At 40.3% G+C, this 144,179-nt stretch overlaps 1 protein-coding gene across 1 annotated transcript; it reads left to right on the forward strand.

Moving 5' to 3' along the window:
* Positions 1 to 4,147: 4,147 nt before the first annotated feature.
* On the forward strand, positions 4,148 to 69,842 carry RNF144A (ring finger protein 144A). Its single transcript, XM_074153502.1, has 9 exons — positions 4,148 to 4,399; positions 21,683 to 21,772; positions 44,617 to 44,762; positions 59,339 to 59,443; positions 59,655 to 59,715; positions 60,761 to 60,968; positions 62,785 to 62,932; positions 64,249 to 64,338; positions 67,388 to 69,842. The coding sequence occupies exons 3-9, from the start codon at positions 44,628 to 44,630 to the stop codon at positions 67,517 to 67,519; spliced, it is 879 nt and encodes a 292-aa protein (XP_074009603.1). The 5' UTR covers positions 4,148 to 4,399; positions 21,683 to 21,772; positions 44,617 to 44,627; the 3' UTR covers positions 67,520 to 69,842.
* Positions 69,843 to 144,179: the final 74,337 nt, after the last annotated feature.

Consider the following 144,179-nt stretch of genomic DNA (forward strand, 5'->3'; position numbering starts at 1 on the left):
GTTGTAGGAAGGACTTAAAAGCAAACTGTAAATATAATATCATACAGGAAGCAGTTTTAAGATAATACATTCCTATGGAAAGGTGGATTGCAGTTCCTCGCTCCATCACAAGAGGGCCAGCTGGCAGGCCTGCGGAAGCAGCCCGTGCCTCTTCCAGGGCTAATAGAAGGTCAGAAGCTAGGAATCATTGTCTGTATTAATATATTTGTAAGGAAATCAAGATGAAAAAGCTAGAAATTTTCATTCTTTAAGACTTATATGTAAAAGCGTCTGTTGTTCTTCTCCCTCTCCTCCATATACACACATGGTATTTGCAAAAACATCAGGGGATGTAATTTTCTGTGAAAATGTATTTTTAGTCATGAAAAAGTATTATATTTATCCTAAAACATAAAACTGCATTTTACCCAATGATGAGCAACTTCTTATTTCACATTGGCAATGACTTTAGTTCTAACAAATATTTACAGTGAAAACAGTATTTGCATTTTATTCATATCTTCCTTAATTTTCCTTTTATATGAAAATATTGATTTAATATTTTAAAAATTTTTTCTGTCCCCATACACAGATTCCTTCTGAAATTAATTAATACTATGTAGCACACCTAATATGTATCTTCTGTTGCATATTGTGTTATTCACACGCTATGTGAATAATATGTTATTCACTATGTTCAATACTATGCTATTCACATTCTTTTCATAAGTTTTTTTTTTTTAATTGTCATATATCATCTAGCCTTGTTTTAAAGGTTGCTTGGCTCAGTAATCATTATTTCTTGCTGGTTACAAACATGCAGATATTAAGTGAAACTAATCGGGTTTTTTGTGTTTCTCTTAAAATCAGAGCTGGCAGCATCAACATAAAATAGAGAAACGTCAACAACCCCTGCAAAAACAGTACTCTAATATGCTGCCCTTGTTGTTGGTTTTCTGGCAATTTTTACGGCTTTATAATTACAGTTTTCTGAATTTAACTAGTCCCATCTGCCCCAAAGCTCTGTCCGAAGGGCACGGGGATGAGCATTGCAAAAAGCAGAAATGAGCTGGCACTACCCTTTCTCACTGTCCATTGAACTCAATGCCCGCACTGTCTCACACATTTAAATATTTGCAGCAGCTGGGAGACAGCATGCATTAAATGTACCACGTAGAGAAAATGACGCCTTCTTTCCTTTTTCTGGTAATGCTACTTGATTCTTTTAAAGAGTTTTTGAAGAGAAATGTTTTGCATTCACCTAATGCGTCTTCAAAGTTGAAGGAGAAAGCGCATAAGTAGGAGCTGCTACTTCTGAATAAAGGAAGGTGCATCTCTGAATACACTGTGAAAATGTTTCCATTTATAATTCCTTCAGTTGCTATTTTTACTATGCTAGCTGTAAATAGACTGTCTCAGTGGTGCTCTTTTGTCTCTTTGTATTTTGCATTTTGCAATCACAACACTTCCTAGACGCTTACATTTCAGTATTATTTTTTCCCCTCGTATTAATACCAAGTGACATTTAAAATGTGGCCCACACACATTAACCCCACAGTCTTTTGGCAGCGGTTTCGCTGACCTCGGTTGGAGTTCTGCCTGAGTAGCAACTACGGGCAGCGCAAATTTATGTAACTGTGGGGTTTGACTTCCTCTGCGTTCCCGTGGCTCAGATGTTAAATCTAGCCTCTCCCTCAGCATCGCCGCTGCATGAGAGAAAAGAAGCATTTTTCCTATGCCGCTGGCCCAGTCCCAGCCGGGGGAAAGATTTAGTGCATCCATGTACCACTAAATCTACCAGCTCGCTGCTTCTGCAGAAAATGCCAGCTGTATCACAGCACGCAGATGTGAGGTGCACAAACTCCCATTCAGATCCAGAAATCCTGCTATTCTTTGCATTTTACTCTGTAAATAGCTGTTCTTTTGCTGCAAGAGATCCTCTGTGCCTATGGAGGAAGCTGCAGCATAAACAAACTGGAGTTGAAAATGTGAAAATCCAGTAAATAATGTAAAGTCATTGAAGATAGCTTTTATCAGAAAGTTCTAATTTCTTATCTTCTTAAAATCTTAAGGATCTTACATCACCTCTTGCTACCATACATAATTAAGAAGAGGTTTCTGCTCTGGGTGACACTCTTTTCCAAAGGAAATGCCAGTTGTGTACACTGGAAATTAAGAATTTGACATAACACACTTTGACAGAGAATCATTAAAGTTAAAGAATAGCTATTGGTATTTTTATATGCAAAACCCATTTTTGTGTAAAATCTCTGATTTATTTTTTTTTTATTTTTTTTTGCTACAGCTTGATTGATCTAGTTTATTTTTTTTTTCATCTATAGAAGAGTTCATGTTGGACCAAAAATGGACTTCAGGGTTTCATTCTGTAGTTGGGCCTAACTTTCAGCATGGGACTAGAAAAATAATACTGAATTCAATAGGGCTACTCCTTGGCTTGGAGATTACATGCACATTGTAGCACTGAAGAATCAGGATTTAAGTCCTGTAAACACAGATAGGCTTAATTGTATTTTCGTGTGTAATCTCATAGTACTGAAGCTAAGCACTTGCTAAAGATGCTGAATTGGGAAGGACCTTGCACTGTAGTTTACCAGTATTATGCAGCTGCTCGTATTTGTAAAAACTGTAGAGAATGTGTGTTTGGGAGACTGAGTTACTTCAGTTAAAATCATCATGTATATACCTTGAGTAAGGAATACAACTGTCATTTAAGATGCATTTTAAGATGCCCTCTTTTCAGTGTGAAGGATGCTTGATATATTTGAACGCTACAAATGATGAATTTTTAAATGATACCGTCACTTAATTAGTGCCAAATATTTTACCTGTGTTGCACATTTCAATAAATGTTTCTATTTTCTTAAGTTTGCCTGCAAGTTTCTTTTTTTCAAAATATAACCCAGAGCCATAACAGCAGAACGCGCGAGTGCATTCACAAGAGAGCTGTAATTCTGGATGAGGTCTGTATTTAGCACAGGGGGCTGCTTGCACCGTGCCAAGGGCAGCATCTAGGCCAAAAGGGAGAACAATAGTGATGATTCTCCTTGTGATGAAAAACATTTGTTCCATGCTTGAGTGGACTGGCCTGTGCTGGGAGAAGACGGCAAAAATACCTTGTGCTGTTCAGATGACAGCCGTTACGAAAGACACAACCATCCATAAATATCTGAGGAGAAAGCAAGATTATCTTCTCTTATGGTAAAAAAAAAAAAAAAAAAAAAGAGAGAAAAGCTGGTCAATTTAGATGAGTAAAGACAAGCGGCTTCTCAAGCTCATCTCCTCATCTTCAGGCTGCAGTACGAACTCCTGTACTAGACAACCTGCAATGGAGCTTTTCACAGTAACTGGTTGTGCGTATGGGGGGAGGCTTTGCACTTCCCCCCCACCCCTCTCCTTGGCCTTTGTCAGTTTTTTCCCTGCATATCCCAGTGGAGCGAAGGTGCCCAGGGGCCGAGCTGCAGCGAGATGCTCCGTGCCTCCTTCCCTGACCCCGCGGCCTCCGCAAGGTGACCCCCCCGACCCCGTGTCCTGTCGTGTCACCCCGCTGCCGCTCGGCCAAGGGCACAGGCCGCCTTTTGCCAAACCCACCCCACGGCTCCTGTCCACAGCTCCAGCTCGGCGTTTTCCCTGGTGTGCCTTACGGAAGAAAGCCGGTCCTTGCTCCATACACAAACCAACAACAGGAAAGCAGCTGTTTTTGCTAAACAGTGCTTACAAAACAGCCGCGACCCTCACCGTTTCCTCACGTTTCCCTTCTTCCCTTCCTGCCCTCCTCTGTAAAACCAATACCTCCCCCCCCCCCCTTGTTTCTCTCCGGCCCCTGGATGCCCTGCTGGGCCGGGGGGCGTCACACTGAGGCAACCCTAGATGCGATTCCTTAAAAAAAAAATATTAAAATACGGGGAAACCATAAAGAATATTTTACAAAAATAAAATACGGGGGAACCATAACAAAAATATATTAAAATATATATTAAAATATGGGGAAACTCGCAGCACAGCACGCCCAAGGGGGCCGCCGCCGCCGGCAGCCGGGCCGGGATCACTCCCGGCGCTTCCAGGCGGGAAACCCCCGCGCCCGCCGGGCCGGGAGGAGCCTCCCGCCGCCGCCAGGGGGCGCCGCTGCGCGGGGCGGCCGCTTCAAAGCGGGCGGCGGCGGCGCGGCGGTTAATGGCGCCCGCCCTCACCGCACCCTCTTCCTCCTCCTCCTACGCCTCCGCCGGGGAAAAGCCCGGGAGCAGCTCCCGCCGCGCACACTCCGGCTCCGCGGCTGAGGGCGCCGCGGGGGGTGGAGACCATGCCTGAGGCGGCGGTGCCCTGTCGCGGCTCCGCGGGATAGCGCGGGGCGCCGCGCACCTTCCGCGGGCCGCCCCGCGCCGGCCGAGGCTGGAGCGGCAGGGTAAGGCGTCCCGGGGGAGGCGGGAGTACCCCCGCCGGGGATGGGCAGGGAGCGTCCCCGCTCCCCGGCGGGGCGGCGGGAGGCGGCGCCGGGCACCCGCATCCCCTTATGTAAAGGGCTCTGCCCGCCCTTTTGGGGCGCACATGGCCGTCGGCGGGCTGCGGGCCTCCTCCGCGGGGTGCCGTAAGGGCAGAACCAGCCTTATTCCCGCTGCCCCGGCACCCAGCGCCACCCGCTGCGGTGGGCGCCCCTTGGCCGGTGGGGGGGTGTTTGGGGAGCGGGGGGTGGCTCGGCTGCGTGAGGAGGGTACGGCCGGGCGCGGGGCGGTGCGGCTGTTGTCGGGCACGTAACGACAGCGGTTCCTTGGACCCGCGTGTTCTCCGGTCTGTGATCTCCATAGGTGAGCTGAAGCTGCTGGGAACACTCCGGTGTGCGGCAGCCGCGCTTCGAGGGGGTAAAAAATAATGAATAAAGGAGCGTGCGGGTTGACATCCACCGCTAATGCCCTCGGATAGAAGTGAGGTGTGGGGTTTGGGGAGAAATTGGCTTCTTTGGGTTACAAGGGTGGGAAAAGTAGGAGTAGGACTCTTTTTTTTCATGCCTGTATTTCTTTTCTTCCCTCACTGCGCTTAAGAGATGCTACCGTTGACTTTTTTGAGGTATTGGAAGAAGCCATATGTATGATTATGAGGTTGCCTCCTGCCCCCTGATCCCCAATGTCTTTTTAAATCAAGGGTATCTCACTCCTGAAAAACCGGGCCCTGTATTAGTCTGTTTTTATTGTTGCTAAAGAACTGGAACTGTCAGTGTCAGTGGGGCAGACTGGTGGAAGAAGATACAAGCTGTTTGCTGTTTGAATTCCCACTGTATTCTTGGAAATACTGTAATTTCTGCCCTGGAACATATTATTCCCTGTTCTACAACAAGCCCGAGTGATGATTTATAAATAGATCCGTTTGTTTATATCGTTCCCGTGTAGCCAAACAACTGTTTACATTGTGAAATGGATTGCTTCATTTCACATCAGCTTATCAGGGCTGCCCCAGGGGTGGCCACAGCTGAAGTTACAGTGTTCTTGGGCAGAGTGCTACTGGAGGGATGACATCAGGAGTTCAGAGTTAAACTCCTGGTTGCTGGCCTTTCTGTTTGCTCGTGTGTGCTTCTCTTCTAGAGGCGAGGTGTAGTAAAGGGGCTGGGGGAGCGGGGAGAAGGGTGTGTGTGGGATGTGGTGTGCTGAGGGGCAGATCTGTGCCTTTAAAGGAACTGCTCTGTTTATACTTAAGATGGGACTTTACAGCGCGGGAGAATCTGAGTGACTATCCCCTGGTAATGTTAGGACATCGGTCAAGGTAACCTGACTTGAAGTTTGTTAAATACCAGACAGAAGCAAGATCCAGTGAGGAAAAAATTAGGGGCAGGGGAGAGGGGGGGAAGCATTGCTTTTGCTCAGGTGCTACTTGAAAAATACAGGGCTTTTTTTCATGATGAAGTTTTATTCCTTTATCCCTCCTTTCCCTGGCCATCATGTTTCATTATCCTCTTGTGCAATCTGTATATTGTTCATGAGGGGGAGAAACCATCTGTGATTGAAATACGAGTACAGTGACGGATGTTTCGATCGGGTATAACTACGTTGAATGAGACATCCTTTAGGTCAAACAAAGAGTTGATTTCCACCTCGCCCCCTCCCCACCCCTGCTGGCTTTCTAAATTGCCCTGATTCCTATTCTGGGAGCTGCTAGATCAAATCATGTGTTTATCATCTACAAACAGTTATTGTAGATTTTTTGCCCTTGAAGCACAGTGTAGCATTGTGAGTTATCTTCACTTACACTCTGGGTTTTTTCCATATTTCACTGTTTTAAGGCACTAACTTTTTTTGGGGGAAAAAAAGACTATGTATTTGTTTAACTGCTTTTGTTTCTAACATTTTTTTCTAGTACTACATTCCAAGTCTTTGTCATATTTTCTGTGGTGGTGTTTTTATTTTTTTCTATAACTTCTGACAACTTTCCTTTCAGTTAAGCCAAAGGACAAGGCTGCTGTCTTAACCGTGAGTTTTGGCTGCAGTGCCGTACTGGGGGTATGAATGGCTTCAGTGTATCTGCTGTATTTACAAGAATGCTCTCATAGGCTGGCAGAAAACTGTTGTTTGCCCTCCCAGTGCTGATGCAGGGAAAAAGAACAACTCTGATGATCCCGCAGCTTGATCTGTGCACGTAGACCCTTTCTCTCCGAGAGACCTGAATGTAGCAGGGGAGTCGGTGCCTGTTATTTCTCACAGTGTTTCCTGTGGAGTTGCATTAATAGTTAGGCAGTTGAGTTAATAGTTTATGGTCTGATTAGGAGATGTATTTTTTAACTGCATTCCTTTTTGTGTCTTGAGTTACAAAAAAGGAAAATTACAAAAAACAATTACAAACCAACCCACCACTCGGTTTGAATGGTTTAGCAATTCTGTTGTGTCTAACTTAAGCTGTGGTCAGCTGTTCTTTTTATAAGACAGGACCCTTTTCTATTCTGCTTTGCAGAAAGCAGCTCATAATGTTCATCCTTCTCTCTCCTTTTGAAGGAGATCAGACAAAAAGATCATAATGGTAACTTCTATTTTTCACTTCTGATGGCTGGGAGGAGCTGTTGAAAATGCACTTGCTCCTCTGGCTGGATGCGGCAAAGCAATGGGGATGATTTTTCTATTTCATAATCAGATCAGAAATGCTTACAGCTTTTCTGCATATGCTGTCAGTGAATACTGGAGCTGGCAGTGCTAGTACAAAGCGGATTTTCAAATAGCTTGATTGTTTGCTGATGGTGCCATTTGTGGTGGTGACACCATAAGTGTCCTTCCTCAAAAAGGCTGAGGAAAATGAGGAACAGAGAGTGAACCAATGTGTCTGGTAGATTTAATTACTGTGAGGAAAAAAAATCTCATCAGATGGTTCTAGTCTTGGCAAGACAATATTATTTCCTTTTTATAGCATCATTTCCATCTTTTTATTCAAAGAGTAGCAAGTGAGTGGTAGGTTGTTGCATTGAAATACTTTGTTGTTATCCTCCAGGTACCACTACGATAGATTAATGTAACTGCATCCTGTTTGTGTTGAATGGAAAGGACTTATGGTTGAAGAAATGGACTAAAACTTACTTAATGTAAGCTTTTTCTGCTGTATAATATCCAAAGGATCATCTGAAATGAAGATGGGTCTTGCAGTTTGTCTGGAAAATAACAGATTCTGATTTAGCAGGTTCAGGCATAATTTTTTTCACTATATACAAGTGCTCAACTTTGTTTGTATTGATCACACCTTTGCTTGTGAGTAGCGATGTTCCAGACTTTTGGAGTCTTTAGGTTTACTCTTGATTTCACTTGGAATTTTTACTGACTGTTCTGTGTCTGGAGTATTTGGTTTATTTCCTGTTACCATAAAACTCCACTATGAACTTGAGCAATCTGTGAAAGCTATCACTGTGGTTCCTGGAGATGGTCAGCTAACCTGCCTTCATCCCAGCTCCGGCCTCTAGTAAGTAGGTCATCAGCAGCGTAAGAATTGGATAATACCTGACAACTGTTGTATACATCCAGCCCTTGTGGAGGAGACTTATATTTAGCTAGTGAGGAATATGAAGATGAATTTAGGAAAATATATTAACGCAACAATCCATTATTGGCCCACCATAATCCGTTATGTGATCATCTTCCTATGCTAATTATTTCTGCTGTTGCTGTTTACCAGATGGTCTGCTTCATGTTTTATTGCTGGTGAAGATCCATAGTGGGAACCATGTGTGGATTTCTTCATCTAACAGACATTAATCTCCTCTTACATGTAGTTATGTTTGTCTATACATATATATATATATAATATGTTATATTTTATATATATAATGTTGTATCTATATATCTAGAATCTAGTCTTGGATTTCTTTAAACAATGTCTGTTAAGGGCCAGACCTGGCAGAATTGTCCAAAGCGATTGCGTACTGTCCCACCCACACTGACTTTACTGAAGTTAATATGACTTCTGGTGACTTTCTCATCACATTGCCCTTGAGGTAAATCCATTCTAGATTTGGGCATGCTGATAATGAAGCTTTCATTTTCTCGAGCATTGCAGACCCAAAGTAGCTGCCTCTTGTTGCAGGTAGTTGGTATTCACAGACTGTGTCAGACCTATACAGCCTGTTCGTGGTGGGGCAGCAGAAGTGGTGAAGAAACCAGGTTATCACTGATCATAGAATCACAGAATGGTTTGGGTTGGAAGGGACCTTCAAAGATCATCTAGTCTAACCCCCCTGCCATGGGTAAGGACATCTTTCACTAGATCAGGTTGCTCAAAACTCTATCCAACCTGGCCTTGAACACCTCAGGTAATAGGCCATCTATGACTTCTCTGGGCAACCTGTTGCAGTGCCTCACCACCTTCACAGTAAAGAATTTCTTCCTAAGGTGTAATCTAAATTTCCCCTCTTTCACTTTAAAACCGTTACCCCTTGTCCTGTTGCTACATGCCCTTGTAAAAAGACCCTCCCCAGCTTTCTTGTAGGCCCCCTTTAGGTACTGGAAGTCCTTTATAAAGTCTCCCCGGAGCCTTTTCTTCTTCAGGCTGCTCAACCCCACCCAACTCTCTCAGCCTGTCTTCATAGGAGAGGTGCTCCAGCCTTCTGATCATCTTCGTGGCCTCCAACAGGTCCATGTCCTTCTGATGTTGGAGGCCCCAGAGCTGGATGCAGTACTCCAGGTGGCGTCTTGCCAGAGCAGAGTAGAGGGGCAGCATCACCTCCCTTAACCTGCTGGCTGTGCTGTTTTTGATGCAGCCCAGGATGCAGTTGGCTTTCTGGCCTGCCAGCACGCATTGCCAGCTCATGTTGAGCTTCTCAACCAACACCCCCAAATCTTTCTTTTCAGGGCTGCTCTCAATCCATTCTCCACCCAACCTGTGTTCGCGGGTGTTTCATTGAAAGCTTCCAGTGATGAAGAACCTGTAGTTATTTATCTTTTTCTGGTATTTATAAGGATCTTTCTGGCAGATCAGTCTTTCTGTTATTGCTGTAGATGAGCGTGCTAGATGACTGCTGAAGCTATGCATGCAGCATGATCTACATGGTAGTTCAGGATGGTGGATCTGCTGTGGCCCTGAGCGCGCAGTCCAGCCAGATGCTCTTGCTTGAAGGACTTGTGAGAAATGCCCAGTTGCTGCCAGGTACTCTGGGCTGTTACATGACATCAGGACCCCCCCCTGGAGGAATTCACACTCCATTTTCAGGGTGGGCTGCCTGCCTACAGTGACCAGGCAGGATAGCTCTAGTGGTGTGGGTGTGCAGAGCCCTCTCCCTGCCCAAATGCCTCCTCCCTGGGGTGACAGGAGGGGTCATGCCATATTTCTTAAGGCAATTGTATTTTTTTTGGCCTGATGCTTTAGACAATGTTGATGTCCTCTTAAGAGGAAAATGAGTGTTACTTAACTCTGATTTTCCTTCTGTTGCTTCTGAAGGAAACAGTTTTCCCTTCATCTCTGTATACCCGCATTAGGAAATACATCCATCCAGATGGAATGAGAGTGATGTTCTGTGCACTGGAGGCATAAGCCTGACCACACAAGTCAGTCTTGTAACAGCTACTGCAAATTCAAGACCAGACTATCTACAGTCAGCGTATAGGTATTTTTAGCCTGGTTTTCTGAGAAAATAGAGATTATGTGCAATTATCTGTGAATGTCTGTCTTTTGCTCTTGCTTTTAATAGCTTTTAAACCTTTTGACCGATTTTTGTTGCATTTGTGAGAGGGGCAGAAGTTTATCTCCAATAAACCTACAAGTTTTCTGGCCGGAGGCAGCCTAGGCAGATGGAAAGATGCCTGCTGAAGGAGAGATTGCAGTCTGAACTCTTCCTACCACTTTGACACACTTTCCTAGGAAACTGGATTTTACTGGCTCAGTTGCTTGCAAATCAACTTGTATTGTGCTCCTATTTTTTTGACCTTATCTCAAATTAGACTGTTACTTCCTCTTTGGATATTTCTGTAACAATTTTGAATGTGGAGGAAGAGCAAGTGTTCAGTCTTTATCCCCAGATAGCTTTATAATACTGCAGAAAGTGCATGATGAGGAAGAAAAGGCTTTCTGGGTTTTTTTAAACATTTTATTATAATACTGTTATTCATATATTATAATAATGTGCTGCTTATGTGAATTCCCTTCTGTTAAAAATAATTATTTCGACTCTCTTCTTTCTTTTACTAATTTTGGCTTGTAATAGTGATTCTTTAGAGACCCAGAAACTTTCAGGATTCTTGTGGTTGTCTTTTATAAAGATTGTTCCTTGAATGGAGCATGTTACTTGATGGGACACAAACTGAAGCAATTCAGTCTTACATCCACATCTTTCTTCTCTCTTTGTTTTGCATAAACATAGCCTGTGTGACTCTTTCAATTAGCTGATCATTTTGCAGGCTGATACCCGTTGAATACATCTTAAGGTCTTCTGTTTGTTTCTTCATGCTGATCTGATTAATGTTGTACCCTCATCTTCCTTCATGTATAATGTATTTCTTGTCATGCATTTGGAGCCAGAGGAGAAGACACCTACACCTACTTTCTTTAGATTAATTATGCATTACTTTTACCTTTGATGTGTACTGTTATTTCTTACCTTTGTAGAAAAAGTGCTGACCAAATGTACATCTTGAGGATGCGCGTTAGATTTGTGGAGAGGCAGTCTACATTTAAATTTTTTTTAAAACCCACAACTTTAAAGCTTTCCAGTCTTTTTTTTTTTTTTTTTTTTTCCTGATGCTCTTTGTACTTCTGGTATTTGTTAACATCTTAGATTTTGAAAGGTTTGCAGATGACATTTCTCTCTAACTTAAATTACTAGGTTATGCTTATGTCAGTCTTTGTTTCCTAGTTGTGTGTGTAGCTTTCCAGCAAAGATGAAGTGATGACATCCACTGGGCTTCCCTAGCTGCAGCTGGAAAGCTGGGAGAGGTAGGATAACCAAGGTCACCGCTGCAGGATGTGTGTGCCAGCTCGGATGAGCTGTTGGTGCTCGTTACATCTTGAGGTTTGGTCTCGGCTGATACCCAGGACCAGACTTGCCAACTGTGCATGCAGGAAGGCTGCAAGTGTGCTGCCTGGGAGGATGCAGGAGATGGATCAAGGTGACACTGTGGCAACTTTGCATGGAGCAGACATGTCAGGAGTCTGCTGGGTTCTGGCTTGTTCCTAAGACCAAACTGGGGTCATACAGCCTCTGTGCCTCAGGTAAGCTGCAGGTAAAATAGACCAGGCAACTCTTCCTATTAATCACTGAGAGGTGAAATCTGTAAGAGCTGTTAAGCACAGTGTGGTGGTGAACTTTGTAGTTGCTACACATGTTGACACCGACCACTTCCTAAGGGTGCGGTGTCCATTATCTCATCTGCAGCTCTGATGGTAAACAGTTAAAAGCCTGTGAGTTCATGGCTTTTCATCCATTCGTACTCACCTGCAGGGTGCAAGCTTATCTCGGGGCTCCAAGCTAGTTTGTTTTTCTTTATCTTGTGACATGACAGTCCCTGGCCTTGGGCAATGTTATGCTAGGAGCATTTGTGCTGCGCGAGGCTTGCACTACACGGTGCTGCTGACCCTGGCACTTGTCCATGCTGTTGTTGGCTCTGGTGCGTCTGTCTGGCTGTGCCCTGTACTTTGGATCCGTGTGGCTTCCAGGGAGCCGTTCTCCACAGTGTGAGTTCATCCTTCTCTCCTCTGCAGTTTCTCACCTCTGCTGCTCGCCTGAGCAAATGCCACCAGGGCTTGGCTCCCATTGAGTCACTGCCATCACTGGGCATCAGCCCTGGTGGTGGTCAGAATATGTAGCCACTCATACTTGTCTTCTTTCTTCCATGATGTGATGTCTCACCGGAGCAGCAGCGTCAGCCACGTACTTTGCATGGATTTGTCTGGAAATCTATTCTCAAATATTTTAGCAGTGACTGTTATTGAGGGTAAAATGTATAGTTCTTGCTTGTTTTGCTGTCCCCTTTGCATCTATGGAAAGGCATTAGTTGGGTCATAACCCACTTCTCTCTCATCTTTTCTTCCAGGTTGATGTAGCCTTTGAAAAAATCTCACTTCAGAGGGAGCAGCAATGTAGTTCTAGCTTCAGATCACGTTAGATATTTAGCTTAAAATCAAGTTATGACAAATCCTTAGACGACTCATAAATCCAAGGAGCGTGATAGTCTTTTGAGCAAACTGTCAGTTAGCACTAAATATTTTCACCAGTCACTTCACATTTCCATTAGCTCCTTAAAACAGCTGAAGCTCACAGATTTGAATGAAATATAATGCTGTGTTTTCTGCCTTTCAGTTAAGACTACTGCTATGAAGCTTTATTATAGTTACAGGTAAACGTGTTTTCAGGGGCTGCTCTTTCTTGGGAAGATCACTGTTTTGTTTTTCTCTTACCTGAAAGCTCTGCATGGGTTTTGGGGGGTTTCTTTAGTTTGATTTTTCTTCTCTTCTTCTCTTCCGTGATTCTACTTTACTGGGCTCCAGACCGACACAGGCCCAATCCCTGTTACTTTCATTAATGGGATTTGTTGATTTTTGGATGGGATGATTCAACATAGCTGCCAATATAGGGAAGAGTCAAACCGTCATGTCCCCTCATTGTACTAATAATAGTGATGTACTGTGTTTTTTCTGGCAGGCAACGCTGCTGCTCATGGCAGCTTCAGGAGGGATTCTTGGAAGGGCAGCAGGGTCATTCAGGAGCTCTGCTTTTTCCTCTCACCTTGGTATCTTTTCTCATACAGCTTCATTTCTTACCCCTTGAGGCTGAAACGGTCTTTTCATTGTGTGTTTGTCACTGTGGTGTCAACTAATTCTGATCTTGAACTGTGGAAGAAAGGTGAAAATGATGCTATTTTGGGGAAAAAAAAAAAAAGCTCCTAAAGCAACCAACAAAAGTTTTTTGTTACCCTGGACACAATGTTACTAAAATTACATGGTGGAGAGTGCCAGGGTAAAAGAATATGTGGATGTGCGCATCAGGATGTCCTATCAAAGTCACCTCAACTAACATGAAAACCGACTTGTCTTTTCAATACCAAGGAAGCTTTCATACGATTCCCTTAACAAGGGTCGTATGGGAATTGTCCAGCCCTACTGGTTATGGAGGTTTTCAAGAATTCACAGAATTCTGGAGTTTGATATGAAACAGGAAATTCTTGTTTTCCTCATCCACCCAAAAAAACCCCAACAACAAAAAATCCAACCCCACAAAACTGTACAGTTAAAGAAACTTAAGGGAAGTGGGCTTAAATGAAAGACAGTAGAAATCTGTCAGATTACAGCAAGGTTGGATCTTTTCTAGTTCAAAGATTTCTCGTTTTTGTTTCTTTAATGTTTGCCAATCATGCTAAAAAGTTGTTAATCTTGGAGGGAGGAGGAGGAGGGAGAGGTCTGAAACAACCCTAGAAAATAACCTTTAAGTAAAGTACAACTTAACTACTTCAGAAACAGCAGCCCTGTCTTTTGCCTGTGTAACTGCCTGCATTACTGCAAGGCCTGCGTAAAAATGCTAGGAAGTCGAAATGGCACATTCCTTCACATCGCAGGCTGCTCATCAGCCCTCTGGGAAGGGAAGAGGAAAACCAGCACCTACAGGGTAAGGCTGTGGAGTCGGTGTTTGCCTGATGGAAGAGAGCAGCTTAAGGGTCATACTGAGAACTACCTGAAGCTAAAAGTGAATGCCCCACCTCTACACAGGTATTGGGATGACAGTAGGTATCTGTGCACTTTAAAGTTGCTGAAAGGCTGCAGGAAGTTAGTGTCTGACCATCAGCAAGTGGGTCTTCCAAGAAACCTGTGGGAAATGGTCTTTATAGAAGCTGTAGGTGTTTCTTGTTAGCCCAAGTCTTTTGTGTCTGCTTTCCAAATGTTCCAGTGCTCAAGTGGGAGAAAATCCAGAGGCTCTTCAATAAGATTCCTCCCAGACATTTGTCAAAGCTTTGATTATTTCAATTCAGTGAAGATATGCAGAACTGTAGTACTTAAAAATAGTAAAAGCTGTAACATGACAGTAAGGAACCTGGGTCTTCTAAATTATTTCTATCTGGAATGGACCTCTTACCTTGAATGTAGACATCAGGTATAGGCACATCATGTTTTGATGCGTTTATAAAAGCTAAAGAGAACTTTGTGCTAACTGTATCTTCTGTGATTGTACCATTATATGCTTTGGGAGTTTAAGTGCCAAACTGACTTTCTCTTCAGTTGAGGTGACTCCTGCCATTGAAAAATAATATATACCTGCAGTGATGAGAAGTCTGCAGGGATCCGAAGAGATTCCCTGATTTGCCTGAGAAACTTTTTTTCTAAATATACTGTTCCTGTATTGCTCTAAAACAGTTACTTTTCATAATAATAATACAAAAAACCTCCTCCAGCTTCATATTTTCCTTCCTACTCAGCAGCCATTCAGTACACAGAAACAAGGAAATGAGGATATTTTGAAATAGGGATACTTTACATAAATTATTTCCAAAAATACTTACTGTTCTTGAATGTTGACATTTCCTATGGATGTTAACAGTTAAGTAATGTAATGGAACTGCCAAAGAAAACAAGAGATGAGTTCCTCAGAAAAGAATAATGTAAATATAGTAGTTTTTCTCTCAGCGCAGCATGCTTTGGCAGATGCCATCTATTTTGTGGAAATACCACGTATGCAAAGCATGCAAACGCAAAGAAGAGAGTGACTTCAGGGCAATCTGTCTCAAAACGAACAAAAGCATTGGGCATCTGGTGATACATCTTAAAAGTGTTTGAAGTCTTAACTGTAAAAACCTGGTGTGTCTGTAAATGAGTGAGTAGCACTGTAGGACAGGCAAGATGTGAGTTCTTTCAGAGCCTTCTTGGAGGATGGTCTGGTGTTAGCCATGAAGGCAGCCAAGCTGAATGGGGGCCTTTGGCTGCCGTGGTGGTATGAATTACAGCACTGCATGCTGTGCCATAAGTGAGTAGCAGTGTACACAGAGAAGGGGCTGTGTACGGAGCTGTATTTTGCTTTCTGATGATTCTTACTCGGATCATTTCCATCTTTTTTTTAGGCATTCTCTCTGTGTTCTCCTGCGTGTGTACGGGGGTGTTGGTTGGCTTCATTTTGAGGCTGCATGGGAAATATGAGGCAGAAAACAGGAGATAAACTTCATATCTGATTCCATTTTCTATCAAAGGACCATAGTCCTCTCGGCTGATATAGCGCCTTTGGTAAATGTGCTCCTACAGCACAAGATACAGGGGAAGAGCACTGACAGTCACTGTACAGCTCTGATCCAACAGGCATAGGGAGAGTACCCCCACAAAATTCCAGGGATACAGGAGGTGTCTGCTTTGGGATAATGCAGTTATATCAATTTCTTTTTGCCTTTGTTTTGGCTATGTAGCTCACTGCCAGTCAGCAGTGATCAAACCATTGCCAAGTCTGTCCATCTGGTTGTAGGCTGCACAAAATGCAGCTGTACCTCTGGTAGCCTCTCTACCTTTGTGGCATGTTGGACAGGCGTTTTGTGGCCTGAAAGGAGTTGCCCCATGTGTTTCTCTTTACCCAGTCAGTCTCTTGTGTGGTCAAGTTTCAAGGGAGAATAGAACGTAGGTGCTTCAGGACTGTAAGAACATGAATCTAGGGCATTTACAATGAAAATTTCCTTCATTTAAAGAATTAAAAAAAAAAAAAAAAAAAGGAACTCAAAACCCAAAAAACTTCCCATTTTTTCAGTCAAATTCTATGTGTGTCTCAAAGTACCTGAGATGAGCAGCAACTTCTCATGTCCCTTTGTGACTGACTATCAAAATGAGGTCAGGTTAAATCTGTGTGGAATTCTAGGTCAGGCTGAACCTGCCCTTAGACTCCTGTTTAATTTCTCTCTAGTACTTCAAGTGAACAGTAGCTTTAAAAAATATTTGCAGATGGATAAATTAAAAAAATAGATTTACATTCTCATATGTGTCTGAGGGATGGATAGAAATTTTCCGAAATTCAGATTTTTTTTACACACTTAGCACTTCCATCTAAATCATAGTCAAATTATTTTAATATTTCTCCTTAAGAAACTAGACTAGCAAGCCATGTGGAAGCATTTTTTCCTACACAATATTAAGACTGTTCAAAGTGGTGTGATACGCCTACATCTCCTTTTATATAGGAGTCCATACAACATTTCATCAACTTTACTGCATTTGAAGATCATCTGGAAGGATTACAAAACCTTATCCAGTAAGATAAATATGAAATGCTGATTTCATTATGTTAACAGTAGGTTTTGATTTTTTTTTTTCTTTTGTTCTTCACTGGAGGGAAAAATAAATATAGGGAAGACATTTTCCATTCCAACTTTTTAATGAGCAGGTGTGTGTGTGGAGGGAGCCGTCTTCTCGTGAAGGCTTAATTGTGTGTGCTTTTCTATTGCACATATTATAGTAAACCTGGTAGTTAAATCCAAGTTAAGACCACCTCTTCTTACAAATGTAAAATGACAAGGCGTCTTTTGGAAGTGCATCCAGGAGTTAGAGTAGTAATAGCTGTCAAGTTCAAAGCAAAGCTAGTAATTAAATCTTCTGGCCTACCATGTTAGAAATACAATATATTTCCCTGTTTTCAGCACACAGTATCTCCTGTATTAATATGAATGTGTCTATTAAAATACCTTTTATCACTATGCTTTGAGCTTTTCTGTCTTCATGAAATCATGTAGCTGCTTTCTGTAATAAGCCTTTAAACAGCTTCCCTCATCTGATCTGATAAAAAGCATCTTCTTCTTATGATCCAGCCAGAGGAATAACTGTTCATCTCTGGTAACCTCCTGAATAACGCTTGCCAAGGAAAAATGATGTGGCATATGTAAACCCAAGGGAAGGAGGGGAAGGATTGTGGTGGGTGGGTGGGTAGCTTCAGGCTCTGCTCTGGGGAGTCCATGGGAATTTTACCTCCTGGCATGAATGACCGCGGAGTTGTCATGCAAAGGTCATATGCGCTTATCTCTTCGCTGAGTGATACACTTAAATTCTGCTGAAGTGTTTCAAGACGAAACTTTGTGTAAGCTCCCTGGCACAGGGATCACAGGACTTGGGTTTGGTTGTGGTATGCAAACGCCTTGCACAGCAGAATTTCCCTTTGACGACTGCGTTGTGTCCCTGGCTTCTGGGGGAGTCATCCCTGCTGAGGGATCTCATCTTTCACTCTGCGGTTCTTCCCTCTTTCTGTAGAGGTGACAGCCTAGGACTGTATGAAATGCAGTCTCCTGACAAGGCTAAGGAGACTGGTGAGGACATCGCGTTTAGCATAATCACTTGCTGTCACCACCATAAGTAAAGGTGAGAATCCAAAGCTGAAGTTCCCTCTTGTGCCTATAACCTGTCAAACTTTATCCTCTTTCCTCTGTGTCCTTAAGCTTTCATCCTTGGACCCTGTGGCTGCTGGGCTGTGAGCTGCATCATCAGCTCTGACAGGATGAGGTGGAGGGAGATGAGTTTCACGGCCATTTGTGCCTCCTAGCTACTCTTGGCTGACACAAAAAACAGATGAACCATGGGCTGTCACAGCAATACAGAGCAGATCCCACAGCCTTTCTTTCTGCATCTGTCACTGGTCCTGTGCTGAGCCTGACACAGGTTTCCTAATTCTGCCTGTCAGCTTGTGGCTCAGTACAATAGAGGTTTTCTGTTGGGAAAACCATTACAGCACGTCAGCAAAAGCATGCCGGGTGAATGGAGCAGCAGCTGACTGCAAAATATAAACAAGTAGATGTCTGTCAGAAATAAACTAGGAATCGAGAGGCTCCAGAAGGACTAAGCCTAGACCAGGCACCATTTAACAGTTTCATTTGTAAGACAGAAGCTTAAAAAAAAACCAAACAAACAAACAACAAAAAGCTGATTATGCCGTTTGTCAGTCTGTCATTCCCAGATTTTAATGATAAGTACGTGGTCACAAAGAATGATTTCTTTCTTTTTGATGAGTAAAACCAAAGGTGTGGCTGAATGCAGTCAGATTACTTAGTGACAAGTTTTCTGGACATCCATGGCATGAGACACTGCTTCCTGGGAAGCAGCAACTCTGTAAAGGTATTAGGGATCAGGCTTGATCCAAGAACTTTACGTTACCAGTGCACTGTTGCAGGGAGAAGAGAGAGGGCTAACTTAATCCTTGGCAGATGGGATTTATAAAAGAAACATTTTTTTCTCTTTGCATGGCGTTAATGACAGCAATACTCAAGTTCTGTATCTGGTCCTAGTTTTCACATCTTTAAAAGGTCTTTTGAAAACCTGCAGGAGGTATAGAAAAAGAACCACAAGAATTATTAGTACTGAAAAAATTCACTGTAGTGATTAAGTGGAAAGGGTGGGGTGTGAGCAGCTTTTTTTTTGTGTATTTGTCTTATTTGTAATTGTTGTATCCCTGTCTAGATAATTTTAGGACAGACTTTGTCTTATCCAAAAAGAAATGTCTAAAATAGGTTGGATGGATTGATCTGTCAGGTCCATCTCCGTGAGACAGATTGCTTTGTTGGTGATGGAGAACAGTGTCACTAGCTGATCAGAAGTAGGCAGCTGGCTCTTAAACACTGGTGTAAAAAATGATCAAGAGAAAAGAGGCAGAGAAGGTTATTAAAATTATGGAGAAGGAGTTTTTGGGGTTTTTTTTAACGTTAATTAAGTACCAAAAAAGGGCAAGGGACTTTGCTTGTGTCCCTTCAGAAATATTTCCGAAAGTCAAATTTTGTTGGTCGAAGCCCAAGAAAAGGAGGAAGATCTTGAGTGCCTGGATGAGCTTTTGAGTTGTCTGACAAGACCATAAGGAAAAGACTGCACTTTATGTATATTATGCATGTTCTTTCTACAGGATTTAAATGTACAGGTTCGTGTTGAATATCATGATCAGCCTGCAGGCTGGGTAGCTGGCAGGATGCTGGCTAATCAAGGAAGAGCCTCTTGGGAAAACCTTGTGTGGGAGGGGAGGTAAGAGGTTTGTCTGGCTCTGTGTAGGGCTTAATCTAGTAGCTGGATATCTCCAAGGAAATGTCAAGAGAGGAGCATTTAAATTTCCAGTATGGATAAGGAGAAAGAGGCCTGGAGTAGGAGGTAAATCTGTGAGGTCCCTCTGTAGAGTCGGTAACTGAATTTTTGTGGGAATCTCTTCAGATTGCCTAGGAGCAAATGGGATGAGGGACAATTGCCACTAATAAAAAGGGAATTGTTTCCTCAGGATCTCTCCTGCCTTTGAAAGACAGAGGTGGGAGAGAGGACCGCAGGAAAGCAGGGCTGGTGGAGCGGTTAGTGAAGTGCTGAGTGAGGTGCTGGCAAGGGCAAGATTTTTAAGAGGAAGAAAGAAGTCATCCCAAGTTGGATGAAGCTGATGCAATGACTGAGAGCGCTGGCCAGGACAAATTTTGGAATTAAGGAATAAGGGCTGACAGAAGAGCTGGAAAACATCTGTGGCAGAGCTGTAGGAAAGGAGTTTGCAGGCAATTTAAACCCTAGCTATGCCCCAACGGTATGAGAAGAGACTGAGCATCTTAGCTGCCTTGACAAGAAAGTGTCTTGTACTAACTTGCTTTCACTTTTCCTTTTTTATTTTTTTGTTTTCCTCCTCCCATGTAGAGAGTGAGAGGCATAACTAGAGCCACTGGCTGAAGTTCTAAATGGAAATAAGGTGAATGGCTGCAGCTCTTCAACCAGTAAATTACCCTTCCCACCATTAGAGAAAGTGGTGGATCTCTTGAGGCGTCCAGCCCAAGGCAGGTGATGTGCCCGATAGTATTTTTTAGCCTCGTACAAGTTACTTGTCTTGCTTTCGGGCTGCTTGGGAACTGGGTAATAATTTGTGGTGTTCAGGTTAACAAGCCAATGGGTCTGATGGTCCTTCTGACTCTGAGCTCCAGGAAGCCTTTCTCTTACATTACAAGCAGATATACAGTAATGAAAATAGATTTTGTTTGTCACTTTTTTCCCCTCCTGAAATGTCAATGGAATGTGGGAAGAGGGCAATAACGCTATTTTGTCAGATTTCTAAATTTTCAAGGAGGATTTGTGGCAAAGAAGCAAGTAGGAGGGGAAGGTTAAAGTGAGGAGGATGTGCAAGAAAGGGAGGAGGGAATGTCTTTTTGGTGACATAACTGTTGGTTGAATAACTGATCAGTAGCCGAAAATATTACAGTGCGCATATATCTGAGCTTGTTCAAGGAAAGGTTGCCTGAGCTGTCAGGCCATTCCTTTATCTACTGTTTGTTTTGGTTTTTTTTCTAGAAGTACAGCAGATATTTTTTTCCATATCACATCTCTCTCTAAATGGAAATCAGAGAGTGGAGGATGAGAAATTAATTTAATTTGCAGAAACTAAATGCTCATTTTTAGAAAGGTTAATGCACACCTTGATAATTACAAGTATTTTGAAATAGCATGTTATTTAAAGCTGAAGATGAATAAGGAAGAACAGTGTCTTGCGTGTTTGGCTATAAGTTAATTCCAAAGCTGTCATCTTTCTTTGTTTTTTTTATTATATTTGAATAAAAGACAGGTTTTATGCCAAAATTCTACTTTAGCCAGTTTGAGGATACAGGTTTTCTGCATATTCACTGGAAGGAAATTGAGCTCAGAAATTCTCAGAAATAATACTGCTGGATAAATCTGAAAATGGGAAATAGCTTGAAGTGAAAGTAGGACTACTGCCAACTGCTGTGTTCTGAATTCCTCCTCTTCCCTGGCATCTCATCACATTAAAATGCTCTGCCTACAGACTAATTTTGCTCAAAGTAGTGGCCTTTGCATGTGGTTCTGTATGTATGTTTTCCTGGTACAGTTTCTAGAAATGTTTTTCTAAGTGTGTGGAAAGTTGTTGTAGTTGACTGTTGATTTTGTACGTAGGAAGTCCCTGAACCTAGTTGCTGGATACAATTTGTGATTCTTCAGAGTTTTCCTGAAGTTCTGGGTCATGGGGCCTGCAGCTATGTAAGATGATAGTAAAATGTTCTTTTTTTCCCTTCAGGCTTGGAAATCCGTTGCGTGAAAAAAATGTAAAATAAATCTCTTGTGTGATGGGATTAATCTTCCCAAGTTGATAAGTACAAACTGAGCCAGTAAGTGCAGAGAGTAGAAAGGGTTAAGAGGTGAATTTTCTCTTTCTGTACTAAGACCACTTATGCCACCACACAATTTTAAAAGCTCATTGACAGAACGGAGCTGTTAGTTCCGGTTTTATACAGTCAATCTAAATAAAGTCTGACCCTTATTTTTTGTTTTTCAGGCTTGTCTAGCACTACCTTGAGCCAAATTCCTAGACTGGCTGGTGCTTTCTCATGGGATCCCTGTGACTGACAAAGGAGAGATTGTTGTGGTAGGCGTTTGCATTGACTGTCTTGACAACACTTGGCCTGGGCACAGACAGATGCAGTTTCCAATGCAGCCGCTCTTTCCTAGGACTCTATTGCCAAGAGGAGCTGGGGGGAAAAAAAAAAAAAATTATGCCTGTGGGATGGGTTTTATGGTCTTTGGAGCTGCTGTTGTGTTCCCCCATGAAAATCAAAACCACATAGCCCAAACTGCTACAGAGGAGGGAATTTGTCGAAGTTTGCTTTCAGTTATGGAGCTCTAGAATGAAAAGGCTTGGTTCACTTACCAATTAAATGTAGGAAAACAAAATCTGCATTCTAGTTAACTTCCTAGCAAAGTCCAAGGTGCAGAGAGAAAGACTTGTTTTGGTGCAGTTCAGTAACTGTCTTTGGAGCATGTTTTACGGTACTACCTAAAATGGGTTCACTAGGTTTTTATTTTTATATCTCTATATAACATCTAGAGATATATAGATACCTATTTTATTTATATATGTATTATATAAAATATGTATTATATAAAACACTTGTGTGTTACATACACGTGTATATATAATACCTTTCTTTATATCTCTAACAGATTGTTTTGCTTTCATATATGGTTCTTGATTTCATAGTTTAATGTCCCACAATACTACATTTTCAATTTCAAATAGCAGTAAATCCATACTCCAAATAAGTAAATGAGATAATAAAAAAGAAGTTGTTTCCTGAGATGGCTACAGATCTATATGTACACCATAGAAAATTGTTGATATATTTGATAAATGCATTTCCAGTCAATCAAAAAAAAAAAGTAGCACATATTTATCTTCTTGTCTTCTAAAAGGTAGTAAAAAATGTGTTTAAATAATTAAAGTATATCCATTTTTCTGTTTGCGGTTTGGAAAAGATCATCCTGTAAATATCACTAGAGCTGGAAGTGCTGCATTTTGCTTACTCTAATATGTGGGTAGATGTGAAAGTAATGACACTTTTAGATTCTTCATTTGCCTGAGCTTGTGACTTGCTGTAGGTAGCTTTCCATTTTCCCAAGCAATGCCACTTTTGCATGCATGCATCTGCTAGAAATAGTATTCAAAAGTCATATACTTAACAGACTGGCAGATTTTAATTTTTTTTTTCTCCTTTCCTTTAAAACTCCTGTTCTTGACTTACTTCTCAAAGTGTAATGATATTCTTGCTCGACTCTTTCTGATCACGGGAAAAAAACTGTTGTAAATAAAACGTAATCATGCCCTTGTTGGCCTGAATGTCGGTATTGAGATTTTAACACAACAAGCTGTATGTTCAGCTTCAGTAACATGTCTTAGTGCAAAGATGTACTGTTTAGTTGTAAAGCTTGTTGAAATACGTTTCATCTGAGACTTTTTTCTGCTCACTTCTTCAGTACTAAGTGAAAAAGATCTTTTTCATCACATCTGTTTTACTGGGAGAAAAACAAAATGGGGGGAAAAGGAAAAGAGATTAAAATTAATTTAAAAACAAAATGTCTGATACTGTTTTCAGTACCTCTTGCTTAAAAAACAACTTGAGGTTCAAAAATCAATTCTATGGTTTCATGGCTTTTTATTTTAACCAGCAGATCTAGAACTTAAATACAGCGAAGTGGAATGGATTTCTTGGATCTTTGTTTGGACTGTAGATGATACAATTCCTTTCATAAACTTTGATCTTACAAGTAATCAGTATTTCTGTTCTCCTTACTTCTTTTCGAAAGCTGTAAAAGAAACATATCCTGTATCTCTGACACTTAAACTTTGAGTTTCTGTAAGAAACGTATAATGGAAGTTTATACCTGTCTGTCCTTGTTGTCAATGTTGTCTTTGTAGCTTAAACAATTTCTCTCCCATTATGTGATGTACATTACCCTGTATCATATACGTGCAGGGAGTCACCATTATCTCTTCTTGAGCTCCATGTGTGAAGCTAATTAAGCCGTGGTCCGTTAGCCCCCTTCCCTGAGCCCCATGCCTTCAGGCACAGCGCTCTCCCTCTGCACCCACTCCACACTGTTCTTACAAAAAGTGCAGTTTGTTCTCTCCTCCCTGTTTGTTTAGTTTTCTGCTGAGGTGTTTCTAAAGATCCTCAAGCCTCTCCAGGCACCATATCCCCTTTCCTGAAACACCAGTGTGTGCAAACTACTCTCAAGACCTGTGTCCAATCGCTTGGAAAAGCATGCGGAGCTGGTCTTCCTTTTTTCATCTTCAAGAATTAGAAGCCTCAGTGTAGTGTCACTGTTCTGCCAAATGTGGAACAACTGGGGACCTCTACGATCTTTTGTGGACTTCTGTGACCAATGTGAGAGCAGCTCTGACATATTGTGCACATACAATGTGCTGGAATGTGCTTTGAGGTTTTTTGAATCTTTCTGCTGCCTGCCAGCCAGGATTACTGAAACGGAGCATAACCTGGCAGGGGTCTGTATTGGAAAATATTTGTGGCATACAGATGATCATGAGGTATTTGTGTAAGGAAAAAGAACATACCATACATAGTTCAGGCTATTAACACAAAGCAGAGGAGTGCTGCCCTCTGATTTGCCTCGTCTAGTGGGCAAGAGCCCACCATCCTGGCAGTGGTGATAGTGAACACAGTGGCAGAACTTGCTAAGTAGCAGAACTTCCCTAAGCTTCTAGAGAAGTGCTTGTGTGTCTCGTCATCTTTAGAGATGCTTTTGTAGATGTAGTTTGCTCCTGCTCATTAGCAAGGAGAGAAGGGAGCAGATGGGGAAAGTCAAGAGTTTGCCAGTAAAAGGCAAAATTCTTCACTAATGATCTAGTGTTGGCTTGAAATTGTGAGGCTTTCTTATGGAGTTGTTTATTTCTGTCTCATTGTTTATAACCTTAAATAGTTATAATGTTTCATTTCACTGTGGAAGGAAGCAATCAAAATATTTTGGCTTTTCTGCAGATAAAGATAGTGTTTCTAAGTAGCTGTCTGTTACCCTAATGGCAGCTGAGACCTCTATGACTGAGTCAGTGTACCATGATTTAGTGACAAGTGTGCAATTGGGATGATCTAGCCGCAGTGACACATTCATAATTTATATTATTATTATGTCTTGTAGCAGTAGCCAAAGGCACAGTTTGGCTCAGTACAACATAGAAAACTTTGATAGCTAGAATGAAATTTAGTAAGGATGTAAATATGATCTGCCCATAGAAGTCAAGCAGTGTCTTTTCAGCCTATGACAAGAAGGAAGAACTACACTGCAGAGGTGACAAACTCATTCTGTGGTGCAAGCCACAAAGTAAAGTTTGTTTTTAATTATAGTTCATGAAACAGGATGTGAAATAAAACCTGTTTAGTCCACCAAAAATCTCCCCCAATAGCAAGTTCTTAAGTTGGGAAATGACGACTTTTAGTAAGCAAAATTTTTAAATTTTAGAGTCATCTGCATTCCTTTGTTTGCTTGGTTGTTTATATGTGCAGGTCTATGGCTTGTGCAGAGCAACATGGAGTGGTTTTAACCAGGCCAGGCTGCCTTGGTCTTCAAGGTTTTTAATTCTTCTGAATATATCACTATTACTATGGAAGAACTTAGTATCCTGTTGAAATCAGTAAGTGTAGGTTGCATTTCTGGGGGTTTATTTCAAATACTGGAGGCTTTTTCTCTTTCACTTTTGTTCCTTTTTATTGTTTGTTTTTTTAACCTAGCATTAGTTTCTACCAAGTTCAGATTGAGTAAGAAGTTTTGGGGTTGTACCATATGCCAAAACCTAAATGGGAGTTATTTCTCCCCTTCTTTTTCGTGCTGTAGAACTGAAATCTGGCTACAAATATTTACTTTTTGAACAGATTCTGTGTATATCTGGAACTGGCTTTCTGAATACTTCGTTCCAGTTCTGTGTAACTGTTCACTTTTCTGTTAAGAAAGGATTGCAAGAGTCAGTGGAGTTGGGGATAGTTAATTTTTTCCTCCTGTTCAGCGAGTGAGAAGGGAGTTGGGGACACTGACTATTGCAGATGCACAAAGCAACAGGGAAAAGCAGTAGGATTCCAGTATTTAAACGTGAGGAATGTACTGGCAATGTATGAAGTAGGGAAAGAGGCACAAGTCAAGACACTTGTCTGCTGTTGTGTATTTTGACCTTCTCGGAGAAGAGTTAGGCAACCACTGCATACCAGTCCTTGTAGCAATTGTCTGTCTTGTGCAAAAGTGTCTCGTTGCTGCATAACAAAGTCCGTTCCTAAGCTTTCACAAGCGGAACTTCCACTTTTTCTACTTCTTTTGCATGCAACTTACACTAATTTATTACAACAATCAGAAATTTTCTTGCCCCTCCCTAGATTCAGACGTTACACGGGGACCTCTAACCTTATCTGATCAGTCTTTCATTCTCCTGTTAGTATATTGATCCCATCTTCTGCCAAGTGAAACCAGTTCAAAAGCTCCTGCTGTGTTTGCTCTCATCTCAGTATTACTGAATCTTCCTCCCACCCCAATAGGTAGAAATTCAGCTCTTCCTTCTTTTCTCTTTAATCCTGGCTTGCATTCTTCAGTTTCACTTTCCTGTGAAACTTGCAGGTTGGCTTGAAACCATCCTGCAGTATAAGAACTGCCAGTGGGAAGTGATGCTGCCAAAAAACTCTGTATCTCAGGGACAGGACCCATCAGCTGCATCCCTTTCCTTTGCCACCACAGTAAAAGGCTGATTTACAGCGGGCGGTATTAATCAGTAGTCCTTTTATAGAATCATAGAATGGTTCGGGTTTTAATGTTTCTGTCATAACTTTGAGGTCCTGGTTGCTATTTCAGTAAAGACTAGAGTCTACAGCTGAGGAAGAAGCAAGTTGGTGGCTGGTCTGTCACGAGCACTAGCTGAGCTGTGCAAGCGAAGTAGTTTTCTCAGGGGCTGTGGAAGGAACTTCTCCAGGATCTTGGAGCCCTCTCAAACCTCACTGCTTGCTGTTCCAAGCACAACACCCACCTTTCAACCATGCTTTCTTTAACCAAAACACAAAGCCAGTCTCTCCAGAAGAAAACATTTTGTTTCGAGTATTAGTGGAGAAGGCAGGAGAGAGTACAAACTGTCTGTGACACAGGATAATTATATTGCCTTATGCACTGCATACCACTTTGCCTGCCTTTTTCCATCAGCTAAGTCTCCGACTGCTGCTGGCATTGCAGGAACCCAGGCCTTGTGGTTATTTCGGGTCGCTAGCAAGTATTGCTGCATCCTCCTCAACCCATCTCAGTTGATTCAAACTTACGGTGAGAAGTTAAGTGCACTTTGTCACTCAGTTATGAAGTGTTGTGTCCAAATGCAAGAGCCTATATTGTTCACCAGAGACTGGGGGAAGAGGGCTCTCTCTGCCCAGTAGCCTGAATTGTAGTTCTAGTGCCATTTTTTCTGTGACCATGGTTGACTCCTTTTACATTACTTTACATTTGGGTTTTTTCTCACTACTTTTTTTTTCTGTCACCTTCATCAGACATTTTTACAAATGGTTAGTTGCTTTTATTCATTTGCTAAAAACCACATAGAGGGCTCATGTGATTAGCTTCTGCTTTATGTTTTTAAATCTTGTATTTGGTTGTTTCCTGGTCTGTATGTCCTTCTGTCATTTTCCCTGTCTTCTGTAGACCTTCATTAGTGGAGTTTTTGTTGTTCTTTTAAAGTATGGATAGACTAGAAATTTGCCTGCAGTTAATCAGTTACCAAGTTGCTTTGTCAGTCATATTCTCAAACTTGGTGACTTTAGCTATTACACTTCAGAGTGTTAAAGTTTATGTAGCATTGCCTTGCCTTACAGCTGGTGCAGTAAGTCTGGTGCAAAAGCTTCCCTATTGTCCATTGAGAACAGTCTGGTATGGATGGAAGAAACCCTGAATTTCCCAGCTGTTTCTGTTGCATTGTGGGGTCTTCCTACATTGCTCCCCTCTGGCTTTTCCTGCCTAAATGAGATCTGAAGCCCACCAAGCACCTTTGCTCAAGTTGCGATGCTCTTGCTCCCTGTTCTGCTGACCTCTGTAAAGGAGGTGCACTGCTCTTGTGTCTCTAACTTTTAAACAAATGGCTTGTTCCAGCTCTTTTGAAGAAGCAGCAGCCAGCTACTGTGCTCCTCCCTCTTGTTTGTTTTTAAAGTAGTGCTGCTTTGCTCTTGAATCTATTTAATTGGTTTCCTGCTGGAAAGAAACTAGAGGGCTGCCTTTGCCAATTAACTAGGGCAACGTACAGTATTAGTAGACAATGTAGGTTAACCAAGGTTTTCAGAAAAGAAAAGTGGGATACCCTTGGTAATTAAATACTTTTTCTTTGGTGGAGTGTTGTTTTCATTAAATATGGAATAGGAATTCAAAGACATTCCGGGGTGCAGTTCCTTCCCTCTGAAGCCTTTCTTCCTGTATCGTTTTAATATTGACAAACTATTTAATCCTAAAAGCATGCAGAGGTCTTAACTCGTAGCCAAGCACCTATTGTCCTTTAACACAAAAAAACCTAGAGGATGATTTCAGGCTTGTGACACGGCTGACTCATATAATAGGCTATCTTTAGGAACATTAGTAGCCATATTTTAAATAAAATTTCTATTATTGGCCTCCTAGATTGCTAGGTGCAATAAAGTCAACCAAGAGAGAGCAATCAGATTGAGTTTTGTTACTAGGAATATCTAAAACAAACCGCAAAAGCTAATTTTAAGCAGTGGATTGCAATCCCTGTTGTTTAGTTTAGAACCTCTGGAACAATTCCTTTCCAAACATCTCTATTTTAAACTGGTATGTTAGACCTCCTGTGGCTGCTCTTTCGTGGTGTCCTTAACATAAAACACTGTGGGTGACCATTAAAGTTAATAGGAAAAAACAACAATTACAGAACTTAGTTCTAACAGTTCCTTTCTTTGTACAGTGGATTCCCTTTAAATAGGGGATGTGTCTGAAGAACTGGGCAGGAGGGGTGCGTGTGCGCGTGTGTGTGTGTACCATGTTACTTGGCTTGGACCGTAATGAACGACCTCATCTGTGATCTTCCCAGAAGCTGAAAAGAGGGCAGGCTTCTGTGGTTTGTGTCTTGTTTGGTTTGGGAAAGCACGAGTTGAACTTGGAAGGATTCCTACTATCTGAAATGTTCAACACATGGCCTCTGGAAAGTGTAGAATATCCTTGACTAACTTTTTTTTAATTCAACCTTTTTAATAATAACTTCCAGTGAAATTTTGTTTTACTAGAGTTTTTCTGCTTTGTTTTAATATTGAAATAATGCTGAACATTTGATGTGATTACTTCTGCTTTTTTAGGCTGCGTACAAAAGGGAGGAAGCTACAGGGGTCAGAACTGTTCAGACATACTTTTCAAAGATACTTCCTGACACCCAAGTGGGTCTAGAGAAAATGGCTGTCTGCTAAATTCAGCTACTCATCCGTTTTCTGAGGCAGAGAATTTAGTACCAAGGGTGTTAATATTTGTTTGTTTTATAACTTGGTATTGTTAACTTCTGAAACCTGTGGTCCATTGCAGTGTGTACTATGCAAACATAAAAGTAAAATCCTTTTTTTTTCACAGAAGAGTCTGCACTCTGAGGGTGATCCTGACCCTATTCTGGTGACCTGGTTTGAGATACAGCAGAACCAATTTTCTTTTCAGTAACTTTACTTTTCAGTTAAGTCTCTTCCAACTAACTACACTCTCTGAAATTAACAGCATGTTTTCCAGACAGTGTCTGCTTCCAGAGTGATAATGTCTGTTTAAAATTAATGGTATGCAGAGAGGCTCTTGCTTATACATACATAGCTATTACAACAGGGGTCAGCTTAGCTTTGTTGTATGCCCCGTTGGAGGGTCGGAAGCGGAAGGGCGTAGAGGGGGTCCTACCTTCTAGGAGGAGTGGACAGGACAGGTGACCCAAAACTGACCAACTGTCCGCTTTATATAAAGTGGCTTAGGGAATCTATTTTATATCTTGATCTTTAAGTATGTGTTACTACTTTGTTCTGTTTCTTTCTTTAAGGAAGTAAAATGACTTAATTCTGGTATTGTTAACTTCCTTTAAAAAACATCAAGACTCTGTTTTGCTTTTAAAGCCCTTCTTTATAAACCCCCGGAATGATGAGCACAAGCTTAAGCTGCCCTAGAAACGTTTTCCCTCCTTGCCAGAATAAATCTATGCAAATTTTCCTTACTTTATGCTGCAGGCCAGATCTGTCTGCTGGGAAACTGTGAAGAATAAGTATGTGTTTTCCATCCCCGTGCCAGCGTGCTCTCTGCTCGTAAACAGGTCAGCGCCGGCACCCGTGAGAAGGGTGCAGCAAGGGCTGCCTTTCAGCATCCTCCCTGCCCACGCTCAGGAGCGGGTGGGAGTTGCAGATCGAGCAGAGCGCAGGTGACTTGCACAGGGCCATAAACCAAAGCTGCTCCTGTGGGTCTGCAGCGTGGGATATACCCAGTGCACCAGAACTGAGTACCTGTTGCAATCTGCCTGTTCGTTTGGGGAAGGGGTTAATATGGCCTGGGAATGCTAGGAGGCAATGAGAAATGCCCTGTCCTGTGAGCAGGCTGTCGCTTTCACTCCATATCAAATCTATCGCAAAGTCAGGCACTCTGATCCAATGGGGTGATTTTGCATTGCTTAATCCTAAGCTGAGGTGTTCCCTTTTTGGCAGGATGAATTAGGTGGTTATGTAGAGGGTGTAAGGGACTGACTTAAGTCCCTTCAGTCTTCTCTTTCTAACAATGCAATGACATGTAAGGTAACATGCTTTATTTATGTTATCTTTTTACTGAAATTCGAATCGACTCTGCTGACATGATATTTAATCTTTTGATATTTATTTTTTTTTCTATTTAATTTTTTTGATAGCTTATTCTGTACCAAATTGACATTTTCCTTTAATTTTAAACATCTGTTCTGAGTAACTCAAAAGTCAAGTCACTTCCATAATATCAAAGGTTAAAAAACGCAAAAGTCCTAATCAGCACCATACTGTTTTACTAAATGAATTAATTGGCAGGGAAAGCCATTTACAAATGTAGAATCACAGAATCATAGAATGGTTAGAGTTGGAGGGGACCTTAAAGATCATAGAGTTCCAACCCCCCTGCCATGGGCAGGGACACCTCCACTAGAGCAGGTTGTTCAACTGCCAGTAGTTTATAAATGAGGAAAGAAAAACTATAGGTCAAGGTGCCAGAGCATCTTAATTTACTACAGTTAATCAATGAGTAAAACGAGAAAACTAAATGGAAACTAGAAGTAATAAACCAAGGCCCAACACCTATTGATTTCTAAGAGTTCCAAGAGCTGCACTCGAGTTTACGAAGCCATATGGAGAAATTCCCAATAGTGTTCATTTGCAGGTCTTCCCGAAATCAAAGGTCTGTAACTTATCGGTACTTGCCATCTCAAGAACTGTAGTGTGGGGAGCCCTGAAGGGTGTGTTTGCACTGTGGTGAACCTGCGCTCTTTCCTCTCTTCCCCTTAAGCTTTCTGTTGTCTTTACATGCCCTTAGTGCTTCAGCCTTTGGTTTTGGTCTTTCTGCCTTTGCTGTTGCCGAGATGTTACGCGCCGCCTCTGCCGCATGCAGGTGGGGTGCGACAGCGCTCCTGCTTTCTGCAGTAAACAAGTATGTGTGTTACACTGCAAATGTTTTTAAATGTGGGGAGAGGGGGGAAAAAGCCTCCACCACCAACAAAGCAGGAAGCATTACTATGCAACAGTGACATTAACTGCGAAGTTGGGGCTGATGTTGAGACTAACACGTTACACCTCTGAAAACACTGCAAATGCTTATTCTCACTCTGCAGAGGGAGAAGGGAAGGAAAACATGCGCTCGGGCAGCTAATGCGCTGCTCACTAGCCTGTGTGATGTGGTAGGTACTGGCTCATGTGGCTGAGGCACAAGTAAACTGTAAGCCGCTTATTTATGCAGTAAGCTCGAGGCGGAAGAGGTTATCAGTAGTTTCTTATAACTCAGGTGATGTTCTAATCACTAGATCATCCTTTTTTTTTTTTTTTTGGTGTTTGCAATCTTAGTGGTTGACACTCACATAAGAACTCTCTCTTGACTGTGTTTCTTGAAGGTCTTCCAAGGCCGCCTTATATCTCAGGCGATGTTCTAGTGACTAGATCGTCCTTTTTTTTTTTTTGGCATGTTCAATCATAGTGGTTCACACTGACATACGAACTTTCTCTTGATTGTGTTTCTTGAGGATCTTCCAAGACCTAGGCTAAATCACTTGCCTGGATTATCAATAAGTGTGAGAATACAATAAGAAAGGAGGAAGAAAACAGACCAAATTAAATGTTTGCCCCTAGTGAAAGTGTTACATAGTAACACTTAATAAAGGAGCCTACAGGAGAGGTGGGGAAGGACTCTTTATCAAGGAGTCTAGTGATAGGACAAGGAGTAACAGTTTTACGCTGAAAGAGGATAGATCTAGATTAGATATTAGGAAGAAATTCTTTACTGTGAGGGTGGTGAGGCACTGGAACAGGTTGCCCAAAGAAGTTGTGGATGCCCCATCCCTGGAGGTGTTCAAGGCCAGGCTGGATGGGGTTTTGAGCAACCTGGTCTAGTGGGAGGTGTCCCTGCCCAGGGCAGGGGGGTTGGAACCAGATGATCTTCAAAGTCCCTTCCAACTCGAGCCATTCTATGATTCTATGATAATAGGAATCTGTCTGCAAATTCCCTAGTCCATGTGAGAGGCAGGTCTGTGCCCAGGCATGTGTTGCTTGAATGTCACATCAGGACATGATTTGGAGAAACGTAATTAGAACATGTAATTCTGTAATGACTGAAGGAAACTTGGGAACAAAAACCACTTTGTTCACCAAGCTAGAGTAGCTGAGATATTAACATACGCCATAATGTAATTAATTTTTGTGACACTGCTTTGAAAAGGCAAACTCCTCTCCCAGAGAGAAGAGGAAAACTTGTCTCAAGCCAGTTGCCTAGTAGGACACCCAGACCTCTCCTGTTTGGCTGTCCTGGGCTACCCTGCTTTGGATACTGTGCAGCAGGGGTGGGACTGAAGAACTGATGCAGAAGATGTGATGGGGAGAGTGCAGGCTGCTTCAAGCAGGAAGAAATTAGAGCAATAGTATTATGTATAGGAAAGGAGATAAAAAGACAAAATAACTTTTAGGAGGGTGCATGGAAGTGATCAGTGTGAAGAGAGAGATTTCAATCCAGGGTCATCAAGTTTGTCAGGCCAGAAGTTTGTTGTAGAATGTCCTAGCTGATAGCTGTAATTTTTATCATGTGAAGCATCAGATGATATGAAGGGTTGACTGGTGAGAAATGCAGGAATTCTCAACTCTTTTCCTCTGTTACCATTTTTAAATTTCATACCGCTAGTACTGTTCATCAGGCTGGATCCTGTTTGCAGGGTGAACCTAGCAGGGTGGATCAGAGTTTTCCCAGTGTTTGGGGGGGAGAGGAAATATCTTACTGATCTATAATATGGCCCATTGCACAGCCCAAGCCATTGGGTTTGGTATCAGGAGACAGAAATTTTCTAGAAAGACATGGTGAGGTTTTTTTTTCTGTTTGTGTTTTGTTCCTTTGGCTGAGGTGCCTCATACTAGACACAAAATCTCCTTTCAAAATCACTTTCCTCCCTCTCACTGAGTAGGGAATGTAGGCAATTACCTTAGAAAAATCTGCTTCTTTAGGCACCAGCAATAAGATGACTATCTTAGGTAGTCTGGATCCCATCCTAAATTTCTTCTCAGTCTAGGGTGTCACACTGACATGGTGAGTTTGTATACCACAACATCTAATTAAAATACACTGTACTTTTCAGCCCTCTGAAGACTGGAGGGTCAGTTCTGGGTCACAGCTGATACACAGTCTGATACAGTCTGATACAGTATGATGGAAGCTGTTAGTTCTGCAGAGAAGCTGTCCAGCTCCTAGCTAGAGTTGCTGGGTTTGGGCATTATTTTGGAAAAAGTAAAAGTAATTTTCCAGATGGCCATAATTTTTGCCATAAACATTTCGATGAAGTTTTACTCTATGAAGAGTCTTTCTCTTTTCTTGTAGTTTGGCAATTGACTATAGTCCTCTATAGTAGTCCTATTGACTATATGTGCGCTGATGGTTCTTCTGCATCTTAAGTCAAATCTTCAGAACAAGGGAGAACTTCATGCTAATCCGAGGGGCAGATCTGGGGCATGAGACTGGGGGAACTCTCTGTCCACACTGGGAGCTGTGAAAAGTGCTGTCTCTTACAAATATCTGGGTGGAATTTAGTGGTGGTTATTGAGTCACAGGAACAAAGACAGCTGTGGGTAGGTTAATAAGACTTCACCCCACTCTGAATGCTGTTTTCAGCTAGCAGCACATTTGCTTTGCTGTTCAAGTGTAGCACGTGAAGGGATGGTACTTGTGTACGTGTTCTCTTACAGCTGCTGTTAAAACCCAAGCTCCATTGTTATTATACAAGTATAAGACAGCAGGAGGGTTTGCGGTGGGTTCTTTCAATCCAACATACTTTGTTCTTTCATCTGAGACTTGCAAAGTGCTACAGAAGCACCGCGCTGGGCAGTGCACCAAGCATGCGTTTTGCCACGGTTGCAAGGAAAAAGGCAGTTTCGATTTCCTTTTGACTGGTGGAAATGAGAGAATTGCTCGGCTGGTCCCTCCAAGTGGCTCAATCCAAACTAAGGCTCCACTCCCCTTGCTTGTATTCGCATTTTCTCAGTAACTTTGTGTAGCTTTAAATGTGGTTTCTAGCTTTAAGCTTCCAAAGCTTTTCTTTTCCTCCCCCAACAAAGGGAAAAACCCACAGAGCTCAAGCTTGCTGTTATTTGGGCTTTGTGTAAACATAGCTCTTACTTTTCTGAGAGTGTCAACTGTGGAGCAGGAAAAACCTTGTGGTATGTTGAAGTTTCAAACTGCTCCTTACTGATTTATTGCTATTGTGGAGACAGCTCAGAGTGCAGTAATTCATCAGTTCCTTATAAGCAGAGAGAAGGGAAAGAATAGGAGGAAAAGAATAGGAGGAAGCAAGGAGAGGGGTGGACGGGGAGTGAGTTGGGGAAGAGAAAAATAAAAACATGAGAAAATGTCAGGGATGGGAGGAAAGACACAGCAAAACAGTTGTTTTTTGACTGGGTGGTTTACTAGTTTTTGGAAAATAATAAAATAAGATGTTACCCTAGAGAGCAATGGAGTTGTTTGTGCCCTTGTTATTACTGTTGCCTTCACGAGCTAGAAGATAATTCAGTCATGAGTGACTTCTCACCGCTTGATAGCGTTCAGAATTTGTTGCAGCTGCAAGTTGCCTGCTTAGGTTACAGTTGGCTTTGGTTGGGTCTGCTCTCTTTTAGGTTGGCATCATATTACTACACTTCAAGACCTCTTACAGATGTTGTCTGATCAGTTCACCCTGGTCTCCTTTCATTGTGGAAAAGGTAGGACCAGCAAGAGGGCAACGTATATGGGTGGAAATCAGCCGAAGATTGAAGGTATTTTAAATGCAAGTGGCTCCTGGGTTACCTGTAGCCAGTAGTAGAGCTGTAGTTGGTATGGCCAGCAGAAGTGCCAAAATAATCAGCACACCCTAAAGCAGGCACCTACAGCACATAACTATAATGGGAGCTCATAGATGCAAAACATGAAAGTATCTTCTTAGCCATGTTAACTTGAAGTATGACTTAACTGCGTTCTGAGCTGCCTTTCTTGGTTGATGAATGCTAACTCTGCAGCCCTTGGTGTAACCGTGGTTTTAAGTGTTAATTCTGTTAATAGAGGTGGTGGCTATAAGATGCAGAATACTCTGTAAATCTGTAAACTTTGTAACCATCAGCTTTCTTCCAGTAGAAGCAAAATCTGAAAACATTCAGCCTGGAAAATGAGTTTGACTGTTTCTGATTTTGTCTTCTGATAACCAAAAAAGCCAAGTCAACAGGATGTCACTCTTTCACTCTGAAAGTCTCCTGGTTGTTGCTGGCATCTGCTGAAATGCTTATTCGTATCGCAACTCCTTTCAAGAAAGATTACACTGCCTTTGTTGTATTCAGCTGTCAGTGGAGAGGGAAGGTTTGGTTTTTTGTTTTGGTTTGGTTTTTTTCCCTGAACTCTTCTTCCTTTGATCATGATGCCAGTAAGATGTTCTAATCTCTGCTTAATCTCAGTCTCACTACTATTTCAGTCATGTACTCTTGGTTCTGATTTGTTGGAACTTGGGGAGAGGAGGAACAATGGAGTGTAGAGGATCACTCTTCATATGGAGAAAATCTTTCTTATTTCCTAGCTTCTGTGTGCAGCTGATTTTTCTAAGATACTTACAGAGCTTAAACATTTCAACTGTTAATGATTTAACCCACTTCCACACTTCTGCATGGGTTTAGCATTTGCCACAATAATTCATAGATGGAACCTTGGCCCTAGCATTCAAAGGCAGTGGCTCATTGTATTAAAGTTCATGGGAGTTTTTGATGAGAAATTGTGTTAAAGCTCATGAGAGTTTTAATGAGGATTTAATGGGTTCATGACTCTTAAAGCAAGCAAATAAGATGGGCCAGCTTGTTCTCTGCAGACCAGAATGTGTTGGTGTTCATGCCAGGTGATAGACCTGTGCTACAGCATCTAGGATTCTCTCCAGTATGATGCAAGGTGGAATTTTCCCACTCAGCGTGGAGGAAGTGGCTTTTAAAATACATATATCATCTTGGCCTAGCTGTTTCCAATTATCTTGAGGCCTTCTCTCTGGCTGCTGTGTGTGCCCTGAGGTGAGCTGAGCGTCTGGGATGCCACTCCTGGGAAATGGGATGGTGGAAGGGCTTCCCATCTCTTGCCTGAGGTGCTCTGCTGCTCCAGGACTCAAATAATCTCTTGGATAGCAAACACCGAATAGATGATACCAAATAGATTCTAAGCAATGTTCCTTAATGTTACCACATCTCCATCCTTTTGTTCATATCATCTTTTGGGGATATTGAATGTTTAGGTCATAATGCGGTGGAATTCCACTTCAGTTGTTGTACTCAATACAACAAAGTATACTTCTGGGAACAGCCAGGAAGATCTCTTTCACAGAGTCACAGAATGGTATGGGTTGGGAGGGACCTTCAGAAATCATCTAGTCCAACCCCCCTGCCAAAGCCGGTTCACCTAGAGCAGGTTGGACAGGAACACATCCTGGCGGGTTTTGAGTATCTCCAGGGAAGGAGACTCCACCACCTTTCTGGGCAGCTGGTTCCAGTGCTCTGTCACCCTCAAAGTAAAGAAGTTTTTCCGCACATTGAGATGGAATTTTCCGTGTTCCAGTTTGTGCTCATTGCCCCTTGTCCTGTCACAGGGCACCACTGAAAAGAGCCTGACCCCATCCTCTTGACACCCGTCCTTTAAATATTTATAAGCATTGATGAGATTTCCTCTCAGTCTTCTCTTCTCCAGGCTAAACAGACCCAGGTCTCTCAGCCTTTCCTCATAAGAGAGGTGCTCCAGTCCCTTGATCATCTTTGTAGTCCTCTGCTGTAGTTCCCTGTCCTTCTTGAACTGGGGAGCCCAGAACTGGACACAGTGCTCCAGATGCGGCCTCACCAGGGCAGAGTAGAGGGGGAGGATGACCTCCCTCGATCTGCTGGCCACACTCTTTTTAACATGCCCCAGGAGTCCATTGGCCACAAGGTTCTTGGCCACAAGGGCACATTGCTGACTGCTGCTCAGCTTGCTGTCCACCAGGACTCCCAGGTCCCTCTCTGCAGAGCTGCCTTCCTGCAGGTCAGCCCCCAACCTGTACCACTGCATGGGGTTATTCCTCCCTAGGTGCAGGACCCTACTTTTCCCTATTTTCTTCTCATTTCTTCCCTGTCTTGTGTTCATTGTCTTCCTCCTCACCCCTTTTTTCTTTTTATTAAATTACAGGGTGGTTTGTGGTGTTTTTTTTTTTTTTTTTTCTCCATACCTTTCAGTCTTCCAGTTCTTTCCCTTCTGCCTGACCGCAGTTTCTTTCACACGGAGTGAAATGATTTTTTTTTTTTTTCCTTGGAAATGTTTTCACCCCTGCCTACGGGGTCTGAATAACAGCCACACCCAGTTTATTTCAGGTTGCTGCTGTTTGGCAGCGCTTCGAGAAGCCACGGTGGCACCAGAGCTGGTGACAAACACAGGAAAATGCAAGGTCAGAAACGTCCTTGGCTCCGTCGCGTTATTCAGCGGCTGTATTTTTTGGGATGCATGAAAAGCTCTTGCCCTCTAAGGTACTTCTGCATGTACAGAAGATGAGCTTGTGGGGTGTCTATTTGTAGTATTCTTCAGAAGTTGGAGCTTTAAAAAATTGATTTCTGTGTTTGTCTCCATAATATCTTTTCCTTTCTGCCTACCGTGCGTTTGATAGGCAGCATGGTCATACACATCCATAGATCTAGAAGCTGTACATTACTTTTCTAATATTTAAAATTTTTCATGGTCTGTGCTGTAATCAAACCAAGCTGTTTAAATTGTCTTCGTTTGCCTTATATGGTACTCTAATTCCTCAGGAAAAGAAACAAGAAATAATGTTAGCCAGGTACTTGGCAAAGAATTTTTTTTTTTCATGTCTCCTAACAGTGACTTGTCACAGAAGCGGTCCAGTAGCCTTTTTCCTTTTTGTACTCTTGATGCTATTGTTCAGGTACCTTTTATTAGTGAGAAACCAGCTGCTCTTTCTCTCTTTTTTTGTTTTTCTCCTTGGGCATTGGAATGTTTGAATGTAATATTTCTATATATATGTATTTTTAAATTTTATATACATTTGCATATATATCTTTATATTTAAAATATATAATATATAAGAGATATATATAAAATAAAATATATTTGTATCAGTCGAGAAGGTAAAGCGAAATAACATAGTGGCTATTCATGGGGTGGACCAAAGTCCCTGAAATAATTCTTTCAACTTGAGGAAGAGCCTGTTTCCCACATGCTATATTGGCTGGGAGATTGGAGTTGCTGACAGTTCTCTAAGCTTTTACATGGTGTTTTATCTCGTCTGGCCTCAGGCCGTGGAATAGCTTGAAGATAAGAACAGAGATGGTGAGCTTGGAGTTGATAGTTAGCCAGTGTAAGGACTTAAAGCCAGGTCCGAAGAGTTCACGGTAGACTATGTGTTGACGTGACTTTCTGCAGTATTCTGTACAAGCTGAAGTTTCTTATGTGTTGAAAAGAGCCTGAAAACAGCAGCCTGTTACACTGCTGGAAGGCAGAACGTGGCTTTACTGGTTGGAGTTGTCTGGAATTCAAAGGACGGTTGATAGCTGCTGGACTTGTGCAGTTGATTGTGGATTAGATTTATGAGTGAGCTTTAAGAGTTAGGTGGGCACTTGGCAGCATTTAAGAACCTAAGGAAAGAAAGCACACACCAAACCTCTGTAAGCAAGCCATCTCTAACCACTTGAACACCTAGGTGAGTCTGGTCTTCTGTGTGTGAGTTTGCCTGGCATCTAACAAAGAGAATTACTCTACTCATCCTCGCAGAACTGCTTGGGAGGTAAAGGACTCGGAGACAGTTAATGCAGTGATAGATGCCAGTAACTAACTGGCATCTGATAAGCCAGAGATACCAAGTCTGCCTGCCAACTTCGATAACCATTAAATCTACCTAGTGGGTGAATTTATTAATTAATTTGTTTTATAGAGGGGCTTTTAAAATGGCCTTATCAGCCTGTGGTACTGTTGCATAATAAAACCCGGCAACATGGACAAAATATTAGTTGCTAGCTGGTCAAATATGTCATGCAGGCTTCTTTAATGTTTCCCTAGCTATATAATCATTTTGAGGATCCTTGGAAGAGCTTAGGAACAGAGAAAAATGGCATCAAGTTCAAACTCTGACAGAGGTGTAACAAATAATCCAAGTTGCAGGACTGTTACTGAACACCCTCAGCCACCAACCTTGGTCACGGAAACTAGTCCCTGCTGACTTGGGGGTCTTGGAGACAGCTGTTGGATCATGTGCAGTGAGCTACAGCTGTGGCTACATATGAAGGCTCAGAATTGTTTAGGTCAGAGTGAAAATAATCACTTAATAGATGTGGCAGGCAGTGCCAGTTCCAGAGTGCAGTGTAATAGCCTTTCTGCAGATGACTGCGCTACAGAAATGTGTGGTTTTTTCCACATAAGTAAAAAAATGTGGAAAAAAATTATCAATTTATATTTTAATATACTTATAAATAAATGTATAAATATAATATATAAACATGCTTTATATATTAAATATATAAAATTGTACAGTGACAGATGTGTTTGCAGGTAGGAAGAAGTGTAGCCTGGCTTATATATACACATGTATTTATTTATACATACAAATAGATATATACAAAACTAAAACTGTGCTATAGCAGATGTTTGATTTCATCTAGTAGCCTGAATTATTTTAAGTAGAGGTGTTTTGACAAAGAGGGCCAACAGCAATGAGAACCAATTTTTAATCCCTTCCTTTGACTTTTAATAAAAGAGCTGTTTTCCATCATGTCAGTGAATTCAGGTAAGATAACTCCTTAAGGCAGATGACTTACGTGTACCTGATTAGCTAACTATTTGGTAGGAGAGGGGACTGAAGCCCTTAACTTAGAAATTAAACCCATCCTTGATCTAAAGCTGAAATTTAGATTCTGTTGAAAGCTCTATTTTGAGTCTTTCTTCATGGAAAAAGACCCACTAGTTAAAGCATGCTGTGTATGACTATCTTACTCAACCATACTTTTTTAGTCACTTTTTTCTCACATAACTGGTCATGTATCTGTCAAGTGTTGATGCAACTGCAGCTTGACTGTACAGTGCCATGAAATATTTGACTACAGTGCAATAAGAAAAATCATAGTTTTATGATTTTTTTGAATGACTTGCATGGAAGAAAGTTGCATTATTTCCTGCTTTCACAGAGTTTTTCCACAGAATTTTTCAAAGTATTTCTGTTTCACTGTTTTCTGCAACTTCTTGAAGCCTGGAAAGAATTGCTCTATTCTTGATTTACCAGAGATCAAGTCAGCCATTTGTTCTCACTTGAAAATGTAGTCTGTGTGGGTGGACCAAAAACTAAGGGATTACTGTGCAGAAATGCAGTTTGTATTCACTTAATTCATTAATTGTTGCACAGAAATAATGAAAGATTCCTTTCCCTTCCATACCCATCTACCAGAACACGTAACATTTAAAATGTATTAACATGTTACAGCAACAAGACTTCAATCTCTTCTGTCTACTTATGCAGTGGTTTATCCTGTCTGGACATGCACATGGTTGCAGAATTAAATAATTATTAGTTAGGTGGCTGATTATTTATGAAAAGACTGCTCTGAACAAAGTATTACTAAAGCTATTTGCTATTTTTCCTGATCCCAGCTTGCTTTGGGATGCTGTCCTGGAAAATGATGGGCTGTATTAACATGTTTCTTACAAATTCAGTATTACCAGATATTTTGCAGACCACAGTCTGCAAAAATACGTAAGTGAGGCTGACCTTGGCTGCAGTAGAGTTTGGAGTCTGAACTGCTGACCAGCGTCTCTTCTGGTTTTCTGTCTCACAAGCTCGATTTGGCACACTTGTTATCAGGGCCTGTGAAGTACTGATGCTTGTACTGAGTTTGGTAATCAGCACTAAATCTCTAATGAACTAAGTATTTACTGGGGGTAAGGTCTGTTCTGTAGGTGAATTGGACTGTAGTTCTATACCTTTACTAGCTGTATTTCCTGGGACCTTCTAGCAGATACCCAAACCATGAGGCAGAATTTTCTACCAGCTGGTGGTCTTCAGCTCGGGGACACGCCAGTGCCAGATTTTCAATGTTTTGTTCCTCTAGAGCTCCTTTCAGATGCCTTCTCTTTCTTCTTGCTGTTACTTCACATTCTCCCTGAAGCACTGCACATCACTGGAAAGCATGAGAATACAATCTGAAGCCATAAGAGACCACAGCTATAGAACAGTAGGAGTCTTAATCTGATTTTGGCAGAAGGTGGAGTTATTTTCTCATTTTCTTGTGAGTTTGGCTTGGGTTTTCTTGTTTTTTGGGGTTTTTCTGAGGTTTCTTAAGCATTGTGATGTAAACACAGAAGCTTATTATTTAGTTGCAACAGTGTGCCAGGTGATTGTGAAGCAAGATATAGTTTGTGCTTTTGAAAGCTTCATTCCCTATGTTCCTTTACAGGGATACCGCACCCCAGGGGAACATCTCTGCTGGGTAGCTTTCTGTGTGCGTTTTCCAAGGCTAGGTGGCAGATTTCTTGATGCCTGCTTTAATGCCGCCAGCGACAACAGATATTTATTCCCTTTCAAGTTAAATGTAAGTTTTAATTATTAAAACTAAAGACTACTTTAGTATAGATTTATTGAGTAATTGAGGTTGCAATGATTGTGTGTATGTAATACTGCAGTAGGCTAAAGTGAAAGATGCAAAGTGATAGAATGCTATCTTGTACTACTTGTACTCTATTAGAAAAAATGGCATACAAAAATGACTAATTTGGTGACTTGAAACTTGGTTTTTTTGGCAGCATGGGATAGAAGCCTTTAGGAGTCAAGTTAGCATATTTTTTTTTTTTTAGCATGCCCCTGTTGAATGGAGGCAATCAGCCTCTGCTGCGCACGCCACTGTCTCAGCAGAAGGTGTTTGGCAAGGAGTGATGGGCAGGAGAGGCTCTGCTGCCATTTGAAGCTGCATTCAGGTTTTGTGTTACCACCATGGCTGAGCTTGTCGTGGATTACTTGCCAACTGTATTGGGCAGCCAATTTCTGCTGGCCTGCTGGATGCCAGCTTAGAAGAAGTTTCACTTTGATTCGCTTTTGCTTTGTAGTAGAAGGCAAAGAGGAGAAAGATTTCCCGGTGAGGTGTTACTGCAGTATAGTTGTGCTGTAAATGGGGAATTACCACAGTGGTACCAGTAACCCTTTCTTGAAAGTCCTAGGGAAACAGGGAACAAGTGTAAGTCTTGGAGCTGAGAGATTAATATTTTCGTCACTTATTGACCCACACTGAACTTTATATAAACTTCTTTTTTGTTGATTGAATTGCATCAATATACCTGGCAAACTTTTAGTCTGAATGGTATCAGATTTTACATCTTTGCCATGTAATTTGCTAGGAATTTGGTCTGCCTGATGTATCCAAGTGCATCCTTGTATGTAACCCTCTTCATTGTTCATCTGCTTGCTGCCATAACCAACAGATGCACAATAAACTGGGCAGGACAAGCACAGGGCACTCAAACTAATAACAAACAGAGTTAGTTCAGGTGTGTTTCATGAGTCTATCTGCAAATATCAGATAAACCAAAGTTTGGAAGAAAATTGTTTTTGCTGGTATTTTGTGTAAAATGAAAAAGTAGTGGTATTGGACAGTAAAGAAGCAGTCTAATAGCCTCAAAACTCTCATGGTAGTCTCCGACTGCACAGCACAAGTCCTGGTTTTGTGACGTGGAGCCATTATTCATGTGCTGCTCTGCAGGACTATTTAATGTTTCCTTTGAAACAGCGTGGAGTTTGTGTGTGGGCTTTTGGAAGAAGTGATCCAGAGCATCCCTGGAAATGGGGTGGTTTAATCTTTATTCTCTCCCCTTCTCCTCCCTGGTGGCTGCACTAGAAATAAGTCTTAGTCTCTACTCTTTTGGTGTCCTTTATGTGCCTTTTAAGGTCATCTTCTAATGAGTTAGACTGAGCGGAGGGAGAATTTAGAGACCTTGGTGGAGTTATGTCCATGATTAATTGCATATCAAAGACTCAAACTTCACAAACACTTCTTTGAACTCTCCATGTAATTTGTTTGGGGGGAAAAAAACATGTTTTGCTTGAACATCTGCCTAAACCTAGTGTAACAAGCATAAAAGTAATTTGTTGCAGTTCTGGAGGTCTTGGGAAGTTCACAGATAATGACTTTGATATAAGCAGTTCCTGCAAGTGCCAATGGAAAAACAAAGTGTTAGGATTGAGTATACTGCATAAGTTACCCTAGATGTTTAGGGGAGTGTGGGTTGTTTTTTTTTTTTTTATTTAGATTGTTTTGCTTTTTTCCCCCATGTGTGTAACTATGTAACTTGTAAATTAGCTTTCCTCTTTGTGGGAATACATGTGTTATATGTGAGATTTTCTTTCTGGTTAGTCATTTGACAAGTCTCCATCTGGGCCCTGAAGCCCAGGGTAAAGATGCTCTGCATGGTCCTATCCTATTGTTGTCTTGAGGATGATATATAGGTATTATAGCCTCTTCTTATAGCTCATTTTGTGTGTTTACTTCCCGTAGTTGGTTGTTGCTGCAACAAATTTGTGCTCTTGGCATATAGCGAGTGTTGGGAGAAAAATGCAGGCTAAGAAACTCTGAGGATACCTAGAATATTAACCGTTCTTTCTAAAATTAACTTAGCAAACTGATCAATCTGTCATGCTCTTGGGAACAAAAATACCTAGCTCTGCTTGAGTTGCAATATCATCAGGCTGGAAAAAGGGCATAATAGATGCTTGGGTCATGAAAGAGACTGTGTGAGTCTTGCCTGGGTAGCTGGAGTTGTGGGGCTTAGGGAATGTATTTGAAGTGATGGGCAATCAATATTGGTGAAAGCAAGCTTGTAACTAGTGGTGGAAATGGCAGGAATTGGGAATGAGATTTTTGCATATGTAACATCGGACAAAAGTCTGTGACCTAAGGATATTTCCTGTGTGCTCGCATGTTTTATCGGTGTATTACGTGCTGCTGTGGTTTTTTTTTTTTTCCTTTTGCTTGTTACATGCATGCTCCCATCAGGCAGGGGATGTATAGCTTCTGGAAGCACTGATACTGTCAAATTAGCCATCGCTGTTTCTATCAGTTTTTTTTCCAAATAGCTAATAAGCTGCAGCTGACAATGATGTTTTCAGTAGCAAAAATGAGAAACTGAGTATCAATATAAGGAAGTGATGGAGTATCTTTACTTTGTGCTGTTTTTCAGACTGCTCTGCAATGACTACAGCAAGATATAGGCCTACCTGGGACTTGGTACTTGACCCATTAGTGTCCTGCAAGCTCTGCCTTGGTGAATATCCTGTGGAGCAGATGACAACAATAGCACAATGCCAATGCATCTTCTGTACCCTGGTGAGTTCGCTTTTTTTATTGGGTGTGAAAAACAATGCGCAATTTTAACTGCAGAAATCATGTGGGTTTCTGCTGAGTGGGTTTTACCCTGAAGTATTGAAGCTGCGGTGGAAATAAATACTGCTGCATACTTGACACAAATGCTAGCAAGTAAACTTTTCTGTTTTCCTGTTAAAAAAAAAAAAGTATTTTTACTCAGCACTTACGTATACTGATGTATACAGTTAGCTTCTTAGCAAGGTTATTCACATTTTCCCTTTTATCTATCAGTGGCTTGAATTTGGGTTTTTTTGGTTTGGTTGTTCTTCAGGTTGTGGGATTATTTTTTTTTAAACTCTATCCCCAAGTCTTTCTGGAACAGAGACATTCACACACTTGTAACTCAAAGTATTTAGCTATCACAGATTCTAATTTCACTGTACCATAATTACAATCACATAACAGGTTTTCAGTACCTTATTCCACAAATGGGTGCCTGGAATAACAAGAATCTTGTCACTTAAGCACAAAATGTTTGGTGAACATAAGTGCAGTATGTAGCAAAGATACATACTACAGCGCCACAAAGATGATCATAGGGCTGGAGCACCTCTCTTATGAAGACAGGCTGAGAGAGTTGGGGTTGTTCAGCCTGGAAAAGAGAAGGCTCCTGGTGGACCTTATTGCAGCCTTCCAGTACCTAAAGGGGGACTCTTTATCAGGGAGTGGAGTGATAAGATGAGGGGTAACAGTTTTAAACTGCAAAAGTGTAGATTTAGATTAGATATGAAGAAGAAATTCTTTACTGTGAGGGTGGTGAGGCACTGGAACAGGTTGCCCAGGGAAGTTGTGGATGTCCCATCCCTGGAGGTGTTCAAGGCCAGGCTGGATGGGGTTTTGAGCAACCTGCTCTAGTGGGAGGTGTCCCTGCCCAGGGCAGGGGGGTTGGAACCAGATGAGCTTTAAGGTCCCTTCCAACTCTAACCATTTTGTGATTCTATAATTGTCACAGTAAATGGGTATTGCTAGTTTATGAATAGAGAAAGAAAAATAGTAGTAGTAGCTTTCCATACCTAATGATGTATTGGAATGAACATGTTAAATCCTTTAATTTTACAATGGGTGTGGGTACACCAAAAGCTTGTAACTATAGCTCAGCAGCAGAAAAGTTAGAGTAAAATCAGTAAGAATATAATTTCTGGGATACATGATGCTCAAGGACTTTAACCCATGTCATAAACTCCTGAGAAATTATAGGTTCAGACATGGGATTGGGTTAATTTTAAAGTCTTTTTCAACAAAGTTATTTTTGGGCGTTTTCTTCTTTAATGTTGAAGAGTAAGGGTTTTTTTTTTTTAAAGTAGTCTTTTCTACATTTTATTTTTCTTCATGGAAATATTACCAATTTTTTAAATAGTAGAATTTTTTCTGATGATTATTGAGAAGATATAGGGAGTTGCCAACAGTACTTACAGCTCCTTTTTGTTGCTTACTGAAACAGCAAAAAAACCAATGTAAACAGCTCAGTTTCTATGTGTAATGCTCTAGAGACTTGAAGTTGTTGCAACCAACTTTAACATTGATGTTCTGTGGAAAAAGAGAAAGTGAGTACACAGGCAGGTAAACACAGGCAGTGTTGCAAACACTGTGCCTGTCCAATTGAAAAATAAGTATTGCTTCGTTACGCAGTTTGAAAAGAGTGTTTGCTCAAGCATGCAAAAGTATATAAAATAATAGGCTTCATGAAAAACAGAATAATAGGCTTCGTGAAAACTGTTCTCTACTGCACAATGGATAGTTCTAGTGTTTACTGCTGAGTTTTTTGTGTCTCTCCCTGTTGCCTGGATGCAGGGAATATTTTAATTAAATGTTTTTCAGTAACACTTAAGTGGCAGCAGAAAGGCTGGCTTGTCAGATACGTCTCTTCTTCTCCACCTTGTTTCTTCAGGGAAGAAACCTTGTCAGTGTTGGGACCATTTCTGTTTAACATCTTTATCGATGATCTTGATAATGACATAGAGTGCATCATCTGTAAGGTCACAGATGACACCAAGTTAAGCAGGAGCGTTGATCTGCATGTGGACAGGGAGGCTCTACAGAGAGACCTAGATAGGTTGGATCGATGGACCAACATTAATGGTATGAACTTCAACAAGACCAAGTGCCAGGTCCTGCACTTGGGCCACAACAACCCCATGTGTCGGTACAGACTTGGGGAAGTGTGGCTGGAAAGCCGCCTGGTGGAAAAGGACTTGGGGGTTCTGATTGACAAGTGGCTGAATATGAGCCAGCAGTGTGCCCAGGTGGCCAAGAAAGCCAACGGCATCCTAGCTTGTATTAGAAATAGTGTGACCAGCAGAAGTAGGGAGGTGATTGTGCCCCTGTACTCAGCACTGGTGAGGCCACACCTGGAGTATTGTGTCCAATTCTGGGCACCTCAATACAAGAGAGATATCGAGCTGCTGGAGCGGGTACAGAGGAAGGCAATGAAGCTGGTGAAGGGCCTGGAGCATAAGTCGTATGAAGAACAATTGAGGGAGCTGGGACTGTTTAGTCTGAGGAAGAGGAGACTGAGGGGAGACCTCATCACTCTCTATAACTACTTGAAAGGACATTGTAGAGAGGTTGGTGCTGGTCTCTTCTCACAAGCAAACAGCGATAGAACAAGAGGGAATGGCTTCAAGTTGCAACAGGGTAGGTTTAGACTAGACATTAGGAACAAATTCTTCACAGTAAGAGTGATCAGACACTGGAACAGGCTGCCCAGGGAGGTCGTTGAGTCACCATCCCTGAATGGATGGTTTAAGAGTCGTTTAGATGTGGTGTTGGGGGATATGGTGTAGGGAAAAACTTTTGTAGAGTAGGGAAGATGGTTGGACTAAATGATCCCAAGGGTCTTTTCCAACCTGAATGATTCTATGATGCAGACGTTTGCTGCCATCACTGATCTTCCATTTCTTCTTGGTAGAATATGGTTACTGACTTCTACTGCTGTTTCAAAAGGTATAACCTGTTATAGATACTAAAGATGTAATCTTTGCCAGTAACCTGTTCTTAAGACCTGGCATAGATACTGTGGTGACATGGGAGTCTTGTGTCTAACTCTATTCAGCTGGAATCCTCAGTCCGTTTTCACCACTTGTATTTGATTGTCTTGAATAGTTCATACAACTTAGTCCTTTTAAGGTACACTGGTTTGCTTGTCTGCCATTTGAATGAGCTTCACTATGGTGACATTTGAGTGCCCTGAAAAGATTACTCAAAAGTTTTCCTGTGAAATAATAGGAAAATAATATTACCCTTGTTTTAACTGGTGGCAGTGGGGGAAGAAATAAGAATCAATCACAATAGTTGCAAGGGGCTGTCACGGATTTTTTAGCTATTGTCCAAGAATTTAGCATGACTGAAACCCAAGGCCTCCATCTTTAGCTTGTGGACAGCTTGCAGGTTAATAAATTTGCCTAAGAAAATACTCCCATAATAAGTCAAGCAAGACTGTTGAGCCCGTTAAGGAAGAGTGTGACAACTGTGCACTGATTCCTCCACTGGTGTTCCTCCAGCAATGATTTCCAGAAACTTGGTGTTTCTGGAAATCATCATTGCAGTCCTCAATATGAACTGTCTTTTGTTAACAGCCAAATTTAAGTTATTGAAAAACAACAGAAAAAAAAAATCCTTTTGACTCAAGACTTTGGATGGAGTCTACATACAGTAGATTCAGTACACGATAAATGGAAATACACTTGGAGAAATATTTCACCATCTCTGTAGACGGACCAGTATAATTTTGTTCTGGCTTCTTGCTTTTATGCAAAAGATTTGGGGTAACTGATGGCCTCTGCGGTGATATGAGGGAAAAAAAAAAAGGATGTCCGAAGTGTGAAAACTATTTTTGCTGCAGCTCTTGGTCCTAGCTGTAGCCTTTCTCTCTAAATCCCAGCAAGCTGAGACAGGGTGAGGATGTGTTACAAAGAGATCTTTCAAGTGCAAGTAGCTACTGGTATGTAGGCAGAATTTAGATCAACCTGCAGATTTCTCGATCCTATAGTATTTCTGTCTGCAAGTCCCCACTCCTTTACAACTAGAAGTGCTGTGGTAAAGATCTCATGAAGGATTGTCTCTTCCTGATGCTTATACAATAACATAACATTGCTATTCAGAAAGATAGAATGGGGACACTGTTTCCTCTTGCTCTCTGGCAGAGCTGGGCATGGATTGAATAGAGCAGCCTGCCACTCCTCTGCTGATAAGGCATAGACACTACAATTTCCCGTCGTATTATTTTGCCAGTTGTGGCTCTTAGTACAATACTCCATTATGGTTTTTATCGTTATGATCGTTAATGCGCACACAATGCTGTGAGTTCTCTTAAGTTTTGTATATCTCATCCATTAGGAATGTATCCGTTGTTGGATTGCTCAAGGTACCAGAGGAACAAAAGCCTAGAGAGTAGAAAGGAAAACAAGCTATCTGCTGATGGCTTTTTGTTTGGCTGTTTTTCCGAGTATTGTCAAGGGGCAAACTAATATCTCTTTCCTTTTGGAGTCATGTCAGCAACAGGACCAGTCTTAAGTGTGCTCTTCAGATTTTTGAACCAAAGTGCTTAAATGTCTTGCTTTTTATTAAATAACTTTTTTTGTACTTAAATAGCACACAGTAGATAGCTAGCAGCCTTAAATTTCAAGATAGTAACTTAGCAGTTGCTTAGCGCAGGAGAAGTAGTTGATTTTTGCATGTTTTCTTCAGAAAGCTTTCCTTATGACACCCCCTTACAGAGGAAAATGGAGAGTAAAAGAAACAGAGCATCACTTCTTTAGGTTTTGTTTAATTTTTTTTTGTATTAGTTACTGCACCAAAACTTCTGTTATTACTTAGCCTTTTTTTTTTTGGGGGGGGGGGGGGGGGGAAGGGGAGATGGGGGCAATTTTAGTCTAATTCCACCATTTTGTAATCTATGATGAAATTCTCATGTATCTTAAAGGACAGGATGCTCCCTTGATGTGTTACCAATTGCATATGTACTAAAGTTACAACAGATTTTGTTCTAGTAGATGCTCTTGCGTGGAAGTCCATCGGTTACTGAAATGCGTTGTGATATAGAGTTACATGTATATGTGTATACATATATAATTTTTAGTTATGGAGTTGGACTAGATGATCTCTAGAGGTCCCTTCCAACTCTGACAATTCCGTGATTTCTGTGATACATATAGATGTGCCAAATAGCATCTTGCAAGTACAGTGATTGAGTAAGAGTACACTCTTACTCAAGGCATGCTAAGCACTTCTTGGCTTCACATTAGATTGTCAGTTCCCTTCAGGACGTTATGCAGTGTTTATTGTTCCGGTACCAGAGGATTCGTTCCTTACCTTTCTCAAATTTAAAGATAAAATCAGTCAAGTAGGCAGTCCAGAGAAGCAAATATCGAGAAGAAATATGAAGCCTGGGAGAGAACTTGTCTTTGATGGAGAAAATTACTTTGATTACTCATCTGCAATCCACCTTGTTACTGATGAGGTCCTACAATCAAAAAGAAAATAACTAAACTAATGTTAAGACCTATCTTCTGCTGATTGTGATTTCTTGTTGGCCAACTGTGGACATATAGATCAGTTTTGTGGTGTTTGCAACGAATACTGCTATGCCAATTTTATATATGTTCAGTAGATCCTTGTACTTTGATTCTTACCTGTAGGCTCTACCTTAAGCCCTTGAGACAGCTGGTTAATATTCCCTGCACCTTTAGGTGTCCCCCTGAGTTTCGTAGAACTGTGATTTAAGTCTCTATCTAAGCGTACTCTATCTCTAGTAGTATGACAGTGTGATAGTGACAGACTTTTCTGCTGTCAGTAAGCCCTCTTTAACGAGGATTACTTCGTTTGCCTAATCATGAGTGTTCATACATGCCTGCTTAATTCTAGTCATTCCCCTAATTGAGCTTCTTCATAGGCTGAAGACCTGAAAGGAAGGGAGAACCCTATGATCAGCAAGGCAGATATTATTAGCCTGTCTGTAACTGTCTGTTTTTCTTGTTGTCATGCTTGACTGGAAGCACATTGAGCTTTGCTGGCTTCTGACTTGAAAGACAGGAAAAAGCATGATTTACTTCGTCTTGTCCCTCACTCCATATGAGGCAGCATCAGCTTCTGCTTCCCCTGGGGCAAGGCAGACACCAAGAGCAGCTGAGGATGGGAGCAGGTGGGCTTGGCTGCCGTCCCCATCCCGCATGGTTTGTCCCTGCTTGCCAAGGGGAACCTGCCTCACCAGGGCAGCACTGGGATGAGGCCAGGCTGTCCCCACCTCTACCGAGAGGAGATGTCCTGCTTGCTTTGAAACGGGAGGGAGGGGGTAAATCTAATGCCTTGTGAGGTTTTATAGAGCTCTGGGTAGTTCTTAGCAGCTGGAATGTTTTCCTGTTTCCCACCAGCTGCTGGCAAAGCTTAGAGCTTGCTCTAAGGGAGCTTGTGCTCACTTCCCCCAAACCTTAGCAGAGAACTGATACTAATCTTGACATGTGATGCGTCAGTGGAGGCTTCGTGGTTAGAGGTCACTCTGTTTTCATAGCGATTCACGTGGCTGTCTTGCTTCTGGCTTGTCTCGTAGGTGCTCTGATGACAAAACTCCCTACTTAAATAATAAACTTTCCTATTTACAGAGTAATTAATGTACAGTTGGGAACTGCAGAACCCTGCATGAAAATTAAACTTGATCCAGAGCCTTCAGCTCCCTCCTCTCCTGTGTGATGTTACTAAATGAGATTAACGTTATCTGTCTTCATCTGGGTCTTGGAAAAACTAGTTCATTTTTGTTTGCATAATGTTTTGCATGTGAAAGTGAAAGGTCCTTTGTTTGCTGCAGGTGTATTGTCCTCCCACTCACAAATATTCATTCTGTTCTGAAATAGAATAAACATTTCTCAAACAACCATATAAGGGAAGAGTGAATTTTATTGTTGTTGGTTTTGCCTCCTGAATATTTGAGTTTCATCCTGCATATGTTGGCATTTGAAAACAAATTTCTTTTTGTAAAGTTTACCCTGTTTGTTTCTACCAACTGCAGCCTGGAATAAGTGAGAACAGGCAGCTTATGCAAGCTAATGGACGGGTAAAAATCCAACATGAAAAAGTATTTACACATACATCCTCTCGAAACAGCTATTGTACATGAAGATCTGCATGAACTGCAAGATATTATCCTTGTCTCATTTGGCCATTTTCTGCTGCCTATCCACTGATGTGAAAGATTTCTCTGCAGAAGAATTGTTCATCTTCTATATATTTTACAGTACACAGTCATATATAAATGAGTATATAAACTCCCTCAAAAAAAACCCACCCCAATCCCCCCATTTAAAAAAAAAAAAAAACAGGGACTTTTCATTGCCTTCCCTTTCTCAATTAAGAAATTCAACTGGAAACAGGCACTTGTTTTTCAGGTTCATTTAGTTCCTGTTGCTTGGTCCTGCTTGTGATCTCCACAGCCATTGATTGCTGGGACATGGCAGCACAAGGACTTTTGGACAACACGAATTTTTACATCTTGGGAAAGGATTCTCAGACATGGAAGCTCAGGGTTTGCATTTATCTTCCTCAGCCGAGACACTGTTGGCCATCATCCCCAGGCAAGATGGTGTGACTGGATTTAGGCTGACATAGCTGAAATATTAAAAAAAAAATGGTAGCATATGACAGTTTTATATGGCTACAGGGATTCTTGCTTTTCAGGAATAGGGAAGACTCAGGCTCAAACCTTACTCTGCTATTCTTCCCTCCTCTTCAGAGGAGACCTCAGCTGTAGGCTGCTTATTTTAGGGCAGTTTTTCCTCTTGGGATTGTTCAGCTTTATTTAAATGGAACATCTTTCTACGAAGTGACGTTTTCTTCAGGGAAAAGCTCCTTAGTCCAGAGTGAATTTCCTATTTGAAAAAAAGAGAGAGGAGCTATTATTCCAAGGGTATTAGCCCCTACTGGAGACACAGACGCCCAAATTCATCTGATTTATTTCTAGTGAGAGACATTCACTCACTCTAACGCACACTCTCTCCCCCTGCCCTGGTGAGCGTTGCACGCTGCATCCCTATATACTATTATAATCTGAAGCTGAAAATGAGCATTACATCACATTACCCAAAAGACTTATGGACAATGTGTTTATGAGTATAAATACCTAGTTACCTGAGAGACTATAGAATTAGTTTAATAGAATTAGCACAGAGCAGTGGAATAACCTTGGTATTACACTGTCTTATGGCAAGTAAGGATATCACCTCCTCAGTGTTCATTTATAAATACTCTAAAGAAAAAATACCTGGTACGCATAACACAAAAATATTACAAAACAATGTCAAAAGTAGTTGTTGCAGTAGTTTTTTTAATCTGTGTAGCATGATCACATAAATTTTGAGCTTTGGCTTAGTATACTTTTCATAGAAGCATGGAATCGTTTGGGTGCAAAGGGACCTTAAAGACCATCTAGTTCCAGCCCCACCACCACAGGGAGGGACACCTCCCACTAGACCAGGTTGCACAAAAACTGCCCATAGACCAAACTGTAGATTTGTAGCTGCAGAACACTGCTAAATAAGTGCTTCTCACTCAATAGCCTTTCATAGTTTCCATATTCTTTCCTAGAACATAAAGCCAAAAGGGATCTTTACATTCATCTAGCCTGATGTCATTTGTAACGTGGATCATAAAATACCAACCAGCATTTCCTGACTTCATGTGGTTGAATGCAAGTTTTTATAAATGCATCTGTGTGTATGTATGCATATTTTTAGAAGTTCATCTAATCCTGGTTTGCAGATGGTATGGAATTTGCGAGACTTCAGTGATTTAGTCTACATGTTAATAATCATCTTACTTGGAAACATTTTCTTGTTCAGTTTGAGTTTTCTTCCCAGTGTTATTTTCCATTTCCCCTCTTTGCATTGAAATTTAGGCCCACTAATTTTAGAATCGGGGTTTTTTTTGATTATAAAATGAATATATCTCCCTTGTTGAAAAAGCATGTCGGCCCGCCCTTGTATTCCTGAAGTGCAGCACAAAACTCTTAGTGATTGTCTGCCTGGTTAATATTTGTGCACAATAGTAGCTGCTTTCATCTACTTTAAATGTTCACCTTTAACAAATGCATTGTAAAAAATTAATCTCTTTTCTCTTTTTAGAACTTGGTAAGTGCTATATTTCCTTAATTTATTCTTTTTTCCCCTTTCAATTTTATCAGTAGATGTTTGGTATTTTTAAAATGTTTTACAAATACCAGCATGTGATGATTTTGTGTGTAGTGCACATTGTTTTGGGATGGCTGTGGCTTAGTTCCAGCACTAAAATACATTTAAAGTTTTAAGAAATAAATCAAATGATACGGTGATGATATACTTGGCTGTGCAATCCTGTCATGCTTTTTTGGCCTTTCCAAATCCATTGACTTATTTATAAAATTTCCCATATGACTTGGCACTTGCATTGGCAGCATTAGTGTAGTCAAAAGTCTGCATTTTGACAAAATCCACCTAGCAGCTCTTAAGAAAATAATGCAGGATAATCTTTTTCCATGTCTAACTCTCAAATAAAAGGTGACATTTTGAAAAGCCATTCCTTGTCTTTTGTGATAGTAGCAATAACATGACCTTAAAAGTAAATTTGTTGTAACATTTCAAAATGGTTTGTTTTTTTATTTAAAAAAATGAAGATATTCACAAAAAATATCTTCAAGTGTTTTTAATTATGTACATTTTGTATTGTAAAATTACCTTAGGCACCAAGTGAACATATTTTTTCTGTCAAAGTAGATGATAGATAAATGTTGCCTCACATAGAAACGATGAAAGTCAGATTCTTTCTTATGAATTATGATGGTTTTATTTGGTTTTGGGTGTCGGGAGAAATATGTCAAAGCATCATCATCAGAAATAGGGGTAATTGTTGCTCAGTTGCTCCTGAAATAAAATTGAAAGCCAGATATTTTAATTCTTTGTTGAGATTTTGCTGTTGCCCATCCAGGTTTGTTAGTTAAATACAGCAGAGTAAAATTATGTTTTATGGTTTGGAAATTAAGCAAAAAATAACCATTTTGATTCTCATAGGGTATTGTGATCTTTATAACATTAGACAAAATGGTGTGCAGCTCTAAAGCAGCAGCGCATCAGTGGTGACTGACTATACCTTTCTGTGTGGTCCAGTCCTTGATGTACAAAGGCTAGGAGTCCAACTCATCTTGCAGAGCCTTGAATATTACGCTATGTTTGGCAGCTTTAGAAAGGAAGCCATTCCTTTATTAGCCATCTGTCTCTGAGGCTGAGGCAAAAAAAAAAGTTTTCCTAATTTATATAGGCAGCTGACAGTAAAACCGCAGCTGAGTTGGGCTCCCGGTGGATCTGGCCAAAACTCCTCAAAGAAATAAATGGATCTGGCCAAAACTCCTCAAAGTGGATGTGCTCCTGCCCTTTGTCATGAGGACATCAAACTACAGTAGGATGCTTGGATTACAAGGTGAAAGAACAAGCCATCCAGACACCTGAAAGGACAGCGGTGATGTGCAGAAAGAGGACAGAGCAGGGGTGCAGACGGAGCGTGCATACACAGGGAAAAACACAGGTGTAACGCCCGGGGGAGCTGAGCGGGCTCTTCTGACTGATCTTCGGCTGTTTGGCAGCAATTGGGGCATACGATGCGTCTTGAGCTGCAGTTTATATAACCTTATATAAAGTTTCAAATATAGTTTATATATATGCATTGTATATATCGTTTATATAGTCTCTATCTAACACATATGTTGTGCAGTGCTTTGATTTCCTTTGTCTACAGGAAATTGCGAAAGTTATATTGCAGTTTTCATGGAGTTTCATGCAGTTTTCAGTTATATTTCAGTTTTCAGTTTCTGTCTAACATTCATATATGGTAGTAGATTACAATTTCCTTTTAATTTAAAAATGTATGAAGTTTCAAAATAGATATTAAGTCTAGATCTGTATAGTTAAGGAAGCCAAACAACCTTAGTAGTGTCCTGGAGTGCCATCATATAATAATTGTTCTTTTCCTCCCCTGTGTCACTTGCTATGCCAAGAATATGCATGCTGGACAGAAATCTAAGCTACTACAGTTACCTGTTCCCTTGTTGCATCTGCAGCATAAAGCAGAGTAACTTGCCTAATGATTGTTATAAACTAACGTGTTTTAGTTGTGGATTGGGAAAGGAGTAGGAGCACACACGCGGTTCGTTAGTGTAGCTGGACTAATGACTAAAAGTTTACACACATGGTCGTCTCTTCTTGCTGGCTGGGCAGGTCTTCCTTACTCCAGCTGAAGATTGTCAGGATACAAAAATGAAGTACAAAACTGAATGCAAAGGAAATGTTTCCTCTTACGACCTACTTAATACAGTAAAGCGGGTTTTTTTGTGAAATGCCAAGTCTTACCCTGGCTTCATTATTTCATATTATATACTTAAGCAGAAATGTACAGAATAACCACCATCGGTTTTTGATAGGTTTAGAGTATCTCCAAGTGTGACTGACTTAAATAACATTTAGTCGTTACTGAACTGCAATGAGGTGTTTTTTTAAAGAAAGAAACAAGTGGAATTTAGCAAAAGTATTGCTTCAAATAAAAGTAACTTTCCATTGGCACACATCCATTAAAGGAAGAATAAAGATGCTCTTCAGCATATTGATTTTATAAGCATCATTGTACAACAAGAAGGGTATCTTGTGATGTTATTCCAACCTCAGCCCTTAGCTACCTCATTTCAGTTCCTGTTTTCTCCGAGAAAAACTATGTAATACAGTTCATTTTGAAAGTTGTTTGGGGTGACTTACACTCCCACATTTTTTGTTCATCCTATACAGTACTTTACTGCCTTAGTGGAAAGGCTATGAATCTATTTTCTTCTGTCATGGGATCAACTACAAGCTGCAAAGAAAATCAGCAAGAGTTTGTTATCTTTTTGCAGTTGTTTTGTAATGAATTTTTCATAGTATATAACTGAATACCTGATCCTACCGTGTTGTTTTGCCTGCGTGCTGGTGCATTTCTCGCACTGTAGCCAGTTTAAAATTTTCTGACACGTGTGGCATATCTTGCATCCGCTCTCAAGAGAAGCCATAGCTACCCTGTGCTTCAGATTCTCTTGCAATGACCTTGGGTTACTCCTGCTCCACCCAAGAAATCTCCGGAGTGAGGAAGTCTTGAGTGGACAGAGTGTTTTATCCTCTGCCTAATTTACAGTGATATTTGATGGCCTCAAGACAGCTTCTGTGTTCCCTGAAGGTGTAACGTAAGAAGTGCACTTTAGCTGGGCTGGTTTTGAGGGGGTAGGGGCAAGTGCCACATCAAGGGGATGGGAAGGCCCTGGACACTGCTCGTAGCATGGATGAGCTGTGTCATTCCTTGGAAGATGTGAGGAAAGGGAAACAAATCGAATGGGCTTTGGCAGTGGTCCCAAACAGGTTGAGGAAGAGAATTAACCACATTAATGATTAATGACGGCAAAGATCATTCAGCTTGAAAAGTACTTTCTATAAGTGCTAAGTGCTAGCATTAAAAATGTATGCATTTTCGTTTTAATCCACACTTGGCATCTGCAAATGGAGGGGAAAGGGAAGAGCCAACAGTGTCATTATGGCAACACTCCCTGCAGCTGAAATCGCAGTTTGCCAGGGCACGCAACCTAGGACCTAGTTATTGCAGAGCTCAGCCTGCTGTGATTCTGCTTGTGTTCTCTTGAACTGCTCCACCACCTGCCCTACAGAGCTCAAAGCAAAGTCTTGGAAACCTTCTGCAAGTCAAACGTCTACTAAGTGAACAGTTGTCTTCATTAAATCCCTGTTGATAAAGAGGAAGACGTAGACCATGATCTATCACACGTGGGTTTTTTCATATGTAAAACTTTAAAGATTTCAATTATCGAGTCTCTGATTTTCATTTCCAAAAAATAGACCTGCTGTCTCTGTTGAGTAGAAGGTGCAGGGAAAGGGAACCCTGAAAGAAATGAGTTGTTGTGCTATCAAGGTGTCAGCATGTTGCCACCAGAAAAGCTGTGTACCAGCACAGCAGAAATTATGTGGGCAGGAAGTGAAGTTTTTGCTGCAATCAAGCTGCAAGAGGTAAAATCTAAAATAAAATGTTAATATAAGCGATAGAGCCTCTGAAAAGAGCTGAATAGACCTATCAAGAGGCAGAACAAAAAGAAAAGAGGCTGAACAGCTAGACTCTAAAGTCTGGACCTTAGCAGCTATAAGCCATGTGTAAATGGTTAGGCTGGAAATGTGCTCGTTGATGGTCCTGCTGGATGGCGTGGTTGGAAGGAAGAAGCAGTTTTGTGCTCTGACCTGCAGGTGGGCTTGCTGGCCGTGGTAAGGTCAATGCAGCCCTTTGCCTTCCCAGGCTGACGGTGGGTCAGCGGGCGCGTACCTTTTGCAAGTTCTGTCTGGAAATGGCACTTGAAGTCCCTGTTTTGCCAGTTTGCTGCAGAGTGTGTAATCCTTCTCACCTCCCACCCAGCTGTATGCTGAGCTTGTTTTGTATCTTCATTTCGCTCTGCTGTTGCTCTAGCCTCAGTGTTTATTCACATATCTAACAACAGAGAGTTACGGACCTACTTCTTGTAGTTGTCTCCAGTTTGCCATGGCCAGCTCAGCTCAGAAGCAGGGTGAGAACACCAAGGGTGACCCATCCACTGGGAAGCAGACCCTCGTTTGCTCTTTCTGTGTAGCGTCTGAGTGGCAGAAGTTGCACAGCATCTGCAGGGAGAAGGATATGTCTCTCTCCATCACTCCCCTCACCTCCCCAGCAGACACTATGCGACAGCTAGTGGAAAGTGTGGAGGTGGAGGAGGGTGGTTCCTCTTCAGAGATAACAAGGTTTGTTCTTTATTTGCCCTTAGTCTAAAATATCCAGCTTTCTGTTTTGTTGACGGTCGTGCTGTGCACTACTGTGTTAGATGCTACGTTTTCAGTTATGAGTTGGGTAAAATGCTGTGGTTGCTAGGGAAGAAAAGTATTAGTATTACCAATATTTATTATTCGGTCCCCATGGAAACTGCAGTTCTTCTGGGAGTCCTAATTCTCACATTTTTCCTTCCTATGGAAAAGATGTATCTTTAACATGAGGTTCAGATAGTTATTTTCTAGAAATAGAAGGCAAGATACACCACTCCCTTTTGCTTTCTGGTGTGTTTGACAGATGCCTGTCTACGGGTAGTTACTGCTTACTAAGCTGTGTTGTGGTTTCCAGTCACATAAAGATTTTTAGAGTGTGGTTAATCTAATTTTATCTTGGTGGTTTTTTATTATTCCCCCTTCCTCCCCCCCAGCTCCCTGTTTGATTTGTCCTTTTCCCTGTTGTTATTTTTTAATTTGCTGCATATTTTAAATTAAGGAAGAGTTATTTAATGGGGAAACTAACTTGCTGTTTTCTATTTAAAGGTATAACCACGGCAAAAGCTTTGAGCATGGTCCATGGTTGTAAAAGGGACACAGTAGTATCTGTTTTTTCAATGAAGTTTGAGTTCTTCAGATTTTCAGAGGAAAGCTGTTAAAATACTAAGTGATTTATTCTTGGTGGGATAGTTAATTCAGTCTTTGGCTCTCTTTCAGTGCCTAAAACAGTATGTGGAACTTTTGATCAAAGAAGGTCTAGAAACAGCAATCAGCTGCCCTGATGCTGCCTGCCCAAAGCGAGGCCATCTGCAAGAAAATGAGGTACACTTTTACTGCAAATAGGTTTTTTTCCCTTTTCTTTCTAGGAAGGGAAGTTTAAATAGGTCTTGCTCTGTATGTTTCAGCTGCCACTGTTGCCAACACACATTTTTAATAATTCTGTAAAGGTCAAATATTTTGTCTCCATTTGTTGAAAATGCCTTAGATTATTGCTGTTCCTAATTGGAAATTTGTCTTTTCCTTCCTTCAACAGATTGAGTGCATGGTTGCGTCAGAAATCATGCAAAGGTATAAGAAGCTACAATTTGAAAGAGGTAACTCATGTCGCGCCACCTATTACAAGGCTGTGGGAACAGTGTCACTCCAGAGCGATCCCATAAATGAGAATCTGGCTCTGCACATGTTCATGCAGTAGCATTGTGCATTAATTGTTTGGTCATCACAAAAAAAATCCCAAAAAAATGAAAACCATTTTTCTGTTCTTGCCTGCATGATTCCCAGAATTGCAACATTCTGGGAATAAACTAAGGAAAGAAAATTGCTATGTATTATATTGCTCTATAACTAGGGGATGGAGTGACTTCTATTTTGAGCTTTGCTCTTTGATTGGACTACCAGTACTCTAGGGACTGAGGAGGTAGACTGACCCCTTTTATGAAGCCACCAGTATCTCCTGTGATGGCATCTGTGATGGCGGAATTACTGGGTGGTTCTGTGTGTAATGATAACATGAGCCTTGTTCATTTTTATGAGGATATAAGCTGAGTGGGTGCCTATGGGTATGTGGAACTATGTGGCCATAGGGAACTTACAGTAAGTTTTTGCTGAGGGCAGGACCCAGCCTAGAAACCACTGAAGTCATCAGCAGGTTTTTGTTGACTTCAGTGGGCTTTGAACCATGAAATGACTTACCAGCAGTCTCCAAGAAAGGGATGAAACTGGATAACAGTCTTACGCTATTGTTAATCATGTGGTTACATTAGGGCAGGGACCAACTTGAAATAGAGTCGGGCTGGGCAAGGCACTGTAAAAACACTTTCTGATGGGTTATACCTCCATAGTATATGCTCTATTTAACTTAAGTACAACTGAAGAAAAAGCTAACATGTTCTCAGAATAAGTTTAGTTTGGTGAATGAAAGTGGGCAATTAATTCAAACTTGGGAAACTCACTTTAGTTTGGCGCCTATTTGCAAAGCAGACCAGATTTATGTCTGAGTGGGTAGCATAAATTAAAAGGCTTCTTTTGAAAATGGATGTCTTCAAATGCCCTGCCAGTCAACCTCAGCTGGAATACATTGTTATGGAAGGCTGCTCTTGTAACCGCCTTTGAATTTTGTTCTTTTATGCCCCTTTACAGAAGTGCTTTTGGATCCGTGTCGGACTTGGTGTCCATCCTCTACTTGCCAGGCAGTTTGCCAGCTCCAGCAGCCAAGCCCACAGGACCCCCAGCTGGTCCAGTGCAAAGCCTGCGACATTGAGTTCTGCTCTGCTTGCAAATCTAATTGGCATCCAGGTCAAGGCTGTCAAGAGAACATGCCAATCTCTTTTCTTCCAGGAGAAACAAGGTACAGTATTGCAAAAGATCAAGTATTTAAAAACAAAAAACTCAATCTTTGAACAATCCAGAGTATGAATAGTAAAGAGGCGTTTTCCTGGTATTTTGTGTTAAAGCTATTTCCTTCACTTAGTCATTCCTGTTCCTTTAATGCTGTATTACAAATCTGGATAGCTCTTGGCAGCCTCACTCCTTGCCACCATTCCCAGCAAAACACAAAGGAACTGCTTGAGCCTCTATCAGCCACCCTTTTGCCCCAGTGGGAAAAATATGATATCCAGGCAGCTCATGAGCTTCCCTTCAGAGAAGATCTCATTGCTGCAGCTATTCTGGATGGTGTGAGGGTTGGTAACATCATGGCAGATGGTGATTTTTAGGATATCCTGTCAGTCATCTCAACTGCTGCACATTTGGCCTATGATGTTAAGTTTTGCTTCAAGCTGTTTCCAGTGGCTTACTGCAGCCAGTGAATAAGAAAGGCCATTGTGCATGAGTTCTACTTAATGTTTGGGCTTTTTCAAAGATTGTATAGCAGTTCAAGGTATCATTAAAGCCCTGGCCAGCCTTGAACTTAGCTATTCATAACTTGTCTTCTTTCAAGCTTTGCTGTAACAGATGACTAGCTAGGATGCTGTCGTGAGTTGCTGGTCAAATATAGTAACCTTTGCACATGCTTTTTGTGTGTCCTTGACCAGAACTGAAGCTCACTAAACTTCATGGCAAGATAAAAACCTTTATTTATTTTCCTTAGTGTTTTGGTTGCTTTTAGTTTTTATTTCATGCTTCATTTTTTACTCCGTTGAGGTTTGTTTTTTTCATTATTTTGGAGCATAATGTGCCAGTAGCAGTTTGTGCTCCTATGCATTTGGAGTTTCACATAGAGTTTATGGATTTAAAGCATTTTTCTGTAATACGGTTGCCCCTAGTGTGACTAACAAGTGTATTTGCTGGTGGGCAAATCAATCAATTGATCAGTCAAGGGTCAGTCCTGTTTTCCAATAAACTGTTGGTTCCCCATCAGTCATTCTTGTATCTCCCACTGGCAGCGACTGCAGGAAGTGTCATTCGTTAAGGTACATAGTAGTTGTTGCTGTGCATAAAGCCTGCATATGGTAGAAAGATACTCAAGGGAAATAAATGTCCTTCTAATGTTTCCACGTTCTTCTGTGTTGTGCCCGCTATATGAGGGGACATCCTATGGTTTTGCCCAGTGGTGCAAGACAAGAAGAGGTGGTGCTGACCCTAACTCATGAACCAGGACTCATTAGGACAGTGTGAGAAATGAAGAGATAACTCTAAAAGAACGACATGCCCCAAAAACCTCATGGTTCCTAATTTGGAAGGAAATTCGTAGAGGAGAATCCTCAAGGAGGGCAGAGACAAGCAGTCTCTCACTGGTGCCCCAGCCCAAAGGAATGTGGTCTGGACTTGTGCCATCAAAGGATTGCTTCCTTTTCTACTCTGAGAAAGAAGAAGGGAGGAAAGAGGAAAATTATCTAGATGTACAAAGCCTTTAGGTGTGAACTACATGCTGCTCATCTGATACATTCCAGGAGAAAACTGTATAATATCTATTAGTATTACTAGACATTAAAAATATTTGGTAAAATATGTGGTAAAGAAAATATCCTGACGTAGGCACTGTGGTCATTAGACAATTTTTCTAGAGATACATTTGAAAACTAGAATACCTGGATCTCTAGTAATTTCTCTTTTTTTTGTTTTTAAAGGAAAATGTAGGCTTACCTTCTTAGCACAGTTCTTAGACGTTCTTCTCTAAACTGACATGGCCACACATCTTACTAATTTCTCACTCTCTCCCACAGTTCAGTTTTTAAAGTGGAAGAAGATGATGCTCCAATCAAACGCTGTCCAAAGTGTAAAGTTTACATTGAACGAGATGAAGGCTGTGCCCAAATGATGTGTAAGAACTGCAAACATGCCTTTTGCTGGTACTGTCTGGAATCTCTTGATGTGAGTACATGCCATGCACTCTGGTTCTCAGAGGCTTAGAAGTTCATTGGTTTGCCATCCAGCTGTCTCATTAATCAGTTTAATAGTAGCTCACTAGCTTCTGCTCAGCTTAGTGGACCGCAACCCACCAGAGCTGACGCTGGTAATTTGATAGGATTTGTATACTCTGTTTTACTTGTCTGACCTGTGTGATCTTAGCAGTTTGCCTAATTGTGTCAGTAAATAATTATTTAAAAATCTATTCTATTTCAAAATACTCTATTTACAGTCTTTACAACTAGCATGGTGGAGGGGCGTTGCTGGTTTTTGTTTTCTTTTTTTTTAATAACGTCATTTGGTACTGACTTTTCAATGTTCCCCTTCTTGAAGGAGTTACAGGATGAGTAAAGCAATGTTCTTAGTCTGTGGAAGTTTAACAAACTCTAGATTTGGTGCGTCACCATGCAGGAGACTAGCAGCAGATTTGTTTACCATTCATTGTATTCTGTGGGACAAGAAATAGATCTGACATATGAAAAAGAATACAATGTTCTCCTAACACCAGGGATTTGTCAGTACATAAGATCCTGCTGTCATATGTTTATGGTGTTTTTTTTAAATCAGCCTGTTATCGTGCGCAAGGATCAGCATATATACAATATACAATGTCTGTTTCCATGTCATCTGTTTTATTTTATAGCATTGTTGACAATAGCAAAGGAAATGTTTCAGGTTCCCAAAGTTACTCTGACTGTTCAGATCCTGTGTTTGTCCCATTTGAATGCTTTACCAGTCCTTAAGTCACAGGCTTCTTACATGCTTAGTTAAAAAGCAGTGTTGTTCCCTTGGTACTAGGCCTGATATCTTGGCTGGTTTGCAAAAGGATGGCAGGACAGGTAGGGACATCATTTCTCAAAAATCTGTATTGTACTTTTATTCTTCAGCTAGTTAAAGAAACCAGCTTTGGGAATTCTGTAGTACAAGTACTCATTTTCCTTTGTTCTTCCTATATGTGTGTAAAAGAGATGCAATGGTCAGCTTTTCTTTGTGGATCCTACTGCTAAACTTCATACTAGCATTTAAATATGCAGCTTGAGAGCCTTTGGGAGAAGGATTCATTATAGATATGTAACACTTGCTAAACAAACCTATTTGTGAAGATGCTTAACTGTAAACAAAGCACTTTGGAAAGGTTGGACCTAGCCATATCCACTTTACTAAGCTTTACTCTTCCTGTACAATTCCTGGTTAGAAGTTCTCAGGAAATAGTATTTTATAACTTGAAGAACAGTTTGTACTTCTGTTTATTTCCTGCCTTTTCATTTAATATTTTGTAGGATGATTTTCTCCTAATACATTACGACAAAGGACCTTGTCGAAACAAGCTGGGACACTCCAGGGCATCTGTTATCTGGCACAGAACACAGGTAATGCTCAGATCTTTAAAAACTCTGTACAAGTCTACTACTGTCACAGTGTCTTCCTTTGCCTTACTCATTTTAACACCTTAGGATAAAATTCTATGCCAAATGGTAACTGATTTTCCTAGCATATTTAAAGAGGGCAGTAGCTTGGAGAGGAACAGTTAGCTTTCCCAGAGAGGACACTCCTTGGCAGAAAGCCACGGACAACTAGAAGGGGTACATTTGCAGAGCCAGTTAAGTGCCAATCCAGATATGTTCTCAGTAAACCTGGAGGACAAACCAGGTTGCCACCATCCGTATTATTTGCAGGCGAGTTCACCCGGCAAAGGATCTTTAGCTCCGAATTCAGAGATTAGCCTGAGTACACTCAGTATCTTGCTATGGACTCCAGTTGACTCATTGATGTAGGCTGGATAGAAGGTAACCCAGTGAGCTTATCAGTAGTTTCAAACACAATTTCAAATTGACAATTAACAGAGTGTGTGGGGATACCTCTTGTAGTCTAGATCCAGTCTTGCTGGACCCAGCATGAATGCTGGTAATGGACGAGTTCTCTGCACTACTTCAATGCATATGGTATAAATGCCAGTGTGTGACTTAGTCCAGTCTACTGCCTTTACAGTCACTTCAGAGATACAGGGACATCGGGGTATCTGAGTCATCTCTTCCTAAATTAACTGCATGCCGGTAAATATCTACCTTAGCTTGATATGAAGTGCTTTTCTTGAAGTACAGATTTCTTTCCATTTCAGCATAAATCCCAAGTCTAGAGAATAAACCCCAGCTCTAAACTGAAATAAAAGGAGGAGGATCATACTTCTCTCCCTCCACATACACCCCCGGGTGCCTGAGCTACGAACTTGGTTTTGCTTCGCTTAGCCAATGGTATTTTAGAAAGTGTGTGGGTATATAAGCTTTCTTGATATACCTGTAATATGAGGTGATTAATCTGATATTTGGGATCTGTTCTTAGCCACAGTAGTTAGTGCAAATATGTTTGATAGACAGGATGTTTGATGTTCTGGTCACTATTGAGAAAGTGATGGTTGTCTACCAATCAGGATATAATACTGCTAAACCCACTAAAGCCAAATCAACATTGCAGTCATTTCCTTATGTTAAGTTTCTTTGAGTATTTATCCAAGGCAAATTGAGGTAAGCCTTTGGTTTCTTGTTTGTGGATTTTAAAAAAAAAAAATATTTGTCTTGGCCAGAGGGAGTGACTTGATGCTGAGTAGGGCAGTAACTTCTTCAGAAGCTATAGAACCAAGTAGAAAACGAGTAAGTAATATTCAGCTGGCAGTTTTGTTTAAAAAAATAAACAAAACCCCCCCAAAAACCCAAATAAACAAAAAAAACCCCACAACAAACAAAATGAAAATTAATTCTTTGATGGCATATTGAGGCTGAAAGGAAGATGTAAGTAGGTATCTCATAAAAATTACCGATAGTCAGTCTGGTTGACAGAATTGCTAACTTCCAGCTTGGTTCTGCCTCACCAGTGCCCTCTTAGACTGGGCTGCAGAAAGCTAGGCAAGGGCATGCTGTCTCCAAAGAGCAGTACGGCAATAGTTGCAGTTTACGGTTTTTAAAGAGGTTAGAATTTACCTGTGGTTTATGTCTGTAGTAAATAAAAGCAAAGATCAGTAAATGGAAGTTGCATCAGCTTGTCAGCACCTCCAAAGAAAGGAATGCGTAATGAGACGTGCCCACCTCTCAAGCTGAAAAAGAAATTGCCCTTGGCAAGAAATAATAGTGTTGGGGCGAGGAGGTTGGAGCTCCTTACCCCTGGACAGCGCGAAGCCGGGACCGCAGGGGTTCGGGGTGGCGGGGGGCTCCGCAGCGCTGTCCCACAGCGCCATCTCCCGCCGCCCCGGCCCCAGAGCCGGGATAGGGGCGTTGCGGGAAGAATTACGTAGCAAGCAGAAGGAGAAATTGTCCGTGGCCGACAAAAGTACTAATAAGTCATCCCATCTATACCATGGCTAATTAAATATTTGGCAGTTAATTGAAGCGGCATGTCTAGCCCTGGCTGGAAGAATTCTTTAATGAGTACTGCACTCTTAATTTCATTTTGCCTTCTGTTGTGAGGTTTTGCTAGCAGATTAGCATTCCACTCCTGCCTTCATTATTCAAAATTATTCACAGGCACTCTCATGTGAATAAATCTAAATTATTTTCTCAAATAATTTGTGGGCATATTATTGCAGCATTACTCTCACAGTTGCCTATGGCAAATGGGAAACTTCCTCAGGCGATGAACCTCAACTTGAATGTTGTTTTAATAATTTCTCAAATTTAAACTGCAGAAACTAATAGATTTTGTCACACTGACAGAATGGGTAGGTCTGTGGTCCTCTGCCCTTGCTGGGAAGAGGATGATCAATAAATGTAAATGCAAAAAAAATGCTTTTAGATAGAGCTAGGTCACATCCCCTGAGGCAGCAGGATGAGCTCAGGTCTGACCGCAAAAGGCATTTGGCATATGCTAAGTCTTCCTATCATCCATAATGTTTGCAATCTGTGGCTGAGATTCCCAAGCTTGTGTTCCTGCTGGTGGGAAGTTTGTGGGAGTCTTCCCAGATTCTCCATGAACAACACCAGAACCTTGACAGATTCTTTTTGGAGATTTCTGCAGCAAAAAGGGGAGCACCTGAAAGTGGGAGCCTCTAACTCTCTTGTAGTCTTTATCCTGATACTTAATATTTAGGTTTGATGAATAAAAAAGTATCTAGCCAGTTATTTAATTAGTTATTTGAGAGATAGCAAAACTCAAAAAGGCAAATAACCATCTGCATCAGTTTGTGTGATGGAACTGAGTTGCATGGCATGGTTCTGGCTGGAGCAATGAAACATGAGCGTTCACTCTGATTTCACTCACGTTTACTGATCACAGGAGCTGACTGTAGTCTACACCTGGGGGGAATTCTTAGCTCTGGTAAGGTCAGTGGCATTTGCTGACATCCTTTTGAAGGACCCTGATGATGCACTGATGTCAGCAGAATCTAGACAATTGTTATCCCTAATGCAGTGCTATTCCCTTCTTTTGCAGGTGGTAGGAATTTTTGCAGGATTTGGTCTTCTGCTTTTGGTGGCCTCCCCGTTCCTTCTACTGGCTACACCATTTGTTCTGTGCTGCAAGTGCAAATGTAATAAAGGAGATGATGACCCTCTACCTACCTAGACTGAGAGAAGATTGGACTCATCAAAACTTGTGTTTTGATTTTTTGTTGCTGTTGATGTTTCCTTCTTGCACTTACATTGCTGTAGCCTTACTTGCCCCGTTCTGCTTTTCATTGACACACAGTCTTGGTTCCAGGAACTGTTGTTACTACTGTTGCATAGATCAATTGATAATAGACAAGGAGGGTAATGGAAAGCAAGTTTGGTGCTAAAGGGAGACCATGGACCCAGGTAGCTATCTGAGATGAAGAGGTGATACTGCTAAAAATAATGCAAAAAGTTTCTGATGCCCTGCTGGTGGACTTGGAACTGTGCTGAATGACATCAGCAAAAGAAGCTAAAAATGCATACAAATCTAAACTTTCTGCATATCCGTTCGCTTCAAAATTTGGTGTCTTATTCCTGTATATATTTAAGTTTTCTATCATTTAAATCAGATAGTCAACATGACTTTACCATGTTTGTTACATATCTGTTTTTGTTAAGGCCATCACAATGTCTTTTTTAGTACTTGTTTTTCCAAGTATAACAAAATCAATAAGGTGCATATAGGCCATCCTATGCCTTTCTTGAAATTTGAGGAGGGTGCAAGGACAAAGTTAGTCCTGTTGCCTTCCAGGAATTTTTTGAAGTCTTATAAGAAATTTGTTTGATTGAAAGCTACATTTTAAAAATGAATTGGTGAAGCTGTAAGGTTGAGTGGTGACACAAACCTGCTATCTAATCAAGGTTCTTTTAAAAATGCATTAATGGTATTGATTACCGCTGGACCACTAGTGTTTTCCTGAATTGTTATTTTTTTGCTGTTGTTTAGGGTTCTGCTACACTTACAGGGCTACGTAACTTCTAATCCAGGTATCTTAATCTTTTTTATATAGAGATAGATATATATAATCCTATTTAAACCAAATGTGTAAATAGCTGTGCTATTGAAATATTTTGGAAGTTTAAGATAGCTTGCTTCTGTCTTTAGGGCAATTATTAAAAAATACAGGACTAACTTTACTATTTAGCAGACTTGTGTTATCAACGAATTTTTCCTTTTTAAGTATAAAAATACATCAGGGTTATCCCTGTAGTTAATAATAAAAATGCCTGGGATATTTGTGGAAGTTGTACTTTACACTTAAGCTACTTAGCCCATTTTCAGAGTTAATATCGTGTGATGTATGGTGTATGCTGTTAATAACAATGCTGTGATGAAACAAGTTTTCGTTTGAAACATAATCACTTGACTTGATTTGATAGTTTTGCGGAATTCACAGTGCTGTGTTTCCAGGTTAGTAAAGCGTGCTCGTCAACATACTGTTAAGTTTCTCTTTAGAAATATTTTGTTGAAAACAATTTTGCTCTGATTTTAAAGCCTACAAGAATTTGACTAATAACTTCTTGCCATGAAATATGAAGCATCTGAAACAAGTGTGTATGTCAGCTTGTGTACGGAAGTTTAACTGCAGGTTTTTCATCATCATTTATTTCTGTGCATTACCAATGTACTCGGATGAATACATTGAAGCCAGGATAATTTTGCACTGAAAATGTATTAAGACCCTTAAATGCAACTGCTTCTGGCTGCTGTCACAGGCTGGGAATATGTTTTCATAGCTCAAGCGTAAGGAAATGACTCCTTTCTTTATTATCTTTCATTTTATACTGTCTGTCTGTTAAATAAAAAGACCGTAGGGTACAATTTTGAAAAAGCCCACTGTCTTTTTATAAAACTACTCTTGAGTTTCTTCTTCTCCCCTTCTTCCAGGTTTAATGGTATCCAAATTCAAACTGTATCTAACCACAGATTGTAGCTCTGGGAGCTAGAGGTTATCTGCAATTCACTTATTTGGCTTGATTTTAATGAGTTCAGCCATTATAACGTGGATAAAAAGGATAGCTGGTTTCCAGCAAGCCTGAACTGCTTGTGATATCTTCAGATTATTTATGGCAATGCACAGTTCAGATCTTTACTTGTAATACCTGGTTTTGTTATCACAGTATTTTTAGTACTTTAGTTATCTTTGTTATTAAAAATTGCTTAGTTGTTCAAAAATGCCTGAAGTCTGGATAGTGCGTTTGATGTGTGTTTGCCAGCCCCCACGGGGTGCGTGAAGCAGCGCTGAGCTCAGCGGGCAGTGGAGCGGTTGCCTCACTCCAGCCCTTTGCAGCAGCTCAGTCCATCTCCCCAGAGGAACCCTAAGCCAAGCCCCTGGGTTGTCCTGAGTCATAGGTAACAGAAGTCTTGGACATCCTTCTGCAGAGGGCAGCTTCCTGCAGGTAAGCTTGAACTATGGCCTTTCGTCTTTAGCCTTGTAATTCTATTTAACTGGAGGAAAAAAAAAAAAAAAAACCAACAGGACAACAGGCCGTAAAGATTTCAAGGGTTTTTAATTTTCTAATTGGGATCACTAAGGGATTTTGCTGTATGTGGCAGTGGCTCTAGTGACCAGTTGTACTACTGGGATGACAGGAAACAGCAGAGGCGCAGTGGGCTGGTAACGGTACCGGAGTGTCCTGGTGTGAGGTTTATTTTCTCTGTGCCTTTCTTAGAGACAGCCTTTATGTGGTGATATAGTAAAACTCGAGTTTTCCACAGTAGTGTGTGGCCAGTTAATAATCAGCTTAAAAATGAATGCATTTCCAGATTTAGAAAGCAAAGAAAAAGAAGTCCATTACAAATACAGATGTTTTTAAATGATAGTTTATAACTGATGCTCACAGGTAATCAGAAAACTGTGTACTTCTGTCACTATGTCTCTGATCTGAACATACTTGAATTGCTACTGAAAATTTCTATGACATATCTCTTGTTTCACATGCTGGCTGTTGGGATAGACTATATGCCTACATGTATTTACCAAATACCTAATCCTTTCGGGTTTGCTAAATGTGATTTTTTTTTTTTTTTTTAATGCTGATTTGTTTCCAAAGTAGCAACTTCTGGCAGTGATGTATTGAGTTTGGGGCATTTTTATGTTACAGCTTATGTTGATAGTGTGACATTTAGTACCCTGAAATTGAATTGTAAATACATTATTTTAAACTCTGACATTTAAACCCCCTGCCATGGAAAAGTGAATGTCTCTGCTGCTTTTCAGACGAAATTCTGTTACAACAGCTTTGTCTTTATACATTTTCCCCTGAAAAATAAGATTCATTGCATGAGTTCTGTTGTGTTTTTACGGTTATGCTATTGTTTAGGGTTTGTTGCATTGTCTTAAATGCTGGTTTTAATGGAGTTTGTAACAGTACATCATTTGCATGTTCTCTTGGGGTGAAGTAGCGTCCTGTCTAGCAACACTGACTGAGTGTGGAGTCCAGACTCCAGAGGCTTTGCCATTCATTAGTTGGGCTGAAGTCAGTCCTGAGAGAGACCAGTAGCAGAGCCTGCCCCAACTTCAGTGGCAGTAGCATTGGGGTTTGCCTGTGTAACATTGGACAAGTCACTTATCTCTTTTTATCTCAATTTTACCATCTTTTGAATGGATGAACCAATGTTTACCTACCTCACAGGAGGGCTGTGAGGGCAAATTCACTGGTTGTGAGGCTCTTCAAGATTCTGTGATGAAAGATTATATATAAATGCTTACTGTAGTTTTATGTTAATATTTCAATTTTATTCATGTTGGCATTCATCCTGAAAACCTCCTACTACTGACTTCATGCCAAGACTTTGGGATACCAAGCACATGATACCACATACCAAGCAGCGTGATCCTTCCTCAAATACTCCAGTTTATGAATTAGGCAAAATCCCAAATAAGAGCTGACTGGATCAACTCTCAGCTTACGGCTGATCTCCTGACATGCAGGAAACACAGTCAAAATTAGTGAAAAGCTCTCGTTTATGGAGCTGACAAGGTAAAATATTCATAGATCAGAAAAAGATGAAGTGCTTTTGATTTAAAATTGTTATGGGCAGGAAAATAAAAATGACATTTTGTGCATTTCATCTGGAGTTCTTTTACTGTATAGAAATAAATGTATGTAATACAGGCCTTTCTCATCCCAATGAGGTGCAGCATGCATAAAGCTTTGTGCGGGTTTGCTTTTTTAAAACCAAAGTTTGTACATTTCACGTACATAATCTAAAATCCTGAGGAAAACAGGTAGAATGTGGTTGTTGATGATGATATTAAAGACATCAAAAAAGTCTGCATCAGTGCTTAATTGCTAATGCACTTATACTAAGTAAGGCATGCTGTTTGTGTTTAGAGCCCTGTGGTCTTCATTATTGCTTTGATTTGTATATCTCTCTTATAAGAATTCCAGGAACATTAGGTACAGGTACGTGGTGCATAACTGAACCTTCCTTGATCAATTTATCATGGATGTATTTTAAACTTGTATAGGGATAAGCATGAAAGAGTCATGCGTATGTATAAATAATGTATTTGACCAGTGTAAAAATAGTTCTGTTGATGTATTTGAAATGTAAGTACATTTTGTGCCACTAACACTGTGATGTATAAAAGAGCTGTTGAATGCCTTTTAATGTTGTGTTTTGTACTTTGAATCATATTGAAGAGTTTAATTTGTAATTTCAATAGATATTTTAAATGAATGTGTCTCCTGTGATTCTTCTTACTTACTTTCCGGTGCTATACATTCACTGAAGAGAAGTGCTTTTGTTATGGTAGGACTCCCTGTGCTTATCTGCCTCAGGGCAGGCACAGCCCGTAGCCTGGAAGACATCCCGCCTCATTCCTGGCCGTAACTGTGGTTTCTGACTCATCCTCTCCCAGCTCAGCCAAAAGAGTGAATCTGGTTATCTCCAGAGGTAGTTTGACTCACAGCTGAGTCTCTGGTCCGGCTCCCGTTCAGTCCACCGTTGTCCTCTCTGGCTGGGTGAATGTGCTGCTCCAAGGATCTCTCCAAGATGTGTGGATATTCTTGCACCACAGGTTTAGCTCTAGTGGAGGTGGCTTGTGTTCCCCTCAGTTTGGTGTTGTGGAGGTGAAACTTTTAAAGGCAAAGTCCAGTCTCCTGAACAACCAAGCGCACTTACCTCTCTTTGACAGTGGGAATTGAGTCTCGTGTTCTTGATTCCGTCAACGGGCACTTTGCATTTTGCCTGAACTGCAGTTTAGGAGGCAGGCTTTCCTTTGGTCCCCATAGTTTCTTTCTCACTTTATAGGATACACTTTGTCATCTATACCCATAAAAAAAGTACAGATGCAATTGATTCCAAAAGATCGTGTGCATAACTATATACATAACTGATATGCATATATGTGCTTTACACCTGACAATTTAAGAAAAATCAAGGCCACATAATACCTGCTACTCAGTCATTCCTTTCTTTCATTTTCATGGAGCGTAATGATTTTTCTCTGTAAGGGAAAGATTGGTTTAGGTATTTTGTTCAATTAATTGGGCAGAAAATAGTCTATAAATGCCACAAGGGGTTTTGACCTATTCTGGGAGCAGGTATTATTAACAAAGCAAGCTTTCTGCTTTCTTCCTCTGCTCCCACAGTCTGTTCCTTCCAATTAAGGTATGTTTTGCTTTGCAGTTTTCTTTTAGAGAGGAGGATTATTTCTCAGTCAGTTGCAATTATCTGGTCGTTTAGTAACGTTTAGCTCCTGGGCATTTCCTCAGCCTCTCTGCCAGGTTCAGCTTACCTTGCTGTAGAAGGATTTTCTTCAGCTGTGTGGCTGGGTTTCTGCACAACAGGTCTGCAATCAGAGAATCAAGCACTGCAGAAACTCTTAAGCGGAGTAACAGACTTCAGGGTCTCAGCTGTCTGAAGTTGTTAAGAGTGGTTAAGTTGAATTCTTAAATGGCAAATTTCTAGCCCCTGTGTGCTCTAGTAAATAGAGAGCATCCAGGATCATTCAGTTACCAGAGGTGACCCACATCCATAGCAGTAAGTTCTCTTAGGAGGGGCCCCTATCCCAGAATAATTCCTGAGCTGCACCTGGGCATTGGATGGGAGAGTTCAGGTCAAAAAGTTCATACCAGTAACCGTCCTGTAAGAACTGAATGATTGAGACAGTTGAATCCCCCAGCACAAAATCACAGTACTAGTTCTGGCATTCTGCTAGTTCTAATAGTACTAATAGAGTGTGGCAGTGCGGTCTCCCTGTTCGTCTCACTCTTACCCCCCTGCCCTCCCCTGGCTCCTGCTCGGGCCGTGGCCATCAGTGGAGGTTGTGATAAGTTGCACCTGGACTTCGGGGGATGGCTGACAACACAGTCCTAACACTGTTTGGAGTGGAGTCCTAGATATCTTGTTCCCATGAAATATGACTATAGGTCAATTATCTTACTCTATAAATAGTGGACAGCCCAAGAGACCTTTGAGCTCTCCTGTACGGCAGCGGGCTGGACGTCAGGATCTCCCCTTGTGAGTAGGGATGCCTCTCAAGGTTACTCCTCGAGGTTTAGACATTCCTTGCCGCAACAGATTCTCGGTAAGTGACTAATAGCATGCTAAACTTTGAAATCTTAGCTAAGTGATATAAAGGATTGACTGTGCATATATAATCTTTTAGACATAAACCGTTGACCAAGTCTGGGACTAGGATTGGATCCAGCCGCACCTAAACTCCTCTCTGAGAAGGAGTTTAGAAAGCAAGGGGGTCCTTTCTGAACCTCGTGACTCAACGGGAGGGTCTCCCTGACAGCTTGTCTGACCCTGTCCTCTGTGCAGTAAATAACCAAGTGTACCTTGCCATCAAATCTCGTAAAACACTGTTGCATTTACTACCAATTTTGTTAAATCACTGTTTCACCTTAATAAATATTTCAGTACTTCTCTCTTAAGAGTGAAGTTAATCACTCTGCCCGTGACATAGAGATGTAACTGTAGAAATTGAATTATGTATGTGCACACGGATGGGGGCAGTGCTAGAGATTGCCACTGCCAACCTGCAAGTGCAGTGCAACCACAAAGCTTTTGGGTTTTTTTTTTGGATTGGAGATAGTCTAGGGTGTTTCTCATGGGACATTTTGTGCTGTGGGTACTTGGCCGTCAGCAGTGCAGCTATATCAAGAGTCTTATTTTATGCAGGATATATAGAAACTGATGGAACTTAGTTGATTTTGAAAATAAGAAGAGAATAAAGGCTCTTTTGTACAAGGAAGCCTTTGCTATGTGAACTCCGCACTCTGGGAACCAAGATTCAGCCTTGAATCTGACACCACTCTAAGTATGAGGTTTGTCTTAACATTCAGGTGTCTGGCCTTAACTGATGGTAGTCAGTGCAAAGACTCATCTCTTGGGTCTTTGGGACATTTCCCTTCCCATCCTATGGTGTGTACTATGACAGTTGTCTGGACAACTTAGCTTTTTTAGCCTCTCAAGATGCTTCTTGAGTGTGGTTTTTTCCCTACCGGCTTTGATGACAGAAGAAGTCAAGGCAGCTCTCTGTCCAGGCACGTGACTTTCACGTGGCTAAAACTGAGTGAAACAGTCATAGAAACTTGTGCCTTACCAGGAGTACTGCTTTCAGATACCAGGGCAGAACTTGTTGATGCAAATTAGAACCAGGTTACTCTGCTCCCATAGGGTGTTTCAGGATGAATATATGTGTGTGTGTGATGACTATAACTTAACATGTATGTGGCACATGTACAAAATGTTTAGGTGCTGTAAATCACGCAAACCGACTCACACATGCAAGCAAAGGAAATGCACTTGCAAGACTGAATAGTCCAGTTCCTTTGTGGTGTGTGCACAGGAGAGAATAATGTCAAGCTGTACGTGCTAACTGGTTATTTATTCCCGGTGTTCCCTGGGCACCTTTTTTTTTTTTTTTTCTTTTTTAATAGCCAAAATTGAAATGATCACTATAGTCAATATATAAACGCTAAATTTAAACCTAGGTCCCAAAGAAAAGAGCCCCTAGGAGTAAATTCTAGATGTCCTAACTCAATGCCATTTTCTAAAATCTGAATGTAAATATGTGTGTCTAGCTGATGTGTGGTACTTTATTTTTAGGCACAGCATGTCCTTAAATGTCAAATGTGGCTTCCAGTCAGTGTAGCTTATATATGTTTACAGGAAGAAGAAATTCTATTATGCAATTTTGTAGAGCAAGAAATCTGATCCTGGAGCAATGAAGATTACCTATATTAAATAGACTGATAAAGGTTCTGAGGTATTTTTTGTAGCTTTATGTGGAAGAAAGTGTATTAGGAATAGAATTAAATCACTTTCTCCTTCAAAGCACTGCCTTTTTTTTCTTCAAGTAGCTGGAAAAGTAAAATGCCTGTGAGCTTAAGTAAGTGGTACTCCTAGTATGCTATGGATTGGATGCTCAGAGCTCATTAAAACGGATATTACTTTTTAGTGAGTTTGGATTTTCATTTTAGGTGAGCAATGAGCTCATCTTGCTGTGTATGAGAGCACCTGCGACAGAGAACTGTATTTTTCTGTCAGGGTTTTCTCTGCCAGTGATTTGCTTCGATTGTCATGATCTGTTTTGCGTGACGGAATGTGAGAGGCTGATTTCACTGTGGACTATTAAGTGAAAAGAGTGATGTCATTAAAAGAGAGTGAACATAACACACTAATTTAGCAGGTTCTGTAGACCTGACATACCCAGTCTAAATTAAAGTCTGCAGGCTCAGCCATTCCTGAGATCTACATTGCTGCGTTTTATTCTTGAGAATGATTACAAACAAGCACGCATTTTATTTTTTCTCTTTGTTTTGGGTTTTGGTGGATGGCAGAAATGCTTGAGCTGCCTCAAAATCCTGAGGTCTCGTTATATTTTGAGAATGACACTGTCATTTTGTGGGATTATCCACAGGAGAAATGCCTGAGATTGTACAAAATTTCATTTTACAATTGCCTTGGCAGATCAGCGTAATGCAGCATTTCTTTCCTTATTTTTGTGTGCCAGTAATTATTAGTGTGCTCATTTTGATCAAGTATCCTGTAACTTCTGTGATGGGTATAGGTTGAATGAGGGATACCTGAGCTGGAACATGGATAGACTTTTCTTGATGCATAAGAAAAGTGCACAGAAGGAGTATTCTAAGGCAGTAAGCGGTGCTGCTGTGAGCCAGCAGGGTGCAGTCTCTGAACGCCATTGCAGGCAATGAGGACTGGCTTTCTTTGAGACTATTGTACATAAATCCATATTAACAAGATTTCTATCTCAAGCTTTTAAAGTCTGTGTTTCAAAACCTCCACAGAGTTAATTGTAATGATATCATGGCTAAAAATAACGATGTTATGATGGGCCTGCACTCTCTGCTGGGGCTGTTCTAGTCTCTGGATATTAACATATGTTATTGCTCCTGTTCTCTGAGAGTATATAAACCTTTTCTGAAAGTGAAAAAGCCTAAGTATTTGAACTTTCAGAAAACTGATATAAGCATAGAGATGTTTCAATCTGCAAATGTAAAATGAGAGGTGCAAACCAGAGGTCTCTCAAAATGCCACGTTCAGAGAGCACTGATTAATCACTCTGAGAGAACACTAAAATTGAGTTGGTTCAAAACAGATTAACTATTGGCTAATAACATTGCATCTTCTCTATATTTTATAATTGACGGATGTTGTAACTGAGCCAAATTATTCTCTTCTCCCTTCCTACCCACGCCTGCTGTCGTATCTGTGTTCCTCAATACAGATGTTCAGAAGAAACAATGCAACTGTCCAAACAATAACTCTAACCATCCGTTTAGCAGTCAACATGTTTGGCAGGGGAGGCAAGCTGCAATGGGAGGTTGCTGTGAGTCCTTCTGCCTTTACCTCACTCTATTTATATATGTTTCAATGTTCGTGTGTCTTTCTTCCCCCCACTGCGCAAGTATGTCTGGGTAAAGCAAGTGAAAAGTAAGTTTCTTGCATTTTTTGTGGCCTAGAGGTATGTTTCAGGACACTGCCAACACTAACACAAACTAACTTTTAAAGAAAATATAATATGCTGTCCCGGCTGCCACCATCTCCCTGCCAAACTTCCAGGGACCCCTGGGAAACTTCTGGTTCATGCCATTTACAGCCTGTTAGGGATGTGTTTGGAGCTGGTTTTTCAGCTGGATCCATTTTTCCCTTTCAAGACCTCGCAATTATCTTCTGCAAAATGGTGCAATTAGAGGATTGGGGCAGTACAGTGTGTCTTACCGATCTGCTAGCGCTTTGCTTCCACTGTATCACTGCATGTTGTTCAGCAGATTTCCCCTGCCTTCAGCATTGGTCAGGTGGCTGCAGATTGAGGACCTTCTCAGTGTGGGATGCCTCCAGCCTTTCGGTAATGCCTGCAACATTTACTGGTTTCTCAGCATCAGGGTATAGTTTCTAGGGGCACGGCAGCATTGCCTGTTGAAGAATGGCCCTTGGAAGATGCATGTCCACAGGGGCCATCTCACTGCTTCCCACAGTAGGAGACAGAAAGCTGAGAGATCCAGAGCAGCAGAAGGGAGAGGCACTGAGAAATAACACCTTTTTCTCTGACACCTCCACCTATGCAATGACAAATAGAAAGGTAAATTTGGTGCTTAGTGCCATCACCCTTCCCAGCAATTTTTATCCTTTCACTTGTGATCTTAGGATGCGCTGCATTGCAGGCTCTGCGGGCAATTACTGGCATCTCCTTACAACTAAGCCTTGGCGAGGGAGGCAGAGGGGAGTTTGTGACTGAGTTAAAATCTGAGTGCCTTATGTGAGAGCTGACCCTCTGAGTCAGCTTCACCTTTGCACTGAAACTGAGGCAATTAACCCGGATATTTTCTCTGCCATTTGTCTGTGGAAATAATCTGAATGTGAAAAGCTACAGTACATACAAGCAGTATCCTTGGTCCTTCTAGAGACATCCCAGGGCTCCCTTGAAACCCAAAGAGTTCTGTAGGGTGCAACCATCTCCCTTTCATAGCTTTTACCATTTTGCCTGAGAAAAACCCTTCTGAGCCACAAGGTCTGGCCAGAGGCTGTGGCTGCAAGGCAAAGGAAACTGAGAAATGCCTGAGGTTCCAGCAACATCTGCTTTAAATCACAGGATACCTTAATGACCCTTCAGGACACTCAGTACTTAAGGTCTTTAAAGTTTTTGATGGCAACCTCAAATGCGCAGCTTGTCAGCAGAGCTCAATAAGGTTATAACACTTCTTTTGGCTGGCTGGACTGTGACTTTCCTTACTCCCACTCGAATATGCAGCAATATGAAGCTTGCAGAGGAGCTCTAGCTGATATCCAATGCCAGCAAAGCAGCTGGGAGCTGCCTGCCTGCTCCTTCGCTGTGGCTCGGAGAACCACGGAGCACTCAGTAAGAAATGCTCATGGTTGTCTCTGCTCACAGATCATCATAGACTAGAATAGAATCATTTAGGCTGGAAAAGACCTTTAAGATCATCAAGGCTAACTGTTAACCTAACACTGCCAAGTCCACTACTAAACTGTGTCCCTAAGCACCACATCTACATGTCTTTTAACTACCTCCAGGAATGGCAACTCAACCACCTCCCTGGACATCCTGTTCCAATGCTTGACAACCCTTTCAGTGAAGAAATTTTTCCCAATATCTGATCTAAACCTCCCCAGGTGCAACACGAGGCCCTTTCCTCTCATCCTATCACTTGTCACTTGGGAGAAGAGGCCGACCGCCACCTCTCTACTCCCTCCTTTCAGGTAGCTGTAGAGAGCAATAAGGTCTCCTGCCTCAGCCTCCTCTTCTCCAGGCTAAACAACTCCAATTCCCTCAGCTGCTCCTCATGCAACTTCTTCTCTAGACCCCTCAGACCTAGCTTCGTTGTCCTTCTCTGGACACACTCCAGCACCTCCATGTCTGTCTTGTAGTGAGGAGTCCAAAACTGAACGCAGTATTTGAGATGCAGCCTCAGCAGTGCCCGGTACAGGGTGATGATCACTTCCCTAGTCCTGCTGGCCACACTATTCCTGATACAGGCCGAGATGCCGTTGGCCTTCTTGGCCACCTGGGCACACTGCTGGCTCATATTTAGCCAGCTGTTGACCAACACCTCCGGGTCCTTTTCCGTCTTTTCCTTTTTTTCATCTCCAAATTCTGATGGGCAGCAGCCCCACAGAGAAAACTGCAGTGTTCCTTGTGTCTTGCTTCAAGCAGTGGTTATTGGTCTCAGTCAGGAAGCTGCATTGGGTGGGATTTGCCAATAAATCCACTAACGATGCCCCAGTGGAAGGGTTTTATAGGGCTTTATATTTCTGAGTATTCAACAACCACGTGTGAGACACTACAATCTGTAAAAGCTCCTGGATACACGGATCACTCAGTGTGTTGGTAGGGGAAGGAAAACCTTTTCTGTTTACAAAAAAATACTGTAATCTCTTTAAAGGTCATAAAAGCAGTCAGAACATGAGGTCCAACAAAATTTCCATTACTCTCTGGTGTCCTGTATGTCCTTATGTATAAAATCAGTATTTCCACCTTGAAGAACTCACACTCCCGTAGCATCTCTGAAGAGCTACTGACTCAACATAAGGTTTGTGTGATGAGTGTGTGGGTTGTGTGCTGCGCTCTGGCTAATCGCTGCCCCTGAAGCAGCTGGGACGGGGTTTGGCCACAGGAGAATATTAAATGGGGATAGTCCACAAAGATTAGAAAAGGCTATAATCACTTGATTTGCCAGGAGTACAATCAGGCAGTCTAAGCAAATATCCCTGAATCATTATTATTATTTCCTTCAACAAGCGAGATTTCAAAAGATAGCTGGCATCCACCCCTCTCCCACTCTACAGAGAGGGAAAACTCTGGTGTTACTGCTGACTTTTGTTTCACTAAAATGGAATTTTCTTGCTATTTTAAACGTAAGAAACAAAACCCAAAATTCCAACAAGCTCTTGAGTGCTGCACAATGCCTGGCTTGTTTCTTTTCATGCATGGTGTCATGGCAACAGGAAGAATTCAAAATTAGTTATAATCCAGGCAAGATGGCCTCTACTTATATTATATGTTGTGTTTACCCTGGCCTTGTGATTTTATTTTTGCCAAAACAATGTAAATGGTGCTCTTTGCTACTAAGGATTTTTCCTTCTCTGGTTAATAAATCTTGTGGTCACTAATTTGAACCTCTAGCAAGCTGCCAATGAAAATTATGAATTTGAATTAATATAAAGGTATGAGACAAAAGAAGATTCAAAGGGAAAAGCAGAAAAAGGTAGTAAGCGATTAAGAGAAACAGATTTTGTTACACTTTAGTAAAGTCTATGGCTTCCTTTTTAATAGGAACAGCTCAACAAACATTGCTGTTAACAATTTCTCTAAAAAGGTTTGATTTATGGGCTTAGTAATCAGATATGACAATGTGTTTTATCTGAGAAATGTTCAGTAGTTGTGATAATATGATGAAGCTTTAACCTTAAAGACACTTTGATAGTACACAAAGAGAACTTAATGAAAATTCAATTAGGCTTTCCAGCCTATCAGGTGTTTCACTTGCTCATTCAAATACAAAGTCCCAAATTCTTCATTTTTAATCTTCTCTGCATTGCTAAAGAGTCATATATTGCATACATTTTCCAATATAAAGTGCTAAATTCAAGTTTCTAACCATTAGTTAGCATTCTTACATCTTGAAAGCCAGCTCCCCAAATCTGTACCAGCCAGGCTATTTTGCAGTTCCACCTGCAGATGTGCATCCTGTGAAGGGACCACAGGTGGCAGGAGAGCTCGCGAAGACTGAGATTTTCCTGCACCAGATTCCCGCAGTCTCTGTTCTGTGTAACACAGAAATAACCCCTCATATGATGAATGAGCGACCCATTTATGAGGCAGTTTCCCCAAAACGAGAGGTGTAAAGATCTAAACCATAAAGAAAAAGGAAGTTCTGGATTCTTTATGTCTGTAATTGTCTTTTGAACCATAAGCATCTATATCTGCTAGTTTTCACTCATTATGAAAACTAGAATCAATGTATTTATAAAAAAAAACAAAACAAAAACCAAACCAAAACCAAAACTGTGATTCAGCACAAGCTCCAAAAGCAGGATTTCTGAATAAATAATAAATCCAGTAAGGTGTTGCTTTTTTATTCTTCCACTTGTATGAAATGTTTTGCATGCAACTTATTTCCTTTGTGCCAAGTCAGTCCTGAATTACATGTTCCAAATATCAGCTAGCCACAAAAAACCTACATTGAGTAAACAGGATATTCTCTTTCTTTTTAAATGGAAGGATAAATGCTAATTTTTATTGGAATGGAAAGCTACATAAATCCGAGAAAAAAAAAAAAAAAAAAGGCTATATTCAGGTGTTACTGTGCATTTAGTTCTTGACTAAATGAAGAATACAAGAGAAGACCTTGAACTGAGTTGATATTCCCACAGGAATTAGGCACTAGGCAGTCCTGAAGGCTTGTGAGCATCACTGTTGTTCAAGCCTTTGCCTGCAGCCGGAACTACTTGGAGTGTACTTTGACCATAAGTCTTTTCACCCTTATTTGCCTCTGTGGTCTCAACACAATTTTTAGGAGTTATTGGACAAGATGTGCTGATGACAGTGGAAGTTTCAGAAGATAATGCAACCCCAGACTTTAGTGTCAGGGATCAGTGGTATTGCATAACTAATCTCTGAATATTGTGATTAATTTCTGTGTCAGAACAACAGCTACTCATTGGAACAACTGGGGAAGAATGTGGCGAAAGTAGCAACAAGCGCTGAACACCACATTGACACATGTCCTCTGGGCAGAGTGTTGGAAACTGATCCACTTACCAGATGTATAAGAGAAGTCCAGGCACCTTTCCCAATTCCTCTTGTCTCCCCGTATGGAGCAGCAAAGAGATGAACAAAGACTCTGTTAGCTACATTTTTGAAGAAGAAAAGTTACTCACTCAGTTCTTCAACAGAAATATTTGTAGACACTTCCCCAAGGTGGAGGATGGAAACAGTTCCCGTGTGTGATACCACTTTAGGATCAGCTTTCTGAAGAAACCTGGGAGCCTAAAGGAGAGTGAGTAAGAGACGAGAAAGCAAACAGATTTACTAGTCCCTAATTACTCTGAGGTGCTTTAACTGTGGCTCTCTTTCTGTGGTTTGGGTCTGCACTGCCTGTAGGCAACACCATTAATAGCCACAGATGATACTGGAGGATTTATTGCATCTGAATTGCTCTAGCATGTTTTCAGATAGTTCCACAAATGACTATTGCCATTTATTTTGGATATTGTTTTAAATGACTGTGTTTCTTTCATGCACGGAGGTAATGAGACCCAGGTTTTTTCCATGTGGACTGGCAGGCAAGCAGCGATGAAGATCTCTGACGTGTACCAGTAACCCCTCTTTCCCAGGAGCATGCTCCAAAATTGCCACTTGTGAAAAATGTGATCCCACTGAGCAAAACAGTGAGACCTCTCAGGCAGCTGAAAAGAGTCTGTATGTTTAATCCGTAGTTAACCAGGAACGGGGAAGCAGTAGGAGCCGAGTAACTTCCTGGATATGAGCAATGTTATGTCAGCTGAAAACCTGGCAGAGCAGATTCATAGCGGGGCAAGGACAAAAGCTCAGACAAAGAGTCAGGGGAGAGGTGTCCAGTAGAATACAAGAGGACACTGTATTTAACAAAAAAGAGAAACAAACAGCAGTGTAATTGAAAAACAAACAAACAAAGCACAAAGCAAAACATGAAAGGAGAAAAAGCACCGCGTGCAAATTAAGCAGGTGTAAAATGTTTGCGTGAAAAAACATACATGCTTTATTTCAGAGAGTATCTGCGTAAGAGGCTATTCTTAGTGTGTTTGATAAACTTTCTGTGTAGAAAAGTGCATATCAGGGATACTTTGCACCCAATATGCAAATCTACTCAAGCCAGGACTGCTGGCAGGACCCTTTCCCTCAGAAGCAGCAGCAGTCCCACCTGGCTGAGCACAAATAGACTGGCTTTCATTCAGCTCTCCAGCCAGGGTCACCAAAGAGGAGGCACTTTGCATCTTCATGCAGGGCAAGTTCAAGAACCAAACCTTGTTATACTGTAATTTTAGAACCTTGTCACTTAACATTTATTAAGAGGTATGTAGCTATAAAGAATGATGAAGTGGTTTCAAAAATGTCCATGGGAAACTCTTCTCAACCCCAGAGGATAAAATTGAATTAAATGACTTTGAAAATTGAGAAGACTTTGACCTTGACAGAGGTGGACTGAAGTCAGGGACTGGTACCCTTTCAAGGCTGTTGTGCCAGTCAGTATGTTTTCTGCCCAAAGCAGAGGTTAAGCATGCTGGTAGGAAGTTGACAAGAGCCAGAGGCACTGCTGCTCAACCACACAACGTGCTCTTGATGAAAGGCTCAAGCCCCTTAGAAGTCAGGGCTGAGAGCTTCTGCCTCTCGTAGGAGACTGGGCTTTTAGATCCCAGCCTATGCTGGCCCTGCTTATAGGGTCCTGATGTCTTTCCAATAAATTATGGCTACATACCACTCTGGCCCTGATTTTCACATCCTTGGTTTCTAAGACCATTTTGTTGTATTAAGTGTTAGAAGCAAACACTAAGACCAGTCGAGAAATGGACACAAAAGGCAACCACAAAGTCACTTGGTTTATATTATTATTCAGCATCTTCTTTCTTTTACTTCCATTCTAACAAGCAGGAAAAGCCTTAAATATCTTGGAGAAACTTCTGATTTTAAAAAGCAACAAAGGAAGCTGCATCAAAACAGCGGTGATGGCCCTAGCAGTGGTCAAGTAGCAAGCAACAAAAGCTTGCAGTAAAACCCAGCAAGTTTCCTTCCCCCTTCAGTCTAGGGACTCGGATATAGGTAGCAACAGTGAAAATATGTTAAATAGAAATACAAATTTGCAAGGCAGCCTTATTTCTTCAAAATCCTTTTCTCTCTCTCCCTCTTACGTACATACATATCGATTCCCAGCATTTACATTTGCTGTGCTTCATTTCTATTGCTCTGCCATTCATTCATTCCTTTCACAGAGCTGTAGTGAGGAGCCCAAAACTGAGTTTCTCACCCCGATTCTTGCAGGTTTTTGTCTCATCCAGACTGGATGTCTACAAATTAGACAGACAGCAAAATATCCAATTACATTCAATGGAAAGAAACTGTTACCTCCAGAGGTAACAGTGAGATGTAGACTTGTCTCTAGGTTTGGTGTCTAAGAGGGGTGAGATGAGATTAACTGCTCACTGTTTCAGTCCATCCATGTTGAAGAAGCATGGAGTTCATTTCCCAGTAGCCAAGCCAGCCTGACAGAAGGCCAGTATGGACCTTTCCTCCAAAAGTGATTTAGTTCTTCCCTTCCCAAGAACCGGCACTGGAGCTTGTGGGATTTTTTTCCACTTGCTCCTTTAGCAGGACATTGCCATGATCATAAGTTTTAATTTAGCCCATTGTACCCCAGGTCTAGCGAAATGGAGAGTGAAAATGCAAAGGCACAACAACCAGTAGAAGGATCACTGAGGTTACTGTAAAATTGCAGTCTGAGATGAATTAACTTTTAGCTACTTAAACTTCCCGAAATAATTTTATTTCTGTTTTCTTTTGTGTGTTTGTATTTGTGGGACTGGCTAGAGGGTTCTGTTCCTGACTATTTACTACAGAGGTTGGTTCCCACTCTCATTTCTGAGTTGACGGGATACACTTGCTGTTTTCAGGTGTTATTTCTGTGAAAAAAAAAAAAAAAAAAAAGCTAGAAACCTTTTTGGAAAATGAAAACAGAGTATTACACACACTGTGTATTTCAGCAGTTGAATTCCTGAGGGAAGCACCTGATACTGGAGAAAGTAGAAACAGTGAACTTGATACAGCCATACATGGAAAGCAAAGGGAATTTGATAAAGAGTAAAAATGGCAAATGGTTAAACTTTTGTGTCTTCTGCTCTGAACTCTGATTAGAAACAGTCAGTTGAGCTCTCTGTGAAGCAGATTTGCCTAGACTCTCCTAAAACACATGGGGCCGTCTTTGTGACTCTTCTGTTTATTGTTGTTTATATCCATCAGGTATGCAGGTGTACTTTTTTCAGCTAACATTTCACAATTTCATATATCCAGATGTAGCCCATATATAAAAAGGTCCATTTCAGGGTATTCACAGTTTAAATCAATATCTTCTCAGGTAATATTCCTTCTTTCCATTCTCTTCTAGTTTCTGTGTATTTCTTCCAGCATAACCACAGAGCACTGATGTCAGAAGCCATATGTCTTCACTTTGAATATTTATAAGCAGTCTATAGTCCCCTTCAGTCTATTGTTTCTGACTGATCTTTGTTTTTAGAGTAATTCATCAGTTTAAAAATAGATGGTCGTGTTACATTCAAAAATCCTGATGAAGGATGAATGCTTTGATCTTTTCTTATTCAAAAATGTGCTAAATAATAGTTCTTCATATGGTGTAACTCTCTAGGACTTGCTTAACACAATTATTTTTCTGTTTCTGAGCAGTATGATAGGCCAAAATGGTATTTTATAAATGAAGAGGAAGTTAAAAAAATACAAGTCAAACTAAATTCTCTTGCTGTTGGCATTAACATATTTTTGGCGAGTCTTACCTCTCTAATGTATTCTGGCTAAATGCAAGGCATACGCTTATATCTTACATTTACTTTTGTTTGAAAACATAATCTCCTAAATCTGAAGGGCTACAACCAATAATATTTTTTCTGGAGTAGTAAGACCTAGGATGAAACACATTTTTTTTTATTTTTCACTTTGTACTCTAAGTCCCTTTCTAACTCAAAGTGACATGGTTCTGGGGAACAGAATGAAAATAAAAATACTTTATTTTTGAGTCGCTTGATTGTTTTTGGGATTCTGCAATTAGCATCCTAGTAGGCCGTCTACATGGCATTTGAGGAAGGTTACTGCAACCCTACACAGCAGAAGCCAAGCTAAGCAAATGAGATGTCTCACTCGAGAGGATGCCCCAGCTCCTGGCTGTTGGGTGGGCTGTAGTGTGCAATCCCATATGCACAGGAGAGTTATGCTGGCTGTATGACAAAAGCAAGAGATTTCTTTAGCTCTTTTCAATTTGGACAGTCCCTCTAACAGCTGGGTAGGTGTTGAGTTTACTCTTGAAAACTGGTCACCCTCCAGCCAATTACTTGCTTCTGCAGGTATTCAGCCCTTGAAAGCCTAAACTGTAATCTTCTGAGTTATGAACTGGGAGTTACAGAGTCATTTGAAAATATATGCTTCATAAGGCTAAATCAAAGATTATCTTAAAATTCACCTGGCAGGGTTTTGTGGTCATTTACTATCACCATTTCCCACTATAGCATGCTATACTGCAATGCTTGAGCTGCTCTCTTTTCCTCGGAGTTGGACGGTTGAGGCATGTTCTGTCTGTAGTGGATGTAGCCTGAAAAAAAGGAGAATGAAGCTAGAGACAAAGATTTACTGATGGTGAAGTTAGTGAAGCCCCAGAACAGGCTAAGGATTTTGGGCGTTCCCAGTGTTAGAGTTTTTAATAACAGACTGGACAAATAGGAAGGATGTTCTGGTGACTGTATTGGGACCTCCTAAAACCTGTCCAAACTCTGCTGTTCAACTCTAAATTCATGATGAGACCCTGTGTTATCAATAACCATTCAAATTCTACTTACTCCAAACCTTCAGGAAAACTGAGAGGTGTGTTCAGACACTTGGGCAGGTCATTACAGAATCACAGAAGCATTCAAGTTGGAAAAGACCTTTGAGATCGTCAAGGCTAACTGTTAACCTAACACTGCCAAGTCCACTACTAAACTGTGTCCCTAAGCACCACATCTACATGTCTTTTAACTACCTCCAGGAATGGCAACTCAACCACCTCCCTGGACATCCTGTTCCAATGCTTGACAACCCTTTCAGTGAAGAAATTTTTCCCAATATCTGATCTAAACCTCCCCAGGTGCAACACGAGGCCCTTTCCTCTCATCCTATCACTTGTCACTTGGGAGAAGAGGCCGACCGCCACCTCTCTACTCCCTCCTTTCAGGTAACTGTAGAGAGCAATAAGGTCTCCTGCCTCAGCCTCCTCTTCTCCAGGCTAAACAACTCCAATTCCCTCAGCTGCTCCTCATGCAACTTCTTCTCTAAACCCCTCAGACCTAGCTTCGTTGTCCTTCTCTGGACACGCTCCAGCACCTCCATGCCTGTCTTGTAGTGAGGAGTCCAAAACTGAACGCAGTATTTGAGATGCAGCCTCAGCAGTGCCCGGTACAGGGGGCATGATCACTTCCCTAGTCCTGCTGGCCACACTATTCCTGATACAGGCCGAGATGCTGTTGGCCTTCTTGGCCACCTGGGCACACTGCTGGCTTGTATTTAGCCAGCTGTCGGCTAACACCCCCAGGTCCTTTTCCACCAGACATCTTTCCAGCCACTCGTCACCAAGCCTATAGCGCTGCATGGGGTTGTTGTGACCCAAGTGCAGGACCCAGCACTTGGTGTTGTTGGACCTCATACTGTTGTTCTCAGCCCATTGATCCAGCCTGTCCAGATACCTCTGGCTTTCTATCCTCAAGCAGATCAACATTCCTGCCCAACTTGGTGTCATCTGCAAACTTACTGAGGGTGCACTTGATCCCCTTGTCCAGGTCATTGGTAAAGATGTTAAACACAACTGTCCCTAAAGTGTTTTGTATACAGCAAGTCTACCAAACCTTTGCTCTCTGGCAGAAAATACTCAAGATAGCATGCGGAGTAAAGAGTCTGAGTCTGTCCCAGCAGCTGCTTCACGTTATTATGGTGGTGCACGTATTCATATCATTAGTAAGTAGCTGTTTTTGAACAGAAAAAGGTAAAGTCTTGCTTAATAAATGGAAGAGGTTTCTCCTTGCCCTTCCGAAGGCCCACAGTAAAGGAGATGAGAATGAAAGGACAGACCACCCTGTGCAATGGGCTTGGAATTACAGAGGTTTTGAGAAAAAATAGTAAGAGAGCAAAATATCTGACTTTGAAATAGTTTCAAGAAAAGCTTGGGAGTGATGAGAGCTAAAGAAACAAAAGGACACTGAGAAAGGAGTATGTCAAACCTGCAATAGAAGGCAAGTTTACCTGTCCAGAAAGTAAGATCTGATATAGACATTCAATAACCTTATTCTCTTTTTGATAACCAAACAGTGGGACAGTTTGGCACACCAGCTGTGCCAGGTTGACTAGATTTAAAACAGAACAAAATACTTCTCTGGTTGGAGGCAAGATTTGCTGTCTTTGCAGATATCGGCTGCAGTGCTTAAAGAAACCTTTTTATGAAGGGAAAGAAATAGCAAGCAGTGCTCTTTGCCAAGTCAGACTTACTTGGGAAGTCAATAGACTAAATCTCTGCTCTCTTTGTCTTCTTATTGTTTCAATGGAATGAAATCATCTCACAAAAGCCTGTCATACCATGGTGTTTCCGGAATCTAGAGACGCTTTCTAAACCTACACAGCCACACTGCACAAAATCAAATGGTTCCTGCTCCCACTTTGTGTAGATCAAAGTGAAGATAACATTCCCAGGGACAAATTGGCAAGTTACTGTTTTCCAGGTGTGTATTATATTCTTCCTTAGTCCCTTTGGGCTGACTGTGAGCTGGACAATTATATTGCAGAACAATACATGCACTGAGGACCAGTAGTCAGGCTCGGTAGTACTCATGCAAGCCTTACACAGATAGATTTCACACAATATTGCACGTGTTTGGTAGACTCCAGCTGGACCTAAAGTGTCCCCTACTCCCAAAGCAATGGAACAAAATCCTATTAATGTGTTTTCCTATGAGGTGAAAAGCAAGGAGACAGCTGCACTTTCATTTTCCCTGCATATTTCTAATGTAAGATAGCAGCAGAATTTACATACGGAGGAGTGGCAGGAAAAGATGTGACTCATAATTTAATCTCGCATGGGAAAGGAGGGAAGGTGTTATTCTTCAGGTTGTCACAAATGCAATACTTCATTTCTACCCTTTCTACCTGTATTGTATTATATGGAATGAAAAAAGCAATCTCAATAGTTGCAAAGAAACAAAACACCACAGAATAAAACAGTTTAAAGTCTGACTGGTTGTATTCCAAAATAATGTTTTACATGTATTTGTATATGTTATTACTTTATCTTGTGAAAGAAAAAAAAAGAGAAATAAATCAAAGTAGGAAACTGAAAGGAGCCATGGGAAACAGATGAATGATGACATTCAAAGAATGGCATGAAAAACTGAAGAAACGCTACACAAAGCCAGGAAATTGTCATTTTGCAGCAATGGCATCTATCTGTGATCGTCTCCAGCACTGTTTCACCACATCCATCAATGAAGGACGCACAGATGTCACCATGAGAAATTCACAATTTGAATCAAGTTCCACAGCAAGCAACGGAAAGACTTTGATTGACTCCAGAGGGCTTTGGATCGGGCTCTTTCCATATCCTGGCTCATTTTGGCTCAGGACCTGAAATCACTGTTGTTGTTTTTAATAACAACACTTTCCACTTCTATAGTGACTTCCATCCAAAGAGCTCAGTGAAAGCTCAGGATATTTCCTTTCATGAGTTCTATTAATATCAAGCAAGATAAAGACCTTTTAGCTTGAAATACAAGTCTTCTTACCTTCTACTACTCTCACAGTTCAGAGCCCACTAAAATTGTAATGAATTTTGAATAAGTAACTGTAACATGCTGAAATGTGTTCTCATTCTGATTTAGAACAATGCATTTTTTATGAAATGAATATTATAAAACATAATAACCTAAGAAGTTATTCGGATTTTGAAATATCAAGTCAGAGATCATTCTTAGATTTTATATTTTACTTATGAAATGGGATTTTCTTCTTTTATACTTATGACAGTCAACATCTAGCACTAGTTACTGTCTGAAATGCAAACTGTCACTGCCTGTAACACATCATAATGTGATAGAAATATGATTGAAAAATTAAATTATTTTAGGTGGGTTTTTTTTTTTAAATTGGGAGGGGCCGGATTTGTAGTAACATAGTAACAAATGAAATCTCTCTTTTTTTCCCCTCTTTTTTCATTTTTTAATCAGTATCTCCTGTTTATGTTACAATAAAATCATTTGATGCTTTAAGACAGGACAGCACACTATGAAAACTAAAGGCAATAAAGTCAAAAAGTCTCCCTTGAGCACAAAAAGTAGTATGAAAGCTGTTCTGCTACATGCTTAAGGAATGGAAAAAGTGCTTGTGCAGAGCAATATGATAGTGGATTCTTCTGGGAAATCTGTCCTGGATTATAAATAAGCAAAAATTTTATTTTGAATAGAGAACCAGTGACTTGTAGACAATGAAGATAAAATATTTTTGCAGAAATATAGACAGCAATGAGCACACAAGGCAGGTGTGTCTGTATGTGTGTGCGTGCAGGTTGACCTCCTCTCCCTTAGAAGGGATTTTCAAATCCCAAAAGATGAGACCAATAAAAACAAACAATAGTACTGCTATTTTAGCAACAAGAAATAAGAAAAAGGCAGCTCCAGCAGGAGCAGCTTGATGCAAGAAAAGGGCTTTTATCTCCCCTTCCATCCTGATATCATAGCCAAGCATCACGATGAGACTTTCAGTTCCAGTGCAACAGTACACTCCATTTTTAAAGGCCAAAACGGATTCTGATGAGGCTGTCTTGATTCATTAAAAATAGCCTTGTGCTGAAGTGGAAGAGGGCTTGTTCCAAAGCCCGCTGAAGTCAATAAGAGTTGACTTCAATTGCCTTTGGATCTAGGCCACAGTAACGACAGAGGCACCATGAGGTCATAGTTTAACAACTTTGTTCTAAAGGACAAAGCCTAAAACATTCCAACCCTCGTGAGTTCCTTACTTAAGCTGCAGGAGGCTTCAATGGACAGTTTGCACTATGAATTGAATCCACTATCCTTTTAGTTGAGAGGATGCTACTGAGTGCTTAAGTCAGAAAAGCTTGTGGTTGCAGCGGTTAGGGCTGCCTCTAGAACAGTGAGGGCTCTCAGGGAGCTCTGAAGCTTTCTCCATAAATTACAACAGTGCATCTCAACTCCCTTCTTCAGCTGCCATCACAGATGGCCTGGACGGGTTCAGTAACTGCATGTCACCATATCTGTGATTGCAGAGACCATCCTAAGGTCTTACATCAGTAGTTCAGCATTCAGTGCTCTGCAGCAGCTTCTTCGTAGAAGATTTTTTTATTATTAATTTAGATTTGCAATAAGTAAGTAAATATCATAAATCTATCAAACACTCTTTTTTCCCCTCTCTGTCATTTGTAGAAGCCTTCCTCTTTTTCTATCTCCTGGCTCCCAGCACCATTGCAGACCTTTGTTCCAGCCAGGCAGGTATAGCAGACCACATATTGCTGGTGTCCTGCCTTTGCACGTTGGCCTTTCGCCATGCAAGGGGAGCTCCTGGGTAATCCTGGGCCAGTAAGGTGTTACTTTTGCTTTTGTCCCACAGCTGTGTTGTATGTAGGTTGTGTGTACTTCAAGATTGCCCTCAAGGGAAGTCTGAGCCCAAGGATGGGGTTTGTCACAATATTGTGCAGTGATGCCACCGAGCAGCACAGGGTGTAAGGCGCTCTCTGGTGATTCTCCCAGAAGGACAGCTCAGATGTGTGGGAGGTTGGTGACAGGTTCAGGAAGAGGCAGGTGAAGCACATGAATGGGGCCTGGCTTGAAAGTAAGTCTGATTTTGACTGTCTGGACCAATGCACAGTCACACATACAAACCATGTATCTTTTCCCTGAGCTTTCACGTGAATTCAAGTAAGAGCCTCAAAACAGGTTCAAACATAAGAAAAATCTATGAAGAATCATTGTAAATGAAACCGTGACCAGAGAATGGGTCCCAGCTGCCCCTCCGAAAGGAAATACTAGGGCGGGTTTCTTTTTCTTCTGCAATAGTTGCAAACTCTAAAGAAAATAGAAAGGAAGAAAATGTTGTGATATTGGGCTACGTTTGCCTGTGCAAGAGACTCCCATACAATTAACAGTCTTGTCCTGTGGGGCTCTGACTTAGATGATTTAGGTGAAATATCATAATCAGAAATATCTTAAATAAACTTTTCCAAAAGCATCAGTTTTGGAGAAATATTTCACATTTTATAAAAAGAGATGTATAATCAAGACAGGCTTATGCCCTGGAAAGGGTAATATGAGCCTTTGGTATGATCAGAAATTTATGAATTCAATATCCCAACAAAAACAAACCCCCTTTCTATTTTAGGCTTATGCATTTCCCAGCATAATTATTTGCTAGCTGTTAAACTGGATAGATACAGTCCTCACTCTGGTATTTCTGATGAGTTCTGCTGCTAAGGATGCTTGCTGGTTCTTATCCTTGATCAAAGCTTATGTCAGTAAGTATTTTACACCAGTACTATTAAAAAGGTAGCTTGGATTAATTAATATTAGCTAAATAAATTACACAATTATTATTTTATGTACATGAAGTGATTCTTTCATGGACAGTAAAGTTTTTGTCCATTCTCACTGAATAAACAGTATTTTTAGTCTATTATCTCCCATCATTATTGTAATGTTCCTCAATAAAACTAAATGCTTTATTTGTTCAGCAGGGTGACAGTGTATTTCCTTAACAACACAACATCATTGTGTGCTTTAGGAAACAGCTGCACAAGCCAGTAAAGTGATGACACATACTTGGAATTTTCTCCATCTCTCAACCACATTTTGATGAATATCCCATGAAATGAATAAAAGCTATCTGCTGTAAATGTCAGGCAGGTGCTATGCAGCTGCACACCAAACACGGAAAGACTATTTCATGAGAATCTATCTGCTGTATCTATCTCTTCATCTCTCCATCTCTGCACTGTGTCTACCCATCTACATCTTTTCTGTCCATTCCGCCTAAATCTTGTCTCTAAATCTATTTCAGTCTAATCATCTGCTTGCTTCTATATAAGCTCAGGTTTTACTTCCTGCTGTGGCTATGTTGTGCAAATCCTTTTACTAAGGACACTAAGTACAGTTTGTTTTGTAGATTTGGTGTTTTCTGGAATGTCCTATTAAGGGACATTCAAGAAAGTCAGTTCACCTTTAGGCACCATTTAATTAAAATTCTTGTCAAAGTGGAACTGACTTCTGAATTTTGAATATCTGACCTGACAGCTTGCACAAATCTTGCAGTGCAGAGAATTTTTAAAAGGAATTTTCCCTTCCTATTGCACTGAGTAGAGGCAAAGAGGCATTTTAATGCCCTCTTCCCTATGGTTTACTGTCAAGGTGGGTATATTTGGCTCCACTGGCTGGCAGACAGTATGTGTTTGATTCAATGAACCTTGATACTATGTACAGCAATCTCCAGATTTTCTGAAGAACTGATAGGACTAGGAGGCTGTTGTGTGCTGTCCCTGTGGCTGTGCTTGGCACATGCTGGTCATCAGATTTGGGGGGGAAGGGGGCTCACTGTCCATAAGCATATTTATCTTGATTGTTTGCAGAATATGGATGAGATTGACACCTTCTAAAATATGCTTAAAATGAGATCCAGCTACCTAAAATCTATTCATATCTCATGAGCTTGTCTATGTCACCTAATGTATACTTAGGTGGATATCAATGTGTGTGCTTATATGTATATACACTCCACCCCCACATATATAGAACAGAACAGAATAATTTAAGTTGGAAGGGACTTACAACGATCATCTAGTCCAACTGCCTATGCACCTGTTCTATATATTCAAGTGCATAATATCTATGTTTGTGTGTGTATATGTCTCTGTATTAAGGAGAACCACCAATACTGCACGTAAATCCATGGCGTCAGCTTGTATCCATGTGGTTGCAAAATTGGGAGGAGTAGCTAATTCACCAGATGCTTGCGCTGCAATTCAGAGGGACCTTGACTGGCTGGAGAAATGGTCCAACAAGAATCTTACGAAGTTGAGCAAAGGGAAATGCCAAGTCCTGCAGCTGGGAAGGATGACCCCATTCACCAGTACACACTGGGGGCCAGCCAGCTGGAAAGAAGCTTTGCAGAGAAAGCCCTGGGGGTTCTGTTGGATACCAAGTTGACCATAAGCCAGCAATGTGCCCTTATGGCAAAGGTCAATAACATCCTGGCCTGCATTAAGCGTTCATTGCCATCAGGTCAAGGAAGAAGGAAGGAAGGAAGGAAGATCCTTCCTCACTATTCAGCCCTAAATATCGCACCTGGAGTGTTGGGTCCAGTTCTGAGAATACAGTGAGCTCCAGTACAAGACATGTACATACTGGAGCAGACCCAGTGAAGCACCACAAAGATGATGAAGGGAGTGGAGCATCTGCCATATGAGGAAAGGCTGATTCCACCTGCAGAAGAGAAGGCTCAGGGGAAATCTTGTCAATGTATATAAATACCTGATGAGAAGACATTGCTAAACTCTTCTCAGTGGTATCCAGTGAGAGGACAAGAGGCTGTGGGCACAAATTGAAATACTGAAAATTCTGTTTAAATATCAGAAAAAAACCCCTCTATTAATGCGAGGCTGCTTGAACACCAAAGGAGGTTGCTCAGAGAGGTTGTGGTGTCTCCATCCTTGGACGTATTTAGAACCTTACAGAATGCAGTCCTGAGAAACCTGTTCTAGCTGACCCTGCTTTGAGCAGGAGTTTGGACTAGGTGATCTCCAGAGGTGCCTTCCAGCTTCAACAGTTCTGAGATTCTGTGAATGTGTGATTCTGTGGATGGAGGTGTCCAGAATTTCTTGTTTTCTTGGCCTTTTTTTTTTTTGTCCTTTGCCTTAATTTTGGGTCAATCACACTAGAAACCTGGAAGCAGAAATCTTCTTAATGCACTCAGAAAACTTCTAGAACCCCTAACACTGCCCATTAAATGCCCAAGAGACACATACACATGGACCAGATTCCGTACTGCTCCACACTGTCTCTGAAGTGCCCCACAAGTATCTACCTTTCTCAGGTTTTTATACAGAGAATTTAATCAAACAGTGATATTATGGAGATTGTATCATCCTCATGCTTTCCATGCAATGTCACTGAGATAGTGCAAAAATAATGTAAAGTAAGAGGTCTCCATTCCAGACTTTTGTGTGTTGCAAAGTGCACAAAGTTTATTCAGTCAAACTAATCTATAGTCTCTCCTATCATGACGGTCCTATGAGAAAGAAAAATTCAAAGTCAACTTCAAGCCCAGCTAGCTCTCTTACCTTGCATTTGCTGGCATTGATTATTTGCACTGTAAAACCTTGTTGGGAAGAAGAGTAGCTGAGGACTGTTTTTCCAGCTTTCCAAAGGAAGAAACAACATTTAAGTGAACCAGCATTCAGTTTAGTACTGAACCAGTACTAGTTCCACTCTTGAAAAGCAAGACTTTCTCAGTTGAAAAGGACAGTAGAGGTGAGGACCATTATTCCTCTGACATGGTAAAAGTTGGATGAATATAATCACTGCCTGACTTACCCTAGACTAGCAATTTCATAGAACAGCCATATGAAAAATTTTGTCCCCTGAAAAGATTCCTAAAATCAATTTCTTTAAAGTTCCAATGCACATAATGAAACATGTACATAAAAAAATATATTCCTCTGTCCTTAATTAATAGTTTTCTTTTTTTTTTAGTTCCTGAATGTTAAATTTGCTTTAGATAGAATTGATAATAATTATCCACCAAAAAGGCCTATAAAGGCCTATAGTTTATTCCCATGATTCACATAAAATTAGAAGAAAAATTTCAGCTACCCACAGGTACTGATGAAGACTTACTTTTATTTAAGTTTTCCCTCCTCAGCTAGTATATAAATGTAAATAGATTAGGGCAGTTAGGTGTTAGAAATAATATTGTATAATGATAGATCTCTTGACACATAAAACTGTCTCTTTGGTGTTTTTTTCTGTTAATTATTTTTTAAAATTTCTTTTTCTTGGAGTACATAAGCAAAATCAATTAAGCCCTCTCTGAAATAAAAATTCTTCCCATACATGCATAGAAAAATTAAAATTCCCCTTAGTAATGACGAAACTGTATGATTAAGATATGTATTTAAAAAGGAGAGAGGTAAGACAGTTCCTCAGTAATCAGAACTGGAATTTGATTTTTATGTATTTATTATCATAAAGGAGACTACCTGTTGTTAGGTAAATATTACATTTTTAAGGGTTTGTCATACACGTTTTTCATTAGAGTTTATGAGACAAAATTCACTAAACAGCTGAAAGGAAATGCTTTCCTGTTGTGTTTGGTTTTCCTTTTTTAATTATTAATTTGTATATATTTAAAGTGAGTGTAGGCCCTTACTTTTATTCTCCCAGATGAAAAGGATTTTTGACTTATGTACAAAGATTTCAAGCGGAAGGGTTCATGTGTAAAACTTTCAGTCATATCCTGCTGACAAAAGAATACTCTACCTGACAGGTAAAGAACAGGAACAGTTATTTATGCCTTTTTCACTCCCCAAATGGACTAACTTCATACCATACTCTGGAATATGAATCTGTCAGCAAGATAACTGTCTTCCAAGCTCTACAGTGTTTTCAAAGCCTTCAAGATACTCTATAGTCTAAACCAAGGATATATAAAAATAACTTTCTAACTCCAGGCTCATGGATAACAGTTCCTTTGGAATAACCACATGCTTTACAGTGAGTCTCATCTGCAAGCGAGAGGAAAGTTTCTCAAAGGAGCAGTAGTTATGTCCATCACAGATCTTGCACCCTTCCAGAGCATATTGCAATCCCAATGTCATGACTATTTCTCATATTCTCTTCTCCACATTTATCTTTCCCAAAACTGGTACCATTTCCAGTAACTGACAACAGGATTGAACAACAAAAAGAGATTAAAGTTGTTCTGAATCATTTCTGTTCCCTCAGAAGGAAAGAATAGGATTCAGCAAAGGTTATGGAATCAAAGAAATTACATAGGAAAGAGCCTAAAAGAAGTAGTCCAAACTGTCTAAACCTAAGGCAAAATCTCTAAGTACCTACCTACCAATTTATTGTATATAACAGCTGTTTGCGTAACCTGGTCCACAAACTTTTAGGATTCTATAATCATTGGTGGCAAGCTAATCTGATACTTCCCTCTCCTAACAGTAAGAAAAGTTCATGCAAATTTCCACTGCTGCAACTTTAAACCCACTGTACTTGTTTTACCTCCAGCGTGCATGAAAAAAGAAAGTCCTAAACAACTAGAACCAAACATTTCTTTCTCTTTTTCAGTAAACTTTGATATAGTTGAATACTGCTTTTAAGTCTCTCCCCTAACTCTTTAATTTACATTTAAATATCAAAACCAACCCCAAAATCCCCAAAGCAATTAATTCAAGTTTTCTTGCTAGGTCTTTGTCTTCAAATTTCTGATCAGACTTGTCACAGATGTCTGGACCCTCTCCAGAAGTGCCCTGTCTTTCAGAGGCAGATGTAGAATGGAGCTCTGGCTGAAGTCACATTTTATTTTAAATGTAAGGGATTCCATCTCATGTCTTCCACCTTATTATTATCAGCGCCATGTTAGCCCTTTTGTAATGTATGTCACCATCAATTTATGTTTAGTGTGTGATCCACCATAGCTTCATGGGTTTTTTTGTAGAATTTCTCCAACCAGCTGATTTCTTGTTGCATTTGTGCTTCACTTTTTCTTACTTCTTACAGTGCCATGCTTTGCACAGATCCTAGTTGAATTGTGTTCCATTTATTGCATGTCATTTATTCAATTTCTCAATGTCATTCTTGACATTAAGAATATATTCAATTTATCAAGGTCATTTTGAGTTCTAATCCTGCCCTCTAATATATTTGCAATTCCATGTTGGTACAATCTCAGATTTTAGAAACATATTTCCGTTCTGCTGTCCAAGTTATTTAATGTGGATATCGGAGAGTACCAGACCTACCACAAAACCTTATAGATCCCCTCTTTATGCATCTTCCCAGAAGTTGCTAAACAACTAGGACTAAACACTGGGATTAATTTTCTCATTTAATCCTGTGCACACATTTATTTTAAACACATATTCCTAACCTGTTTATGAAATTGGGATAGAAGACAAAGTAAAAAGCTTAAAAGACAAAGGTATGTCATATTTATTTCTTCTGTCCTATTCACACAGCCTTTTATTGTGTCATCAAAGGCCTTTCAATGGACTGGACACTGGGTTTTTTTACAAATCCATGGGTTGAATAGTCATAATCTTTTTTATTTATTCCAGTGTCTTTCTAGAGCTGAAGTTAAGCTCCACTGGTCCATAAATGACTGAGGATTCAATTCCCTCTTTTTATACACGTTCAACTGTATTTTATCTTTTCAGTCTTCTGGAGCCCAGCTAGCCTCCATTACCACTGTATTCTCTGGTATTGCCTTAGACAGTGTCCTAAGTACTCTGAGGAGCATTTTAACATGGTATCAAATTATTTGAAAACCTTTAACTTATTTAAATAGCCTCAGAGCTGCTCTTTTTCTATGCCAGCTGACTTCATACTTCTTTGACATTGATGTTAATTGTGTTAGCTATCTAATCACAGTTGGTGAAGGCTAAAGCCAGGAAAATATAAAACACTTCAGATCCATTGGCAACTTCTGTGATTAGTCTTCCCTCTCCATTAAGCAGGAGACTTCATCCATCTACTTAAAAAATTACAGAATGCTTTCCTGTTACCCTTCTTCTTGTTACTCTTTTGGAACAACTGTACTGAAATTATCCTGTGTTTTGGTCTTTCTGACATTGCCACTTCATGCTAATATTATTCTTCATGCTTGTCATTAGCATTTTTTCCAGTCTTTGATTTTATATTCATTTGTTTCTTAAGAGCGAAGAGCTAACCCAAGTTCAGCCTCTCACTGTTAAGTTCAGGTATTAGTTATTAAGGAGTACGTGAGGTGGAACTTATAACTAAGATTACTTTTCATTACGATTAAAGGGAAACTAAGAGGCAAGGGAGGAAGAAACTTGTGAGGGAGTGAAAGTAGTCTCCTCTGTTCTGGTTTGCAAGGATGCTGAATATGGTATTTGACCCTTAAACTAGAACGTTAAATCAGTCCTCGAGATAGATGCTCTTTGTTATACTGACTTTGCTGTACATCTCTCTTGTGCCTTTATTTAAGAACCTGCCAGCTCCCTTGGACTCTGTTTTCTGTAGTTGTGTTTCCTATTGGGTCTCCCTGATCATATCTCTGCATTATGAAAATCTGTTCTCCTGAAGCCCTCTGTCCTTTTTCCCATTGTTCTCTCCTCCTCCATTTTGAAGAATTACCAATGCTGTTACTTCACTGATAATTCTCCCTTAAGTTGCCTGCCCCTCCTCATTTTCAGTCATTTTCTCCTTTTTGATCAGAATCAAATTGAGAAGAGGTTTGATTTCCACTCAGCATTTTTTAAAACACTTACAGTTTAAGTGATAATAATTTAATCTGACTTTAACTATCTTAGACACTTTGCTATCTAGGTTTCCTCCACAGTCTATGTAGAGAGACAGATTCATCCAGAGGCAATTCTTCCCATCCTAGAATAGGTGGGAAGACAGGTGGAAGGGATTGATTGCAATATGAGCCTACATGACTAGTTTAAATTAGATACCTAACTAATAAAAGGCTAAAATTAAATTAAACATACCCAGCTTTGCATTCTCTGTGTCCTGCTGTATTTCTTTCCCAAAGATGCCCTTTCCTCCTTCTGTTATTACCCTGGAGACTTTCAACAGGTCTGTCTCCCACCAGATTCCAGATCTCAGAGTGAACATGTGCATCCTGCATCATACAAGGCAAAATACTTTACACATATCTACAACTCATTCAGTCATTTCCTTCTCGTCCCTCTTATGACCCCACTATGAATACCTCCTCCCCCCTTCAGGAAACCCAAGTCCTCTAAGCTGCACCATCTGTATAACCATATATTTATCTCCAGGATGTGTCTGTCCTTGCTCAGGCTTTTACCCTCTCCGATGGGATTGATAAGAACCCCAGCTGAGGCTCTGATTCTTTCATCGTTGCTTCAGGAGCCTTGCTGTTTCTTATGGCTTTCTCTAGCCCGTTCCTAGAGCAGTAGCATTAGCTCCCAAGTGAATAAGCCACATGGAGGAGGAGTCAGATGGCTGAATGAGCCTCAGCAAACTTGTGCAAGAGCTCTGATTTGGGCAGCACCTCTCCATAAGCATTAGGTCATATCAACAAATGGATGTTTCTAATGCAGAGAGAAGTGAGTCACCAACCACTACCACCCTTCATTTTCTTTTGTGAGCAGGGGTTGTAAACCACTTAGCCATCAGACCATGTGGTTTTTTCTTACTTCAGCATTGCAGTTGGTTTTCCACTCACTGCCAAGACAGTTTACTCCTTTTTTTTTTTAAAGCTTGATAGATTGCCAGCTGAGGCTGAAGCTCCATCTGCCAGCAATAGCAGATCACAGCCAGCTTTCTCCCCATGGAGAAATGTGTTCCTTTTCCTTCGCTGGGGCTTCTGCAGACCTCAGCTTCTTTGTTCTTGGAGTCTCCACGTCTAGTACATCTATGAAGTCTTTGCGTTCCCTCATGCTTCTCAGCCCACCCTCCCTTCCTGTAATTCTCCCATTTGATTTCTAGGAAATTACACTTCCTGGCTCTCTGGATTCTGCTACAAACCGCATTCACTGAAAATCCAGACTGTGACCCAGATAAAAGCATCTACAGTTGGGATCCTAGTCTGGACATAGCTCCCCTGAGGGCAGGTAGAGGAAGAGCTAGCTGCTGAGTCAGCCCTAGCAAGGAGAAATTGCTCAGCCTTATTACCGTCTTTCCCGTAGCCCTGTAAACTCTCTGAATCCTGGTTTATTCCAATTTCCTTATGAAGTTCTCTCTTGTTTCCATCTGTTGCTGGTTAAGTGATCCCAACCTTTCTACGGGAAAGGGGGTTTCTAAGTAAGTCCCTGATTTAATACTTCAAAGCTGAAACCAAATTTTAAATCAAAACTTGATACCCTGTCAGCTGATGAGCTGAAAAGATTTTTAGTCACATTTTACTAATCAGCATTTCTCAAGTGGAAAATATCCCTCATGAAGGCTGTCTCTGAACCACCACAGTTAAGCTCAGATGAACAGTCTGGGCTAAACCTGTCTCTTAAGCACAACGGGCTGTCCAGAGCCCTGCTTATCTCTGGGACTGACTTCTCCATTGAGTTTAGCAGCAGCCCCTCTGTCAATCTCCAGGGCTGCACCTAAACTCCTTAACTGTTCTTCAGCAGCTCCTCAATTGGCACCCTTTATGAGGCAAATGAAGAAAAACAAGTTTCTAGCAAGGGAACGTGGAGAGGAATCTAAAGGAAAGCTGCAGTTGAGTCTGACTGAAGCCATTAGGGTTAGTGACACTGGGATTTTTTGTACTGATTTCGGTAGTCTTTAGAGCAGGCTGATTGTTAGTCAACTGCTATTACAACAATATTTTAAAAGAAAAGTCCTTCAAAGAAGAACCACCTGTGAGCCAGGTGTTACTTATTTGTTGATAGGAAAAAAAAAATTAAACAAACCTATTCTAGAAAATCTTCTGAGAGTTACTGCTAAACAGTGCAACATAAGACTAGGACAATTATTATTTCAGTCAGAAACCTCAGCAAAAAACTTTGGGAGGTTCCTAAAATCTCAAATTCTAAAAAATCCAACCAGGTCTTTCATCCATCATCTAAATGCTGGAGAAGTGATGATAGAGGAAGATGTGAAGAGATTGCAAGACAAAGTAGAAAAATGGCAAAGCTTATTTTTCCACCTTGTTGTGTGGTTATTTTTCTACATCAAATCAGAGTTATGTCTATGGTATGACAGATTTTCCAGAACAAGATGCAGTACACACTCTTCTGCTTTTTCCTGCTGTCATATTTTTCTTGATGAGCATTAGTATATTTTCATCTGCTGAAGTCGGACATAGGTTTTTAAATTATTTTTTTGCCACAGATCTATCAGTGATCTCAGTATACATTTGGGAAAAGCACCAGAATAGCTGTTGCTAAATGTTATTCATAGGCAGCAGGCAGAGAGAAAAAAACCCCAACAATATGCTGTTTTAATTCCAGAAATATAGTTACTGGTGTGTTTTGGTTTATTTTTAACTTTAGAGTGTTGCGGCATCCTTAATCTAATTCCTCACATTCTTCCTCCTATCTTGCATGTTTGTACTCAAAATACAATTTCTGATACAACCTCACTTTTCTTGTGCTTGTCCTCCCAGATTCCTAGTTTTCCAATCAGGAGGAGAAAAGGAGCAGGAGTTTTCCTGGATTTCCCCGAATCTGATAAAACTGCAGCATTATTTCAGCTTTTAAAAGCAACTACTCCTGTACCTGCTGTCTGTCTGGTATCAGGGACTATTTTTTTGCAATTGCTGCTTTTCTACTAAGATTATCCCAAATCTTTAATAAGTGTTTAATTTAATATAATCTGTCCCTTTTCTGTCATTGACACATAGTCTGTTCCCCACATTTCTGGGGCCAATGACTCAAAACTGACCTTCCCGCTCATTCAGCCTGGCTTTAGTGCTTATATAAATGGAAACTCCTCTTCCTTACTATCGCCCTCAGCACAATGGGAGTAAAAGGCTCTTTGTCCTCCTCCTCAATCAAACTGCTGCTTCACTTCTCTAGGGACAGATCCAGTACACTTCCCACTCACAGAGAGCTGTGGAGGTGTGGGTTACCTGGCCAGGAGGGAGTGAGGAGGGACAAGACAGCATGGGACACCTGCTCCAGGAGGATTCCCAGCATCTCTTCTCCCTTTGGTGTCTAGCTGGAGATACTTAGGCTCTTTCCAAACTCCAGCACTTCATCCTGTATAACATTTCCTTTCAGTTCTCACATCAACGATTATCATCACCTTTCTTTTCATTAGCTGCAATGTCCTTTTACCGGCATACTTTTTCTTTTCCTCCCATCTCCTGACCCCATAGCTCCATAAGGCAGACTGCCCCATTGTGTCCCTGTGGCTTGGCACAGTGAACTGCAGCATTTTTAACACATCACCTCTGCACACACAAGTAAACCAGAACCAACCTCTCCCGGTGGCACTCCAATGATGTAGGAGTGGTCTGCATATGTGGCACCTGAGGTTTTGGACTTGCCAGTGCCATCAGGTTTGTCCATGGTCTACAAGGTTCTCTGGTGTGGGAAGACCAGCATGCATGGAGCTCCCTGCCTCTATGGGCAGGCATCACTCATCACGACTGTCAGGATAAGTGCAGGAAATTCATGGACTAATAATTTCAAGGGAAAGAGGAAAGGGGAAATAAGTTACACATCTAATGACATGCCATTTTTATTTTAAAGGTGTCCCTCACTCTATGTCCAATGGATATTCTTACCAGTATATTTTATTAGATCACCCATAGCCCTGCTCTTTACCAATCTTTTAGATTGCAAGATCCTTACAACAGTTATGATAGAGTACCTCCTCTGCTGTTCCTAAATCAGGCAAATAGTGGGTTGTAAGGTTCATAAAACTATTTGTTCAAGGAAAGTCTTTAATTTTTACCTAGCTCTATCCCGATTGTCTAGATGTGAAAATAATAGCTATATGTTTGCAGGTCCCTTATATATTTCTGATCAGGAAATGATTTCAAACTGTGTCTTAAAGTAAGTCCATTTTACAACTATCAGAAAGTAGAGAATGAGAAACATTGCAAGTAAAGTTACTTAAAGATAAAATATTAAAATTGTCAGATGTAACTGAGTTATAAATCAAGGCCATCATCATACCACTATGTAATTTGTCATTATTGAGAGTTTATTAAAAATTCTGTGGCTAAGTGCCATGCATCCCCAAATCTGAAGGAGCAATGCTACATTCTCTATCTTACATTTCAGTGTTACATGCATTTAAAAATAATTGATGATCTTCAGGAAGGGTATTAGAGAGATTTATGCAATACTATTTCAGTTGTCATGATGTAATGTCAATAGTTGAAGCAACATCTGTCCAGGTGGTTTTGATATGTAAAATGTGCAGTGTTTCAACATTCTTTCTCCTGGAATTTCACAAAAATCATAAAAATATGTAATCTACAGCTGATGCTGGCACGACTCTTTAGCTTAGAAATCCTTTGAGCTATTATTTTAAATGGAACCAAGTTCTCAGCCCATTTGGTTTCTAGCTTCTTGTTAGACTGTAACATTCATCACAAAGTCAATCTTTAATATATTTGACATGTTCTGAGTCTCTGTTTCAAGGACAAAAGTGCTTTGACTTTGAAGAGCTCACATGGAAAACTGAAGAGTGTGGATTTCAAGCTGGTGGGTATACTTTTATTTATTTTTGAATTTTGATTAATAATTATAATAAAATATATTGTACATTTGATGACAGAATGTCAAAAGAGCATATAGAGAAGCAGACATTTACATATCTTTAAAAAAAAAAAAAAAGACAAAGCAGAAGCATCTCTAACAAAAGTTTTCTGCTTTGCTGGCAAAGGCTCGGCTGGGCCACGACAGCTAGTTTTGAGTATCATACTTCCAAGCACCATACTACAATAAGTATGTGGGCCAGGCAGAGAGTCTGGAAGCTGAATGAGAGGTTTAAAAAGTATGAAGCATGAGGAAATATTGACATAAATAGTGAAAGGGGAAGGAAGGGCAACTTAAAGAAGAGAAACCTAAAGGAAAGCAAAATACCAGGCTTCAAGTATGTAGAGAGCTGATGCAGAGAAGAAAGGGATAGTGTGCTTTTCACATCCTGTAGGGATATACTGAAAAACAAGGGAATTGAAGAAAAACAGGAGACATTCATGTCATACACTGGGAAAGCTTATGAAAATAAAATTAGTGGATGAGGTTGCCTAGAGGTTAGGAAGCACAGGTATGGTATATATCTATAAATACAATATATAGATAGGGTATAATTAGAAAGTGTAACTGATGTCATCATACAGCAGTAGGTTTTTGAGGTCCTTTCTAATCCTATTTTGGGATCGTTCTATGATTCTGGTTGTTTTTTTTTTTTTTAAATGGAATAGGACTTCAGTGTTTGGCTATGATTCACTCTTGAAATAATTTTGGAAAAGCCCTATGATAAATGCTGTCTTTAAATTTGATTTTTTTCACGATTTGTTTAGACAGAAATTTACTTTCCACATTGAATGTTCTATTGTATTAACCCTCTCTGTGCTGACTTCTTGTTCCTCTCTTGGTGGAACTAACTAGGATCAGAAACGCACAGAGGAGTAAAGTTTGAAGCCCCTGCCTCCTCTGAGGTGTCATTCAGGGGAATAAGACTCTTTTCAGTGGTGCCCAGTGACAGGACAAGGGGCAATGGGCACAAGCTGGAACACAGGAAATTCCACCTCAACATGAGGAAAAACTTCTTTACTTTGAGGGTGACAGAGCACTGGAACAGGCTGCCCAGAGAGATGGTGGAGTCTCCTTCTCTGGAGATATTCAAAACCCGCCTGGACGTGACACCGTCCAACCGGCTCTGGGTGAACCAGGTTTGGCAAGGGGGTTGATGATCCAGATGATCTCTAGACATCCCTTCCAACCCCTACCATTCTGGGATTCTGTTGAATCTGTTGAATCTCAACAGAATTGAGATCTGTTCACTGGCCGTAAGGAGATGCACCCAGACAATATTCCAAGTTGGCACATTAAAATGCGCTATAACAGCAAGGCAGGCGCTATAAGAGGCACTCTGCAGAAGGAACGTGCAGCATTTATAGACAGGGTGCCAATGGCATTAAAGAACACGTGGCATTATTCACAGATTTCGCAGACAGCGTGGATTCTTGCAGCAGTGTGTTGCCAGGCGTTATGCCCGGGTGGCGGGGTCTGCCTCGCTGGAGCCCGCCTGGGGGGAGCCTGGAAGCACTGTTGCAAGGACCGGTGCTGCCGCAGGATGGAGCGATCTGCCCGAAACTGCCAAACTTGGCTGATACATTTCACACTGTAAATTTAAAACAGAAATCTGAATACGGCAAAAACATAAGCTGTTTCTGGATGTGTCTCAACAAGACATGGCTTCTTGCAGAGAGCAGGCGGAAAAGAGGGAAGAATTCAGGCTAAAAAAACAAAATACGCCACAGCAGTGGTACACGAGGGTAAATTGTTGTAAAGCCTATTGAGATCTGTTGAGTGCCTGTTATGCTCATCAATATTGCTGAAGTGAGTTGTAGCAAAAGGAACCCCTTTCCAGGGCTCTCTGAATTATTATTTCATGCAGGGTATCACCTAAATTCGACTTCTTAAACTGAATATTTTACTCATTTTTTTTTTCAAAGTGGGGTCCACCTATCTTCAGATAAGATTAATATGGAACAAAAATAGATGAAGAGAAGGTCTTATCCCAACACAAAATATTTGAACTGGAAAACAGAGCTGAACTACTAAATACTGTTTGTGAATTGCCTCACTCGGGTCCTTTTAGATGGTGGCTTGTGCTCTGTGCCACTCTATATGTGGTGGGAGTCAATGCTACTTCAGGTAGATACTCCAACAGTAGCTGGGAGAAGCTACGAGCAATTCACACCAGGAACAGGGTCCAAGTTGGAATGGGAGATGAATGGAACATGTTTAGTCAGTGAGTCATGTCCTCAGCAGGACTGGGAAATTGCTCTCTTCACATGGAAAAAAACCTTTGATTTCAGGAAAAAATCTTTCATAGACCGATACTATGATCAACTAAAAAATTTTGGGAGATATTTGGGAGGAAATCATCACAAACCCTTATGGCAGAAAAATATTGTATCACTTGCATTTTGTTTTTAAAAGACATGCTTATACACTAACTATCACATTTTTTAAAAAAGGCTTATTTGTAATTATAAAGAAGGCTTATTTATAATTATAAAGAGCAGGACTTGAAAATTTAAAAATTCTCAAAACCTAAAAACTACTTTTAGACTTTTTGCAGGATTAGTTAGATATATTTATTATTATTCATCTCACCATAGACAATGAAAAATTAACCAAATTCTTTTTGTTTGAGGATCATTTCTAACCAACTTTGCTGTCAAATTTTGTGACTTCTCATGATTTAGTATCAAATGCTTGAATTTAAGGAGTACTTACTGCCCAATGACAATAATCTGCTATATGGAAAAAGATATCTGCAAAGATTATAAATCATGGAAATAGTTTTTATTAGCTCAATATTTTGTTAAAGCATTTTCGTAAAGAAAAACATACTAAATTCACCCCAAGTTTTGACCATTAAATTTCATCTGTCTATATGAGTACGTATTAAATTGGTTTTAGAAATTCAGAAATTTCCAACTTCCAGAAGATGGTGCTGTAGCACTTCAGCTGCCTGCTGCTTTCCTACTGGGATGTATGTTCAGGTTCCCAACTCTGATGAAAATTTTCTTTTTCACTGTGATTCCTCAGAAATGCAGGAGCTCCCCCCCCTCCCCGCCCCCTCCCCGCCCTGGGACACACAGAGTTTTCTCCTCTCTCATGAAACCCTTCGATTTTTCTGAAGCCAGAAAAATTCAGAATCAAAAGGGAGCACAAATACTGCCTTTCCATAATGTAGGGATCAACAAAGACACGTATCAAGTAATGAGGTGTAAGATCAAACTGCTTATTTTGGACCTGGCTCAAACCAGGTTTGACATCAGTTCTGCTGTTGTGGTTGAGCTGCTTCTGAAGGTACTGCTCTGTGTCTGAAGTTTTTGCCTGAGCTGGTCACAGTTCATCAATATTTAAAGCCAGATTTTCATTCTAGCCTATCTTTGCTCCTAGAGTATCCTCAGTTGTTAATTAAATGAATCAGCACTGAAGGCACGTTATTCTTCTCCCACCAGTGCCTGTTTCAGCGTGTCCCATAGAGCGAATCCGCTGCTTACTTCACAAAAATAACAAGCGAGTGGAAAAAAACCAACCCCAACCAACCAACCAAAACATCAGATTAAAAAAGTTGACTGGAATAATGTTTTTTAAAGCTCTATCCTTCGTCTCTCTCCCCTTACAGCCGTCAATGACTTCAGCAGGCTGATGCCTATCAAACCGGGTGCAGACTGAGCCGTCACCGAGGAAGGGGCTGGGGTGGGAAGTTGTGGGGGGCTGAGGCTGGGAGTGCCCAGCTTTCCCCTCCCCATCTCCAGGGGATAGCCTTGATTTATGGCCTTGCAAACCCGGGCAGTACAGCCTGCGGTAGAGATAATTTGGGTCTGACAGCTAATTCTATAGCTGTGGCGTTGCAGACGTGGGAAGTCTATCAGTGCTGGAAAGGCTCGGTATCTTTTTGCAGCATGCTGCCCTAACTTTTGTCTTGTAAGTGTTGCAGGAAACCAGGAGTCCTGGACACAATCCAGTATCTACATTTCTGTTGCTTTATGTAGATAATTTGGAGCTGTGTTTCAGGACTTTTCTTTTCTTTTCTTTTCTTTTCTTTTCTTTTCTTTTCTTTTCTTTTCTTTTCTTTTCTTTTCTTTTCTTTTCTTTTCTTTTCTTTTCTTTTCTTTTCTTAACATAATCTGTCTGAAATATTGTAGCATAAAATGAAATACTTAAGTGCAAGGGTCTGGAAATCAGTAATTCCATATTCTACTACTGGCACTGAATACAGCTAAGGGGAAAGCAGTACTGTCCACACAAAACACTGGAAAGACATGTAAAATACAGGGCCTTAAAAAATCACAATTAAAAATCAAACATCGGTTCACGCTTTTTATAGAAAAAATGAAAAAAAAAAAAAAAAGAAACTGTTCTCTGAGAAAATTTGTATTTTGAAAAGAAAAAAAGAGCCTCTTTTTTTTTTTCAGTATGTTTTCAGTGTATTTTTTTTCCCTGGGTTTAACAGTGACTTTGACAGACTCTGCTTGACCTTGAGGAAACCCTTCATCTGCTAGTTACTTAAGTGAATCCCACCTGTGTTAGAAAAGTGTCTATAGAAAGATAATGAAGCTTATCTCAAGTGTTTTTCTGCAGAAATGTTTAGTGTAAAGAGGATAGCTGTATCCCCTACAGCTACATTTGCAACATTTATTCCTGCTGCATCCTTTTGTGTCTCTTCTAATGCAGAAGTGCCTTGAATTGCATGTTTTGTCTTCTTTTGCAAAGGCAATACTTGCTAGCATGTGTAAGCAGGAGGCATCAGAGTGTTTTTCTGCAGCATAGCAATAAATGTTTCGCAAGTCACGTTTCCTTTCTTATAGGCCATCCAGAACCTTTATCAGAGACTGATTGATACCGGGTTAGATATGTCTATCAACCTCATGAATACTTGTAGAAAGACATGTTGCCTGAGAAGAAATACTGCTGAGTACTCTTGTGCTTTCTAGAGTGTTTGGAAAAGCTGTAAAATGTCAATGAAAAAGCTGGTTGTGTGCATGTAAATGCATGAATGCAGCTATTTATGTAAGTACTTCATAGGGTGCGACTGATCAGTGTTGTAAATCACTTCCCAAACTTGTCGAAAGGAAGCGCAGTTCCATTTCATAGATAACCACTAGAGTCACAGACAAATAAAATATTGCAAAATCTTTGCAAAAGTCTGGGGCAGAGAAAGGACTTGGGCCAGGTCTTCCCTACATCTGGCTGCTGCAGGTACTGATGAGGGCTGCTGTTCTCACCTTAAAAGCAGACAAGGCTTTAGAACAAACTGTAAAAGAAAGAGTTAAGCATAGAAAAGTACAACTGAAAATTGAACAAAAAGCAAGTTTAAGGTAGATTATATGTACTAGTTTGTTCATTTTTTCTTTTTAGAATATATTTGGTTTTTCAGACAAAGAAAATCTGGGAGATCTAATCTACCTGGCCTTCTATAAAGCCTCTGATTCAATGGAAGCATCTGATTTCAGAATACTAATATGAAATTTTTCATTAGACTGCGAAAATGGAATTAAAACAGGAATTATAAGTGATTTAGATATGTAGTAGGGAAAATCAGTTGTGTTATCTTAACTGGAAAGATCTTAAATCTATGGTTCTTGACAATCTGGGGTTTTTTAGCAAGTTAAAAAGAAAAGTATTTTTAGTAACATAAAAACATTGTACAAAGTTTTTTTTTAATAGTTTTGTTGTTTTGTTTTTTTTTTTTTCTATGTATCATTTCTTCTTTCTCTTTGATAATTCTTCAGGGTATATTTGAGACTGAAAGAAACATCCATCATTCTGGGGCTTTTCTCACCTGACCTTGCATTTTTGCAAATTCATTGCAACGTGGAGAACTATGGACTCTGACATATGGTGTAGATAAAATAAATGTACAAACTGTATTCCCCACTTTAGCCACCAGTACAGTACAGAACAGGAAACATTTTGCTGTAACCATCACTAAAAAATTAATATTTTTGTCACTGGCTGTACAGTATCCAGTCTTAATCAAATCCTTATATAAATGCTTCCTTATTCACAAAGAAAAAACTCATTCCTAGCCACACCCTTTCAAAAATTTGGCCTGGGTGGCTATGTTTTGGCTTGGATTTTGATGCGCTAGACAACGCAAAAACAATAAAGCTGTATGTGCTGTAGCGGTTAAGTAGTTTAACCAGGAGATTAATCTTGTGGATTACAAAAATTGAAGAACAAAGGAGAAACTGACATTGAATATGAGTTTGTGAAATTTTTCATTTTTAGTTCAGCAGAGACAACATGCTTTAGCTGAGCTACTATCCATATTGCAATGCACAGGAGAGTAATTGTCATAGCGATAATAAGCTCTCTTCCCAGCATGGATACTGAATGGTAGAGAAAAGTGATAATTTAGCTCCTTTCTCATATAGCTATATCAACACAAGTTAGTCTATTTCTTCCACCTGTCAGCAGAGGTAAATTTGTTCCAAGCTGTATTCGTACATGGTGCTTAAATAATAAAGAACATTGATTCTTCACTGGTTTTTCCATTTTGGTTCAGCTCACTTGCCTCCCCAGCAGTAGGATGGAGAGAGAAGACTAATCCAATCTACAAGAGAATTACATGGAGAACAAAATGAGCATCTTTTTCAAAGCATACTTCTTTTTAATTATCTCTTTGTGTTTGTAGGTTAGAGGAATTACCTACTACTATGTGGAGTTACCCACATCGTCTCCAGGGCTGGAAGCGGTGTAGCAGTCTGCCTTGCTGCTAGGAACTGCTGTACAGCTAATACCTGCCAGGAACTGCTGTACTAATAATATTGCTGTACAACTCCAGGTAGTATCTTTGTAGTGATCTGATCTGCACCATATACATACACTAGCTATTCAGAGCTGCCTTTAATGTGGAATTCAGCTGGAGCTTAGGAAATTGAGCCTTGGAAGGCTCAGACTTCGTTTTCTCTTTTGAAATAATATCGGTATAAAAACTTAGCAAACCAAGAAATTTCTGAAACTTTTTAAAACTTAAGTAAAACATCTACTCAGGACTGAGTTCCATGTACAAATACTTCATTCCCCACTTTTCACAGTCAGCAGCATCTTCTCTGAAACGTTTAACTGAGCCAAGAAATGAAATGTTAAATATGACATCCTCAATGTATAGCTAGCACTACAGCTGACTTCATACAAAATAAGCAGCAACGTGCTGAGTATCTGAGAACTGTGGCATACAACCCAAAAACTGCCTTTCACCAGAAATGACCCTTAGATACCTCAGTCTTTAGCTTTCTGAATGATAAATGATGAATTTGTTCTCAAGTCCTCTCCTCCAAAAGAAAATTTTGAAGCCAAATTCACCACAGGCAGAGCCTGGTGTCCTGATGTAGCTCAAGACACTATGCAGTGACAAAGGCAAATTTCACACTTCTGGTGAATGATTTTCCTTTCTCTTATAATTTTTTGACCAATTTTTTTCTCAGGCAGCAGCACACAGGTAGTGTAAAAGAACATGAAAATGGATAATAATTTATTCTTACTTTAAAATTTGAAGTCTCTTTATATTGCTAGTCTTGGTAAAAGAGCCCTAGAGTGAAGGAGAATGGAGTGCATTGTGCCAGGGAGATCAGAGCAATGCCACAAGCATGAAAATATGAGTTCAATATATCACTCTACTGGTTCATTCTTTGACCTAGATAAATTACAAAGTACTTATCCAGCAAACATTTCTTTAACTTAGCATAAACACTCCAGTGCTGAAGATAGGTTGTTCATGACGTTTACATTTCTGTGTTCATCCATCCCAACAGCTAAAGGATGTGTAGTTGTTCCCTCATTTCTCCTTATATTTTGGCCAGAAGAGCTGCCCTGACTTGAGAAACCTCTCACTAAAGATTTGTCAAGACTGGAATGTTCTTGGAAAAATACTAAGTTTCTACAAACTGACTTTTCCAAGAATAAATACTTTGATGAAATTTTCTTGACTGACTTGACTAAGAATCTCAGATGATATACCAGTAACTCCTTCTTCTCATCTCCGTTAGAAGTGAGGCTAGATCTGGGCTCTTCATCTGGAAAAGGACAATTGGAGGGGAATACGGTAAGGTGTATAAAGCCACGGATTGTTTGAGTAAAGCATATAGGGTAGATTCATCATTATATCTCAGAAAGCAATCCAATGGCAGACCCAGGTTTGCAGGAAGAGAGACTTTATCTTTAATCAGAGCAGCTGGTATAGTTGGAACATTATCACCTTTGCATGTGTGGACCAAGGTAAAACAAAGTACAAAGAGGGAAAACACTGAAATTAGCTGGCGACAAATTAAAAACATGCAAGCAAAAAAAATGGTGAAAATAAAAGGTATTACTTTGCAGTACATCCAGATCATCAGAAACTAGAAGTGCGTAACAGGGAAGAGAGTACTCTACATGTGACCTACTTTTATTCTTTCCCAAGTATCCGTTGCTGCTCACTGTAAGAGTCAAGTTACTGGATGAACCTTTGATCTGACTGAATACAAGGAGGGCCAAAATCAAGTAGATAGGCTTCCAGTGAGAGGAAAGGTGTTGGTTTCCTATAGGACAATAAGTGAGAGGGTGGAGGTGTGTTTCTGTAATATAGTTTTGATAACAACGGCACTAATTTTAGCATATCTATATGACTTTGCTACTTAACATTGGAAAATATAGCAGTGGATTGCATCGCTCCTGAGATACTGCACTTTTGCACTAGTGTAGATATTGTCTTCAGTGCTGAGGTAAGATTATGGCAGCTGCTATTCTTACTGCTATTCTTGCCTCTTTGGTATGATACCTTACATCTCCCTTGGTGACTGGGTCACAAACAGAGAATGATGACTCTGATGAAGCCTTGATTACCATAAGAGAATAATTTAATTCAGGATATAAAATCCCTTGTTTTAAGATGAAAATCTCCTGGGTTAATCACCTGACTAATACCAGTAAAATGGGCTCCAGTACCTTCAAAGATATCCTTGCAACTTGCTTTGCTACCATGTCATTGCTATCTCTAAGGTGACTTGCCCTGTCTGAAAACAGTAGTTTTCGCTTGTGCTCCCCATTTGTGAGTAATGGTCCCACAGTTTCACATTTACTACTAGCCCTGTGGGTTAAGTATTTAAGCTGCCACTCGCTCTGGATGTGTCAGAAACTGTTTCTATCTGGAAAATTGTTTTAATGGTGGCTTTTTTTCCCCCCACAACAGAATGAAATAATTGAGGTGCGTTGGTGATGGGGTGATATTTATTCATCCTTACCTTGCTGTGAAATTTTGAAGCAAGTGAAATGTCCTGGCTTCTTCTTAAGTGTAAAACTTTTCATATGCCTCCAGGGGACAATGGAGCATGTGAGCAGTTGCATTGTGGGATCTGCAGCTCTCAGGTGTCCTGCTTTCATTTGCTCGGAGGTTATGCTCACTGGCACGTTTGCCAAGGGCTGTTGTTTTGCTTTTCCAAATGTATTCTGGGTAATTCTGTAAACTGCATTCAAATACATGGATTATGTGGTAAATACCTCTGTCTGGTACATAAGGTCCAAACCCGAGAAAGGTCAGACAATACGGTATGAGGATGCATAAGCCTTTTTCATTAAACACAGAAAACAACATCTGTTTTTCCTTATTTCAGTTTTACTTTAACAGATATTGGTCGGTTAATGATTGTACAGCAATTTGCCATTATTAAGCAGGTGAGCCACTACAGCACAAAAAGGCATTCTTTGGAGCCAGTGGAAAATGACGCTGTACCACAAAAAGCACAGTGCACACACTGCTCAGGAGCTGTGGGAAGGCAGGTTCAGAAATGCCACAATACTAACAAGCTTTCCTCTGGAGACATTCGCTATTCACATGCCTCTAAAATAAAATCAAGTCCAAAAGTGCTTCATGGAAAGTGGTGCTGGGGTCCTAATAGTCAACATTATAGCTCTCAGAGCATCTCATCTGGCAGCACACAAAAATCCAGGGAAAAGTCAGATAGTTTGAGCTAACACTTCAAAAAACAAACAAAAAAACAGGTTGTGTTTGTGTACAGGTGTGTGTCACTCAGCTTGCTGTCACAGAGCAGCAAACTGAATTTGTGATCATATTTTAGATTTCATTCATACCTTGAGAATTGAAGTGGCTATTACAAATATATTTTTTGCCTAACAACTGTTCCTCTTGGAAATAAAATTAAACTTCCCAGCTAACAAGGACAGGCTTTCAGTATTTGTGTGTATTTGACAAATCTCTATGACCACATTGAGTTGTCAATGGTACTTCAGTGATATCAAAGAGCACATTTTACATGAGTGCTTCATAAAATAGACTTCTCCAATTGTTACCTCCTCTAAAACCAACTTGTTTGTGCTCTTACCTGTTGCAAGGGGACAGGTTGGAGAATGTAATCACCTTATGAAATGTTCTGTCTTCTACCTAGGGATGTGTAGCCCAGGCTGGGACAGTATTAAACCCCTTGTTTTGTTTTCCCTGTTATTGCAAAGGATAGACCTCACTGTGATACAGTGTTAACAGAATGAACAAAGTCAATGAATCCTGTGGGAGTAGGCAAAGATTAGAGGAGGAGAGGAAGACTTGACTCTGGGTTCCTCTAGGGTGGTGCATACTCTCGCTTCCTACACGATGACATGTTAGTACCTGGGAAGGTCGCAGTTTGGACTTTTGTCCCAAACTCCCTTCAGTCTCTGTGCATACAAGCCCTTGCTGTCAAGCATTGTTTAGCTAATCAGTTTATATATGGCCACGCTTAATTTCTTGAGGGATTACATTGATATAAGAGCTCTCCAAAAAAGAGGACAAAGTCAATGAGGAGAGCTGCTGAGTACAAAAGAGAAAATGTTTGTCTTGGAAAAAAAATCACCAGATTATGTTATTAAAATCTGAGAGTTCCTCATTCCAGATTTCATTGTTTCCATTGTCTTGTCTTTCTGTAAATACATTAGCCTTGTTACACAATTCAAACTTCTATTGGCATTAATAGGATCTTACAAGTTATATATGGAAGAAGCCTATTAGATAATGCAGCCATCTCCCCGCTGATGCAGGAGAAGTCATTGAATTACTTATGCTCATTGAAGAAGCGAGACCTAAAGGGTTGAACCCGCCCTTTCAAGGATAATTCACATCAGATAAAATCAGACACTGTTATTGTAATATTTTTAAGCTTTAAGATCAGTGACTGATTTTCTAAGAGAAATTGGTAATAAAGAACATAAATAATACAGGTTAATATTGCATCCGTAGTAACAAACAAACAATATACATGAGGTTGGGTTCTTTACAGCTGTGCGCATAACTCTTATCAGCACTAAATGATACTAAGCAAGGTCAAATAATATTAAGTTTCTGAAAGGCACAGCAGGGTAGATAAATTGTAATGACGTGTTTTATGACTTTAACTCTTGGGTTCCTATTTCTAGTCTTTGTCCAATGTGTGATGTGCTGTTATTCACTGCACTTTGCCAGCAGATCAAGTTGAATAGACAACTGTAGTTCTTGACTTTTGGATACTGTGATAGCTGATGAAAGTGAGCTGCATCTCTCTAGTGGCAGGGTGCACCATGGTGCACCTCTGGGAACTGGAATGTCCAGATCAAGGAACTGCTCAAATTATGCACTGTTCATTTTCTGTCTTGTACTCAGATTGTTTTTACATGGAAACCCTAGCATTAGATGTGAGGAGAGAACAACAGCTTTCACCAGCATGATGCCTTAGTGCAATATTAGGATGCATCTGAGAGTTACACTGCTCAGGAACTTGAAAACACCCCAGTTTTGGTAGCTGCAATAACTAATTTTCTTAAGTGAACATTTTAAAACAGAAGCAAAACACCAAGAGGAAAATAATTATAGAACAATAAGCCCTCTCTATGCATGCCCTCCTTTCCAAAAATCCCTTTATCTCAATCTGGTGGATTGGACAGGTATGTTTTGCACACATACCACAAAGGGGGACACTATCCAAATACCTCACAAGAAATTCTTTCCTTCCCACTGGAGAGATTATTTCTATTTGGCCATAAATCCTTTGTGGTCCCCTATACCCAGGCTAGTCAAAAATAATGCTAATTGCTTTGGAGTCAAGAGTTTGCATCCTCACAGGTTATAGGCTGTCTATTGTCCCTCCACAGTGTATTAGCATTTACTACAGGCTCCATATCTTATCTCACACTGTTCTTCATTCTTCCCGTTTGTTTCTCTTATAGTTACAGTCAGGATAAGCTGACATGCTCACACAATAATTACTGAATAGCCAGGTCACATGAAATATTCATAAATCATTGCAGAACAGCCCCATCAACCATCTCATGGATGTTAAAAATAATGTGTCCCGAAAAATAGTTACCAATTTTTATGTTGCTATCTCCCTGCATAGGCATATGTCTTTCTTTTCTTGCTCTACTGTATTTGCTTCCCATTTAACAAGTTATGTAAAAAAGTTTTAGCAATTCATCTTATGGTTGAGCTGCAGTTATTTATAATTACGGAATATTCTTGGGTGTTTGTTTAAAGTGTGCTGGAGAGCTGCTGGTTTTGTTTTTTTCTAGTAGGCGGCTCATTACTTCATAAATCTGTGACTGAATGGGAATTGTGGCTGGGGAGCAACTGTGCTGCTTCATGCATCATGACCAAGTGTGTGTGGGAGTCAGGAACAGCACCTCTCTGGACCAGCTGCTCCATCCATCTGCAGCTGGGTCTAGGTACAGTGATCTACGGTCAAGTTCTGCACTGGGAGTATTTTTATAGCTGTTTTATAGCAGCTGGTGTGAATGGCAGTAGAAAAATGAACGATCAACTTCTTAACCATCAGGAACAAACTAAGAAAGAAAAATAAGCATAAAAATTAGCACATTTTTGTTAGTATTATAAAGACACTCTTTGAAGTTCAGTTTCTCAGAAGAGCTACTGTAAGCCTACATATTTATTGGTTTGTCACTCAGCTGAAAATTTGCTTTATACCAAATCTTGGCACAAAAATATATTTGAGTGGCAAATGATGTTCATAATTTCAGATGCTTTTATGTCCTCTTAAAACTGGAAAAAAAAAAACTATTTAAAAAGGAAATGTTACTTGAAGCTAGTCTGGTTTTACCACTCTTAAGGAGAAAAATAAGGGTACATGATCAAATTATTTTTAAAAACCATGTAGAGTGGGATTGCTTGTCGAATATTGAGTTTATACTTTCGTTCCATGTGGAATCCAGCCTCTGTTAGCAACAACTAAAGTTGTATTAATAATAGGGCCTAATTCAGCTTGCTATACATTTAATAGAGCGAATGATTTTTCATTATTATCCTAGTTTGAGCAAAATAGAAGGAGAATTATTTTTGTATGACTCTGGCTTTCAATTTTGGATTTAAATAATCATGAGGGATCTCAGCACATTTTAGATTATATCTGCATCTTCCTGGAGGAGGCTCTGCATGATGTGGTTCTGCAGCTGCCAGAGGAAGTATTGCCATCATATAAGTCTCCTTTGTAATACATTCACCATAGCATAACACAACATGACACAGAAAGTGAGACTGGTGGGTTTTGTCAGAGTTCTTTTTAAAATTAGCTCAGTGATTATTTAGGCTTTCATTAGAAAAAACAGAGAAAGTGGGCAAAGAAGTAAAAGGCTGGTGCTTCCATGAGTGAAGTCTGGGAGCAGGATCTTTGGTATCTCCTGCGTAGAATTCCCTTTCATGGAGGAAGGGGAGAGCATTTTTATGTCTTTCAGAGTCTACCTTCTCTTTAAAAATGCTCATAAAAATTCCTCAGAAAAATAATGTCTTGCATACAGCAACTTGCACCTGATTTTCAAGATATATTTTTCAAGAGGATAATACCTGGACAGCAAAATCACTTCAGTCTCTGGTGTTTTCCTTGAAATGACGTATGCTGAGCAGAGTGTTTCAGAGAACTATTGCTGTGCTCAGTCTGTCTTTCAGAAAAGAATTCCCTGCCCATGAACAATAGTCATGTAATTGACAAGTCCTGATGCATCCATTCTCAGTTGTTCGTTGTGTCAAAGGAGAATTAAAATTCTCACAGCAATGGCAATTCCCTCATTGTCACAGTGTGCTTCTTACCACACTGGATTGAGCACAGGTCATTTCATGGAATGACCTTCCTAAAATATTGCAACATATTAATATTTCTGAACCTCCCATGTAGACATGCTTACTCCCTTACTCATTCCTATGCTCGGTATTAGAGAAACAAAGGTGTGTTAGGTGGGCCAGTCAAGCACCAGAGACACCATTTTGTTCACATAAAAAAATAAATTCAAAACTCCTGTTTACTTCTTGAACAGAATTTTTCCTGAATGTGACTGCAGAAAGGGAATGGACACATTTGGATCAGAAACAGGAGTAAGATGGAGATACCAAAGTAGGAAATGTCTTGGGGAAGTCTCTCAGACTCTGTCAGAACCTGACTTACCTGAGCCTTTCACATGATTCTGGTTTACGTCTGTCTTTCAGCTTCTAAACATAGATGAAACTTCAATGCCATTTAAGAGGATATACATTTCACTAACATTTTTACCACTTGTGTCTGTACTATTTCTTCAGAAAAATCTTTATCCAAAGTATAACTTTTCCTCTCTCCTTCAGAAAAAAAAAAAAAAAAAGTTCATATTACCCTTATATTATTTAGAAATAAATTATTAGTTACATTTCATGCTGAGTATTTTGCATCAGTTTATTGAAAAAATGCTGTAACTGAAATGGAATAGAATAAAACATTCAGAAAAGCTCATTAAATGCTCATTGTGTTAATGCCAAATATAGGCAACCAAGATAGTACACAGTACCTGGGAAAAACAGTTATTCTGGGAACATTCATAGATTGGCTTTGAGAATTCAGGCCAGATCATGAACTGCTCTGGGCAGAGTTGAGTCCTTTTGCACCAGCTGAGCTTCTAGCTCTTTCTGTTCAGAGTGTTTTAATCCCTGGATGATGGTGATGTGGCTTTCCATTCCCACAACCTTACCAAGAAGGTGGAGGGGAGGAGGTGAAAAGGAGCAGGGCATAGTCACCCCTTAATCACACCCCTTTTAGGCACTGATAAGAAAATGGTAGAATCAAAATTATATCTCAAAATCCAGAGCAATCATTTCAACATAAAAGTAAGAGAAGAGCATCCATGAGATATGAAAAAGTCTAATCTGAAAAAATCAGCTGCTCTTTCATGGCCATGCACAGCTTAGAGCTAAAGAATTAGAAAACACTACTGTATATTCGATGGGAAAACAGGTCTCTTTAGTGTTTTCCAGTCAGCAGTGACAGTCTGTCTTCCCTGAGCTTGGTGCAGAGGGTCAATTTGAATCCTCTGAAGTGCCAAGAGCTCCATCTGCTCTTCCATCTGAAATGGGAATATTTTTGCTCTTTTTTTTTAATCTTGATTTGGTCTTTCGGTGTTTGTGTTAGAACACACAGCCCAGATGCCAATAATGAGGAAAATATATTAAGTGATAAGGGAGAAAACAGAGAAATTAAAATGAACGAGGTAGGAAAATTGTAAATGGAAAATGGGAGCTGATTGTAATATCCAGCCCAGGTGTGGCTGTGAATTAAAGTGCTTTCCTGAGAGATTCCAACAGATATATCCCATAATCCTACACATCTGGGAAAGTGTTGGTCAAGACAGTCCTGGAAGTTGTGCCAAAAACACCTTAAAGATATTCCACACAAAGATCCAGCTTGCTATATACTCCAGCTGCTGTTTATTAGTGATGCTCATATTTTATGTATGCTAGCACACAGGAATTCTGTTGCAGACAAAACTATATATATAGATTTAAATCCATCGATTGTATATTCCACTTAGGCTTTATTGAAGCATTTTTCTGTATGCAACCACACAGTTACAGTTTCTTTAGTTGAAACTGAAACATATGTATATACCTGCAAACACACATGCATACAAAGGAATGCTTTAATTTTCCTTTAAACAAATTGAAAAATATCAGTGCCGCTCATCAGGAAAAAAAAAAAAATACACAGCAGTCATTCATTTCTCTATTCACTTTGTTTTCACATACACCTTGAGCTTTTCTAAATTTATTGAATTTGAAAAGTCAGTATTGTGAGGCTGAGAAATTAACCTTAGCAATTGTGGTAATGCATGAACGAGTCTTTGGTGCAGAAGAATTAGTTCATTATTTTTGTTCTATGAAAGAAGACCACAAAAAAGGAATATCAGAAAACATGCTCATATTAAACCAATTTTTGTTTTTTATTTGGGGGGGGGATTGAAAAAAAAAAGAGGTCTTTGCCATGCAGGAATAGAGCAATGAATAAGTATCAGTTAATACTTGTGAAAATACTACTTCTCTCCCTCTCCTTCCTTCCTTCCTTCCTTCCTTCCTTCCTTCCTTCCTTCCTTCCTTCCTTTGCCTTTTCCTTTTTCCCTTCCCTTCCCTTCCCTTCCCTTCCCTTCCCTTCCCTTCCCTTCCCTTCCCTTCCCTTCCCTTCCCTTCCCTTCCCTTCCCTTCCCTTCCCTTCCCTTCCCTTCCCTTCCCTTCCCTTCCCTTCCCTTCCCTTCCCTTCCCTTCCCTTCTTTTCTTCTTCCCTTTCCCCCTACATTTTCTTTTCCTTCCCCACTTTCCCTTTTCTTCTCTTCCAGGTTGGCAGGTGGTGAAAAGTCCCAGATGTTGGTGGTCTTAAGACAATCCACACTATGAAAAGGATTCTCTTATACCTTTGAGCTATTAACAGCTTTGCTTTCAACACCAGGTGTCACTGCAGTGATAGAAAATTTAAAAATATTTTGTAGAATTGTTGAACAAAGCAAGATTCACTATTGAATACAAGAAAATAATTCCAGACATACGGTGGCAATGGAAACAAAGTAAGTTTGTGGAACCCCATAAAACAGGGTAGCTGGCATAAGTATATAACTTTGAAAGCAAAGCTGGAGAAAATACAGCTTTAACTGTCATACACCATTGATACAATACTCTGGAACTAAATTGATCAATTTCTATGCTTAATAATTGCCCATAGCATTACAAAGCTACTTTTAAACAGCATCAATTATCAAGTAATGCAGGCTTAGGTAGGTAACTTCATCAAACTAAGAAATGTCAACACTTCACTGAAACTGAACTTGCTGCGAGATAATAATAATTCTACTGAACTTGTCAATGGTTTTGGGGTACAAAATAAATTCACCAGTAGATATAAAATACATTGTGAATAGCTTTGAAAACAGTATTTCACAGAGGTGTTTCACAGAGATTACTTCAGCATGTCAGTGAGGTTTCAGTGAATTTTAACAACACTAATCTGTTACTTTTTGCATTTAATTTATTTGCTATTTTTACTACTTTCATATCATTTTGAAAAAGGTTTAGAATCTTTAAAACCAGGAATAGTATTCAGCTATATTTTTCACAGAAAATTATTTCTATTTTTAGACCAGCTCCAGAAATAACAACAAAAAAGATTTACAGAACAAACACTTTCTGTTTTCTCTGTTCTGGTAATTCTGATGGCCGAAGGGAAATAAGGGTGTTATAAAATCACTTTGTCTAAAGTGTTTGCTGAAGTGAGGTTGCACTTCTGTCTACTTAAAAATATAATAAGTGTTTCAATGTAACAAGTAAGAAATAAAACTATGACTTTTAATAATAAAGTAGAAGGAAAAGAGAAATATAGAAAAAAGAGATTAGAGGGAAATAAAACATGAGTGAAGGAATGAAGGAGTGAAATCAAGTCTGGAAAAGGGGGGAGGAAAGTTGTTTTTCTAAAGTTTGTCTTTTCATTTTTCACTATCTGAATCCATTGTAATTAGCAATAAATAGATAAATTAATTTTGCACTAGAAGAGTTTGTTTGCCAGCAACAATAATGATTGCTCAATGCACAAGCTTTCTCAGCCTATTTTCATCCCGTCCCACTAAGCAAGGGGAGTGAGGGAGCAGCTGGGTGGGTGTTTGGCCTTAGCCAAGGCTAACCCACTGCATATCTAAAGGTGTATTAATATCAGGGGTCTATTGGTTTTGCTAAAGTGATTAAGCACTTTGTTCTTTCTTTCCTCAATAATTTTTTTTTTTGTACCTATAGACAGAAAATTGCCTTCAATGAAAGGATCTACCTTCATACAGTTACCTTGGCACAATATGGTCGTGGTACTGAAAGTGGCAATATGCTAATGTAATTTGATTAGCTGTTCTTCAGTTTTTCATGAGAGGAAAACTCTAGGGTGTTTCCATCATAATAAATACAATATCTTAGAATGTTAATATTAGTTGAATGGCATATCCATTAAAGCAATCTGAAAACTTCTGAAGTCACTCTGCTAATTGTCCTGAAGGTCATTTCCTGAATATAGTTCAGAAAATATAACGTGACAATTTATACCAGGGTCTTGAATAAATCTGTTCTCTTCAATCACCATCTTCACTCATCCATTTTCACAAAAGGGCTGTGAAGTTGAATTCATCCTTGATACTCCAGGCATAAAACCCCATGATTGTTTAATATCTGTCAGCACAGAAGAGGGACACTTAGTGCTACTATACAGAAACAGCTGTAAATCAAATTGATGGGAATAACTTTTTGTGCCTTTTAAAGTGATGGAACCAGTAGCCATAGGCTGCTAAGAGGCTAAAGGTATGAATGGGTTCATAAAGAGACAAGATTAATTAATGGAGGGGAATTTTTGTCATGGTCAAGAAATAAAAGGTCTGAAATATAAACTCTGGTTCAAGAAGTTTATATTCTGAAGATTATGCCAATGTTCATACATAGTTCAGTCCATGCCTTGGTGTGTTATCCTTTCTAGGTGTCCATGAACAGCTCCTGATGGAAACAGAACTACCTCAAACAGACCTAGGCTCTTTATTTTCCAGTGTAATTAACTCTTGATCCACAGTAAATGGAAGTGTTTCTGCTTACCATTCTACAGACTGCCTGGTAGAAAAGTTTTGAAAGTAGAAAATATAAGAGCAGAAATAAAATATGAGTCCATGAGCAAATGCGAGTTACAGTGTCTTAGCAATTTACAGTGTCTTACCAAGTTACCAATGATTAGCTAAATCACCCTAAATCTTACTGCATATGCTTTTTGGCTGAGTTGATCGCATAGCTAGGTTATTTACCTTACACCAAAATAAGTAATCATATTTTGCCTTACAAATGGGTCAGGGTAAGAACACACACTGCAAGAGTTTGATGACTCTTGATGGGCCATAATCACTATAACAGTCTGAAACTGTGAATGACTAAGTACTGTACTACAGCAGGCAAGGTGTTCATTGGTTAGTTCACGTGGTACTCCTCCATCAAGACCTAATCTATTCAGTGTTTTCACTTTAAAACACAAGTAAGGCAGGACTCAGAGAAGTACTTAAGTGATCAACTACACCTCCCCTCTGGGGTTTGCTCTGTATCCCTGATCTCCCAGTTGTACAGCCCAGGTATGACAGTAGCATAATGATGCTGCTATTGGGGCAGTCTCCTAAAAACCAGGACCTGCCAGGGCATTGGCAAATGAGGATCTCAAAAACTCTGCTGTTTTCCAGAGTCAAGACCAAGTCTTGATTTACTGTTTCTGGGGTTTTATTTTAGGGTCCAAGTATGTTCTTCTTCTCACATGTGTTTCTTCCTAATTTTGAAATAATTTTTTTTTCTGATAAATTACAGAAACACTAGCTTTTCTGTGTGTACTTTCTTCTGTTAATATTTAGTCAGGCTGTAGTTAAAAAGGATTGGAATTTCAGATTTTCACAGAGATGGTAGCTAAATCAAGCTAACATTGTGTTCTCGTTTAATACTTTGAAGATTTATGCAAGTTTGGGAGAGATTTTTCTTTTCTACATTGTATATAATAATAAGTGAAAAATGATATATCATCTTGACATGTCAGATTCCTGAACCCGCCTTCCTCCCCGTGTCTGAAAATGTTTGGAAATTTGGAAACCTCTGAGTCAAAAAAAAAGACTTGTCAAAAAGTGTGTTTTCTCGTAGAACTTGGGCAAAAAAAAAAAAAGTGTTTCTGTTTCCAGGAAAAGCTCTGTGAGCTTAAGGTACCTGAGAAGCTCAACTTTTTCAGTAAACATATATATATATATATATACACACACACACACACACAACACTCCTGTCAAGCAGGAAAATAGTATAATCCACATTTTACAGATAATATATGAAGGTAAGAGGAGGTGGAAAGTCAACTTTTCAAAGAAATGTTGACCTAATGAATTTTCCTGACTTTGGAAAAACTACACAAATAAAATCTTTGAGACATGCTCACTTTCTAATGAAAATGTTTACAAATTAAGGAAAGGTCTACCTTTGGAAAGCTTCCTAGTATCCCACCTGATATATATTCTCAGAATGGATGTGAAGCCATCTATTTTAGACTAGCAAAACTATGATTTTTCTGGCTCAGTTTGTGCCCCCTTCCCTAAATTTAAGACACTATCTGGGCACATGCAACGTTTTCCTAGAAAACCATGTCTACGCTAGCAGTTTGTGTTGCCATAGTTCTGACAATCACACTTTGTCACTACACCTAGCTAACTCTGGCAAGCCAGAATTTATTGTGCAGACCTGGCCTCTATGTCAATGTCTAGACCTGATATACCACAGTATGGCCAAAGAAATGTCTGACTGAATTCCTGATCCTGAGTAATTCCGGGAGTGCACTAAGAGCATATCAAATTATGAACACTGTTGTGTACCCTTGTTGGAACATTGGCTTTGTGGATACATTAATTTAAACACACGGAGGATCTATTAGGCTAGATTTCAGGCAAATGTTTTGGGTTGTTTTTTTTTTTTTCTGGGAAAAGAGCTTGGCAACTCTGAAAAATCAAGAGCTACCAAGGCTTTGGGCATCAGTCAAGAAATTTTAAGTTCTTAACCATACTCCATCCCCACAGAAGATAAGCTCTTCCATATGGGAACCCATAATGGATAGATAAGTTTTAATGATGGAAATATAATTTCATTATCTAGCTATCCCATGTGAAGGTAGAAGTCCCATTTAAAGTTGTTTAGTGTTTGCTTTTATACCTGGATATCTGTCTGGCACAGCTGTCTAGAGTATGAACTTGCAGGAGAATTTTGGCCAATGGAGAAATGTCTGTGAATGTTGGGCACAAACACGGGATAACCTCAGTGATGAGAAGTAGTTTTGAAATAATCTGAAGGTCTTCTGCTATTTCAATGACCGAGACTATTGTATGGCATTATCTCATCTCTGGGCAAAATATATCAGAAAAGAACAAACCTAGAAACATGCAATAAAATTCTTAGAAAGTCTGTTTAGACACTGTGAGAATCAGTTGGCCTGAAATCACATCGGACAACAAGAGCCACTGGAATAATTTACAAGAATAGCTTTTACTTTTATAAATTATTATTGTTTCAGACTTTCTAAACAATATAACTTCTGGAAAGGCACTGAACTGTGTTGCGTTTCTGAAGTATGCTGTCTGCAAGGTATTCTTTGCATGTCCACTTCAAAAAAACCCTTCATTCAGCTGCAATCTTTGCAATGTGCATAAAACAGTGACATCAGATACATACTCATATATCTGCAACAAAACCTATTTCTCCCTAAAATAAACAAGTCATTTTTTGAAACATTTGTCTTAACTCTTTGTCTTTTGATGGTTGTCATGCAAAGGTGCAAAAGCACCCATGGCAAACTGTTGTGCCCTTAGAAATTCAAATTCTGCCATTTCTTTTCTCCACATAATCTTTATCATGAAGAGCTTTGGCATGGATCACCAAGAGAAATTCTTTGGATCAAATCTTAGACACAGCTGTACTTGCAGGTTGTGCCTATACAGCTAAAAAGTTTGAGGCGGGACAGCCTCCTAATACCGAGACCTTTAGCACTTCTAATACAGCTAATCTCTGTCATACATTGAAAACAAGACACCCCATGCAATCATCCCATTGCCTGGCCCCTGCTACCTCCACTGGCATGCAATTTGACTCAAATCAAAGTTGTGCTATGGATGATATTAGCAATTTAATGGTACGGACAGATCAGTGGGTGGGCCCCGGGTTGGAAAAGGGAAGCCCCAAATCCCCATGACCTTCCGCTGGGCATGTGCAGTAGTGCAGAATTTTGCCCTGTTGAACTCATAAATACACGTGGGGGTTGCAAGTTCAGGGCTCAGGTTGTTTGCTGAACTGATGGTACCCTACAGCAGCACCTCACAGCCGACAGTGCTGGCAATGCCACTCTCGTGATGGTCCCTCAGCAGCAGGATTTGCCACAACATTCCCCAGCCCTTCGCCCAACCAGAGCATTTCAGCGGCAGGCTCTGTTTCTGCCATGGAGGAACCACTCATTTCACATGTCTTTGGAAAGAATGGTTTGGCTTAGAAAAGAAAGCAGATGTTATGAGCCATTCTGTCACTCCTTCTCACTACTTAAGGCTCACCAGCCCAAAAAGCTAAAATGGATAAGGATTGTCTCTGGAAAACACAGTGCATGGCACAAAGCAGCATGTAGCACTAAGTCTTTTCTGGGTATGTTTACTGAATGTTACTGTTATTGTTTGCTGTCATTTGGTGTGGCTTTTTGTCATCATTTAAATAATATATTGGTGGTTTTTCTTCCTTTCTTAGCTGACTTTAGACGTAGGAAAATAAGGCAGTTATGTAGGACAACAGACTGCAAAATATTGGAGCCTCGCTGCTTGTTTTTCTTGGGAAAAGCCAGGTTAGCAAAACCTCCAGCAGTTGCACCACTTCACACAATAACCTCTGCCAACTAACCCAGGAATTTCAGAATTAATTCTCCTTCCCAATTCTTTCATAAATTTGATCTTTTTTCCCATAGCAGGATGGGGTTGGCTACATTCCCTCTTACCCATCAGGTGGCAATTTTCATTTTGACTACATTTCTAGCTTTCTACCCTAAAAATTTTTAAATAAATTGCATGTATTAGATCACAGTTCAATTTCAGTTAACTGAGCCAGCAAACCAATGTTCTTAGCTTCCTTATCTATTTTGTTTTCCTTTGCTTTGTTCTGAGGATTGTTACAAAAGCACATTGATAAACAGGTCAAAATAATTTTAATGCTCATGTACTGCATAGGAGTATTGAAACCTACCACTCCAGAGAGAAATATCTCAGATATGGAAGGAAGTGATATGTGGCCAGCAGGATTTCACACTCTTTGCTCATCTAAACTGCCCAGAGAATCATGTTTTATATGAATAATAAATGGAATGGTGAAAGATGAGGCAAATGATCTGGTTAATGTATATTGTTTAGCCTTTTATAAATGCTGTAAATATCAAGACACATTGAATCATCCATAAAAGAAGCATCCTATTTAAAATATTTATTTAGTATACAATAGCGTTTGATTTTAGTGCAGGCAGAACATAGTCTGTAGCTGATTATGGTTTCATGCTCTTTAAATGTCCACCATGTTACCAAGAATCATATGTGTAAGGTTTTGTTTCAGGCCATCTTTTCCCATTATTTACACTGCAAACTCACTCAATACTGATGAAACAGAGACTGAAAGTGCATAAAACTGGGGGTAATATGTTACCTACAGCTTCTTTCTTCCTATAATTGTTATCTGCATACTGATTGTTGGTTTCATTCATCAGAAGATTAAAGATATTGAGGACATGATTTCAGTCCATTTTACCAGAAGTGCAGAAAACTTCTCCTGGGTGGTCCTGAAAGCTCAGGCAGATGAGCCTTCAAACACCCTAGGAGCACAGTGCCTGGAGGCAGTGGCTGAGGAAATTATTATCTCACCTATCACTCTTCCAATTCACCCTTGAGCTGTCATCCCCATGCTAGGTACCATGCACATTTCTCACCATCACATAGGTGGGTTCCTTTGAAGTGGAGGCTCCCTTGACTTCAAATGCAGCTGCCATCCACCAGGACAAGAAAATTTCATTTTACAAAAACTGGAGAAGCAATTACGCATTGGATCTGAATATTAATTATTTCTGGAGACTGTAACATCATATACAATGATCATTAAATAAATCCAGATACCAAATTGGTTCTTATGTTTTTACAATAGATGTTTCACAGGAATTAACACTTCCATAACTCGCATGGCACTATTTTAGCATTCCCAAAGACCTGATGTTTTGTTAATAGATAGAATTGGTCATACATTTTCTGCTGAAGCAAAGTTTGCTGAAAAATGCCAGTTTGTTGAGTGTGAAATATTTCATTCAAAACAGCTTGGGTTTGATAAAGTTTTGCCGAATCCAAGGCAAGTTGCCAAGAGAAACTGTGTTTCTGGCAGGTCTACCCCAGTCCTGGGAACTCTGTAAGCTACAGTATGGCCAGCCTGAAGGCAGGAGTACCAAACGGGTCTGCGTCATGGCTAGGGATGCTGGAAAACTTCAGGGCCCCCCAGTAGAAATGAGCCTGGATATGCTCCAAACAGAGATGAGCCTGGATTTGTCCCAGCTGGGGAACTCCCTAAAGCTACCAGAATTAGTTACAGGATGTGGAGACTCTCTACAAGTTTGAAATTTAGAAAAATTCCACTATGGATTATAACAAAAATAAAGGTAAGATTCCTCCTTTCCAAACACTCCCATTGACAGATGTGTTATAAATAACTAGAAGGAACACAGAGTTTAAGCTTACTGGTCAAATCTTCATTAGTCTTTACTGAGTAGAGGGCTGGGCTCTAAACATTGTAAAACTAAATCAGCATAGTTCAAAACATGGCCCATGGGTCAGATCTGGCAGAGAAATTGCTTCCATCTGGCCCAGTCACTGGTCCCTGGAGTGGAGGGGGAGCTGGTGTTCAGGCAGCTGATACAGCTCAATCAGCCAAACAACTTCTGACCCTGCACATAGCCTTATGCAGCTGTGGACCCTCTGGGTCCTCATGAGGGGTGGGAGTGCTGCTGGAGGCAATGGGATCCCTGATGTACACTGGAATCGCCATGGTTGCCCCTTGTGGATCGTTCTGCTCTCAGCCTGTGGTAGACCTTTTCACAGATGCTTTCAGTGACATGCTGTGGCTCATCTTCCTACCTGTCCAACAGTTGAAAACAAGATTCACTGGAAACAACTGGTTTTTACCATAATTTGAACTAAAATTATGAGCGTCAGATTGTTTTCATGCGTAGGTTACTGAACTCACTTATGAATGTTCCCCACGCTGCATTAAAATGTTCAAATATCTTTCCAACTAGATGACTTAAAAGTTTAACTGAAACCTTTACTGGACAAGTTTCAAGTGGCTTTTGGATCATTGTCAGTGTTTTTCCCAGTTATAACATAAAATCCCATGCAGTAACACATTGGTTGGATACTTTGATTTTAGTGACACCTACTCCCCTACCTATCAATACATTGATTTTAGTGACACCTACTCCCCTACCTTGGAGGCACAATCGCTTCCTTCATCCCTGTATTGTCACTGTTTGTGGAGGATGGAGCAGGACAGTATGCAGTTATTGTTTAAAGAATTCAATATTGTTTACAGCAGCTCAGTGAGGTTGGTGGTGATGGAGGCAGTAGGTCGGGATAATTCCTCGTGTAGCCTTCTGTTCCCTTCAGGTCTTTTGGTGGTGAGGTAAGAAGCTGCTCTGTGGAGCTTCAGGTCTTTATGCTGGATGGAGAGCAGGACTAGGCCTGAAGAAATTGCATTACTCATAGGCTAGAAACTTCCCTTAATATTTTTATTTCCTAGATAAATTGTTGAAGATGGTGCCAAAATTTGTTGAAGTCTTGGGATAAGGCAGGAGGTGACAGATGATCTAAGCAGAAACCAAAGAAACAGACCTTTGAGATGAACCAGGCTCGAAGGAAAAGCTAGAAAAGGGACAGCTGAGTGCATGCTGAAACTGTGAGGCACATGGGGAGGAGAAATGGGACAATGCATAGAGCTTGAGGAAGGGAATATGGAGGGGATATTGCTGAGGTAGATAGTGGAAGAGCAGAGGAGTTGGCCACCGAATTGTTTGGATTCTTGATCATGGAGTACAAGAAAATATACTGCTCCTAAAATCAGAGCTACCAGTAGTCAGAAAAACCCTGAATCTTTGCTGTCCTTTTTTTTTTTTTTTTTCCCCGTTGATCATAATGGCATCAAGAGTGTAAATACCGACCGAGAGTTCACTGAGAAGCAGTGAGGGTATGTTTCTCTTTTCTTTTTACAGGAACAGGAAACCACAAAGGATACCATTTGAGCCACATTACATGAAAAGGGCAAGGACAGAGCAGCTAATCCTCAACAGACCTTTGAAGAAATTGTTCATATACTAAGTTCACAGAATAGGAAATGCCAACTTTTTCTTGCTGACCTGTCCATACTTGCTTGTCCTTGTCCACCCACCCGGGCAGGGACTGTGGATAATCTGGCTCCTACAAGTTCATTTTTATTTCCGTGATTCCTCCATGTCTTCTTTCTGGGTTTTGTTCTGCAACTTTTTTTTTTTTTTTTTTTAAATGGTGAATACCAAGCCCAGTGTTTGTTTCTTGGAAGGGATCCTTTGGTGAGAGGTGTCTCAAAGCAGCTACTGTTCATCCCTCATGACTCCTTCAGGAATGCTGTGTCAGAAATGTGATTTCTCAGTCTCTTATGCTCAGAGATTGTAAGGCAAAATTTCCAAGGTATTGAGAAAAGAATTTCCTTTTATAACAAAATGGTTTTTGCAACTAAATAGAAAGGATATGGAAGTCAGCACCAAGAATTATTTACATCTCTAAAAGCCAGCTAATATACATGAACTTTTTAATGTGGTAATGGACTGGATATTGACCACCTATTTGCCTTTTTAAATTGGGATTTTTTTTAGGTAAAGGGCCTGAAGCAATACGAATCTATTCACTGGCGGTACTGGAATGTATGGAACCCAGGATCATTGCGTAATTCAGTTTGGGAGGAACCTCAGGAAGTTCATAAGAAGATGGTTCCTTTCTCTTCAAAACATTACAGATTTTGATTCTTCTTGGGAAAGTACCTGAGCAGCTACCTCTGTGTACAAAATGAAGTGTGGCTGAAGTATGAGAATCAACAGACACAAGCTACAACACAATAGAAGGAAAAAAAATTAACTCTAAAGGTAGTCAAATACTGGAACAGGGACTCGGAGAAGCTGAGGAATCTTTGTCCTTGGAGATACACAAAACCTGACTGGGGAAGACTCTGAGCTGTTGGACCTGCTCTGAGCATGTTGTTAAACTAGAGACCTCTGGAGGTTCATTTCTTCTCGCTTAGTTCTGCTTAATTCTGAGACTGCTTGGAGACACCTCCTCCCCTCCATCAACATATTTACTTAAACAGTAATTAGCTAAAAGATGCATAAACAAAAATAACATAATGAGACTAATGTTGCCAAATTGCAACACATCGGTGAGCAACACCTCATCAGTAGTAGAAAAGTGCTTACATTGACAAGGTGACAAGGAGAAAAGTAGTCAACGTCTTTGGACTGTCATACTCTGTCATTCAAGAATGTGACTGAAAATCCCTGTTAGCACCTGTCTGTTTGAGGAAGTCTGTATTCTTCATTACATTAGGGTAACTGTTTCCGTAAAAATTAAGCAGACAAAATAATGAAGTAGCAAAAAAGTCACGTTTCATAGAGTCAATGGAACCGCTAAATCACTTCGGAGATAAAAACAGAAATGCAAAAAGAGAAAGTCGGTGTGGAGCAGTTAAAATGTTTTATCAATTCACCACAAAGCACGATGGTGAAGTATTTACTACAGGGATACTTCTTCCTGATAACAAAAATGAGATGTCTTCAGAAAACAAGGTGTCAAAGGCAGAAGTTAGAACAAACCGATAGTTTAAATCTCTGTAGGTCATCAAGAGATTCTCATGGATTCAAGAATGTAGCTGCAACTGAACTACTAGCACATATGTAATCTTTCGTTATCTCAGGTGCTATAATGGAGGGAGCATTTGCTTCCTATATTAGGAGGGATAAAGTGATTTACTTCTGCTAAAGAAGTGTTAAGGTTGAGGTTTTTGTTTATATTTTTGTGAACAATTCTGCTGAAAAAAACGAGGATTTTAGTGACATTTATATTGAGAGAGCTGTACAGTATACAGACCATTTGTATTATACCATGGATATTTTAATGGTAGGACAATGTCAAAGTTCTACATCAAAACTCATGAAATAAAAACATTAATATTTGGATTTTGTTTGGAATATCTTAGTGCTAAAAATCAATGGAAGGCAGATATTTCATTTTACAGCAGCAAAGTTTCGCTTTGAATATGGAAGACTATTCACTACTTCATATGTTAAATTTATGTGATATTAAACACAAAACTAGTATGCCAAACAAGTTCCTTTCTCTTCTACTGTTTGTTCCTAAGATTTCCTTAAATGACCCCAAAAGGGACCTGAGAACAGCATTTTAATTACTAGTGAATTTAGTGTATTTAGTACATTTAGACAAAGAACTTCATGATGGAGCGAAGAAGCCTGAATGGTTACATAACTCTTAGATGAAGCAGCAGTCTTGAATGCAATGCCTCCACGCTCACTCCGACCAGCTTAATATGAGACCCTAATGCAAGGATGTATCTTCAGGGTGAGCACTTGTATGGCTAAACTGGGAGTACTAAAGAGCAGTACAGGCACACAGCACTGCATAACGTGCTAATAAGAGCCTAGGGGAATACACTGTTCAGTCTTGTTGTCTATAGTGCTGGGAGAGTGATGTAAAGTAAAGGGAAAAGAAGGAGCTGCAGAGAGATGAGCTCTAGAAACAGTGCTTATGATGAGACATTGAAGGGATCAACCTACTGAATCTACTCAAGAGGATGTTCAGAGATTACTTGATTCCAATGTGTGAGTCGTCCCCCCATGAAGAAAATATTAGTAGATGGCTCTTTACTGTTAACAGAAAAATATGCAACAATGTGTCACGTGTCATCTGAAATTTAGATTAAAATTTTACTTTTTGAAATAAATGTTATCTACTGGAACTACTTTGTTTAAAGTAGTTAATTTTCTTTTACTTGACCTTTTTAAAATCAAAATTGGTTACCTTTCTAATATACATAGTATGGATCAAACAGAACATACGGGCCCAGGGAAGAAATTATTTCACTAAACCTGCTGAGTTTCTCTGTCCAGCCCGTGCAGTCTATCCCCCCCAGCTTTACCTTTTGTGCTTGTCAGACCTGCCCCCACTTCAGCAAGTGCCTATCCACCCTTTGTCCAGCTTCCAGTCCCAGTCACCTTCAAAAACCCTTGGGTGGTCAGTTCCCGACTTCCATTAGTTGTTTCAGTCTAGCCAGCTTTAATGACTGATAGTTTTCTCCCCCAAAACTCCCTCTAGTCCTCTTTGCATTCTGATCAACAAGAACCAGTGCCCAGGCCCAGCACAGAATGCTGCCGAGACTGCAGAAGACCACAGCCAGACCATGGGCTCAGGTACTGGCATTCCAGTTCTTCATATTGTTTAGCAGTTTACATACTCACTGGCTTAACTTTAGCTCACAGCAAGTAATACCTTTTCAGAGAACCACCATACATAGTTTAGGGCACAACATTTTCCCAGGTGAAAGACATAGACAAGGCCACCCTGTTCTGAGGGGGAAGAGTATTAAATCATATGGATGCAAACCACATGAGGCCATTTATTCTCAGACAGAGAGCAGACCCTGGATCATTTTATTTATTATTACAGCAGTAGCTGAAAGGCATAAAAGAGAGAGAACTCCCTGCTCCCTGTTCACTTCTACAACCCTGGACCTGATCCGTCCCATTTTGTGGCAGTCCAGAAATGCAGCATTGGGGAAAACACAAGACGATGACTGCTCTGTTCTGGAAAAAACTAAACTGAATGCAGATGCTTAATCAAAATTCTCCAAAGAGAATGAGTGAACTGCAGCTGTGAACTGCAGCTTTGTGAAGGTCGTGCCAGGATGTGGCCCAATGAAACGTGTTTTCTCAGACATGTCATGAAAGCTTACCTCTGCCCAAACACTGCTGTCTGCAAGATGGGAATTTTCTGAGCCAATGTGTTTTAGAAAAGTTCACCAAAGCTCAACTAGTTTCTCTTTAATCCCCTCCAAAATTCTTCCAGAAAGAATCCCCTCCAAAATTCTTCCAGAATTCTTCCAAATCTAATTTAGCAATCTTCATGCCCAGAAGTTAAACAGCTTGGGCTGTTGGTATAAGAAAGGCTAAAAAGTTGGCAAAAGACAGTGCTATCAACCAAGCAAGTAATACAACAGTCCACTGGGAAAGATAAAAAAGAAGAGGATATGGGTCCTCTGTGACTCCATTCTTTATAATATGAGCAGGATGATGTCTAATGAATTTGTTTAAAATCACTTAGATTTGAATTAGTTTACCAAGGTCATTTAAAACTGGCTTCAAAGTGAGGCACAGTTATTGCAGACTTGACTAAGTTGTGTTGCGGCTCTTTGCAAAGTCTAGGCTAGTTATGCTAGGCCCTCTCATGTCTCCTTGGAGAAAGAGAAGTTTGCTCCTCTAGAAGATGATCTCAGGTTTCCAGCTGGAAACTAACTTTAGGTACTCTGAATTTCCCCGAGAGGAACATAGCACTCCAGCATCTAAAGACTCACCTGCTTAGGTTCAGTCAGGCCTTTATGAACATCCTGTCCCCAGATCCCTGTTCCACATTCCTGTCCATCAGTTTGCTATTTCTGTACCTCCACTAGCATGTGTATTACTTTACACTCCACAATGGGACACATGGACACAGGTTTCCAGCCTTTATTTGAATGTTGTTTGCAGATTTCAGCACAGACCTTTCACATTGTCTGCTGCTTGTTTTGTATTAATAGCCTGTTTTGTTTTGCCTTTTTTTTTTTTTTAAATTAGAGGTGTTTCTGTGAGCCTGATGGTGTGTGAAATGACATGCCATCCTGCACCATCAGCACATAAATAATTCACATCTCCACTGTACATGGCACAGTAAATGTACTTACAAGAATCAGGGCTTTTAAAACATTATTGACCTCCAAGCTCTTTTTTAATTTTTTTTTCAGTTGATGAAGTTATTTTTCCTTTTATTTATAGGGCTTATAAGATACTCAGATATTACGGTAATGGCTGAGGCATCAACGTAAGATAAAGGGCTAATTGTGGACCATTAATGTTGCTCTACAGCATTTTAAAGGATGATCTGAGTTTCATTTCATTACATCTCTTATTAAGCACTGTAAGTTCCTGCCGTGTCCTATGTCCCACAAGAAATGACAGTGAGACAAATATCAACACATAGTCTCACAAAGGCTGGTGTTTACTTTGCAACTGAACCATGAATTCTAAAATGCAACCTCAATGATAAATTTTAAATCCCCATATTTAATAAATCCCATTCACATCAGTTGAGAAAAATTATTTTACAGATAAGACAGCAAAGAAAATTAAAATAGAATTATACATTTATTTTTCTATTAATTGCCTTTATGAAAATTCCTGTGCTTCCTTTATACCCAGAATACATTAACAAGTCTTGCATGCTCTCGAATATGTCTCTGACAAAGTCTATGGAAAACATGTTCAAGCAGGATCTAGGGGAGATTACTTACTGTAGCCAGGGATAAAAAGTCCGCACAATTACTTAGCTGTACCATAACTCTCAAGTTATTGACAGTTTCACTATAGAATTATCATAGTGATCTTATCCTTTCAAGTTTTTTTGTTGTTGGTTTGTTTTTTGGTTTTTTTTTTAATACACTAAGAGCTCTGGGAAAGTCAACAACACCAAATCATTAATCACCTACCCCATACTATCCTATTCATCCTTAGAGAGGCAAATTTGGTGCCTTGTAAGCTTGGAGAAGAAAGGTACCTGTGTTGCTGCTTAGCAGGGGAAATAATGTTAGGTACGTAGTGCAGTTCTGCAAACTCTTTTGCTCTTTGCATACACCACAAGGTATTGACAGTTCAGCTCGTAATTTCTTTTTCTTCTAAACAGTACACTCAGTTTTGTCCAGTCCCTTCATTCATTATTCATGGCTAATGAAGTGTTTGCTCAAGCTGTGTCCTTCTCATCCTCCAGTCTCAGCACAAATCCTCACTGTGGGACTCTTGGGTTTATCTCTACATGCACTGAGCTCTCATAGACAGCTTTTCCATGGGGGGATTTCTGTCACTGCTTACCAAAACACTTTTACCTCCCTTGTCCTTTTTGTTAAATAGAGGGTGATTCACACAAAAGGAAATAAATACACCATTTCAAATATAGGCAGAGTAACAGATTAATGTGATAATTTGTCTTAATAAGAGCCAGATGGATGCACTTTTAATCATGACTATTTGCCAGTGATGGAAAAGATTTTATTATGGAAAATGAAATATTGTAGCTTAATAATTTGGCAGGCATTGAACTGAAATTTGACCTTGGACCTGACCATGCCTGAGAAACTCCATGATAAGTCTTGGACCTCTGGGGACTCTACACTGTGGCTCCTTGTGCCTGTACGACAGCCCATTGATGCCACTAGCCTCTCTCAATGGAAGCAACTGTACTGTCGTTGTTTTTCAGGCTTGAAGATATAGAGCCAGTTTTTGCTTCAGTTTGGGTTTAGTCAGTAATAAATTGCATTAAAGCCTATTTTTTGACATAAGAAACAGCTACATTATGGTGAAAAAGAGAAAAAGTAGTAGCTTCAGGTGTTCACGGGCCAAATTTTGCTATGATGCGACTCTGCCTTGAAAAATAGGTATCTGATGTTTATTATAAGGCTGAAATTGAGACATCAGAGGGCTCACATAAAGGAGACAGTCCATAAGCTATTTTCCTCTCCCACAATTTCAGTAAATTAAAGAGGCTGCATGACATGTTAAGTCAGGGTGAGAATTAGGCTATGACTTCCCGTGACTCATAGATCTTTGATAATTCATAAGATTTACCTGTGGAGTACATCTCGGTAAACTAAAGGTAAATAACAGGAACAAACATAATCAGCTCTGAACTCTTACAAATGATGAAGTGTGAAATGCGACTTTGAATACATTTGAACTGTGCAGACCAATTTCTAGTTACAGTGAGATTGCTTTTGTGTGTCCTGTGAAGAACACACGAAACCCAGTATAACAAATCTAGTTCATCTTAAAGTTTTTGTTGCACTAGACTTACTAATGCCACACTATCCTTTCTTTTTGGCCAATTAAGAGTGTAAGTTCATTAAAGGTTCTATGTTACAAGGTGCTGAAAACCTCCTGAGAAGTCTTCATTTCCTTTGTTTCAAGGGAAACCCTGACTATTCAGCACCAGTCTTCTCCTTTTTGAGTTACTGAACTCTGTGCTCAGATTTGCCAGGTAGCAAATAGTGTCATTGGTAGCTATCACTCATGTATTTATAGAAGCAGTGAAAATTTTACTACAACTATAGATCTTCTTAAGTGGGAAAACACACTAACTTACAGAAGTTCTAGTAGAAAACAGCATACAGCATTGTGAGAAAGAATCCAATACCAAAATGTCTGATGTTTGTGAAATATAACATACAATTAACTGCTGTCACTGTGGTGGTGATGCTGCATTTGATGAGCAAAGCTTCTGAACTTGAACAATTTAATATTACACTTAATTTCTTGAGCTAAAGAGATAGTTGTACAAATGAACTGTTTGTATTACATCTGAAGATGCATTATTGTACTGTGTTCATGCTCTTTGTGCATTTTGTAGAGCAGATTTAAGTACTTATACATAAAGTGTTTTCCTGTGTAAATTAGATTAATCTACTGCTTGCGAAAATTCAGTCCAACTACAGGAACACATTTTCAGATATTTTAAAAAAAATCTATACTGCTCTGTGAAACTTTGAATTCTTTTTTTTGACTTGAGACATAGGTTCAGTAAATAAAGTCTTTGGAAAAAGCTTATTTTCACATGAAAAACACATCAAGAGCTCTTATATCACAATAATTCAGTAGCTGCTGTAGTAAAGAATTATGTCTCACAGAGAAAACTTGAGTCTCTGCACTGAACTCAGATACCTAATCCATCCCTTACCCTTGCAGGTGCGTTTTTCAATCCATTGATTTCAAGTGGAGGCTCTTCAAGGTTGCAGCAAAAGAATCTTAGGAACATCTCATCTTGGCAGAACAAAAAGTGGTTACCAAATGAACATCAACAATTTGTTCCTGTCCTTTGCCAAGGAAAGATCCTCAGACAAGTCCTCTCAATATCTATTAATTAAAATATGCTCTGCTTTTTTGGGGTCTCTACATAAGAACAGAATCAGACAAGGTGACTTTCTCACTTTACAGTCTCAGTCCCAGGCACAACATAAAGTACTCTACAGCTTCAGCTGTGGTTTGTTGTTTTGGTTTTTTGTTTTTTTTTTTTTTCCAAAATGTATTATAAACCCCTTATTATTAAAAGTGTAGAACAAAATATACATATGTAGATATGTTTAAACCTATTCCTTTTTTTTCAGCTTTTTTGTGTTTTCACTTTAGGAGGTAGAAAAAAACCTTTCCCTTTTCTAATTCTTTCATAAATAAGAAGCATTGTGCCCAGGAGGGGTTCTATCAGAAGGAAAAAATTACACAAGCAATCCGGACTCCAGCAAACTCCAAGGAGCAGCCAGCCTTTGTAAACTGGCCTCTGGCTCTTCAGCAGGTGTATCAGTCTAGAAAAAAATGTCATTGTACTTTGGAAATAGTAATCTCAGGCCACTATAAGTAACCATCTCTCAGACCTCTCCTGAAATATCACCTATGCCATCACATTAACTCCTAATGCAGTGAAAACTTCCACAACACAAGTTGAGCCAGTGATAGAAGGAACTGAAAGCAGTGACAAACTGTCAGCTTCTCGTCCAGGTGACAACCATAGCCCTTCACCACTGCCTCCTGGCTCAGGAGCTCAGGACCAGCTTTCCTCTACGGAGGCCCCTGCCTCTGTCTCTTCCCCCTGTTATTCAGGTGATCCTTACGCATATTTGGAAAAGTCTGCAAAACTTTTTTTCACTTTTTTGATATACATTGATAAATCACTCCAGTAGTGCACTACAAGCCTGCTCATAAGTAATTTCTCGCTACTTATTACTTTATAATTCAGTTGGTTTGAATTAACTAATCAAGGAGCAAAACCATTGCGATTCCAGTAGGCAAAACCAAATATCAGTAAACAGAGTTGGGACCGAAGGGGAAAGTAAAGGCTGGGAACAGAATAAAGAAATAATGAAATACTTCAGACTAATATGTTTAAATGTACGCATATATATAATTTATGTGTGATTAAAACATATATGATGAAGTGAGAATTCAGTCATGAACAACTTGTTATTTAGAAATCCACGTTCAGACTGAAATGAGTAACAATTCATTGAGCTCTACCTCAGACCAAGATTAGGCTTTATACGGAGCTTGGTGTTCATTGTTTTCCAGTTCAGTGAGGAATCATTGTCATCACTGCCATGGGAATCAAAGTATGACATGTCTAGTTAAAATGAACAAAATAGTAGATGTCACCTGCCTCTCACCGAGGCCACTGTCCCCACTGGATCAAGGTAGAGCAAATACTCCCTTTAGGGGGGCGAGTATTCAGTCCCACCCAAGCTATCTGCCAGAGAATGGAAATTTCACTCAAGCCTATTAACTATACAGGCAGTAACACAGATGTTTGCACATTGAGCAGCCTATTACTTGGGGGGGCGAGGGTGCTGGCACTCCAGTCTTTAAATTCTCCACATAGAAGGAAACACCACCTGGAGCAGGAAATGATCCAGGGACAAGCAACCAAAGAGAAAAGGGTGGGTGGAAAGGAAGCGGGAGGAGATCTATTGAAGGAAGAAATGTCTGTCATGTTCTTGCCAGCTGCTTTTTCTTTCTATTGAAATGCAGGTTTGTCTCTGTTCCTGCTCATGCTTGGGGGGGGGGGGGTGGGTATGTGTATGTGTAGGATCCTCAATCTGCTGCATTTGCCCCACAGAAGGTGGGAGTCAACCCATGAAGCTCTGCAGCTCCCAAAACCATATGGGAAGCTCGGGAGAGGACGTGAGAAAAGTATGTGGGGGCTCAACCTGAACAGGAGGTTGAGCAGTGGTATATCTATTGTAACACAGCAGCACGCATATCACGAGTCTTTATCCAATGTGCCAGAAGGCTTTTTCAGTCAGGATTACACCATCAAAGCATCTTAGTATCACTCAGTAGTGTTGATTTTGAAAAAAAATTGTGAAAATAAAACATCTGCCAGAGTAGCACATATATTATTACAAAAAGAAAGAAAAAAACAACAACAACTTGCATTGCATGAAAATCTGGCCATGAAGTCAAAGTCTAATCCAAATCACTCAGGAGACCATCTTTGGAATAAGGCCATCTCAGAGTTCCTAGACAAAATGGATGCCGTTAGTTTCTGCTATAGCAATAATAAGGTTTGTGGCTGCAACAGCCATGTTGCCTTTAAGGATTTTTTTCATCCACCAAAGCCTTTCTTTAATTACAAAACCTAAATATCCATTGTGCCCAGTGACCAAAAGACGTCTATTGTTTCCTGCCTCTTATACAGCTTAATGAGAGTTTCTGGGGTGGATATAGCCATATGTTTAGAGTTTATATGGCAATAAAAGAGTCTGATTTCCATCATAATGCCAAATGTAAATGAAGGCTGTGGAGGACTGCACAAAGGCTAGAGAAATAGCCTCAAGTCCAGGTCACTGTGTTCCCCATTACAGGAGGGTAAACCACCCAGCCTGCAGAGAAACCCCTGCCAGCTGTGGGTAGCCCTTGCAGGGGACTCCAAGCCAGAACCATGCACTGAAGAAGAGCTGGTCTGAGAGCACAAACCAGCCCACACCTCGAACAAATGAACAACAAACTAATGCCATACATTTCCCACACTGGTTTTGCATAGCTTATAGTACGTTGTGTGTAACGAGCACGATGGCACAGCATAGCACTAACGCTGGTTTTACTACACGTACTAAGAGCAGGCTGCATTTGAAAAGCCAAATGCAAGCCCCCACTGCAGCGCACTCAGAAGACAAGTGATCACTCTAGAGCTGTGCTTATATTTAATTGATATCCCTGTATATTTTCTGCTATTTTAACCTTTTCAGTCAAAAACTCTCTCATATCTCTGCCACACTTTGTCTGTCCCAATCTTTTCATTCTCAGATGTTAATCCACGCAGCACCTACTCTACTCCCTTTGATTTGTGTTGTCTTATGAGTGAGCAGGAAAACCAATTGGGATGAAGTTGAATGACTAAAAAATTAGGGCTAACAAATGAATGAGAAAGACACAGACACAGTCTGTAAAGTAACTATAATCATTATATCTACTGCCCTGAGCCTGATCTTGGTCACTATATGACCATGTTTCCCCAGATGAAACTTCTTCTCCTGTACATAGGCAGAGCCATTCTTCAGGCTGTGAGTAGTTAGCCAGACACATCTGAGAAGGACTGGTGTCACCCAACTCCTCTTCAAAAGTTAGAGCACCCTGTTTTGGAATTTCCTGGAGTTCTGCACATGTGAACATGATCTAAAGCTCGTCAAAGTAGATCTTAATTCCCTTGTTTAGTGCATTTCAGATCAAGCTGACAAATACATGGCAGGATATCACTGGATTTGGTAACATATGCACAAATTGAAAAGCTAAACTTTGCCTACATACACACTTGAAAGAGCATCACCAAAAGGAATTTGTTCTCAGTGAATTGACATCCAGTAGGGAGAGACATCCAGGTAGGGACCTGGGGACTTGCTTTCTGTGATGAACAAACACCAGGTATGTAGTCAGGTGTTTCTGAGACATGTGATGACTTTTAGGGGTGTTTTAGCATCAGGACAGCTTGAGTGCCCTGCACTCTGCTGCGCTGCCTAAGCCATCACTGGTGTGGTCTGGTGATAGCCTATGCTAGGAAATAAAATATGCAGGAATACTGTCTGCTTCAAGACCTGCCAGAAGTTTGTTGCTATACCATCTGGGCTGTTTTTATTTATCCAGCTGTGATTTCTTTGGGTTTTGCATTTTTAATTAACACAGTTTTGAAAGAGGGGCAACTTTTGCTTAACCTCTTCAGTGCTGCATCCTGTAGGTGAGGCAAAATACAACTCAACCACAAAGTCTCTCAAATTCAAGGTACTATCTCTTGAACTGTTTGTACTTCCAGGAAGTTATCATGAGTTATTATCCCATGGACTGAGATGAATTCCAAAAACAAGTAAGGGCTTTTTTCCAGTGGGAAGAAGGCATATATAAGTGGTGAGAGAAAGGCTGCAGAAATCAAGACTCAGACATACTATTGTTAAGTTACTACCTCCAGGTTTTCCTATCTCTATCTATCCTTTTTCCCTCCCCTCGCTTCTCAGCTTTAGGACCATGTCATAAAGAGTTTGACCTCACAGGGAAGCACACAATTGTGCATGTGCCCACCAGATCTTCCTAAATGTTCACTGCTGCTTTAAAAACACTATGAACAGAGATTTGGCAATTACACCTATTTAGGCAGGCAACAGTGGGCTAGTACATGCAAGTAACACCCTGCTGTAATCAGTTACAGCAGATAAAGACAGTGATCTTGATCTCTGTGCATGGGCCTAACTTGATGAGAAGATGACTCCTAATGGGCTTAAAATTTAAGCGTAAGTGCCTGTGTGAATAAAACCTAGTGCCTTTATCATTTGAGTTGCAGGATTTTACCAAGATGCTGACTGAATTTTTCCTTTTCATAATTTAAAGGCAGAAAATAAAACTTTTTGTTACTATTTCTCACGGTTTTCTGCAGTGCAGTTTTTGTGCTGATCTCAAGCTTTTCTTTCAACAGACCAAAATAAGCAGCACAATTCAGTTTTCTGTAGTACCTCACACAATCCCGCCTGGTCTTCACCTGCCTGTCCAGAAGTGTTCTATACATCTTGTGTGATATCTGCTAGTACCATGTGGATGTTTCAGGCATCCTGGGCATATCAAATGGTACTGCACAGGTACGTTTAGGAACAGAATTATTCCTAAACAAGGGAAACACATAGCTTTGCTTCCCTTTTTAAGCCAGAGCACCCTCAGACAAGTGGTGCATGCCAGGAGCTAAAATGGCAGTCCATTACTCCAATTATGTACACACATCTATTAAAACATAATAATTAAATCATCAAAGTATCAACTCTCTACCCATAAAAACAGTAAAATTCAACAGGAATCTCATGCCCCATTAAGATTATCACCCCCCTCAATCCAGAAGCTAAACCAAATACTCCAAGCATTACTAAACTCTATGGCAAACTGGAAACAAATATCTTAAGAATAAAATGTATATTAGTTGGCAATTACTCACTAAAATATAAGTCCTTGTCTCTGTTGAACATACTTCTGTAGCCCCTTTCTGGTTGGGTGAACTGTCTGCAAAGTCTATCAGTTTCCAGAATCCAACCCTGGTAGAAATTTTTGCCCCTAGCTGACTATATACAGGGAATACAGATCATAGTCATACATGTGGTATTTAAAGTGTTGGCACCCAAATGCTGCTCAAAGCTATGTCATTTGGCCTTCAGCTTTCCAAAGGGGCCTTCCACCATTCTGCAATGGCTGAGAGCATGACTGAATGTTCTTTTCACAGCTCTCTGCTTTTTGCTGTAAGTCATGCCAGGAGAAAGTAGATGCTCACACTGATGATAGTTTCACTTCCAACCTGCCCAGCAATGCTCTTCACAGGACCCTGCTGTCATCAGGAATAATGTTCATGAGCCAGCCCAAGGGAAA

Source organism: Numenius arquata, chromosome 9 (assembly GCF_964106895.1).
Source record: "Numenius arquata chromosome 9, bNumArq3.hap1.1, whole genome shotgun sequence".
Lineage (NCBI taxonomy): Eukaryota > Metazoa > Chordata > Aves > Charadriiformes > Scolopacidae > Numenius > Numenius arquata.

Coding starts and splice junctions, on each gene's coding strand:
- RNF144A (XM_074153502.1), top strand. CDS start 44,628: ATGACTACAGCAAGATATAGGCCTACCTGGGACTTGGTACTTGACCCA. Junction 59,444..59,654: donor GCCATCTGCAAGAAAATGAG/GTACACTTTTAC, acceptor TTCCTTCAACAG/ATTGAGTGCATGGTTGCGTC. Junction 64,339..67,387: donor TTATCTGGCACAGAACACAG/GTAATGCTCAGA, acceptor CTTCTTTTGCAG/GTGGTAGGAATTTTTGCAGG.